Source organism: Ailuropoda melanoleuca, chromosome 12, assembly GCF_002007445.2.
Source record: "Ailuropoda melanoleuca isolate Jingjing chromosome 12, ASM200744v2, whole genome shotgun sequence".
NCBI classification, from domain to species: Eukaryota; Metazoa; Chordata; class Mammalia; order Carnivora; family Ursidae; genus Ailuropoda; species Ailuropoda melanoleuca.
In genome coordinates this window covers 30058822-30172586 of record NC_048229.1, presented here as the reverse complement: position 1 = coordinate 30172586, position 113765 = coordinate 30058822, and the positions used below count along the sequence as shown (strand labels likewise).

At 51.7% G+C, this 113765-nt stretch overlaps 2 protein-coding genes across 2 annotated transcripts in view; one reads left to right on the top strand and one right to left on the bottom strand.

Moving 5' to 3' along the window:
• Positions 1–29164: 29164 nt before the first annotated feature.
• On the top strand, positions 29165–108981 carry MYH14 (myosin heavy chain 14). The gene is made up of 42 exons (XM_034638974.1): positions 29165–29217; positions 33919–34329; positions 38518–38674; positions 42211–42238; positions 42367–42469; positions 44548–44640; positions 45140–45203; positions 47351–47449; positions 48466–48606; positions 60400–60495; positions 62630–62748; positions 63945–64097; positions 64607–64780; positions 65124–65297; positions 66669–66783; positions 68640–68762; positions 70098–70285; positions 73234–73355; positions 75291–75360; positions 75493–75653; positions 76736–76844; positions 79009–79140; positions 79873–80079; positions 82131–82268; positions 84044–84167; positions 84751–84922; positions 86368–86580; positions 87099–87243; positions 87380–87586; positions 88504–88608; positions 88697–88849; positions 90048–90250; positions 94009–94255; positions 96392–96604; positions 97466–97627; positions 99080–99208; positions 99847–99935; positions 100020–100143; positions 103462–103670; positions 106229–106337; positions 107951–108123; positions 108231–108981. The coding sequence occupies exons 2-42, from the start codon at positions 33922–33924 to the stop codon at positions 108382–108384; spliced, it is 6105 nt and encodes a 2034-aa protein (XP_034494865.1). The 5' UTR covers positions 29165–29217; positions 33919–33921; the 3' UTR covers positions 108385–108981.
• A 3024-nt stretch (positions 108982–112005) lies between these two features.
• The window catches only part of KCNC3 (potassium voltage-gated channel subfamily C member 3), a 6492-nt gene continuing 4732 nt past the window's right edge, over positions 112006–113765 (bottom strand). Inside the window, exon 3 of the mRNA XM_034639189.1 lies at positions 112006–112687. Within this exon, the coding sequence (XP_034495080.1) occupies positions 112551–112687 (137 nt within the window). The 3' untranslated portion in view covers positions 112006–112550. The remainder of the gene's footprint in view (positions 112688–113765) is intronic.

The window sequence follows — 113765 nt, the reverse complement described above, 5'->3', positions numbered from 1 at the left end:
CAGTGGTGGGTGGGGGGGAGATTTAGGGTGCGGTGGGGGAGGGACGGGTTGGGGATCCGTGTTGGTGTGGGGGGGATGCGGCGGGGTGCTGTCCCACAGTCCTCCGCTGGCACCCAGCCCCCTCTCCCGTCTACACCGCCTGGTTGCGGGAGCAGCAGCTTGTCCTCCTGCGCTGGTGTGGGAAGATAAATTGGGACAATTGCTTTGGAAACGGTCTGGCGGGACCCAGGAGATATGGCCAATGCACAGCCCCTCGCCCGTGCGTGCTCCGTGAGAAGTGTGTGCACACACGTCCACGTACCGGGCGACCACAGCCACACTCTTTGTAACAATCCCAAGCCACAAACAACCCCAATGTCTATCACCAGGAGACTCACTGCATAAATGCAGGACATTGCTGTTCTTTAGTTTTCTAGTGACTAGTTGCAAAAACCATGTGTTGCAGCTCTGTGGTTATTAAAATATTTCAGATATTCTTGAACTATGACCCGTCTTAACCTCACTGTCTTGCCAGATCGCCAACGCTGTGCCTTCGCTGATACTGACCCCCCCCCCTTCACATCAGCCATGGGGACACATACTTCCTGTCTGCTCTGCCTAACGATGTTCATTTGGGTCTGTGATGTTCTGTAAACACTGCCTTCCTCCCAGCGGGGCCCTGTCCCGCTAACCCATGGGTGAAAATACAAGGTTGGACCTTTCAAGCACTAGAACAAAATTGTTTTAATTGACAGTTGCAGAAACGTGGAGTGGTTTTACGTTGATCTTTTGCTAATGCAATCGGCTGTGTGTTTTGCGTGTATGACAATACATCCTTGAGTCATAAAAACGGAACAAAATCCACATTGTGGCACGTTCAGCCGATTCGTTCATTCTGCACAGCGCTGGGAAAAATGGTCGCCAGACGCACACCATGCTGGATGCATTTCTTACACGTGACTTCAAGCCAGAGAAGTCACACAAAGGAGATGTGATCTAAGATTCCATTGACGGAAAGCTCAGAACAGGCCAAAGCAAACAACAGGATCAGGTAAACGGACCAGGAAATCGGGGAGGGATGATGGAAAAGTGAGTGGGGAGGAGGGGGGCATGAGGAGGGGGCTTCCCTTTGGTGACTTGCTGGTGACTACAAGGGTTTCATTTTACAGCCAACAACTAAGCTGCATGTTGTGACTTCCAAAATCAATTACATATTTTATTCTTAGAGGAAGGATAATTGACTGACATGATCTGATCTACATTTTACAAAACTGTGGTAAAACACACACTATGTAGAATTTACCATTGGAACCATTTTTATTTATTTATTTTTATTTTATTTATTTATTTTTAAAAAGATTTCATTTATTTATGTTGAGAGAGAGAGAGCACAAGAGAGGGGGGAGGGGCAACAGGAGAGGGAGAAAGAGAATCTCCAGCAGGCTCCACGCCCAGTGTGGAGCCCCACGTGGGGCTCGATCTCATGACTCTGAGAGCATGACCTGGGCCGAAATCAAGAGTCAGACGCTTAACTGACTGAGCCACATAGGTGCCCCAGTTTTTTTAAGTTTTATTTATTTAAGTAATCTCTACACCCCACATAGGGCTCCAACCCGTGACCCTGAGATCAAGAGTCAGACCCACTTTGACTGAGCCAGCCAGGCGCCCCCCCCCCATTTTAACCATTTTTTAAATGCACGGTGCGGTGGCATTAAGTACATTGAGTACATCACCTCCATCCGTCCAGACCCATGAGATCCTAATGGTCCATTCCTGCTCCCCTCAATCCCTGGCATCCAATATTTCATTTCTGACTCTCTGAATTTAACTGCAATTTAACTGCTCTGAGTACCTCGTACGAGTGGAATCAGGCCGTGTTGGTATTTCTGTGACCGGCGTATTTCACTCAGCACAATGTCCTCAAGGTTCCTCCGTGTTTCAGCACGTGGCAGAATGTCCTTCCTTTTTAAGGCAGATTAATATTCCCCTGGATGGACAGACCACATCTTGTTTATCCATTCATCCATCGCTAGACTCTTGGGTTGCTTGCTGGCACATTATGTGTTATGTAGCTTTCCAGTCGTGTGTCATATTTGGCGGTAAAAAAGCTTTAAAAATAACGTGCAGTGCTATTTGCTGGGTAAACAGCACACACGCATGCGCGCACCCACGCGCTCCCCCGCCCCCCCGCGGGCCTGGGTGTCACCCTGAGACAGGTGGGGCGCATGACCTGTCTCCTGGGGCATTTCTCACACCCACGGGGTGGGGCGAGGTCACACCTACCCACCAGCCTCTTTCTACTTTGGTCACCTGCCCTGAGGGAACTACATCTCTGCTCAAATTTCGGCTCCGGTGGCCTCTGGGACCAGGACACCTAGGACACTCAGCGCCCTCCCCAGACCCAGCGCTTCTCTGCAAACAGCTGCCCCCACTGCCAGCTCCTTTCCCAGCACAGCTGGGCTAGTGAGGTGACCCCCGGCCGTCCGCCCTCCTGCAATCCCAGCTGTCCTCCCCATTCCTCAAACTCTGTCCCTCACTATTTTTCTCTTTGTGTCTCTCCCTCTCTTTGGGTCTCTGTCCCTGATCTCTGGATCTCAATGTTTCTGTGCCTTTTTTCTTGGCTTGCTTTTCCTTTCCTTTTTCTGCCTCCCTGCCTTTCTTTGACCTGTGTTTGAAAAGCCACCTACTCTCTGTGTGACCTTGGGCAAGAGCTTTGCCTCTCTGTGCCCTCCCAACTGAGACGCTGCTGACATTTGGGGAGAGATGAGTCTCCTTGGTGGGGCCACCCTGTGCACTGTCATCCCTTGGCCTCCACCCACCAGATGCAAATAGCACCCCGCCCCCAGTTGTGACCACCGCAGCTGTCTGTAAGGCATGGCCAAGGTGGCCCATTTAAGACCCAGCGAATAAACATTAGTCAATAGAGTGAAGGGATCAAGAGAATGGGTGAGTGAAGACCTAATCACAATGTAAAGCTTTGAGATTTCAAAAGACAAAACTTTTGTTGTGAGGGGCAGATGGGATGATACATTTCAAGTCCTTGTCCCATGAACGTGAGCTGGAAGCCACAGGAGAGGTATCCCGTTGGATTCCCTCAGAAATTCTGACTGGTGGGGCGTCTGGGTGGCTCAGTTGGTTGAGCGTCTGCCTTCAGCTCAGGTCACGATCTCGGGGTCCTGAAATCGAGCCCCTTGTTGGGCTCCTGGCTTAGTGGGGAGTCTGCTTCTCCCTCTCTCTCCCAAATACATAAATAAAATCTTTAAAACAAAAAAAGAAATTCTGATTGAAGACTCAGCCCCCTCCTCTCTCTCTTTCCCCCTGGACCTAGCCTCCCCCCTGGCCTCCCTGCCTCCAGTCTCCCCGCTCCAGTCCATTCCCTCCGGGGCCCCAGAGCTGACCCTGCCCCTCCTCTGTGTATAGCCCTCCCATGGCTCCCTACTGCCCCCAGGACGGAGCCTGGCCTGGCAATGGAGATACCTGGGCATGCTCTGCCTTGCGTCCCTTCACTGTAGACTCAAGCATTCAGGCCTCACTCACAACCCCACACCCTTGTCCATGCAGGTTTCCTCTGCCTTGAAGGCCCTCCGCATGCTCTCCTTCCCCACCTGCCCAGTGACCTCAGTCCCGTGCTGAAGTCACAGCCTGGCACATGCCCTTTGACCTCGTGACTCCAATTCTAGGAATTCAGCCTTCAGATAACACCCACTCATGAACTCAGAGAACTAGGCACAAGGACGTTTGTTCACAGCAGCACTGGTAATCATGGCCGAGGAGGGAATAACTTCAGCGTTCTTCAGGAGGGGAGTGCTGGATAAATCCCAGGAGGAGGCTGTGAAATAGGAGAATGGGATAGCTGAGCGTGAGTACAGACAGATGCCTCTTCAAGATGCATTACTAAGTGAAAAACGCAAGGCACAAAACCCTGTGTGCTCTGTGCTCCGCGCCTCCCTACCCGACTGTGTGACCTTGGGAAAATTGCTTTGCCTCTCTGAACCTCCATTTCCTCGTCTATAAAGTGGGATGTTCATAATCTCAGAGGTCACAGTAAAGATTAAGGAACCAAACATGCGGGGAAACATATGAATAGTTAGCATTCAGAAATAGAGCCAATTGGGGCGCCTGGGTGGCACTGCGATTAAGCGTCTGCCTTCAGCTCAGGGCGTGATCCCGGCGTTATGGGTTCGAGCCCCACATCAGGCTCCTCTGCTATGAGCCTGCTTCTTCCTCTCCCACTCCCCCTGCTTGTGTTGCCTCTCTCGCTAGCTGTCTCTATCTCTAATAAATAAAATCTATATAAAAAAAAAAAGAAAGAAAGAAATAGAGCCAATAGTAAGCATTCAGAAAATGTTAGCTTTTTTTCCTTCCTCTTTTTTTTTTTTTTAAGGGGGAGCGCAGAGGCAGAGGGAGAGAAAGAATCTTAAGCAGGCTCCACGCCCAGTGTGGAGCCCAATGCAGGGCTCGATCCCATGACCTTGAGATCACGACCGGAGCCAAAATCAAGAGTCGGACGCTTAACCACCCAAGCGCCCCAGAAAATGTTAGCTTTTAATATTAGGGCAGAGGCTGGAAACTTTTTCTGGGAAGGGCCAGATAGTCAATGTTTTTGCCTTTGTAGACCATATGGTCCCTGTTGCCACCACTCAGCTCTGTTATTGTAGCATGCAGACGGTCACAGACGGCGGCGCACCAGCAAATGGATGCAGCTGTGTTCCAGACAAAGAGAACAGATAGCTGGCTCCTCGGCCATCATTTGCCAACCCCTGTATTAGAACTGAAAAAGAGGGGCGCCTGGGTGGTTCAGTTGGTAGAGTGTCCGACTCTTGGTTTCAGCTCAGGTCATGGTCTCAGGGTTGTGGAATTGAGCCCCACGTCGGGACTCAGTGAGAAGTCTGAGGATTCTCTCTTCCTCTGTTCCTCCTCCCACCGTGCTCTCTCTCTCTTTCTCTCTCTCAAATAAATAAATCTTTTTTAAAAAGAATTTAAAAAGAGACAACTATTTATTTTTATAGGCTTTGTATGCCCCTCCAACCTTTGAACCCTTGTCTCTCACAGTCCTTATCAGACTGCATTGTGGTATCAGTTTCTCTTTCACTATGGGGCTCCAGCCCTCCCCACCACCAGACATTGAACTCTCCCAGGGCAGGAGCTTTATCTGAGGTACATGGGTCTCTAGAACCCAGCCTCCATCCCTGTTCTGGGAGCACAGCAGAAACATTTTTTGCATTCATTCACTCATTCATTCATTCATTCACTCATAGAGGCAGCACATGCCCCAACTACATGCCAGGTGCTGTTCTAGACCCTGAGACTATAACACAGACACAAACTCCTGGAGCTTATGTTGTAAAGGGGGAGACAGTCCATCAGTCAAACAGACACCCAAAATATCTAAGCTATTAGATGATCCCATGCACCAAAGAGAAGTAAATAAAACAGGAGCAGAAGATGAGAGGTGAGGGATGTGTTGCTAATTTTCATGGTTTGGCCATTGGAGGCCTCACTGTGATAGTGAGGTCAGGAAGGAGATGAGGGAGTGAGTCATGGGGATTTCTCAGAGATGAGCCTTTGGGTGGATGGAACAGCAAGTGCAAAGGTCCTGAGGTGGGAACAAGCCTGGAATTTTCAAGGAACAGCAAAGAAATCAGTGTGACAGCAGCTGAATGCATTGGGGGACGTGTTGAAGATCCAAGGCAGGGTCACAGGCTTGATGGGGGCACTATAGGGACACCAATCCTAATCATGAAATCTCTACCCTCATGACCTAATCACCCCCCGCCAAATTTCTCACCTCCTAATACCTTCACTTTGGGGATTAGGATTTCAACATACAAATTTTAGGAGGACACAAACATTCAGACCATAGCAAGAATCAAAATTGTCTCCAAATGTTGCCAAGTGTGCACTGAGGGACCCAGTCGCTCCCTGTTGAGGGTCACTGATCTAATGTGATCGTACCTGTAGCAGTCAGGATAAAGTGGGGTAACAAACCAGCCCCAACTCCTGGGGACATAAAACAGCAAAGGTCTGCTTCTTACTCATGCTCATGACTCTCGCTGGCAGCTGAGGACTTGACCTCCAAATCCCCATAGTCCCCTCTGTTAAACTCAGGCCGACCCAAGAGCCACTCTTGAGGGCATTGCTGCCAGTCAGAGGTGGAAGGCCATGTGCTTACTTCCTCCCAGACATGAGGAGTACTCTTGCTGTCATTTCATTGGCCCAAGTACAACCTTACCATACCCTCAGAAGCAGAGAAAAAACGAAATATCTGTGAACACCGTACTACGCTGCCTCAACATATGCAGGTTGGAATTCACAGTATTTTACTCTATGTTATTTTCACTGTATTTCTCCTTTATTTATTTATTTTAAGTAGACTCCATGCCCAGCGTGGGGCTTGAACTCACGACCCCAAGATCGAGAATCCCATACTCAAACTGACTGAGCCAGCCAGGTGCCCCTCTTTAATTTTTTAATTGATTTTTAAAAATTGATTGATTATGTGTTAATCGATTTTTTTGAAATTACCTGTACAGGTAGATAATTCTTTTTTTTTAGGTTATATCATTTGTGAATTCATTTCAGCAGAGTAAAAGACTATGAGAAACATTTTTGTTGTTGTTGCTGTTGTTTTAAGGATTTATTTATTTTGGGGGGAGGGGCAGAGAGAGAGAGAGAGAATCTCAAGCAGACTCCACACCAAGTGTGCAGCCCAATGCGGGACTTGAACCCACGATGCTGAGATCACGATCTGAGCTGAAATCAAGAGTTGGACACTTAACCAACTGAGCCACCCAAGTGCCCCGAGAAATGTTTGTTATAAAAAGAGGACATGACATACCCAGCTACAGTGTGTACATACGTTCACCAAAATCACATACAGAGACAGGAATTGGCAGACTACAGCCTGGATAGTGCCTGTGGCCTGACTTTGGGTGGCCCAGAGTGAAGAATGGTTTTATATTTTTAGAGTTGTAAAAAAGAAAAAAAAAAGAATTAGAAGAATATGTGATAAAGATCATACGTGGCCCATAAAACCTAATATATTTACTATCCGGCCCTTTATAGAAAACGTTTAACAACCTCTGTACTAGGATGTTCTTAGCAGCCCTATTGTAATAAACCGAAACTGGAAACCGCACAAACACCCATTCACAGTTGGATGAATAAATAGATAGTGTTATATTTGTACAATGGAATGCCATCCAGCAGGGGTTGACAAACTTTTTCTGTTAAGGGCCAGATAGTAAATATTTCCGGCTTTCTGGGCCATATGGTCTCTGGCACAGCCATTGTAGCAAACAGCTATAGACAACAGTGAATGAAGAGATGTGGCTGTGTTCCAATAAAACTTTATTTATAAAACGGGCAACAGGCCGGTTCTGGCCCCCAGGCTGTAGTTTGCCAACCCCCGCCACACAGAAATGATAATGAACAATCCACAACATAAGCCCACGTGAATACATGATGTTAAGTGAAAGAAAAACTGGCTGCACAATTCCCTTTGCATGAAATTCGAGACCAGGAACACCCTCATCTTTGGTGTTCAAAGTGAGGATGGGGCTGGAATGTTCTGCTTTTGAATCTGGCCTCACTGGGGTGCTCTCTTTGTGATAATTCCTTGAGCTGTACACTTATGACGGAAAAGCCTCTTTTGTGTGCATGTTATTCCAAACAAAGGCTGGCAGGGGCGTTGGCTGGCAGGGGCTGGGATCTTGCACAGCAGCCGGCGCACAGCGGGGGCCCCCAGCTTCTCTTGGGAAGCGGGGTCTGAAGGCTTCTCAGCCCCGCAGCTGTTGGGGCTTCTCAGAGCGGCTGATGGAGTGAATTAGATGCAGTGGAAAAATTCTCAGATTCTTAAAAGAGCCACGCCTCCGTGACTACTTCCTCTTAATCTCGCCAGTTTCAAACCAGGAAATGGGGGCGGGGGACAAGTTAAAATACCTCTGAGATGTCAAGGGAAATGTCATAAATGCCAGGTGACGAAATTCATGTCCATCATTTGTAAGAGAGGATTGTCCACTCTCCTCTCCTTCAGGCTGTGACTGGAGTGTCCCCTACACAGAGAGACCAACCCAGGCCACCCAATGGTCGCCTGAGACCATGAGAAGCTAGGAAGAAGCAAGGAAGAACTCTCTCCTCTGGATTTCAAAGGGAGAGTGGCCCTGCCAACACCGTGATCTCCGGCTTCTGTCCTTCTGCTGCTGTGGGACAACACATCTCTATTGTTCCAGACCACCGGTGTGTTCCAAGCGCTTTTGCACGGCAGCCCTAGGAAACGGATCCCTTGTGTGTCACCATCTGACTTATTACTTATCTTGTATATTCTTTCCCCACTGGGATGTGAAATCCATAGGGGTAAGGATTTGTGTTTGTCTCGGCCCCTGCCGCGTCCCCAGGACTAGCCCAGAGCTTGTCATCATAGGTGATCAGTAAGTGTTTGTTGAATTAATTCATTTGGGCACTCCGAAAACACAGAGTGAGCACTTTCTTTGTATCGATACACTGTGGGGATCAAGGGGGTGTCTAGGCATCATCAATGCTGCCCTCAGCCAAGCTCATATGCTGAGAGGACCGGCACAAAACACAGACAAAAGTAACCAGATGTGGGGCGCCCGGGTGGCTCAGTCGTTAAGCGTCTGCCTTTGGCTCAGGGCGTGACCCCAGGGTCCTGGGATCGAGTCCCGCATCAGGCTCCTCCACTGGGAGCCTGCTTCTTCCTCTCCCACTCCCCCTGCCTGTGTTCCCTCTCTCGCTGGCTGTCTCTCTCTCTGTCAAATAAATAAATACAATCTTAAAAAAAAAAAAAGTAACCAGATGCCTCTGCAGGAAATGAGTCTGGAGGAGGAGCTCTGAGGGTCAGCAGACAGGTTAGCAAGGGTTGGGCAGTGAGGAAACACTTTCAGGAGCAATCGGGTTTTGAGGTGAGGACTGATGGGTTGAATTATGTCTCTCTAAAGAGGTATTGAAGTCTTGACCCCCAGGACCTACGAGACCGTATTTGGAAATAAGGTCTTAGCAGATGATCAAGTTAAGGTGACATATTAGGGTGGGCCGTATTCCAATAGGACTGATGTCCTCCTAAAAAAAGGGGAAGGTTGTGGGGCGCCTGGCTGGCTCTGTCGGTGGAGCCTGTGACTCTTGATCTCGGGGTCGTGAGTTCGAGCCCCATGTTGGGGGTAGAGATAGATAAAAGGGAGGGGGGCAGGAACTTGGACACAGACACACACGTGCAGAGGGAAGATGACGTGAAGACAGAGAAAACATCACGTACAAGTCAAGAACGCTTGAAGCCGAAGCTGCCAGAAGCTGGGGGAGACGCCTGGGGCAGATTCTCCCTCAGAGCGGCACAAAGAACCCACCCAGCTGACATCTTGGTTTTCAGCTTCTAGATTCCAGAACCGTGAGACAAAACAGGTCTGTTGTCTAAGCCACCCAGTTTGTGGCACTGGTTACGGCGGCTCTAGCGAGCAAACCCCGACGGGTAAAACTCACATATGAGGGGAAGAGAAGGTAGCCAAGGCTCAGACGTTGAAAATGTCTGCCTCCTCTGTACTTCCCTTTCCTGCTCTCAGAGTTCATCTCCTGCCTGTCTGTGTTCTCTCTATCCCCAGCGTTTTAAAAAACTTATTGCCACCTGATATCATATCATACATCATATATTTTATTGCTTACTTGATCCTTGTCCGTCTCCCCCGCCCCCAGAAGGTGAGATCCAGGAAGAACGAGGCTCTCTGCGTTGTCCGTGGTGGTATTCCCAGCGCCGAGTAGCTGCCCCCAAAAAATTCATGTTGGATTTTTAAGAAGGCAGGCACTGGAGCACGATGACATGGGTTCAAACCCCAGCTCCGCCCCTCACTTGTTTCTCTCTGAGCCTGTTTCTTTGTTGGCAAAATCGAGACAATGGTATCGAGAGGGTTAGACCAAGATGTTGTGTGTGAAGTTCTCGCTGCACGTGGCTCATTTTTTTATCATTTTGAGATCATTTCGGACCTCACCAAAAAAGTCGCAATAATAATGTGAAGAATTCCCATAATTTCTCACCCAAGGTCCTCCAAATGTTAACCCCTTGCATAACCAAAGTAAAATGACTGAAACCATGATATTAACTTTGTAAACTGCCTGTGAACCAACCCACGGACCTTATTTAAATTTCACCAATATCCCAGTCCTGTTCCTTTTCTGATCCAGGAGCTCACATCACAATTAGTTGTCATGTCTCCTTAGTCTCCTCCAATCTGTGATGCTTCTGTCTTTTGTTGTCTTTCATGACCTTGACCCTTTTGAGAAGTACTGGCCATTTATTTCATAGAATGGCCCTCGGTTTGTATGTGTTTGATGTTTTCCTTATGATTAGATTCAGGTTGTGCACTTTGGGCGGAACACCGTGGAAGTGATGCTGTGTCCTTCCTGGTGCACGACAGCAGGAGGCCTGCAATGTTGGGAGGTCCCATGACCATATCCTCTGTAAACTGACTATTTTTTTACACAGGGTTCATTTGAGGCTAACCATCATTTATTATTTTTTCCACACACATTTACTGAGCACCCACCAGATGCCCAGGCCCTTTCCAAGATGTTGTGGCAACCAAGATAAGGAAGACTTTTCCCTGCTGGAATGTCACACTCTCATGAGGAAGACTGAAAGGTGGCCGGGAACTCACAATGGGAAGAGGCCAGTGGGTGACTAAGGTCTTGAAGGGTACTGCAGGGGTGCAGGGAGTATGTACTGGGCTGTCTGAGAGAGTCAGAGAAGGCTTCCTGGAAGAAGGGATATTTGAGTTGGGTGTTGAAGGATGAATAGGAGTTCACCAGGGTAAGGGGAGAGAATTCTGGGTAATGGGAGCAGTGTTTGTGCAAAGATGAAAGAGACCATTTCCAGTGCCAAGTCGAAGGGCTGGGATATTGTCCTAGAAGCACTGGGGAGCCATGGGAGGACCGTAAGCAAGGGACGACCAGTATCTGCTTTGGGTATAGAAAGACCTTCTGTAGCCATATGGGGGACAGTCTAAAAGGGAGAGCCTGGAGGCCTGGGAGGAGAATAGGTTAAGAGTTCAGATTGGAGAGGAGGAGGCCTGAATTGAGGCTGTGGCCAAGGGAATGGTGAGAAGGGCTTGGGGCAGGAGGGCAGCTGTGAGAGTTGAGCAGGGAGGAGAGAGGCAGTGATGGGGGTACCCCTGTTATCTAACCTAGATATATGGATATACGCCGAGGCCATTTACCAAGAGGGAGAGTACAGGTATTAGAGCAGGTTTGGCAGGAAAGATAATGAACTTCGTTTTAGTGTAAGTGCATGGCACATTTTTTTTTTTTTTAAGATGAACTCTACATCCAACATTGGGGTCAATATCACAATCCCGAGATCAAGATTCGCGTGCTCTTCCAACTGAGCCAGCTGGGGTCCCCAACGTGCCTGGCGCATTTAAGAAAGATTTCCCTCAAAAAAAAAAGGGAAGAAAGGAAGGAAGGAAGGAAAGAAGGAAGGAAGAGAAAGAAAGAAAGAAAGAAAGAAAGAAAGAAAGAAAGAAAGAAAGAAAAGAAAAAGAAAGAAAGAAAGAAAGAAAGAAAGAAAGAAAGAAAGAAAGAAAGAAAAAGAAAGAAAGAAAGAAAGAAAGAAAGAAAGAAAGAAAGAAAGAAAGAAAAAGAAAGAAAGAAAGAAAGAAAGAAAGAAAGAAAGAAAGAAAGAAAGAAAAAGAAAGAAAGAAAGAAAGAAAGAAAGAAAGAAAGAAAGAAAGAAAGAAAAAGAAAGAAAGAAAGAAAGAAAGAAAGAAAGAAAGAAAGAAAGAAAGAAAAAGAAAGAAAGAAAGAAAGAAAGAAAGAAAGAAAGAAAGAAAGAAAGAAAAAGAAAGAAAGAAAGAAAGAAAGAAAGAAAGAAAGAAAGAAAGAAAGAAAAAGAAAGAAAGAAAGAAAGAAAGAAAGAAAGAAAGAAAGAAAGAAAGAAAAAGAAAGAAAGAAAGAAAGAAAGAAAGAAAGAAAGAAAGAAAGAAAGAAAAAGAAAGAAAGAAAGAAAGAAAGAAAGAAAGAAAGAAAGAAAGAAAGAAAAAGAAAGAAAGAAAGAAAGAAAGAAAGAAAGAAAGAAAGAAAGAAAGAAAGAAAGAAAGAAAGAAAGAAAGAAAGAAAGAAAGAAAGAAAGAAAGAAAAAAAGACAAGACTTCCCGGATGGCTGGCTGGCCCCAAGAGGTATGTGGAATTTAAGAGTTAATCCCTCTGCTATTTGGAAAAGAAAGGGCTTGGCTGGAGTGTCTCTTTCTCTTGCTCCTCCTATTTCTCTGGGAATAAACATAAGTCAGATAACATGGTCAAGAAAGTACCTGGCACTCAGTAAATACTCATTAGCTGGCATTTCTGTGTGTATTTTTTTTTAACATAATGAGTACCTACCAAATGCCAGACAATTATTATTATGGTTGGATGTTTTTTCCCTCATTCTTGTCTCTTCTTTATTTCTTCCTTTCCTCACCCCCAGTGGTAAGGCAGTTGTCTGGCACAATAATATATCTGTGTAAGTTTAGGAAATGCAGTTACTTCCGGAAGAGACGGGTTGGTTTCCCTATAGATATTTCTAGAACTTTCTGTGATGATGGAAATTTTGCCTATCTGTGCTGTGGAAATGGTAGCTACCAGCCTCATGTGGCTACTGAGCCTTTGAAATATGGCTAGCAAGACTGAGGAACTGAATTTTTTTTAAAGGGTACTGACAAACCCAATGTGGGGTTTGAACTCATGACTCCAAGATCCAGAGTCGCACGCTCCAGCAACAGAGCCAGCCAGGAGCTCCAGGAACTGAATTTTCAATCATATTTCATTGTAATTCATTTAAACTTAAACAGACTCACGTGACTGGCGGCCACCATGTTGGACAGTGTGATCCTAAAACTAAGCCTAGGTGCCCCACCCCCCACGGAAGTGTAAAAATTTGCCTTGTTTTCCCCAAAGGCACAAAAGCTCAAGGATTGCTAAAGTGGCTGGGAGATGAAGAGGAAGAGAAGAATAAAAAGAAGGGTAAATTGGGTACTTCCTGTGTGGGTGTCAGGAATGTAAAGTGAATGAGTCAAATAAAAAAGCGCAGGCATCCCTCTTGGAACTCAGTGACAAAAAGACAAACAACCTGATTCAAATATGGGCCAAAGATCCGAACAGACACTTCGCTAAGGAGAAAATGCAAGTGGCCAATAAGCACACAAAGAAAATGCTCAACATCATTAGTCATCAAGGAAGTGCAAATTGAAAACCACAATGAGATACAACACACCCATCACAATGGCAAATATTATTCAGTGTTAAATATTGGAGGATGGGGGAGCAGCTGGAACTCTCAAACACTGTTGGTGGGAATATAAAAGGCAAGCATCTCATCTCATCTCATCTCAATGATATCTAATCATATAATAATATCTAGTAATAATAATAATAATCTAATAAGAAAGTTGTCCACGTTCTAATCTCCAGCACCTGTGACCATCCCCTCACGTGGCAAAAGGGACTTCGTGGATGAGATTCAATAAGGGTCTTGAGTTGGATAATTGATATCCAATTATCCCGGATATCATCCTGGTTATTGTCTAGGGTGTCATCACAAGGGTCCTTATAAGAGGGAGGTGGGAAGGTCAGAGTCAGAAGGAAACGTGCCGGAGGAAGTAGAGGTTGGAGTGGTCAGGCCATGAGCCACGGAATAAAAGCAGACTTGAGAAGCTGCAAAGGGCTGGAAATGAATTCTCCCCTAGAACCTCCTGGAAAGGGCACGGTTTTAATGGGACCCTGATTTTAGCCCTGTAAGACCCACCTCGGACATCTGACCTCCAGGTCTGAAGATAATAAATTCGTGCTGTTTTAAGCCACTGAGTTCATGAGGATTTGTAACGGCAGCAACGGCAAGCTAATACAGCCACCTTGGGAAAAGCTCTGGCGTTTTCTTCTCAAGTAAACCCATACCAACTCCAAGACTCAGAAGTTCCACTCAAGTATTTCCTCAAAAGAAATAAAAACCTATGCCGGGAAAAAGGCTGGTATAAGAATATCGATAGCAGCTTTCTTCATAATAGTCCCATACTGCAAATATGAGGGGTATCCACAAGCAAAAAAGTGGATAACCCATGGGTGCATCCGTCCATCCAGAGAAATAGTACACCGACCAAGCTACTGACTCATATAATAACACGGATGAGGATCAAAAGCATCTTGTGGGGGCGCTTGGGGGGCTCAGTCAGTTAAGCATCTGCCTTCGGCTCAGGTCATGTTCCCAGGGTCCTGGGATCGAGTCCCACATTGGGCTCCCTGCTCAGTGGGGAGCTTGCTTCTTCCTCTCCCTCTGCCCCTCCACCTGCTTGTGCTCTCTCTCTTCCAAATAAATAAATAAAATCTTGAAAAAAAAAAAAAGCATCTTGCAGACTGAAGGAAACCAGACACAAAAGATCACCTACACTAGGATTCCATTTATAAAAGGATCTAGAACAAACAAAACTCATCTATGGTGATAAAAATCAGAACGGTAGTTGCCTGGTAGTTGCCTGGGGTGGGTTTGTGGGGATTGACAGAAAAGGAACAAAGGTAACTTCCTGGGGTGTGGAAATGTTCTGTATTTTCTTCTTCTTCTTCTTCTTTTTTTTAAGATTTTATTTTTGAGGGGCGCCTGGGTGGCACAGCGGTTAAGCGTCTGCCTTCGGCTCAGGGCGTGATCCTGGTGTTATGGGATGGAGCCCCACATCAGGCTCCTCCACTATGAGCCTGCTTCTTCCTCTCCCACTCCCCCTGTGTTCCCTCTCTCGCTGGCTATCTCTATCTCTGTCAAATAAATAAATAAAATCTTAAAAAAAAAAAAGATTTTATTTTTGAGTCATCTCTACACCCAATATGGGACTCGAACTCACAACCCTGAGATCAAGAGTTGCACCAACTACTGACCTAGCTAGCCAGGCAGGCACACCTGCTCTGTATTTTCATATAGTTGTATACATATTTGTCAAAATTCACGGAATGGTATATTTAAGAGTTTTGCATGTTACTGTTTGTGAATTCTACCTCAAAAGGGAGCCATAAACAGAGCATGAACTCTAGCTGATAACGTGAAGTGTTTAGAACTGAAGTGTCTGGGGGCGCCTGGGTGGCACAGTGGTTAAGCGTCTGCCTTCAGCTCAGGGCGTGATCCCGGCGTTATGGGTTCGAGCTCCACGTCAGGCTCCTCTGCTATGAGCCTGCTTCTTCCTCTCCCACTCCCCCTGCTTGTGTTCCCTCTCTCGCTGGCTGTCTCTATCTCTGTCAAATAAATAAATAAAATCTTTAAAAAAAAAAAAAAAAGAACTGAAGTGTCTGAAGCCTGCAAAGTATTCTAATGAGTGGATAGCAGGGTTTCCCAGCTTTGGCAGTATTGACATTTGGGTCATTCTTTGTGGTGGGGGCCATCCCAGGCATGGTAGGATGTGGACCCGCGCTTCTCCCACACACACAGGTCATCACAATAAAACAGAGTCTGTTTCCAGACGTTGCAAAATGTCCTCTGAGGGGGCAAATTTGTCCCTGGATCAGAACCGCTGAGATAGAGGGAGAGATACGCAGATGTATTTGTAATAAAATCAATACAGCAAATACCAATTGTGGAATGTAGCCAGGGCTACTCATGTGTCCACCGGGTACTTTTCCCCCCCAACATTTCTGTGTGCTTGAGATGTTTCATAATAAAGTATTGGGGAATGATGCACATGCCCTAAGAGCCATCAGTCTTACTACTGTCTACCCCAGCAAAAGACAATTGGTCTGTGCTCTCAAGAAGGATCCCATTGGAACATTCATCTTTGCTCTCATTTCCTTGTTTGTAATAGGAAAACACTGGAAACAATCTAATGCCTATCAACCCCCTCTTCCATGGATTGGTTGAAATAATCTCTGATACATCCGCGTTGTGGAGTTCTGTGCAGTCGCTTTTTGTTTTTGCTTTTAAAGAGAAAGGCACAAATGTGCTGACCTATTGAGGGCCTTGCTGCCTGCGGACCTCAGCAACCAGACAGATGTCGCGAGAGAATTTCAGGGCTGATGGATCCGTCCTGTATCTTGACTGTCTGTTTGCATTTGTCAGAACCCGCAGAACCGTGCGCTAGAAAGGGTGAATTTCACCTCGTGTAGAAAAATGATATAGGTGTCTGTGGTATAATTATACATTTGCATATGGATTATACCTCAAAATGCCTGACTTAAAAAAAAAAGCCACCAACGATTCTGTGGAAAAGCTTGTGGGTTTTATTTGATGGCAGAGGGAAGAACGGGAAGGTGTGGAGGGCAGAGATGGGTAGGCAGGCTCACAAGGCTCAGGCGTGGACACTGTGTGTGCAAATCTCATCAACAGCCACAGGGTGCATGGAAGAAGGGGCAGGAAGGACATCCCAAGGTGAGGGCGCTGCACAGCTCAGGCTGAGGCTCAGAGGTGGGTCCTAGGGCAGGTGTGTCAAGCAGGAGGCTGGAGTGCAGGGAACACGGAGGAGAGCAGTAGGGGAGGAGGCAGGACCTGAGTTGAAACCAGATTGGGACTCTCAGCATTTACGGTTTCTACCCTGTCACCAGGCTGTTAACATATACAGCCTGCCATATATTCGTTAATTATACACCTGCCTTATCTGCGCTCCCAGCCTGCGTTCCTTTCAGGTGGGCAGATGATTCCGGAGGCCTGAGAGACACTGGCAGCTATGCTGGGCTCTGAGGAAGGCAAGATGAACCGATTCAGGTCTGTGCCCTTGAGGAGCTCCCAGCCCAGCGGGAGAGACGAGCAGGTGAGCAGGCAATGCCAACGCCTGGGGAAGAGGCTACACGTGAGAGGCCACAGGCATGGGCAGAGCTCCTTAGGAGAAATCAGGGAAGGCTTCCTGGAAAAGGAGGCATGGGGGGGAGAGAACTTTCCCAGTGTTTGGAAGCCACTCTCAACAATAACAATGATATTAATAATGATAATAATAGCTGGCAACATTTATCGAGTGTTTGCAATGTGCCGCAATCACTGCGCGAAGCACAGGGCAGGAATCCATTTAACCCTTCAGCAACTATGGTGGATACTCTTACCATTATCATGACCCCACCCCCTCGTGGATTAAGAACATTGAGGCACGGACTTGGTTTCCTGCCCTCAAACTGTCTGTGCTGTGGTTGGGAAAACGGTCACACAGTCTCTCGGTCTAGGGAAATGTGCGCTTTACCCGTGGTGGCTGAAGGCGCTGGTGGGAACTGAGAGTGGGAGTGACTGCTTCTGGCTGGGGAGGGCTGGGGGGCTTCCAAGAAAAGATGACCCCTGAGACGGATCCTTTGTGTGGCGGGGTGGAGCTGGGTGCATAGAGTTACATAGTTTCAGTTCTTGTCTCGCTGTCCTTTATCCATATCCCTGTTTTTCCTTCTTTTTTCTTTCTCCGCCTCAATCCGCCGGCCCCAGCCCTGGACAAACCCCACTTGTTGCGTTCCTGCCTCCTTGGATATGTGTAAACACTTGCAGACCGGACAGTCTGCTTTGTGTAACTACATCCATACGAAAGATAGTTCTAACTTTCGAATTGTGCCGTAGGACCCAGTTTTGTGTCTTACTTTTCCCACTCAGCATTATGTTCTTGGGATCTTCCCCCATTTCCATATGTAACTCTGATTTATTGCTTCTAGAACACGTGGGGCAATCCACTCCCTTTTACTTACCTACTCCCCAAGTAACAGGGCAGGTGCCCGTCTCCATGTTCCCAGTCCCACCCACAAGGGGGCCGCGGGCAGCTTTGGGCACATCCTCGTATGTCACCTGTGCATGCCTTCCCGTGGGTACTTGGAAACGCGATGGCTGGGATGTGGTCTAAGTGTGTAGTTAATGTCGCAAAATTCCGTCTGATCACCTAGGGTGGACCTTGAGGCCCTCACAGCATGTCACCAGGCAGACAAAGGTGAAGCTACAGCCAGCTCAAAGAGCTGAGCAAATCCCGGGTGTGTTCGGGGGTTCAGGGAATTGCAGGTGAAACCTGGGGCGGAATAGCCCTGTAATAAATACCTTACTGGATGGTTTCTTTTTCCATTTCTTTCCTAAAAAGGAAACTAGGATTGTTGTGGGTGGCCATTTGGCAACATGTAGTAAAAACTTAGCCCGTGCCTGACTCAGCAATATCTCTGCCTGTACACGAGGAAGCAGGAAGAAGGGTGTTTGCGGGATTGTCATTTGTAGAAGTGAACAATGGAAAACCACTGAAAGCCCCATCCAGAGAAGGGTCAAAGTTCCTACAGACTGATGTTGGAAGGTTATGCAGGTATGGAAAAGATTAAAGTGAATTTAAATGTAGGGGTCCAGAAAGTTCCCCACAACACATTGTTAGATGTGAAAAGTAAGTTCGAGGGTGTCTGGGGGGCTCCATCGATGAAGCATCTGCCTTCAGCTCAGGTCATGATCTCAGGGTCCTGGGATCGAGTCCCGCATTGGGCCCCCTGCTCAGCGGCGAGTCTGCTTCTCCGTCTCCCTCTGTGATATCTCTCGCTCTGACTCTCTCTCAAATAAATAAATAAAAATCTTTAAAAAAAGAAAAGAAAAGTAAGTTCAGTATACCAAGTATGATTCTATTTCCTAAACACAGAAAATCATAGGAAGTATTTCTCACTTATTTATCTATCTATATAAATCAGAGGTTGGCAAACTTTTCCTGTAAAGTCTCTAATATTAAATATTTACAGCTTCGAGTCTCCTACAATCTCTATCACAACTCCTCAACTCTGCCCTTCCCGGGGTGAAAGCAGCCATAGATGATGCGTAAACCAACGAGTGTGGCTGTGTGCCAATAAAACTTTATTTACAAACACAGGCAGTGGCTCCCTGATGTCAATAAGTAGTACATGTGTTTGGAAGACTACACACCAAAATATTATGAGGGGGTCCATCTGGAAGGGGATGTGAGAAGGAAGGTGCTGGTCAAGGGAAATATTATCCTCTTACTTGCATTTTTTCCACCTTGTGCAATTAAAATTGTTTTAATCTGAAAAGAAAATAATGTGTTCAAAATAGCTTCGGTGGCCTTTTCTCCTTCCTGGTTATAAGGTCATGATTATTGTTTTAGAAAATGCAAGCAGCATGTAAAAATAACCAGGAAGCAAAGGTTCTCCATCATCCTATCAGCTTGAGCAGAATTTCTTTTTCTTTCTTTTAAGCTTATTTATTTATTTTTAGTAATCTCTATACCCAACATGGGGCTCGAACTCAGGACCATTAGATCAACAGTCACGTGCTCTTTTAACTGAGCCAGCCGCCCCTAAAGCAGAATTTCTTTTTTCTTTCTTTCTTTCTTTCTTTCTTTCTTTCTTTCTTTCTTTCTTTCTTTCTTTCTTTTCTTTCTTTCTTTCGATTTTATTTATTTATTTGACAGAGAGAGAGACAGCCAGAGAGAGAGGGAACACAAGCAGGGGGAGTGGGAGAGGAAGAAGCAGGCTCCCAGCAGAGCAGGGAGCCCGATGTGGGGCTCCATCCCAGCACCCTGGGATCAGGCCCTGAGCTGAAGGCAGACGCCTAACAACTGAGCCACCCAGGCGCCCCTCAAGCAGAATTTCTTAAAGGATTTATTTCAATCACCCAACAGATATTTACAGAGCGCTCACTATGTACAAGTGTTAGGTGGGGGACAGAGCAGTAAATGAAGCAGTCCCCACCCTCTGTAGGTTGGTATTTTGCAGTCAAAGACAGACAGACAATAAATAACAAACACAGTAAATAAGTAAATGATATAAATGATAAGTTGGAAGGTAAAAAGTGCTGTGGGAAACAGAAGGACACCAGGTGAAGGAGATTGGGGCTACCTGGGGGCTGGTATGCTATTAAACAGAATGGCCAAACAAGGTCTCATTGCCAAGGTGACGTTTAAGCAAAGACTTGAAGGAGTAGAGGGACTGAGCCATGGGGATTCTGGGAGGGACACAGCCTGTGCAAAGGTCCTGAGGTGAGAGCATACCAGGTGTGTTCAAGGAACAGCAAGGAGGTATGGATGGAGCAGAGGGGTGGGGGGAGAAGGAGGGAAGTGAGGTCAAGGAGGGAATATACAGGGGCCATATCCTTCTGGGTCTTGCTGTCATGGTATTTTTATTCAGAATGAGATGGGAACCACTGGAGGGCTCTGAGAAGAGAACGGACACAAGCTGACTTGGGGGAATAGCCTGAAGGAGGCAAGTTGCTGAAACAGGGAGACCAGAGAGGAGGTGACTACAGTGGTCCAGGCAGGAGACGATAGTGGGTTGGTTAAAAAGTGATGGCAGCAAGGGGTCAGATTCCGGATATGTTTGGAAGGTCAAGTTGACAACATCTGCAGGTGGACTGGATATAGGGGGTAAGGAGAAAAGAGGAATCAAGGATGATGCCAAGTGTTTTGGTTCGAGTGTGACCTAGAACCACCTGCCATGAGATCACCTGGGAACTTGTAAAAATGCAGATCCCCAGGCCCCACGCAGGTCTATTCGCCTGGGGCCTCTGGGGTGGGGCCCAGGAACCCGCATTCTGAGAGAGCTGCCCAGGTGAAGACTGGGCACTGGTGACCCCGAAGTAACCATGGCGGGCCCCTCTGGGGGGTCTGCTCAGGAATAGAAAGTCAGTGGATGAGAGGCTCCCCACTCCCAGCCATGGTTCCTTCACCTGCGACACGGGGCCATCCGTGAAGCCTACCTCACAGGGCTGATGCGTGATCTGAATGAGTTCATGCGTATAAAATATTTACAGCGAGGCCAGCGCATACAAGCTCCCAATAAAGGGCAGCTATAATTAGTACCCTCTGCCCAACATGATACATACTTGGTAAAGGACCAAACTGATTGTAAACAAGCCACGATCTCCTGCAGACCCTACCACACCGGGCCCCATGTCGGGAAACGCAGGGAGAAGGTGTTAAATCAGACTCACTTCTGGCCTTCCAGAGTTCCCAGTCTTGAGGGCAAGGCGGCGCCAGCCACAGACGGGCATGACCCAAGGAAGTCAGAGTACGACAGTGGGGGGCAGAGCTGTGGGACCCCAGAGTGGGAGCAGGAGCTCCTGGAAGGGTGTCCCTGATGGGCCATGAATACATGACTTCTAGGCAGATAAGTTGGGCCGGAGAAGAGTGCTGTGGACATTTGTAAAGGTTGGAGATGCCTAGAATATTCTGGTGAGTGTGATGGGCTTAAAAAGCATCAGAGCAGTGTGGTCAAGTGCATGAAATTTTGAGTCAGACTGCCTGAGTTCAGATCCCAGCTCTGCCCCTTTCGAGTTGTGTGATCAGGGACAAGTTTCTTCACCTCTCTGTGCTTCATACCCAAACCCGTGTCAGTACTCCATCTGCGTGTAACAGGTGAGGTATCCACAGACGAAACTTCCTGACAACACAACACACATTTGTGATCGCATAGTTTCTGTAAGTTGGGAAACACGAAATTACGTAGTAGGTGTTTTTTAAGAAGAATAGACACCAAAATATTATCAGGGGTAGGTGTGGTTTGGAAGGAAGATGGAGGATGTCGGTCAGGCAAAATGTTATCCTATTGTTTGACTTTTTTTTTCCGTCTTATGTAGTTAAAGTAGCTTTAACTTGAGAAGAAAATAACGTTTTTAAAAATAGCTGTAGTGAACCTCTGAGTCTGGGACTCCCACGAAGCCGTAATCCAAGTGTCGCTGGGAGCGCGGTCTCATCTCACGGCTCAGCTGGAGAGGGTCAGTGTCTGTGCTTGCTCTTATGGTTGTCGGCAGGATTCAGTTTCTTTCAGGCTGTTGGCTAGAGGCCAACCTCCCTTCCTTGCCCCACAGCCCTAAATGTGTCAGCTTGCTTTATCAAGACCCCCCAGAGAGAGTCAGCTAGCAAGGTAGAGGTCCCAGTCTTTTATAACCTCATCGTGAAAGTGACATCCCATCGCTTTGGCTGCATTCTGCTTATTAGAGAAATTTCTCTCATTTATAATTTGTCAATTTCTCTCATTTATCTAGAGTCAGAATCTGACTCTAGATGCTTTTTGGGAGTTAAATGATACAACATATGTGTATGAGAAAGCATTTAGGATGCCTAGGATATAACGAGTACCATAAAAATATTAACAATTATTATCTGGCCAGCCAGGAGGAGTCAGAGAAGTCTTCTCAGAGGAGGGCATTTTTGAGATGTGTTTTGAAGTATGAGTAGGAGCTCACCTGGTGCCAGAAGTCATACATCCATTCATTTTCTTAGTCAACAACCTTCCTGTGAAGCATCCTGTGTTCCAGATCATGTGCTGGGAGATTCCAGGAACCCAGTGAGTCTGATCCTGACCTTTGTGGAGCTACTGATATCAGGGATGTTGGTCAGACCCAAGGCTTGTCCTCTAAAGTCTCCAAGCTGGGAGAGGAGGCAGAGAGGGACACACTCCAGGCTAATCAGGGCAGCAACAAAAAAGGGAAGAGAATGGGTGAAGGACTCCTAGAAGGTTGGCACTGAATAAGGCCCTTGAAATGGCTGGTCTGATTCTCTCCATTTGCTCAAGCCCAGAGAGGGAAAGGGGCTTGCCCAAGATCACACAGCATGGAGGATTTTCCGGGTATATTGAGGGCCAGGCCAGGTGCAAGAGATACAGACCTGCCTCCTTGCAGGCCCTTCACTCAGAGACACCCAACACACCCAAGCCCCACACTCACATCTGCACACGCCCCCCCCAAGACAGTGACGCTGTCAGAGTCCTCTGCCTCTAGACTTTATACCTCGCCACATGCATAGCACACATCTCTGGAGACCCTCCCCACTTCCTGTACCAGTGGGTGCTGGGTGTGCTGGGAACCCAGACATGACTCGGAGTCAGGCTCAGCCCCTGAGGGACCGCTGCTTTGTAAAGCTAAGCTACCGGCAGCAATATTGTCCCAATCTAGGGTCATCAGAGCATCAGTACGAGGGAGGGAATATGGTGGCCGGGCAGAGGATTGGAGTGGGGTGAGACTAGGGAGCCTTTTTTTTTCTTTCTTAAGATTTATTTATGTGGGAGGGGAGGGGCAGAAGAGAGAGAATCTTCAAGCAACTCCCTGTTGAGCATGGAGCACAGAGCTTGAGCTCATGACCCCGAGATCACGACCTGAGCCAAAACCAAGGGTTGGACGCTCCACTGACTGAGCCACCCAGGTGCCCTGATTAGGGAGCCTTTTATACACTCAGCAAAAACTGGGCCGTGGGAACTTGGCCTGGAGTTCTTGGAGTGGAGAGATGAAGAGAGGGAATAACAAGCAAGAGGTATAGCATGTGCAAAGGTACAGGGGTACAAAAGGGCATTTATCTATCCATCCATCTGTCCATCTGTCCATTTGTTCGTCTGTTGATTGATTTATGCGTTAATTGATTCTTCCATCCATCTGCCCACTTACTTATTTATTCATTGTGTATGCACTCCATTCATTCATTTACCCTTCATCCAAACAGTCATCCATTTCCTCATTGATCCATTTATTTATCCACTCATTCAGTTATTCATTAATTCCATCAGTTACACACCCATCCATTCACTCATTTACTCATAATACCAACTATCTATTGGATGATAGGACTATCTACTCCAAACGTCACCACCTCAAGAAGCTTTCCTGGACTCCGCTGCTAAAATAACAGCCCAGGCCCCTGCCCTCTCTTACCCTCTTCGACTTTTTCTTCATAGCACTTACCCTGATTTGCCAATGTGCTCTATAATTATGTATTCACATGTTCAGTCTGTGTCTACCACCAGAACATACTCATTTATTCAGCAAGAGTGTGTTGAGCATCTCCTGTCTGCCAGGCTCCGTTGTAGGCACTAGGAACACAGCAGGGGAAAAGAGAGACAAAAATCCCCACTAGCACAGAGCTGACATTCTAGTTGGGAGCATCAGGCAATAAATAATGAATGTAATAAGCAAACTACTGGCAGGTTGGAGGATGCTGTGGGAAGGAAGGAAGGAAGGAAGGAAGGAAAGAAAGGAAGGAAGGAAGGAAGGAAGGAAGGAAGGAAGGAAGGAAGGAAGGAAAAAGAAAGAGAAGGAAGGAAGAAAGAAAGAGAAAGAGAAAGAGGAAGGAAGGAGGGAGGGAGGAAGGAAGGAAGAAAGAAAGGAAAGGTCGAGCAGGTGAGGGGTATTAGGAGTCCAGAGGAAAATGTGCTCAGATAAGTCCTCATGGAGGAGGTGATACCTGGACAAAGACTAGAAACAGATGAGAGTGCCACATGGTTAGCTAAGGGAAGAGCATGCCAGTAGAGAGAATGGCATATGCAAAGGCCCTGAGGCAGGGCTGAATCTGGTGTGTTTGGAGCAGAGGAAACAGTGGAGAGATGGCAGAAGATGATGTCAGAGAGAGGACAAAGGGGGCCGGATGGTGTAGGGCCTGTGGATCCTGGTAAGGACGTTGCTTTAACTGAGTGAGACTGGTGCCAGGTGCAGCCTCTGAACACAGGAAGGACGGGATCTAACTTAGGTGTGAGCTGTTTCCCTCCGCCTGTGTGTAGGAGTAGATTAAGATCTGAGTTCTGTGAGGGCTGGGATTATGTCCCTGTAACCTCCATTTTTTCAGCTTCCAGAACAGGGGTCTGCAAACTATGGCCCAGGTCAGACCCTCCCGCTTCCTGTCTGTGTAAGCAAAGGTTTAGGGAAACACAGCCAGACACATCATTTACGTATTATCCATGGCTGTTTACCTGCTGTAAGGCCGGGCGAGTGTTACAGCAGAGACCACGTGGCCCTTGGAGCTGAAAATATTTGCTGTCTGGCCCTTTCCAGAAAAAGTGTGCTGACTCCGGCTTTAGGACAGGCCTGGCACGTAGTAGGTGCTCAATAAATATTTGCTGTCGCAGACCCGAACCCATCATTCATCCGCGACCCTTGAGCGGCCGCCAACATGCCCTTGTCTCCGAGCCAGTTCTAGTTCTGAGTCACATGCGGGAAAACAACAGCCCAGCAACCAAAAATAAAATACTGGAACCATTCAAATTTTTACCACAGAGAGAAAATACCAGGATTACAGTCAGGACCCACAGTGACATTTAGCATGCTCGTTGTCCCTTCCTTTTTCTCCATTAAGACTTGGGACACCATGACTCTTGGTTTTGGCTCAGGTGGCAATCTCAGGGCTGTGAGATCGAGCCCCACCTTGGGCTCTGTGCTCAGCGGGGAGTCTGCTTGAGACTCCCTCTCCCTCTCCCTCTGTCCCTCCTCCTGCTTGCTCTCTCTTTCTCTAAATAAATAAATAAACAAAATCTTTTTAAAAATTAAAAAAATTTTTCAATTAAAAAAATGGTAAAACCCCTACCCCCTCCAGGCATGGGAGCTGTTCCCCCAATTTTTTTTCTGGCTCAGTTGGTAGAGCACCTGACTCTTGATCTTGGGGTTGTGAGTTCAAGCCCCACATTGGGTGTAGAGATTACTTATAAATAAAATCTTAAAAAAAAATCCCCCCCCAGTTTCTCTTCCATAGAGCAGCCCCCTCCCTGGTTCTCCTGTCTCCTCCCCTTTCAGCTCCAACATTTTACTTCTGGTCCATGGACTTAGCTCGCTGAACATCAGCTCCAACATTTTACTTCTGGTCCATGAACTTAGCTCGCTTATCCCAGACCCATGCTGCCCATTACTCGATTCTGCATAACCATGTCATTATGGATGAAGAATAATGAGGTCCGTGCCACCTGCAGGAAATCCCTCCCCTCCTCTGGGAACTCAGAATGCTCCCATATTCCCATTTCCTTTTTCCATGATACATCCATCCTGATATTCCGTCACCCCCATTTTCTGAGTCCCCTCTTTATTATAGCTTATGCTACACCCACGGAGGAGTCAGACCTGGCCCCTGACAGCCCTGGGCTCACAGCTGAATGGGGACGGTTCCAGTGCTGGGGTGAAGAGATGGATGCATGGTGGAGATGCCCTGACCGTCAAGGGAATGAGTTTGGGGCCTTCTCCTGAGGACCTTCTGTGGCAGACTTGGCATAGAGGACAGATGGAGGGCTCTGAATTGGTTTTCTGGGTCCTGGCCACTCTTTGGTGGTTTCAAATAGTGATTCACATTCCAAGCTCTGGAGCCAGACTGCCTGGGCTCTGATGCTTTCTAGGTGTACCTAGAAACACTTCGGCCAGAGTAACAGGGGCCATGGCTCTGTCTTGGGCAGCCTTCTCTCAGTGTCCTCATCTGTAAAATGGGTATGACACTAGTACCTACCACTTAGAGTTTAATACACATCACTTAGAGTTTAATACATTAATACATTAAATACAAATATATTAATACATTTAATACATAAAGGGCTTAGCATTGTGCCTGGCACGTAATAAATGCTAACTATCTGTCCTAGCTATTAAAGTGCTTAGCACAGGCAGCCAGCTCATAGAATGTCCTCAGCAAAAGGAAGCTCAAGTGGCACCAGTGATGTCATCAGTTACCCTATAGATTGAGCAGAAGCAATGACATCTCCAGTTTAGACCCTCGGTGGGAATGATGACATCACCAGTGGCCAGGTAGATTTAATCCTAGCTGGTACTGATGACATCACCAGTTACCAGGCAGAATATGGTTAGAATGGGAGTGCCAGGCCTTCTTTCCTGTTTGGATTTCTGGTGTGTCCCAGTTCACATACTCTTCCCAGGTACGTGGGATTTCATCTGTTTTAGCCTTAATTTTCTATCAGTCAAATGGGAATAATAAAAGTATCCATCTCATAGAATTTTTGAAAGAATCCAGGGAGTTAATACTAACAGTCACAATGTCCAGCACACAGTTGGCACTCAATAAATAGCAGCTCATGTTGTCTTCACTGCAGGAGGCTTCCATGGAGAACACTTTGGCCAGAGTAAGGGGGGCCATGGCTCTGTCTTGGTTAACAGCACAAACTCAGGGGTCTGATCTCCTGCAATCTAAGCCCAGCTCTGCCACCAGGAACAGCCGGGGGACCCTAGGCGTGTTGCTGGCCTGTAAAGTGGGGTAGTGACAGGGCCAACCTCATGGGGCCAGCATGAGGACGCACTGGGACAATGATGGGCACGTTCTCAGCCCACAATCAGGCCTCATACGTGGGAGCTGCATTATCACTTCAGGTGCCCTCGGAAAAGCACCCCCACCCCCGGCCCCAGAACTTAGTTTCCTGTCTGCAAAGAGGTGGGCCGTGGCCACGGCAATCTGAAAGCTTCTTGCCCACAAGGACTTGCCTTTGCCATTGTCAAGCAAATGCATTGGGATTTGGATGCTTGCACCTGTGTCTGCCCCCACCCCAACTCCATCTCTCTCCTCCTGTGTCTTTGATCCCCACCTCTTACTTCTCAACCTTTCCCTTTCTCTGGCTTCTTTCCCTCGTGTGGTAGACTTTCTCTCTCTGTTGTTTCTCTCCTGCATGCTATCAGAAGGGTTTGTAGGGCAATGAATAACAACTGTAATAATAATTATTGTTTATTCAGCCTTTTCCTGATGTCAGCTCCATACTTGCTCTTTGCATACATTAACTCATTTAGTTCACGCAATGCAAGGATTTGTTACTCTTGATTCAACAAAAACTTTTTGAGCGCCTACTGTATGCCAGGTCCTGAGGATCCAGCACTGAACAAAACAAAGACCCTTGCCCTTTTGGGACTTACATTCTAGTGAGGAGACATGATAAACAGATAAACAAATAAATACTTCCAGTGCTATGAGGAAAAACAAAGCAAAGTCAGGGGAAAGAGTGAGGAGGGGAATTCGTTTATATAGAATGGTCAGGATAGGCCTTCCAGAGCAGGTGACATTGGAGGAGACCTGGCGATGTGAAAGGCAGACATCCGTGCAGAACCGGGGGAAAGAGGATTCCTGGTGGAAGAAACAGCAAATGCAAAGGCCATGAGGCAGGACCATACATGGAGTATTTGTGGAATTGAGGAACACCCAGGAGGCCAGGGTGGCTGGAGAAGAGTGACAGGGAGAGGAGAGGGAGGTGAGATCAGAGAGGCCCCAGGATACACACCATGCAGGGCCTTGTGGGCCATGGTGAGATCTTTGGCTTTACTGAGATGGAGCCGTGAAGCACAAGTTTCTGAGAAGAGGAGGGGTACAGTCTCAATAGAGTTTGACACTACCCCACTAGCAGTAGACTCTGTGTGTGTTGGGGGGGACAAGAGTGGAGGCAGGGAGACCATCATACCCATTTTACAGATGCAGAAATCAATGGAGCTTCAAAAAAGGCCAGCAACCGGCCCAAGCCCACACAGCTGTTAAACAGCAAAGCCAGGCTGGCAGGCAGGCTGGAGCTTGATTCGCAAGCAGCCCCCTGCCGCAACCCCAGTTGCTCACTCCTTCTAGAGCTTTGGTGTCCACCCGGAAAATGGGGACACAATTCAGAAACCAATGGTGCAGGGCTTTCCAGCAACAGGCTAGTTTCAGACGTGGGCTCCACCTCAGGGTTCAGGGGGACCTTTGCTTTGTGACCTTGGGAAGTCATCTGCCTCTCCCTGAGCCTCAGTTTTCCCATCTGTAAATTGGGAAGCATTAACCACCATTTGGGTGTATTACGGTGGTTAAGAGCACACGTTCTGAAGTCAGATTTGGCGGGATCCGAGCCCTTGCTCTGCCACTTGCCAGCTCCATGCCTTTCGACAATTAACACCCTCTTTCTGAGCTTGGGTTTACCTCATCTGGAAGATGAAGATCTTAATTCCAAGGGGTAGTTGTAAGGATTAAATGAGATCATGCAGGTAAAGCGCTTAGCACAGCTTCTGGCATACATTGGGCACTCAATAAATGATCATTATTATTACTGACGGTATTGCCCACACCTCCCTGGTGGGTGAGAGCCTGGGAGAGTGCCTGGTACGCGGTTGGCGTTCCACAAAAGTGAATTCTCTCTCCTGTCTCTCCTGCCCGCCGGCTCCCGGGGGACCCAGGCATTCCGGCCTCCAGACCCCCCCCCCCCACGCCGGCCCTCACAAAGGCCCCCATTCATGCAGCGCGCACAAAGCGGCGCATTCACCCGTGTCCCTTGGGCCTCCCGCCCCCGGCCGCCCCCCACAGCTCGCCATTGGTCGCCTTCCCTGCCCGTCAGGCCTGGGGTCCTGCCCTCGACCGCGCCGCCTGGCTCCGCACTCCGGCGCCGTTCTTTTCCCACGGCTGGCACACTCCGATAACTTCTGATTGGCCCGGTCCGCCAGCCGCTCCTCTTGATTGGCGGGCTCGTCTCCCAAGGGCGGGGCCGTAGCTTGTCGCAGCGGGCGCCGATTGGCCCCTGCCGCTCTCGTGTGGGTGGGGCCTTCCTGGCGGGCCCGCCCCTCTTTCTCCCCAGGCCGAAGCCTCGGGACGGCCCTGGAAGCCGGTGAGTGCCCGGGGCCCGCTGCCCGCCGGAGGCGGCGAAGCGGGACTGGGCCCGGGGAGGCTGGAGCCTAGGGGCTTCGGATAGGGGCCCCGAAGGCCGGCGCGGGCGGCGGGGGAGAAGCGGTGACGGGGCCACTCACCTTGGGCGCGCAGCGGGACGGCAGTGGGGGGGGGGCGAGGCAGGGCGTCTACACTCCCCACCCCCAGCTCGAGTTCCTACTGTGTGTAAGGCCGGGTCGGGGTCCTAGCTGGAAGCCCCGGGCCTATTCCCCAGACGGGGAAACTGAGGCTCGCTTTGGGACCTTGGACGCTCTAATACCTGAGTCATCGCGTTCGGTCCTCCGCCTCCAGATAACGTGTCTCTGTTCTCACGTGTAAAAATCTCAGAGGAGAGACACGGGTCACGACGGACAGAGAAAGAAGGGTAGGGAAAGACATATTTGAGCACTTATTATGTACTCCGGCATTTTTATTTTTACAACTAAATAATTTAATTATATTAACTCGAGGTGGGTTATATTGTACCCATTTTACAGGGAGGGGAAAACTGAGGCTGGACAGAGGCAGTGACTGCAGGGAGACGGTGTTGCGAATAACACTTTGGAGACCAGCTGTGTGCTGGGTCCCTTAACCTTTTTAATCTCACAGTAGTCCCCTTAGGACAGCTGTGATCCTATGGTGTAGGTGGGGAAGCAGGTTTGAGAGAGTTAACCAACGAGGAAGAGGAAATTGATCCCTTTGAGTACCCAGTACCCCAAATCCCTCTTTAGAATGACAGAAAACGGTGTGAGCTTGAATCCCAGCTCTCCCTCTTACCTACTGTGTGACTTTCAGCGCATTGCTTCCCCTCCTCTGTGCCTCGCTTTCCCCGTTGGACGATTGAAATGCTGATCGTCCCTATCACTTTGGTTTTTTTTTTTTTTTTAAAGATTTTATTTATTTATTTGACAGAAATAGAGACAGATTTTATTTATTCGACAGAGATAGAGACAGCCAGCGAGAGAGGGAACACAAGCAGGGGGAGTGGGAGAGGAAGAAGCAGGCTCATAGCAGAGGAGCCTGACGTGGCTCGATCCCATAACGCCGGGATCACGCCCTGAGCCGAAGGCAGACGCTTAACCACTGTGCCACCCAGGCGCCCCCCATCACTTTGGTTTTTGAGATCATTCTGTTAATTGAAACCCGGAGAGCTGTTCTAAGAGTAGAAAAACACCAGCACGGAGCAGGTGCGCTTACGCTCCTCAGTCCTCATTCCAACCATGGGACGACTGAAGCCCCGGAGAATAACACTTTGTGGCCTTCTTTGGTACTCCTAGTACTCCTGTGGATTGTGTTGTCCTATTTCCGAGGTTGGGGAAACTGAGGTTCAGAAAGATCAAATGACGTCGTGAGGCACTGCTTGTTTAAGCCCTGGGCTGGGGGCTTTTTTCTCCCACATCATCTTATTCATTTCACTGGCCCCAATTCACGCAGAGGAAAGCTGAGGCCCAGAAAGTTTGAGCGGGATTCGAACCCCGGAGTCCTCAGCCCTCACCGCTGCGCGGGTCCTTGACTTTTGCTTGCCAGGAAAAGGAGGAGGGGCTCCTGGTGCTGCCGCCGCCGCCGATGCGGCCCACCTGGCAACAGACTCATCCCCGCCTTCCTCCTACCCCTCCACCCCATCCCTCCATCCGCTTGTGAAGGGCCTTGCAGCTCCAGGACCCGCCCCCTTCCCCGAGCCGGGCAGGTGCTGGGTGACATCAGAGCCGGGCTCCCTCCGGGTGACGCGACGTGGCCCCGCCCCGCGCTGGACAGAGGAGGTAGTCGCACCTGAGATCTCAATCGGCTAGGGGATTCCCGTGCCCCCTCCCCATCTTCCCGATTCCCGCACCGGCCGGCGGCCCCAGGTAGCCCCGAGGATTCGCGGGTTGAGGGGGCGGCCATAGGGCGCTTGGGTCTCGGGGGAAATGGGGGTTGGGCGCTCGGATTCCTGGATCTGAGGAGGGGAGTTGGGGCCCAGGAATCCCAGGTCTGAGCGAGGACAGTACTAAGAGCCTGGACTTCTAGGTCTTGAGGGACAAAGGCACTGGGGCCAGGACACTGGGTCTGGGGGTCTGGACTCCTGATCTTCAGGAAGGAGGGGGCTGCGGACCCGGATTCCTGGGTCTGAGGGAGGAGGGGCTGGGGGCCTGGACTCCTAGGTCTGAGGGAGGAGGGGGCTGGGGGCCCAGATTTCCAGGTCTGGCCACCGAGGGGACTGGTGATTACTAGCACTAGGCTGAGGTCAGAGGGCTGGATGCCAAGGGCCCGGTCCCTGCCCCAGGGGCGGATCCCCGGCTCCTTTTCCTTTTCCAGCCCAGCAGTCTCTGCCCCTCCCAGGGCAGGTGAAAGCACCTGCCCTGGTGACAGTAATGAGCCCAGGCAGAGGTGTTCCTGCCGGCTAAGGAGGGCGGGGCTGCCGGAGGGGCTCAGCCATTTGGAGCCAAGGCCTGCAGGCCCTTCCCATCAGGGCTGCTGTCAGTCCTCAGGATTTGGATGTCCCATCATCCTCACCTCTAGCCGGGCTGCTGTGAGGTGAGGGGGCCCCTGGGCTCATGGGTCCAAGGGAGGAGGGACTGGGGGCTCAGACTCCTGGCTCTAGGGAGGGGAGGAATAGGACCGGATGATTGCAAAAACTCCCAAACCTTTCCTGGTCAAAGGCCGAGGCCTGGAGGGGGAAGTGGGTGGGGTGGGGTAGGGTGAGGGTAGGGACAAAGTCCCAGGGATGGGGCTTGCCTCTGGGTGGATGAGGGCCACACTGGAGGCCGGGGGTTAGCCTTGGCAATTGGGAGCCTGGGTAGTGGGGGGTGGGGGGGACCCTGCTGCTTGAGGGCAGGAGCCATCCGTTTGAGGCCTGAGAGCACCAGGACCAAGGGCTGCTGGTGCTGGGGCCTGTGTAGGGGGTCTGGGTGGAAGTGGGATGTGTGGTCTGGAGCCGAGTTTCCAGGTGGGAGAGGCTCTGAGGGAAGAGCCTGATGGGACCAGATGGGGGATGCCTCAAGAGGGGCTGGGTGTTTGGAGAGACTTCTCCAGGGCTGTGTTGGAGGTGGGGGGCCTGGAGGGCAGAGGCAGAAACATTGAGGTGGGGGAGACAAATATTTGGGTATTCCTGGGACTGATGTGGATGTTTGAGGTGGAGGGAGAGAATAGAGGCAGACTTCTTTGGGAGCAGGGCACAGTGAGGGACAGGGAGGACATTTTTCCTGACTGGTGCTTAGACTGCCCTGAAATTGCTCTGGGCTGTTCGCTGCTGGTGTATGGGCCATTTGAAGGCGGGGAGAGGTCTAGCACATTCTGCCTCACCCAGTGTCTCCATTACAGTGCACGGGTCACACTGGGTTGTGGCCGACTGAGACTAGAGCTGGATCACCCCCAGACCAGGAGCTCCTCAAGGCGGGACCCCATCTGAAGTATCTCAGGGTCCCCAGACTCCAGGCAGAGCCTGGCATGTGAACAACCTCATGGAGTGTTGAGTGAATGCAGAAGTAAATGAATGGGGTCGCTCTCCCCATCATAAAGAAAAGGAAGCTGGGTTGCAGGGAAGGAAGGAACTGATATCTAAGGCTTGAGATTTGAGTCTGTTCTGCAGCTGTGGGGTAGACCAGAGGTGGTCGGGGAACTGAGTGACAGATTGACAGAATCCAGGGCTCACATTTAAGAGGCTGAGGTCATCATCACGACCCAGTCTGGCCCTCTTGGTGCCTGATCCTACTTCACCTACCACCTTCTCCCCTTGTTTTTCAGCTCCAGCCACACTGGCTTCTCACAATGCCACAGACAACACAGGCACACTCCTGCCTCAGGGCCTTTGCACTGGCTCTTCTCCCAGCCTGGAATGCTTTACCCCTCAACATTCCCATGGCTCCCTCCCTTCATCTCCCTCAGGTCTTTATTCAAATACCACATCAGAGAGGCCTTGCCTGGCCATCCCAATTAAAACTGCAGCACCCCTCCATCCTAACATCCCCTGTTCCCTGCTTTCTTTTTCTCCTTGGCATTTATCACATATACTATATAATTTACTCATTTATCTTTTTATCTGTCTCCTCGGATTAGAGCATCGCTATCCAGTAGGAATATAATGCAAGCCAGATATGTAATTTACAATGTTGTAGTTGCCACAGTAAAAATGGAAAAAACTTAAAAGGAACAAATATCGTTAATGTTAATGATGTATTTTATTTAACCTAGTGTATTCAGAATAACTATCATTTGCAATGTATCAGTCATCAAATATAAAAAATACTAATGAGTTTTTTGTTGTACCAAGTCTTTGAAATCTGGCATGTATCTTGTACTTAGAACCCCATCTCAGTTTGGATTCTCCATTTCAAGTGCCCAGTAGCCATATGGAGCAGCGGCTCCCATACTGGACAGCACTGGGCTGGAATGCAAAGGCCTTATGTAGGCAGGGGGATCTGTTGCTCACTTCTTGGCTGTATGGCTAATGCCTTGAAGGGTGCCCGCCCGGCCAGGCTTATTAGATAGCTATTGAATGAATGAATGAATGAATGAATGAATGAATGAATGAATGAATGAAATTCATAAAGGAGATCTGTGGGCCCATTTTACAGATGTGTAAAAAGAGGTCTGATGAAGAAAGGCAGTAGGGAATTGCCTGGATGGGGGAGGATATGGGCTGGGGCGGAGACCCACCTGACCTCCAGCCTTCTCTCCCCTGCAGACCATGGCGGCAGTGACCTTGTCCGTGCCCGGGCGGAAGGCGGCCCCCAGGCCTGGCCCAGTGCCGGAGGCCGCCCAGCCGTACCTGTTCGCTCCCAGTGGGCCGGGCGTGGGTGGCTCGCCAGGGGGCGCCGGCACCTCGCCGCAGGTGGAGTGGACGGCGCGGCGCCTGGTGTGGGTGCCCTCGGAGCTGCACGGGTTCGAGGCGGCGGCCCTGCGGGACGAGGACGAGGAGGAGGCCGAGGTGGAGTTGGCCGAGAGCGGGCGGAGGCTGCGGCTGCCGCGGGACCAGATCCAGCGCATGAACCCGCCCAAGTTCAGCAAGGCCGAGGACATGGCCGAGCTCACCTGCCTCAACGAGGCGTCCGTGCTGCACAATCTCCGTGAACGATACTACTCGGGCCTCATCTACGTAAGTGGCCGCCAGCCGGGAGGGCATGGCCCCGGGGTGGGGAGCTGAGTCTCAGCCCCCAATTTGAGTAGCGTGAGGCCATTTCTGCTCGGGATCCCGCGTCGTGTGGCTATTCCTACACGTAGTTGCCAAATTACAAATTATCGGGTTGCCAGAACGGCCGCAGACCCCGTTGGGGGTGTCCCGGAATATTATACGGTAGATGCCGTGCACCTTATTATTTTTCCTAAAGTGTAAAAAATTCCGAATTCTCGAATAGAACACATCAAAGGGTTTTGCGAAAGGGACATGGGTCTGTCGTAAAAATTAATGACAGCCACCGAGTATGGAAAACTGCACACCAGGCTCTGTGCTAAATGCCCTTCCCCATATATTCATTCACTTCCTCTCGCTGTACACAAAGCAGAGCCTATTATTAGCTCCGTTTTACCCAAAAGGAAACTGAGGCCCGGAGAGATTTCGTAACAATAAACACTGACATTTTTTAAGCAGGTGCTAGGTACTCTTAAATGTATTGTCTCAATACACTTCCCAATTATAAAGCATTTTGTCCCCATTTTACACACTGAACAAACACAGAGGCCCAAGGAGGTCCAGTTCCTTGACCAGGGTCACCCGGGGGGACTTAGGGGACCTGGGTCATCTAGCTGCAGGCGCCGTCCCTCTGCTTTGGGGCCCCTCAAGATGAAGATGGGATTGATGATAGTGAGGTTGACTCTGGTGGCCTCGTGTCTTCTGTTGAGTGTTGAGTCTCCCTCACGTTATTTAATCTTTACAGCAAACAGGTGGAGTAGGGAGGGCTGTGGTTCGTAAGCCCGTCTTTGCAAGTTAGAATAACCTGGGGAGTTTTTTGAAAGTATTTGCCCCTGAGCCCCACCCTACCCTGCTTAAATCAGGCTTTCCGGGGCCGTGACATGGACAATGGTATTTTTAATAAGCTTCCAGGGTGGTTCTAATGGGCAGCCAGAGCGTTATTAGAGCAAACAGGATTAAAGAGATCGGCAAAGCATGTCGACAATAGTAATGAAAAATAATAATAATGGTGCCTAGCAAATATTTATTGAGCACTTACCATGTGCCAAGTGCTGTTCTGAGTGCTGAGTGTGGGTTATCAGCGCACCTCTGGGCCGGAGACTGTTGTGATCACCTAATGTTCAGGAATGTGAAGTGACTTGGATCCCTGGTCACACAGATAGGAAAGAGTTTGGGCGGGATTTGAACGGGGGCAGCTGGCTGCAGAATCGCACTCCAAACAGCAGCTTAGAGAGCTGGGGTCTCACCGCCTTGTGCTGGCCCCCCAAGAAAAATCTTGAAATACCTAGCTAACACCCTCAAAGGAAAACTGCTGGTTTGATATTTGAAAAAAAAAATGACAAAACTTTAATGGGAGTAATAAAAGAACATTTAACTCAATGACAAGATAGATCAAAATACAAAAATAAACAGAGTGGCCCTAATAGCCATCCTGTTAAGGGTCACAGATCCCAAGCTCAGAATATTTTTATGAAGTCTGACTCCCATTTGGGAAGGAGGAGACCAAGGCTGTGAGGGCCAGTGGCTGGCTCAGAGACCCTCAGCCTGAGGTGGCCATTGTGGGATTGGAATTGAGGGCTGCGTGACCCCAGGTGGGGTTGGCAACATTCTCCAGACCGCACTGGGTCCCTACTGAGTCCTCGCTTGCTTTTGGAAACCCTGGGAAAAGGCCTCAGCCCAAGCCACTCCCCTGGATCTCACCAATGGAAGCGAGATGGAAGATTCCAGAAGACTAGACAGGAAGCTAATTGGGCCTTACTAATAACCATTAGCACTTGTTGAGTGCCTGCTTTCTCTGTCGGCTGCTGTTCTAGACTTTCTGATGTGATCTTGTTGACCCCCCCCCCCTCGGCACACGGCTGCGAGGTAGGAATTACCAGCTATTCCCCCATTCCGAGAGGGGAAGCCACTGGCCCCGCGGTAGTTAACAATGAACGTATTAAGCACGCACAGTGTTCCAGGGCCCTTTCCGGGACCCACAGGTGCAAGATGAGCCTGTGGATGGTTCCACCCTACGTGGAAGTGCTGTTCCCGTCCCCGTTCGATGAGAATGTGAGATCAGAAAGCTCAAGATGCTTGCTCCAGCCACCAGCCGGAAGGTGTCAGACGTGTGATCAGCCTCCACCCCTGCTTGTCTACGGCCTGTGCCTTGTAGATGTTTGACTGGCTGACTGGTGATGATGGAAAGTTCCGGGGGCGGGTGGTATCTGGGGCTCCAGAAACCCAGTTTCTGCCACTAACACGCTATTTGGCCTGGAGTCCCTGAGGGTCTCAGTCCCTTTGCCCGGATGCTTTGGGCAAGAAGGGAACCCCTCTGTAGAGCACACACCATGTTCAGAATCTTTCTAGGTGGTCAGGATTAAAAGCCCATTTTCTGGGGCTGGGGACTGAGGCTCAGGGAGGGCAAATGCCTTGTGCGAGTCACACACAACTGGAAACCCAGGATGACATGGCTTTGAGGTGAGCTCTTAACTCACTTTTGAGTGAGCTCTTAGCTCCCAGGTGGGATGGGTAACAGGAGAGTCTTGGGACCCACACTTGGAGTGCCTTTTATGGCCCCGCCTTGGGCTGGCTGGTTTTTATTCATTATCTCCCTTAATCCCCAGAGCCTCTGTAATGAGGTGGGGAGGAAACCGAGACTGTGGAGTCACTGGGCTGGTCGGCTTCGGAGCCCCGAGGGCTGGGCAGCTGCTCCAGACCCTTCCAACCGGGTGTCCCCAGCTCTGCCCCCTCGACTCAGGTGTCCCCAGCCCTGTCTGCACACACCAGCCTCTGCCCTTTGCTCCCTGGCCTTGGCATCCACCTCAGGTTGCCATGGGGGGGGCCGGTGTCGTCCTGGCAACAACGTGTGGCTGGTGGGAGGGGGCTGAGGTGGGAGGGTGGCGTGGGGAGTGGGTTCCTCCGCCAGCCAGGAGTGGGGGCCCGGGCGCCAGCAGCCATGAGATACCCTCCCAGGGAATGTGGTCCGGCTGCCCCGCCCTCTGCCAGCCGGGAGCTCCGGGGAGCCGCTCTTCAAGGCAAGGAAGGCAGACACCCAGCAAACCGGTTGTTCTGCTCCTGGCTGTCCACCCACCCTCCCACCGTTAAAAGGTTGGCACCTGGGAGCCGGGCAGCCCATGGTGGCCACACCCTGCTCAGCTTGAGAAGCGCAAGTTGTCTGGGGAGCTTAAAGCAGCCCTATTACTAACCCACTAAGGAGTTGGCCGGGAGGCCGATTAGCTAAGCGGTTTAATCGTTTACTAGCGAGGCCATTAAGCACATACCTCTCTGGTTGGTTTCGCTAGCCAATTCCGGCGAACTCAGCCGGGGAGCTCTCTGGGTTGGTTTAGCTGGGTGACCAGCTAGCTTTCTAGCAATCCTCACTGCCTCTCTGTGGCTCCGGTGTCTCTGTGTGAGCTGAACCCCGGGGCCCATCGGGTGTGGGCACAAATTCAGGGAGTCCATGAACTTGGATGCAAAAAAAATTGCATCTTTATTTTCACGCACCTTGATCCTAAACTGTAGCATTTCTTCCCCTGAGAGTGTAAGTGGGGCCCACGAGTCTGTTTTTAGTAGAAACCACAGACTTGTTCCTGTCACGTTTCAGGGCCAGATACTGTGATATCTCATGAGGATGTTTTATGTATATTCGAACAAGTACATACAAATATAACTATTCCTACTCTTTCAGTTCAAACAGTCCTCATCTTGGGTTCTTTATTGGATAATGCTTTGGAGAGAATTCTCTATCCATACACTGCGAGTGTTGTAGGAATCCATTGTAAGAACATGTATGCAGGTCATTTCCAGACTTCTGCCATTATAAAGGGTGCTGCAGCCGATGAGCTCACACATGGTCATCTTCTATGTGTGTGCATCCAGGTGGTAGTGGACTGTGACCCAAGTCTGGCTGGCTGCAAAGGCCGCATTCTCTCTCAGGGTGAATCCTTATCCATACAGCACCTTTGTGCAATTTGGAGAGATTCTCTTCTACCGTCAGCCTGAAAGGCTTTGTAAAAAATGTTCAAATCTACATTGTCATGATATGAATGGCAGCCCCTCTGATGGATGTCCTTGTGCAGTGCACAACCTGCCCAGCTGTACAGGGCAGTCCCACGCTGTCCCCTGGGCCTCAGACAGACCCCTGAGGCCCTCTCCTTTTTTTGCCTGCTGCAGACATACTCTGGCCTTTTCTGTGTGGTCATCAATCCATACAAGCAGCTTCCAATCTATACGGAGGCCATCGTGGAGATGTACCGGGGCAAGAAGCGCCATGAAGTGCCACCTCACGTGTATGCGGTGACCGAAGGGGCCTACCGAAGCATGCTCCAGGGTGAGTGTGGGGCTGGGACTGCTGGGCATGTCTCTTCAAGGGGGGGCCTGGTCTGGGGGACAGGATAAGATGACAGGTCAAGAATTTCAGACCCTGAGGCTTTCTCATGGGACAGGAGGAAGCACAAATGGAGGGCTGAGTGGACGAGTTCTGGGTCCTACCAGTCGGGCCCCTTTTTACTTGTCTCTTTGTTCACCCCTTCTCTCAACAGTATCATCTGGGAGCCAGTTGGTACGAGGCTTCTGTAAAATTATCTCTTGAGATAGCCATTCTTAGTGTTCGTTCATTCAATATTTACATTGTTGACATGATCCACATCATCGCGGAATTAACGTTAGTCCCTTAGATGGTGGGCAATGTGGGGTTACTGTGTACGGTTGGGCAGGTTGTACAAGGATGTCCAGGAAAATGACATAATTCACATGTACTATACATACTGTAATCATTGTAAATTATTCCATGTCTATTGTAATATTTGGTTTATATTAAATGCATGTTAAATATTTTAACATTTATGTCTTACTGTCATATGACATGCCATAGTAGGCAGCAGTAGATGTATATGGTATGTATTATACTTATATCACATATCATTCGCTGTGGTTCTATGGTGGGTTATAACGATGTGTTTATAATGGAAAATGCAGTGGTTCTGAGTGTGGGGTGCATTAACGTCACCTGGAAACTTGTCCCAAGTGCAAACTTGGGCCCCACTCCAGACCTGCGAAGTCAGAGAAACTCTGGGGGTTTCACAAGATCCCCGGGCTCCCTCCGGGGCTCCTGATGCTGGCACTGAGTTTGAGAACCACTGGTATAATATCCAATATATCGTATGCCCTCATTATGCAGTAGGACACGTTTCTAGGCAACGTTTTCATATTCACGTTGTAAATTTATATTTGATCATTGGTGACACCTCTTTCCTTTGGTTATATAATCTGATTTGTTATATACTTATTTTTTTTTTTTTAAAGATTTTATTTATTTATTTGACAGAGATAGAGACAGCCAGCAAGAGAGGGAACACAAGCAGGGGGAGTGGGAGAGGAAGAAGCAGGCTCCCAGCGGAGGAGCCTGATGTGGGGCTCGATCCCACAACGCTGGGATCACGCCCTGAGCCGAAGGCAGATGCTCAACCGCTGTGCCACCCAGGCGCCCCATGTTATATACTTATTTTTATACTAATTTTTATCCATTGTTATATGTTAGTTATTATACCTTAGGTATGAGTAAATGAACAAACAAACTATAAAGCAGGGGTAAGGGGCTGCTCTGTGCCGAGCACTTTTCATGGATTGACACGTTTAACCTCATAATGAGCAACCCCATAGAGTAGGTGTGCTTGTTATCCCTGCTTTCCAGATGGGGAAACTGAGGCACAGAACAATCATTCCCATCATTGCTTACAGTCCCACTGGTGGGTAGGTGGCTGAGGTGGGTCTGGAACCCAGGGCTCCTGACCTCCGCCTCCCTGTATGTAGGTCACGCTGTATGTCACATCCTCACCCTGGACTGGGTGTCGTGGGTTTTGCTGTGTGACTCACCTGGTTCTAATACCCCACCCCAACTCAGCCTCTTGCTCTCTGTGTGGCCCTAGCAGAGCAGCTGTCCCTCTCTGAGTCTCTTTCCTCACCTGTAAAATGGAGACGATAAACCCTAGCTGAACAGAACGTGATTCGTTTGGCTAACTACAATTTGAGTCCCTACTGTGTGTGCCACTTTGTGATGGGTGTGATAAATTCAAAGATGTGAGAGCAAGATCCCAGACCCCAGGGCTCAGCCCCCGATAGAAAACAGGCCACAAAACAGCATTATGTACTAACTAGTATATAAAAACTTTCTTGGACGTTCTTTCTGAGTTCTGACTACAGCCCTGTGAGGTAAGGGCTGTTTGAGCCCTGTTTTTGAAATGGGGAAACTGAGGCACAGAGTATCTCAGAGACTGGCCCAAGTTCACAAAGCAAGGCAGAGGGGAGGCTGGGCCTTGGACCCACATCCAGATGGCTCCCAAACCGGGCTGAATGCATCTCTCCCTTTGGCTTAAAACCACCTACCTGGAGCCCTCCTGCCCCATTTAAAAGCTATCCTGATTTTTTTTTAATGATTTATTTATTTATTTGAGGGGCAGGGGGAAGGGCAGAGGGAGAGAGAAAATCTCAAGCAGACTCCCCACTGAGCACGGAGCCTGACACGGGGCTCGAGTTCACAACCGCAAATCCATGACCTGAGCCGAAATCAAGAATCGGATGCTTAACCAACTGAGCCACCTACGTGCCCCCCAGACTATCCAGACCTTTCAGTCATGGCCTCCAAACCCATCTGCACAATCTCCAGCTCTGCCCTGTCCCCCAGCCTCTGTGGCCTCCTTTCTGTCTCTCGGACATCTTCAACTTGGTCTCACCACAGGGCCTTTGCACTGGCTGTGTCCTCTGCCTGGAATGCTCTTTCTCTCCTTCCTCATCCTTTAAGGCTGAGCTGAAACATCACCTCTTCTGGGAAGCCTTCCCGGCCCTCCACCCCTCAGTCTGATTACATTACACCAGGGCTTCTTAATCCCGGCTCTGTTGGCATTTGGGGCTGGGGGATATAGGGCATCCCATGCACGGTAGGATGGTCAGCATCCCACCTACTGAGCTCTTCTCAGTAGACACTTGTAGGACCTTCCGCTTCCAACAACCAAACCAGAAATGTCTGCAGACACTGCGAACCATCAAATCATCTTCGGTTTTACTTTATGTGCTTTTTGTCCCCCAACTCAAGCAGAAGCTCCGTGAAGTCAGGGACTTTGCCATTTCCCACCATTGTAAGAGATGGCACTTAGTAGGTAATCAGTCGTGTCAGACGCGGGGCGAGTGCTGGGGAAATGGCGCGAACCACGCTGTGCTCTCTGCTGGGCAGAGACCCGCCGACGGACCGCCAGTCACCGTCACTACTGTATCGTGGCCTGTTTTGTGCCAACGGCTGAGCCTTGGGGGCCAGGACCTTGCTCTCCTGTCTTTGCATCTCACACACCCAGCGTGAGGTGGCGCGCAGGAGGGGCTCACATGGAAGTTTGTTGAATGAATTACATTCTGTTCAGTTGGAGTTTTTCAGCTCCCTTTTATAGGTGAGGAAACAGGCTGAGAGAGGGAGAGCTACTTCGCCAGCATCACACAGCAAGCAAGAAGCTGGGGTGGGTGGGGTGTTAGAATCCAGGAGTGTCACATGTGAAAACCCTTTTGGGGGGAGGGGCGCCTGGGTGGCTCCGTCCGTGAAGCACCTGCCTTCAGCTCAGGTCATGATCCTGGGGTCCTGGGATCAAGCCCTGCATCGGGCTTCCTGCTCAGTGGGGAGTCTGCTTCTCCCTCTCCCTCTGTCCTGCCCCTACTCGTGCTGTCTCTCAAATAAATAGATAAAATCTTAAAACAACAACAACAACAACCACCTTTTGGGGGGCAAAAGACTTTTCTTACCCCTTTAGAAAGGGTGTGGTGTAAGAGGACAGGGTCCCACTAGAGAGACCCTCCAGGTGACATGTCGGCCTCTGTCCCTTACAGATCGTGAAGATCAGTCCATCCTCTGCACGTGAGTAATCCTGAAGGACTTCCTGGGGGAGGCGGTGTCCTGGCTGGGTGTGGCTCTGCTTGAAATGGGCAGATCTTACCTGGCATCATTGTCAACCCCTTTTGCTTCCCCTCTTGTGTCCCCCATAGCGGGGAATCCGGGGCTGGGAAGACAGAAAACACCAAGAAGGTCATCCAGTATCTCGCCCACGTGGCATCATCACCAAAGGGCAGGAAGGAGCCAGGAGTACCGGTAAGTGCCCTGTCCCAGGACATGCTCTGGACCCTGCTACCAGCATCGCCCCCTCCATCTAAGGCCCTGCTTTTCCCCATAAACCCCTGCCTCCCGTATGGAGAGCCATAACTGTGAGCCTTCTCTTGGCTGCCCGTGCTGCCTGCACACCTACTGTGTGCCTGAGACAGTGCTAGGAGTGGAGGCAGGACGGAAACGGAAATTCAAGGGCCAGTTCGTGGCTTCATTAGCCCTCAGAACAGCACCTGGCACACGGTAGGTGCTTACAGTCCTGAGCACCTACCGTGTGCCAGGTCTGATGTAAGGAACTGCGATTCCCAGTTCCCTTCACCAGTGAGCATCTATCTAGTACCAGTCTCTCTGCTTACATGAACTTAACACTCCAGCGTGTGGGTGTTGTTCTCCTGTGTTAAAGATGAGAAACGGCAGGCATGGCTGGGGTGAGTCGGCCGTTGGAGGTCACACACCCAGGAAGGGCTAGAGAGGACTCAAACCTAGGTGATACGGTTCCCCCAAGGCCACCCTATTCCACATCCCCAACTTCCCCGGCCCCTCATGTCTCCCCACCCCGCCCACCACCCAAGACCGCCGTTTCACCTGTGTGTCTGTCCACGTTCCATATGCCGCGTCCTGGTGTGTGTCCCGGTCCGTGTCTCGTGTCGCGTGACTTCCTCAGGCTGCCAGCACCTTGTCTTATGTGAGTAGCAGGGAATCCCCTCGAATCATGCTACCTCTCACGCTACCCGGGTCAGCCCAACCCACGGTTTTCCCAGTAGACAGGCCTCAGGGCAACAGTGGCTGCAGGGGAGCTGTGCCGCTGCGTATGGTGGTCCTACTGTGTGCGTGCCAGGCCCCGTGCTGTCATTTAATGCCACCCTAGTGTGTGCACACAGGGCTCCCTGCTGTTGTTTCTGGCAGCCCTATGCATGCACACGCCCGGAGTCCATGTTGCTGTTTAGCGCAGTCCTACTTTGTGTGTACCAACTGGTCACAGACACCAAGATGAAACAACTCAAGAGACCAAATTGTCATTTACTGCTGATTTGCTGAATGTGTGTAGATGGGCCCACAGACACATGGAGTCACACGGCCCAGAGAGCCACAGCGCCATTATTGCAGGCTACCTGCATACAGCCAGTTGAGGCTAGTGTCTGAGGGCTCACAGGAATTTATTTTTTTAAAAGATTTTATTTACTTATTTGAGAGAGAGAGAGTGAGAGAGACAGAGCATGAGTGGGGGTGGGTGAGGCAGAGGGAGAAGCAGACTCCCCGTTGAGCAGGGAACCCTATGCAGGACTCAATCCCAGGACCCTGGGATCATGACCTGAGCCGAGGGCAGATGCTTCACCGACTGAGCCACGCAGGTGCCCCGGCTCGTAGGAACTTAAAGAAATAGTTGATGCCCTTGAGAACCTCGCTAGGAGGGGAAGGGGGTTGCTGTTTCCTGAGCACCTACTGTGCTCCTGGCTCTGACACTGAGGTGGCTGGAGGGAAGTTCAGAGTAAGATCCCTCCCCTGGAGCAGCCGGGTGGGGGAAGGAAGCTACCATCGCTTGAATGCCTACTATGTGCCAGACGGTTGAAGACTCTTTTCTTAATTAATCCTGCGAGTAATCCGTGAGTACGTGTTTTTTACAACAACAGAAAAAGATAAAGCAAAATTCCTCTTTTGTCCTGTCCGTCCTCCTTCCCTGGAGTGGCATACGCTGTCGACAGTTTGGCGTGTGTCCTCGTAGACCTTTCTCTAAATGCTTGCAAACATGCGTCTATACCTGGAGAAGTGGGAGTCTTGTTTTGTGGTGTTTTTTCTCAATTTATTTTTTACTAATGGGTTCACGTTGTAGGTATTGCTCTGCCGTGGGTTTTCGTTATGTTCTGTTGTTTCCACTCCACGATGTATCTTGGAGATGTTTCCTTGTTCCCTTCATAGTAAACTGAAGGGCAAGACCTGGATGTGGGAGAGCAGGCCCAGCCGCAGACACGCGGAGGCCCCTCACACACGCACGCCCAGCCAGTTACGGCACAGACCCCCACCCCGGCCCACTTTCCGCTGACGGGCTGTCTCCCCGCGCCCTGCAGGGTGAGCTGGAGCGGCAGCTTCTTCAGGCCAATCCCATCCTAGAGGCCTTTGGCAACGCCAAGACCGTGAAGAATGACAACTCCTCCCGATTCGTGAGTGCAGGGGGAGGGCAGAGCCTGGCTGCTTGGAGCTTTGGGGGTGGTTAAGGGGAAGCAAGAAGTGTGGGCTGACTCAGGGAGGAGGGGCTGAGGGCTGGACTCCTGGGTCTGAGGGAGGAGGGCTTGGGGTGAGGACTCCTGGGTCTGAGGGAGGAGGGCTAGGGGCCTGGACTCGGATCTGAGGGAGGAGGTGGCTGAGGGCAGGATTCCTGGGTCTGAGGGAGGAGGAGCTGGGGGCCTGGACTCCTGGGTCTGAGGGAGGAGGGGCTGGGGGTCTGGGTCCTGAGGAAAGTAGTCAAAGGGGCCCAGGTCTTGGATTCCCCAGGGAGCCCCTGGCTGGGACCTCACAACTGGGGTGGGGTTCAGATGGAGGGAGAGAGAAAGTCGAGATGCAGCACTAACTCTGGGAGGGGTGAGTGTGGGTTAGGGGTGCTCTTCAGGTCCCCCGTGGAGAAGAGGACCCTCAGCTAACTCCCACCCCCTTCCTTCCCAGGGCAAATTCATCCGCATCAACTTCGACGTGGCCGGGTACATCGTGGGTGCCAACATTGAGACCTGTATCCTCACATAGCCCCAGGGGGGCACCTGGTGGCCAAGGAGGGTGGCCCTTGGGATCTCACAGGTGTTCACACACACGGCGAAGCCTGGCTCCCTGATGGTCAGAAACCGTGCCTCAGTTTCCCCCTCTGTAGAAGAAGGGAAAGGAACCTCGGGAAGGCATAGATCCAGCACACCCCCCCATCGGGGGAGAGGGGAGGGAAGGACTGCTGTGGCCTTGCTGAGGGGCTGTGGGGTGGCTGTGGCTTACCACAGAGAGAGGACACAGAGCACAGGCAGCAGAGGGAACAGGCACTTGGGGCCAAGTGGGGGGGTGACCGGGGCAGCTTCCAGAGTCCCCTCCCCGAGGAGTCACACAGGATGGGCAACGAGACGTGACAACACGTGTGAGGTGTTGTCCACCAGGGACGCTCGTTAGAGACTCCGTCACCGCCCCGAGGTTTTTCGTGGGGACCAGTCACGTCAGCGCCCTCAGCCTGGCACGTATCAAAATTCCAGACTCTCCGCAGGAAAGCAGGTGTTCAGCAGAAACCACGGTGTGTGCACCAGCAGCTTGGGCACGGGGAGCCCCTCCTGGCGGTCGTGGCCGTCATGGCAGCCGTCGGAGCAGGCCATCTCAGACCTGTGGTGTCAGCCCTGCTCTGCACAGGCAGCATGCAAGCTCAGTAGGAATTTATTTTTTAAGGTTTTATTTGAGAGAGAGAGAGCGCGTGTGCGAGCACACAAGTGGGGGGAGGGGCAGAGGGAGAAGAAGAAGCAGGCTCTCTGCTGAGCAAGGAGCCCGCTGTGGGGCTCGATCCCAGGACCCCGGGATTATGACCTGAGCCAAAGGCAGATGCTTAACCGACTGAGCCACCCATGTGCCCCACAGCTCAGTAGGAATTTAAAAGATAAAGCACCAGAGTTCCAGGAGTGCAGAATTTAAGAGAATGGGCAAAGAAATCATACCCACCAGGGGTTTGAATTCCAGCTCTGCCACTTTGAGGCCGAGGGACCTTCGGCACATTACGTGACCTCTCTGTGCCTCTGTTTCCCCCTCTGTGGAAGAGGAAGGATCCTAGAACCTGCCCTTGAAGAGCTGGAGGGCAATGGGGGTCAAATTCTTAGCACGGCACTTGCCATATAGTAAGTATTCGAGAACGAGCTGCCATCATTAGGAGTTAACGACTGGAGTAAATTTGCAATGTTCTTATCGATGTTAATGTTCTCGGTTGCTAATTAGTAATCGTCATGTCAGCCGTATTAACAATAAACCACACGCCCACACCCCAGACGTGTGTGAGAGGCCCACAGTCTTCTGTGGTCTGGGGAAAGGCTGGGAAGCAGATGTAGGATGTAAGGGTTTTTGTAGGAGGCCTTCGCAGGTGGGCATCTCCCATTTCCTGAGGGTTTGCTCTGCATCTCGTGCTGTCCTGAGAGCTCTCCCTATGTGATCCCAGTTCCTCATCCCCGTGCCCCTTACCAGCCCATTTAACAGAAGAAGAAACCGAGGCTCAGGGTGTGTGCTTCCCCCACCCCACCCTGCCTGCTGGGACCCCCTCCCTAAGTCCTCCCCACCTTATCTGAGCAGGTTAGCGACCCAGGGCTTGGTCCATGGTTTGCAACAGCTGTTGGGCCCGGCTCCCCGAGGTAGGTCCCGCGTTACGACTGTCATGCCGAATGGGTCCTGTGTGGTCCATGGGCAGGGGGGGCACGGAGGGGTGAACAGGTTAGCAGGAGTTTTATTTTACTTTAAGGTGGCTTGCCAATTCATAGAGTGTGAACGTGCCATGTGACTTTCCTAGAAAGGAGGAGCCAGTAGTCCCACTCTCCATATAGGGAAACTGAGGCCGGCAGGGTAACAGTGGCCAGAGATATTCTTTGCCATGGTTAGCTTCAAGCCAGGCACTGCTCTGGGTGTTTGACACAGGACAACACATCTACCCTCACAGCTACTCATTTGTGGGCGTTATACTGAGCCTCTTGCACATATAAGGAAACTGAGGCACGCATGCTTAAGTGACATGCCCAAGACCTGGGCTGTGGACAACTCCACGGCTTCACAGGATAGCAGGAGGGCAGCACGGGTCGAGGGGGCTGGGTGGGCTCCCCTCGCCGCCCCCCCACCGCCCCTCACCTGCAGGGACCTTGACTCCAGGCTGCCCAGACCTGCTGGAGAAGTCGCGGGCCATCCGCCAGGCCAAGGACGAGTGCAGCTTCCACATCTTCTACCAGCTGCTGGGAGGCGCAGGGGAGCAGCTCAGAGGTCAGTGCTGCGGCTCACAGGGAGTGGGGGGCAGAGGGGAGCCCCGTGTGGGCCTCTGGCTTCCCTGGGCCCCGGGAGGAGGAACTGGGAGGCAGTAAGATTTGTCAAGCTCCTGCTTTAGGTCAGGCTCCTGCTGGGCTGTGGGCTCTGGTGCCCCCGCCCCCGCAGTCCGCTGCCCCTGGTTTCTGCCGCATCGTGACCTTGATGTTGTGACTTTGACTGAGGAAAGAATGCCACCACCCCAGCCCCTCGGCGCCCGTGGCCCATGCTGCTGGCCGACGCTGCTGCTCTCTGGTCCCAGCTTCCTCCCGGGTCTCGCCCACACCGGCTGCGTGGCCCCCTGGCTGCTGCTCACAGCCCTTCTCTCCTGACACTGCAGGGCCTCTGCTTACTCCGCACGGGTGACGCCACGACTCCGGCTCTGGTGCAGCTCCTGCTGCCTCGTGGTCCTGGTGGGCCCAGTTTGTGTGGCTTTGCCGCACCTGCTGCCTCACCGCGCCCTTTACTCTGCCTCCTGCCTGAGCTTCCTCCTGTCTCCTCATTGCTCCTCCACCCTCTGACTAAAGAAAGTCCAGAGCTCTCCTTTACGGGGGCCCCTGCTGTCCCGAGGCTCCTTCCCCCATAGCCTTGGCTGCCCCGCCGCCGGCCCCTCCTCACCCAGGCTCCAGGACCCACACGCCTTCTGCCACCAGCCCTGCTGTCCCACGGCTTCTGCTAGCTCAGGCACCCACGGCCCTGCTGCTTCTGCAGCTCCTGCCTGCTCTGGGCAGTTCCAGGACTTGACAATCTCTATGGAAGGAGGGGCAGCGAAAGGGTCCGATGTGGGCTAAGCACCCTCTCCACGCCTGGCCCTTCCCATCGAACCGTGAGGAGAGGGTCCTCACTCATTTGACAGAGGAAGAGACCGAGCTCCCCAGTGGGGGAGGTGAACACTTGCCCCCGGGGTGGCCATCGGGACGGGAGTCTGACTCCACAGTTCACCCTTGACCTTGGCTTCCACTCATTACCCCCTGCAGCTGAACTTCTCCTGGAGCCTTGCTCCCACTACCGCTTCCTGACCAACGGGCCATCATCCTCTCCCAGCCAGGAGCGGGAGCTCTTCCACGAGACACTGGAGTCACTGAGGGTCCTGGGATTCACCCCGGACGAAATCACCTGTGAGTGAGCCCTGAGCCCCCTGCGAAGGGTGGGGCTGCGGCAGCACGTGGGCAGGCAGGGAACCTGGACACGCAGTCCTCTCTGGTTGGGGGAAAAGATACAGGGATGGGAGGAGGGAGGAGGTACAGCTTTAAGGAGGGGATTGGGAAGGGGACACAGAGATGGTGACCTCTGAGCCAAGGCCTGAGGAGCTGAGAGGGTGAGCATTGGTGCTAGTGGGGTGTTACCCCCCAAAATAGAATGGTGAGTTATTTTACCAGCAAAATGAATTTATTAGGGAATAGCAGGGAATTGTAATTTGGGATAAGCAAGCTAGGACAGGAATCTAGCAAGGGACGGGAACTTCATCTTACGGAGAAGAGAAGGAAGTCAGAAGAGGTTGTTTTGAACAACCTTTGAAGAAAAGCAAGAGTTCAGGGTGTTGACGGTTTCTCTGGCGAGCTGCTTGGGCGGCCAATTTCTTGTAGGAGATGCAGCATGCATCTTTCCCTGTTGGGGCCTGTCACTGAGGATTCTTTCCTGTTGAGGATTCTTCTGTTTGTGTTTGTACTTGACATTGAGTGGTGTGGCTCCCCCTTCCAGCCTCCCGAGTCCGCTTTCGGGAAGTTTCCCTTGCTAGGGAAAAGAGAGAGAGAAAAGCATTCTAGGCAAGAGGAACAGCCTGTGCAAAGGCCCTGGGGCAGGAAAAGCATGGCACGTTTGAGGAATTGAAGCTTCTAGAGTGGATTCAGTCTACTGTGCGACCGAGGGGTGAGGAGATGGACCTGCCAAGGCAGGCGGGCCTCAAACACCAGCCTGAGGGGCTGGGACTTTGTCCTGGGGGCCCCGGGGAGCCATGGGAGAGCTGGGAGCAGGGCAGGGGCCCCTCTGAGCTGTACGGAGGATGCGTTGGAGACCCGGAGGAGGCTGAAACAAAGGTGCAGGGAAGACCCTGACTGTGGCCCTGGTTGGTCTGCATTGGGTGGCACTGGAGCGAAATACTCCGCTCATTACCCATGTGGTGATGCTTTGCCCGCCACTGGTTTTCACCAGATCGTGTGTTTTGATGGTAGTTCTGCAGAAGTCTTGTATTTGTTTGCTCGCACTGCTGTAACACAGCACCGCGGGCCAAGTGCCTTCAGCAGCAGAAATGGATCATCTCCCCGTTCTGGAAGCCAGAACGCTGAGCTCAAGGTGTTGGCAGGGTTGCTCCGTCCTGGGAGAATCTGTCTGCTCCCTGCCTTGCTCCCTGATTCTGGTGGTTTCCTGGCAGACTTCGGAGTTCCTTGGCGTGGAGAAGCATCACCCGAGCTCTGCCGTCATCTTCACGTGCCTTCTCCCCGTGCGCGCATCTGTGTGTTCAAACTCCCGTCCTTCTATAAAGCCACCCGTCATGTGGGGTTAGGGGCCGCCCTACTGCACTGTGATCTGCTCTTGACTTAAAGAATTTCTTTTTTTTTTTTAAAGATTTTATTTATTTATTTAACAGAGAGAGACAGCCAGCGTCAGAGGGAACACAAGCAGGGGGAGTGGGAGAGAAAGAAGCAGGCTCCCAGCAGAAGAGCCTGACGTGGGGCTCGATCCCAGAACTCCGGGATCACGCCCCGAGCCGAAGGCAGACGCTTAACGACTGAGCCACTCAGGTGCCCCGACTTAAAGAATTTCATCTGCAATGACCCAATACCCAAAGAAGGCCACACTCCGGGAGGGTTTGGGGGTTAGGATGTCAACATACCTGCTTTGGGGGGAGAGGGTACGATCCGACCCGTAACAAGTACATGTAGGTGGACCCCAGTCTTTTTGCAACAGCCTGACTGTTCATTGTTTGGATGCACTTTGAGTCCAGTGGAGAGACCTCCAATGTCTAGGGCTGAGCCGCACTGCTGGGTTTCTTTCTCCTCGGTTCTTGGCACTGCGGGAGGCCCTGGGAGCTATTGTTGGCTCCAAGGCCAACTGGGAGGGCTGGAACCCGAGCGAGCGAGTGAGCAAGCGCCAGCTTGGCCGTCTCCCCGGGCTGCAAACAGGCGGGCCTTCTTGGGTGTATTGACATAGGGTCCCAGGCCTCCCCTGCTGGATTTCCCAACTGTGGTTGCAAAACTTCCTCCGCCTGTGCGTCTCCGCTCTCCTCCCGGGGCAGCTGGCAAACAAATCCAGATGGCGGCCACAGTGGGGGCCTGGCCTCCTGACACAGGTCACCTCAAGTAACCCTCCCCGTGGCTGCCCCTCTGCTGCGTGCTGGGCATGGTGGGCAGCAGTGATTTTTGCAATTCTGAAACAAGACTTTGGAAGTGACATATACCTGTGTGACATAATCTGAATGTGCCAAAGGTCGTAGTGTGGAAACCAGATCTCCGGCAGGGCCCTGAGCCCTACTTTTCCCCTGGCTTCCCGCACATCCTTCCAGAAATATTTTAGACATCTAAGAAAGGGCACACATTATTTTCCCTTCCTTCCTTCCTTCCTTCCTTCCTTCCTTCCTTCCTTCCTTCCTTCCTTCCTTCCTCCTCCCTCCCACCCTCCCTTCTTCCTTTGTCAGAGAGAGAGAGCACAAGCAGGGGGGCAACAGGCAGAGGGAGATGCAGGCTCCCTGCTGAGCAGGGTATCAGTCCCCTGACACTGGGATCATGACCTGAGCTGAAGGCAGACACTTAACCTACGGAGCCACCCAGGCGCCCCATTATTTTTCTATAAAACGAGGCATTCTCCGGTGCCAGGGCTGATGTTCGGCGGTACCAGTAATAAAAACAGTAAGATATTTCCGTGCTGAATTTAAAAGGTCCCCCTCAGGGACACCTGGGTGGCTCAGTCAGTGAAGCGTCCGACTCTTGATTTCGGCTCTGGTCTTGATCTCAGGGTTGTCGGTTCAAGCCCTGCGTTGGGCTCCACACTGGGCGTGGAGCCTACTTAAAAAAAAAAAAAAAAGGTCCCCCGCAGTTGTTGCTCTATGTGAACCTCATCTCCCTGACCTTCTTCCCAGGACCATCCCAGATACAGGGACGAGTAGTTGAAAACCACGTGGCACATCAGGGGCCGGCCCTGGGGTTAAGGGCTCAGCTCGTCACCCCTGCACCAGGAGCTTTGTGCCCCACGTTTCTCAGCAGACAGTATATTTTAACGATAATTCTGGTTTTGTATGTAGACTCCTGTGTGTGTGTGTGTGTGTGTGTGTGTGTGTGTGTGTCTGCATAAGATTTCATTGTTTAAATGGCCTATGATTCTTTTAACCAGCCTCTGTCCCTTGAAGAGAGACCTTTAGATTGTTTGCACCCCTTGCTATTAGAATGAATCCCCTCCCCCAAAAAAGAGTGCCAAGAATATCCTTGTAAGTAGCTCTCTGTGCTCATGTGTCAAAAGAAGGGTAGGATCAGCTCTTAGAAGCGACATGCTGGGTCTAAGGAGGAGGTGAGCTTTTTGTTTCTAATCCAGCTTTAATGGAAGTGTGACAGCGGTGTTGAGCTCGAATTTACACACTCTAACACTCACCTGGTGACAGTGTACAAGGCAGGGGACAAGGCAGGGGCTTTCAGTCTATTCAGAGTCGGGCTCCCGTCACCAGAGGTGAGTCTCGAACCTTTTCAGTGGCCCAAGAGGATAACTTGCACCCTTTTGGGGTCCGTCAGCTCCTGGTTTCCACCGCCAGCCACTGGCAGCCACTAGTCGGCTTACTGTCCGTGTGGATTTGCCCATCCTGGCCCTTTCATGTAAACGGGATCACATGACACGGTGGCCCTGTGGCTGGCTGCTTTTACTCCGTGTGACAGTTTCAGGTTCATCCATGTGGTAGCATGTGTCAGCGTTTCGTTCCTGGTTATTGTTGAATAGTTTTGATTTTTATCTTATTATGGGCACCAGGTCCGATAATCAGTCACCCACTTGTGGCTTCTTGGGTTTTGCCTCAAACCCTCCTCCCCTCCCCCAAGTGTTTTTTAAATTGTGGAGGATCCACTTCATCACCGTCCAGAAGGTGGCGCTAGTCTCCATTTCCACCCACCCTGTCGCTGGAGTGCTGTTTCCCTACATGCATGCCAGCAACCACTGTCGTAAGCTTTTTGGCTTTTGCTGGTGTGGTAGGTGGATGGGGTCTCATTGTTTTATTCGGTGTTTTACTTACAAGGAGTGGAGCCAGCTGGTCACCTTTTTTTTTTTTTTTTAACGTTTTATTTACCATTTATTTGAGGGGGAGAGAGAGAGAGGGAGAGCTAGAGAGCAAGCACGGGGAGGAGCAGAGGGAGAGGGACAAGCAGAGTCCATGCTGAGCAAGAGCCCGACGCGGGCCCCGATCTCACGACCCTGAGCTCATGACCTGAGCGAAACCAAGAGTCGGACGCTTAACTGACTGAGCCACCCAGGTGTCCCGTGGTCACCTTTTCATAGACTCCTTTTGACAAAAGAGGAGACAGAGGTCTAGGGAGGTGGGGTGTCCGCCCTACGACTCACCCCAGTTGACAAGGAGATGATGGAACCCGGGTCTGCCTCCAAAGCCCCATGATCCGTTTCTAGAGAGGCAGGTGGGCCCCTCTGGGAAGCTTTCTTTTTTTTCTTTTTTTTTTTTTTTTTTTAAAGATTTTATTTATTTATTGGACAGAGATAGAGACAGCCAGGCGAGAGAGGGAACACAAGCAGGGGGAGTGGGAGAGGAAGAAGCAGGCTCACAGCGGAGGAGCCTGATGTGGCTCGATCCCGTAATGCCGGGATCACGCCCTGAGCCGAAGGCAGACGCTTAACCGCTGTGCCACCCAGGCGCCCCTCTGGGAAGCTTTCTAGCCCATCTCTGGGAAGGTGGTCGCCAGTGGGGATCCCAGAGCAGAGAGCACTGGGGACCAGTCCAAGCAGGACCTTCACCCTCCTCCCCACTTCTCCCGTCTTCACCAGTGCTGGCGCCATGCATGCCACTCCGAGAGGCTAAGCAGGGAGCCTGGCACTTGGGGAGGCGTGCTCTCGCTCCGGTGAGCAGGACTCGGCGTCACCAGCCCCACGCCCCTGCCTCCGCGGGCCCGGGCTTGCTTGCAATCAGCTGGTCTGAAGTCACCAGCAAGGGCTAACTGCCAACTTCTCAGGTGTCAGATTAGCCCGGAGCTTGGCACCGATGCAAGGTCCTAAGCCAACTGTCAGAGGCCATTTTAAAGGCCACTGTGGGGACTTAAGTCAGGCCTGGGTCTGAGTGGAGGTTAAGGAATGAATGACCGTTCAGTTTGTTAGGTGATGATGCCATTGTGGGTCTATAAGATGTCTTTGTTTATTTATCTTTTCGGAGGTGCCCTGCTGTCCTCTGGGAAACTCCCAGAACTGCCAGGGCTCTGGGCTGTCCCCATCCACCCAGTCCCCCAGAGATCGCTGAGCCCAACCTGTCTCACTGCCCAGCCAGGAAAACTGAGGCCCAGGAGGTCACCCAGCTGTCCAAGATCACACAGCAAGCTCTCACATCCAGTAATGTATGAATCCTCCATTAGTTAACTCTTTGCCCTTTATTCATGAATATATCGATTCATTCAACCCGTGATGGGGTTTGTGGGCCAGACCTCTGCAGGCGCTGGGCGAAATTCACAGTGACCAAGACAGAACTAGCCCCTGACCTGTGGAATGCTCAGACCCAGAAGCATCGAATCTCACAAATGGATTAAAGCTGAACCGGGGGGAGGGTGACTGTTGGAAGGTGCATGGAGCAGGGACTGTGTGTCACAGTGTTCCAGCTCAGCCTCGGGGCGGGGGGTCAGGGCAGCCTCTGGAGGAGGCAGCCATTGCCTGAGCACTGACCGTCTGGCAGGAGCTAACCAGGCATAGATGGTGCTGGCGGCATCTAGGGGGAGGGAGCTGCCAAGGCAAAGGCCTGGTGGCAAGAAGAGTTTTGGAGAAGCTGATAGAGGGCTGGGCTGGCTGGTTGGAGTAAGCGAGGGGACCCTGGGGCCGGAGGGGTTGGGAGGGTCGGGACAGGGGCTCAAATTGAATCCCAGAAGGACTGGGGACCACGGAAGGAATTCTTCCCTGGGAACAGGCAAGCTCAAGTTCATTCATGAAAGCATTTATAGAGCGCCTACTGTATGCAGAGTACACAGGCAGCAGGTGAGTAAGGAACAGATACTTTCTACAAGGAGGTATGATCTCAGTGGAAATGGAGAAAAATTATTAATTGTTGCATGCCCTGCCGTGCCCTGCAAACTATACCAAAACCTGGTTTGGGGTGTTTTTTGGGTTTTTTTTTTGTTTTTTTACTTCTTTTTATTATTGAATGTTATGTTAGTTTCAGGTATACACATATGGATTCAACAAATTTGTTCATTGTACAGTGCTCATCCCAAGTGAAGACACCATCTGCCTTTTTTTTTTTTCCTTTGAGAGAGAATCCTGGTACCGTAAAATTCACCATTGTCCAGCACACAGTGCGGCCATTTGTGGCATATGCACAATTGCCCTAATTCTAGACACCAAGTCCTTCCTTAACAGCCTTTTTTTTTTTCTGGACAAGATCTGACATTTCAACAGGTATGAAACTCAAAAAGAATATAATCTTTCAGCTGTCCTGGCTCCCAGGAAGCTACTCTGTCCACAGTTTCCCGTGTGTCCTTCAGAGCAAAGCCTCTTGAAGCCGTCAGGCCAGTGACCTGCCTTCTGTTTTCGGGGTTTGTTCAAAAAACCTTTTCATTTGGAATAATTTCAGCTTTACAGAAAAGTTGCAGAAAGGGTACGAAACATTGCCGCGCTCTTCTCGAAGATTCCCCGGGTGCTAACATCTTGCCACATTTGCTTCTCATCTGTCTTCTGAATTACTTATTATGAGCAGTTTGAGAACAGGGGTGTGGATGAGCGTGCAGCCGCACCCCAGCAGACTTCACACTGAGGGCGGGTGATGGTCTGGTGAGACGGACGGAGGGAAGGGCTGGCGGCAGGGTCAGAGGCACAGGTGCACTGGGGGACCTTCCATGCAGGGACCTTGTGCACAGCGAGACTCCCCTTTACCCTTTGTATTAGCTTCCCATGACCGGTCACAAATGACCACAAACACAGCAGCTTGAATCAGCTCACGCTAATTGTCTTACAATGCTGGAGATCGGAAGTCCAAAATCAGTCTCATGCGCAGGGTTGGTTCCTTCTGGAGGCTCAAGGGGAGAATCCGTTTCCTTGTCTTCTCCGGCTTCCAAGCACATCACTCTGACCTCTGCTCCGCGGCCATCTCCCCTGGCTTCCCTCTCATAAGGATCCTGCAGCTGGAGCCCACCTGGGAATGCAGAGCTCATCTCCCATCTCAGCAGTCTTAATTTAATCACATCCGTGAAGTCCATTTTGCTCTGCCAGGTAACATTCCCAGGTTCCAGGAATTCAGATGTGGACCTCTCTGGGGGGCCACTGTTCAGCCTCCCACCCTGCCAAATCTGTCAGTGCATTTTTTTTTTTTTGTAAGTAGGCTCCACGCTCAGTGCGGAGCCCAACACCGGGCTTGAACCCACAGCTGTGAGATCAAGACCTGTGCAGAAGAGTGGGACACTCAACCACTGAGCCACAAAGGCGCCCCCTGTCTGCGTAATTTTAAAGAACGTTCTCTTATGCAACCACCGGAGGGTACCATTAATTAGCATTATCATCTCATTCCCAGACCCTATTATCCCAGTAATGTCCTTTATAACACACAGAAATGTTTTTTACAGGCTTTATGCCAGTTTGCCTAACAACATCCTTTATAGCAAAAAAGATTTTGTAAGTCACACACACACACACACAATGCATGTGTGTGTATGCGTGCACACACATTTCCCTGGGCCACGATCACACGTACCTAGCACATTTTCCTCTCCGTCTGTCTGGAACTACTTTTTCCTTATCGTTGGTGACCTTGACACTTTTGTAGATTACAGACCAGTTGTTTTGTCTCAACCTGGGCGTGTTTCCTTGCGGTTAGATTCAGGTTACACATTTTTGGCAGGAGTCTCCCAGGAGGGTGCTCCTCCCTCCCCCACCCCCTTTTTCTAAGTAAACAGTGCAGGAGCGTAGACACCAAAAAATGTGCCCCGAGCCTACACATCACACATCGGGGGCTTTCTGCAAGTGAACACCCCGTATAACCAGCATCTAGAAGCCGCCTCGTGCCCCTTCCCGTCACCAGAATGACCCCCCCCTTCGCGGAGTGTGATCATTAGTCTGGCATCTAACAGCGTAGAGTTGTTTCACTTGTTCCTGAACTTGGTACAAATTCAGCACGTGTGCTTTCCTGTCTGGCTTCTTCCACTCCAGCCCGTGACTGTGAAATTTGTCCATGTTCAGTGAGTGGCCGGGAGGGGGCTTCTTTTTTATTATTATTATTGTTATTTTTAAAGATTTTATTTATTTATTTGTCAGAGAGAGAGAGAGAACACAAGCAGGGGGAGTGGTAGGGAGAGGGAGAAGCAGGCTCCCCGCTGAGCAGGGAGCCCGATGCGGATGCGGGATGCGGAACACCATCCCGGGACCCTGGAATCATGACCTGACCTGAAGGCAGACGCTTCACCGGCTGAGTCACGCAGGCGTCCCAGGGGAGGGGGCTTCTGAGGGGCTGGCTCCACGGGTGCGTCCACTTCGTAAAAACTCATCAAGCCTGACGAGCGTCATTGGTGTGCTTTTCTGTAATGTGGGCTTTATGTATGCATTTACATTCGAATTTTATGCTGGAAGAGGGAGGAAAGGGAAGCACCACTGTTAAGGATGCCGACCCCAGAGTCAGACCGCCCAAGTTCGCTTCTCAGCTCTGCTGCTGACAAGCTGGATGACCTCGGGCAAGTTGGCTCCCGAATGTGCCTTGATTTCCCCATCAGTGAAGGGGTTTTACTCCATTCCCCACCTGTAAAATGTTATCATAGGACCTGCCTACCTGGGTTGTTCTGAAGGTTTAATGAGTTCATTTGTAAGTGTTTGGAACAGGACCTGGCAAGGAGTGAGTGAAAATAAGTTGGTGTCCATTTGTGATGTAGTTTTGGACTATCGGTGAGGTTCGTGGGGGTGGAGTCCGGAGCCCACAACCAAGAATGAATTCTTGAGACGTCTTTGGTGCAGAATGGTGGTTTATTAAAGCACGGGGACAGGACCCATGGGCAGAAAGAGCTGCTGCCCCGGGTTGTGAGGGGTGGCTGATTATATACTATGGGGTTGGGGGAGGTAAGGAAACAGGGAGGTTGAGAAAGGACTTTCATATGTTAAAGAAGACTCACAGGATACCGGAGGCCTTGCCATTGTCAAGTTAAGGTTGTTTTTCCCTCTAGCAAGGCCTTAGCATTAAGATGGTTGGGGGCTTCCTGGAAGAATGTCACACTTGTCCCACGCAAGAATGGGGAAGGGGGAGGAAGGTTGCAGGGTGTCAGCTTATGCTTTGTCTTCAGTCAGCCTTCTGCTCCCTTGTCATTTGAACCTGTAAGTCGCAGAAACTGTTCTGGAATGTGTCGTTGATGGGGTAGCCGGGCGCTGATCTGTGGTGTCGCAGTGAGAGCCGCAGATACAGACCCCGCCTGAGGCAGGCGTATTACAGGGTCCCCTCAAATGCCACAGGCCGCTTTGCTGTCGGAGATGACAGAGTTCTGAGGTGATGCCCGAATCTTGATAAAATTCTGAACAAAACCAACCACAGTCTTTCCTCAGTTTTCACAGTGGCTACCCTCCTGGAAAATCCATTGTGCAATATTTTTAAAAGATTTTATTGATTGATTAATTGATTGATTGATTGATTTGAGAGGGAGAGAAAGAGAGTTTGAGCGGGGGGAGGGAGAGAATCCCAAGCTGACTCTGCACTGAGCACAGAGCCCAACGCGGGGCTCAATCTCATGACCCTGAGCTCATGACCTGAGCCAAAACCAAGAGTCAGAGGCTGAACTGACTGAGCCACCCAGCCATCCCCAAAAAGCCACTGTGTATTAAAACCAAACACAAAACACTTGTGTTTATACATAACACAGTTGGGATTCGACTCAGATCATTACAAGCCATTATTTCACGGACATGGATGTCCAGGGGGACATTTAGGAGTCACATGGGGTGTGGGCAATTCTTTCTGGTGTGGAGGGGTTCTTCATCTGGATCCCAACCTGCGCGGGCCCTGTGATTTTCAGAAACACCCCAGAAATTGCCCCATGGCCTCCATTGTTACGCCAACCAACTTGGGAGTTCCTGAGATGTCCTCTAGGGGGCAGCACTGTCCATTCACGAGGAGCTTTCTGGAAGCTCTGTGCTGACAAGCATGTACAGTCACTTCACTTTTGTGGTTTCTGCATTTGCGACTTCACCTACTCAGTAATTTATCCGTAACCCCCAAGAGCAGTACTCCTGGTGCTTTTGTGATCATCAGGTCATTCTCACGGGGGTGGAAAGTTTGAGTTGTCCAGCGCACACACAGGGGAGGTTCAGCAAAGCGGTGCTCTGTCTTCCTGTCTCAGCTCATACCCAGTGTCCTTTTCTCCTTTTCGCCTGCTACTGAGTGCCACATTTTTCATGTTTTTGTGCTTTTCTTTTTGATGGCTTCACTGTCTAAAATGCACCCCCAAGCATAGCGCTTAATGCTGGCTAGTATCGCCAAGTGCAAGAAGGCTGTAGTGCGTCTCACGGACAAAACACGTAAATCGGATGAGCTTCCTTCAGGCTCGAGGTAGAGAGCTGTTGGCCGTGAGCTCAATGTTAACGAAGCAACATTATATATTAGATAAGGTGTCTTTGAACAGAAACATATAAAACGAGGTGACATAGTGATCAGTTGATGAAAATGTGACCAGAGGCTCACAGGAACAAAACCCGGTATTTCCCATAAGCGCATTCGATTGCATTTGCTAATTCGTGTTCGCAGTGGCTACAAAGAACATAACTCGGCAAATAAGGGGCATCAACTGTATATTTTTGCCTTTTTAAAATGTAGACAGTGATATGCTGTATATACCATTCTGCACCTTGCATTTTTCACTGGATATTTTAGAAATCTTTTCATATTTAGGGCACCTGGCTGGTTCAGTCGGTGGAGTGTGCAACTCTTGATCTTGGGGTTTTAAGTTTGAGCCCCGTGTTGGGTGTAGAGATTACTTAAAAATAAAATCTTAAAAAGGGAAATCTTTTCATGTTGCCAAAGACATTCTTTGCTCATTTCCATGCATCCTTTTAAATCTTACATGCATTGCTTTATAAAATGGACATGAGTAGACACCAAATGGTGCTAAAATAAACCTTGAATACAAAATACAGAGTTCATGTATCTGCTCCTATGTTTTTTTTTTTTTTAAGATTTTATTTATTTATTTGACAGAGATAGAGACAGCCAGCGAGAGAAGGAACACAAGCAGGGGGGAGTGGGAGAGGAAGAAGCAGGCTCACAGCGGAAGAGCCTGATGTGGGGCTCGATCCCATAACGCCAGGATCACGCCCTGAGCCGAAGGCAGACGCTTAACCGCTGTGCCACCCAGGCGCCCCTCTGCTCCTATGTTTTAAGATCTGCCCAGTGTCACAGATGGATTTTAAGCTGAGGGGTGGTGGCGTAATTTGACATAGAGTTGGGTCGGTTTTTTTTTTTTTAAGATTTTATTTATTTATTTGAGAGAGAGAGAGTGCATGCACGCAAGCGGGGCAGGGGTGTGGGGAAGGGGCAGAGAGAGACTCTCAAGTGAACTCTGCGCTAAGAGTGGAGCCCGACGTGGGGCTCGATGCCACGACCCTGAGATCATGACCTGAGCCAAAATCAAGAGTCCGACGCTTAACCGACTGAACCACCCAGGTGCCCCTGATGTAGGGTTTTTAAGCTACATTCCTAAGGGGGCTAGTTAGGACCACGCATCAGGGTCTGGAGCCCCACGCGATTGCGCTCTCTCTCTGCCCCTTAGCCATGCTGCGGATTGTCTCGGCCGTTCTCCAGTTTGGCAACATTGTCCTGAAGAGAGAACGGAACAACGATCAAGCCTCTATGCCTGACAATACAGGTACTCCGCCTGGCCCGCAGCCCACCCACCTGACCCTCTTTCCCCGGACAGAGCATCCCCCCGACTCCCCGCTCCCCAGCCAGGCATGCCTCCAAGCTGTGCTGATCCTTTACCGAAACGTCATCTCCAACTCGTTTCCTGATTCAAAAAGGCGTCCTCTCTGCTGAAGGTTTGAACAACACCAGGGTGTCAAAGATCCCGTCATCCTGGCCCCTCTGAGAAAACCACCATTAGCATTGGGCTTATTTCCTCCTGGCCTCTGTGCTCTGCATATATATACTTTTTTTTTTTTTTTTTTTTTGCTTTTCAAAAGCGGAATTATAGTTGATATTCCTTTTTTATCAAAACGGAAATAGCTCTGCTTCTTTGTGATCATAAAATAATACAAGCTGGATGGGGGAGAAACCTGGCAATACAGAAAAGTATAAAAGCAGGGAAATGACCCACAATTATACTCCCAAGAGGTAATTACTGCAGCATTTTGGGGTATTTCTCTCTGTGCTTTGTTCTCTGTCCATATCCGTGTGGAAGTAATTGTCACAGAGGTGGAAACACGCCTCACACCCTTTCCCCCTCAAGACAGCAAGAGCTTTCCGTCCTGATTATAAAATCCTACGGGCTCATTTTCCAAAGCTGTACAACCACAGAAAATAAGAGAAAGGAGTCCCTCCCACTGTGCTGTTGATCAGTGGTATCCCCTGTGGCGCTTGGAGGCTCCATTCACACGCCCAGCACGTGTGCCGTGCACGCTCATTTATTCATCCGATCTACGAAATTGGGAGTTAGACCTTGTAGACCGTTTTGAAATTTGCTTTTTCCCCCTTAATGCACTGAGGGTAACGTTTCAAGTTATTAACGAGCACGCTACTGGGGTTTCTTCCTCTGGGGTCTGTGGGTAGAACCACAGGGCAGCGTAATTAATCTCCTGGGAAATCCTGGGTGTTTCGTTCTCTGCATTTGCAAACACTCACTGGAGTCCACGGGCCAAAGGACACAGCAGAGGCTTTAGAACCCTACAGAACATTCCTGTGACTCGCAGCATAGCACCCAGTACACATTGCCTGCCGTCCTTCAGGCCGCTGTTATGGTTCTTAAATACTTTTCATATCATGCAAAGTCAAAGTCACCGTAGAAGAATTAGAAACTACGATTGCACCCGGGACTGATCAACTCACCTCTCAGAAATAATCACTGTTTATTTAATTTGGTGTTTTTCCTTCTAGATGTGTTCTTTTCCTTTCTCTTTTCCGCGGGAGCTGAGCATTTGCAGTAACCGTTTTCCCATTATGGAAGTGACGGAAGCTGGAAAACATTTCTTAATTACCGTTTTTTATGCATTTTTCCCCTACAAAAATAGGGAAGAGCAAGTTGTTTTAAAATATTTATTTATTGGCCACTTCCATGGGCTTTTAGTCCAATAGCTCCCCCCCCAATATTTTATTAGGAAATTTCCAAGCATACAGAAAAGTGGGATGAATTCTATAGCGAACACCTAGATATCTACCACTTCGATTCTGCCATTGACATTTTGTCATACTTGCTTTATTGCATATCTTTCCATACATCGATTGTCCATCCTGTTGTCTGGTGCATTTCAAAGTTGCAGATTTCTGTGCATTTTGACGTGTGCCTGAGTAGTTCCCACGTATACACATTGGCTCACGGATGCGTATCACTTACTGGTGTCCCGCATTTGCTTACAGTTCTTTCTTTGGAGTGAAACGTACAAACCGTGAAAGGCACACATCTTAAGTGTACCACGTAATGAGTGCTAATAATTTTCAGTGGCTGAGGAACAGGTATTCCAATGGAGGATCCCCGACTCCCTAACCAATCCCCAGTTGCTGGGCCTTCAGCTTGTTTCCTGTTTTCCTCCATCACCGACAAGGCTGGGATGTATATCCTCCTGGTCCAGTCTTTGCTCGCCTCCGAGATTCTTTATCCCATCTCGGGGTCCCTGAGAGAGAATTGTTGGGCCAGAAGATGTATACACTCTTAGGATTGTAATGCTTCTAGTGGGAGAGGCTGGGCCCCTTGTCTGTTCCACCAGCAGCGGGGGCGACCCCCTCCCCTGCACTCAGTGGCCACTGCCACCTCCTGGGACTGATCGGACCTTTGTGCCTCTCGCCCTCAGCTGCACAAAAGCTCTGCCGCCTCCTGGGACTAGGGGTGACGGACTTCTCCCGCGCCCTGCTCACCCCCCGCATCAAAGTTGGCCGAGACTATGTGCAGAAGGCACAGACCAAGGAACAGGTGGGTAGGGCCGGGGGCAGGTGGGGCGCAGGGAGAGCCAGGCGCCAGGGTCCTGGGCCTTCAAGCAGCACATGCTGGTTTTTCTCTTTTACTCAACAAACTTTGACTGATTTTTCGCTTCATTGCCAGCACTGGTTCTGGTGCTAGGAATGAAAGTAGTAAAGGAAACAAAGACCATGACTTTGTGGAGCTCAGGCCAAAGTAGGAAACAGATCATAAAAGAAGATACATAAGCAGTGAGGCCTTCTGTGAAGGAGGGGGCTCATGTGGTCAGGAAAGTCCTCTATGAGGAGGTGATGTTTGAGTTCGGACCTAGACGGTTCAAGGCAGAGGGAACAGCATGTGTAAAGGCCCTGGGGCTGGAACAGGCTTAGTTAATTGAGAACATCAAGGAGGTCAGTGAGGCTAGAGAGTGGGGGAGGGCAGTCAGAAGCTACAGTCAGAGAGGTCAGAAGGGGACAGATCATGCAGGGTCTTAGGGGCCACAGAAAGGAGGTGAGTTTTATTCAGAGTGCAGCAGGAGGCCAGTGAGGGTTTAAGCCAGGGAGCAACTTGATTCAGTTTGTCTTCTATAAAGATCCCCTTGTCTACTGCATGGATAACTGGATCCAGGGGGCACTGGGTGGGAACAGGGAGCCATAAGGAGGCTGCTGTCATAGTCCAGGAAAGCACTGATGGTGGTGGGACTCCATGCTAGAGGTGTTCAGAATCCAGCTTTCGGGCAGAAGCCTCTTCCTGGCCCCAGACTGGGCACTCGAACAAAGTACTAGGGTGAAAAAGACACAGTGGGGGACATGAGGGCCAGAGATTGGGGGTCATCTGAGACTCTGGGTTCCACTCTCAGCTGAGGTACTGTTGTTAGGATCCGTTTTACAGCTGAAGAAACTGAGGCACAGAGCGGTGTGCCTGAGGCCGCAGAGCTTCTAACGGGCAGAGCCAGGATTCAAACCCTCGTTGTCACTCTCCAGAGTCCACCTTCTTGTCGAAATTGGTTCAAGGGATGGGGGGAGGATGCCCCCAAGCACCTCACACACTGCCCGGCGCATAGTAGGGCTCTGAACGGGCATCATCGTTAATGTCATCATTCTCGAGCTGTGAGGGGCCCCATCCACACAAGTGTCTCCTTGCTGGGGGTCTGGCTGGGGCTGCAGGGGCGGGGCGGTCCCTCACCATGCCCCCCCCCAACTCCCCCGCAGGCTGACTTTGCGCTGGAGGCCCTGGCCAAGGCCACCTACGAGCGCCTCTTCCGCTGGCTGGTCCTGCGCCTCAACCGTGCCCTGGACCGCAGTCCCCGCCAGGGCGCCTCCTTCCTGGGCATCCTGGACATCGCCGGCTTTGAGATCTTCCAGGTCTGAACTTGGTGCCAGGCTGGGACTGGGAAGGCGCCGTCACCCTGGCTCTCTCCCCTTCCCTCTGGTCTCTGTCCCCCTCCCTCTGGTCTCTGTCCCCCTCCCTTTGGTCTCTGTCCCCTCCTCTGGTCTCTGTCCTCTCCCTCTGGTCTCTGTCCTCTCCCTCTGGTCTCTGTCCCCTCCCTCTGGTCTCTGTCCTCTCCCTCTGGTCTCTGTCCTCCCTCTGGTCTCTGTCCTCTCCCTCTGGTTTCTGTCCTCCCTCTGGTCTCTGTCCTCTCCCTCTGGTTTCTGTCCTCCCTCTGGTCTCTGTCCTCCCTCTGGTCTCTGTCCCCCTCCCTCTGGTCTCTGTCCTCTCCCTCTGGTCTCTGTCCTCTCCCTCTGGTCTCTGTCCCCCTCTCTCTGGGTGTCTGTCTACCCACCGTGGTCTCCATCGCCCCCAGTCTCTCCTCCTCCCCAGTCTCTGTCCCCCCATCTCTGCCCCTCTCTCACTTATGCCCTCACCCCTGCAGCTGAACTCGTTCGAGCAGCTGTGCATCAACTACACCAACGAGAAGCTGCAGCAGCTCTTCAACCACACCATGTTCATCCTGGAGCAGGAGGAGTACCAGCGCGAGGGCATCCCCTGGACCTTCCTCGACTTTGGCCTCGACCTGCAGCCCTGCATCGACCTCATTGAGCGGCCGGTGAGCCTGAGGATCCGCCCGCCCCTGGCGCTCCCTTCCGCCTCCACCAGCCACAAGATCTGACACCTCGGTCCGGCTGCTGCCCCTCTGGGCCTCCGGCCTCCAAATCGGTTCATGACAGCGTCTGCTTCATAGATGGGTGGCCGCTAGATGCGTAGGCCCTGGATGTGCCTGCCGGGGCCTGGCTTGAGCCAAAGCTCTCATCAGCGGCCACAGCCGTAACTATTGTTCTCATGTTCGGTTGTATGTCCATGTGCCTCTTACAAGAGCTACAAGTTAGCAGCAACCTGAGTGTCCAGTGTGTGGGGATCTGATGTCCTCTTCCCCTCCTGTTGATGGTTAGGCTAACCCCCCTGGACTTCTGGCCCTGCTGGACGAGGAGTGCTGGTTCCCAAAGGCCACGGACAAGTCCTTTGTAGAGAAGGTGGCCCAGGAGCAAGGAGGCCACCCCAAGTTCCAGCGGCCAAGGAACCTGCGGGACCAGGCGGACTTCAGCGTCCTGCACTATGCGGGCAAGGTAGGGGGCTGGGCCGGCCTCGAGGCCTGTGGCCAGGGGTGGGGACCACTTGGCTGCAGATGCGGGGACAGTGCAGAGGGAACACAGGGGCCACCCGATGTCCCCTGGAACGAGACACCAGCAGGAGCCGGGGAAGCCTAGGCAGGACTGAGGACTCTGTCTGATGAAGTCAGCAAAAGCTTCCTCAAGGAGGGGATATTTCCAGTAGGCTTGGAGGGGTGGATAGGAGTTCGCCGCGAGGAGAAGTGTGTGCATTTTATTCCCTCATTCGGCAAATATTGGCCTTTTGTGCGCTCAGCCCCATGCTGAGCGAAGCTGGGGCCCCACGCCGGACGTGGTTTCTGTCCTCACGAGTTTCCAGATCTGAGAGAGGGAGAAACACAGACCATGAGGACAGAAGGCTGCTGGGTGCTTCAATGGGGACAGCGTCAAAGCTCGGAGGAGGACTGCAGGGGGAGGTTTCACAGAGGAGAGCAATGCTTGATCTGGAACTTAAATCAAGGGTCAGCAGACATCTTCTGTATATAGTTTCGGCTTTGTGGGCCAGATAGTCTCTGCCACAGCTACTCACTTCTGCCACTGTAGCTCGAAAGACACCCTGGGGAATACATAAATGATATAGAAATGAAGGCTGTATTCCAACAAAACTTTATTTACAAAAAGGTGGCAGGCCGGATTTGGCCTGTGGGCCATTGTTTGCCAATCCCTGGCCTAAATGATGAGTAACAGCCAGCAAAGGATGGGTGAGGGATGGGAAGGGCTGTCCAGGCGGAAGGAACAGCATACAGAGGCTGGGAGGCAGGAGACCTCTGTGTCTAGCCCTCACTCCCTCTTCCACACATCATCTAAGACCTCCCGTGGGCCCAGCCCTGTGCTGTGAGTCAGATCCGAGTCCTGGCCTCAGGGAGCCACTGTCTGGTGGGGGGCACATGCGTGGGGGATTGTGCCAGTCAAGACTGTGACTCTGGGAGCCTTAAAGCAAAGCCCTGAATACTGGGAAGGAGCCAGACGTGTGAAAATCCACGGTGGCGGGAATGGCAGGGGTAAACCTGACATAGAAATGAGCTTGCATGTTTGAGGAACAGTGAGGAGCCCTGTGTGGCTGGACTAGAATGGATAAGGAAGAAGTGATGGTGGATGAGGTCCTCAGGGCGGGCCAAGGACAGATAAGGGAAGTAGAGGGAGAGGGGCCGTGTAGATGGAGTAGATGGAGGGTGCAGTTCCCGGAATAGACACAAGGTGGCACCGACGCTCTCTCAACCGTGGTGAGCTCAGGAGCTGGCCGGCTCAGAGCTTCTGGGAGTTTCCTTGGGAAATAGAAGAGCTGGTGAAGCTGCAAGCTCACCACCCTCCTCTGCCTGACTTCACCAGGTCGACTACAAGGCCAATGAGTGGCTGATGAAAAACATGGACCCGCTGAATGACAGCGTTGCAGCCCTGCTTCACATGAGCACGGACAAGCTAACAGCAGAGATCTGGAAAGATGGTGAGGGCCAGCTTCCCCAGCTTCCCTGCCCCTGGAGCTCTGTGCATCCCTTTTTCCAGCCCACAGCGTGAACACCTTTGTTCTAGAGGCTAAATTCTGATCATGAGTTGTCTGCTCAGTTGCGGGACTTATATAGGTAGACCAGATGATCTCCCGGTAGTATTTCCAATCAGTGATTGGTTGGTTGGTTGCTGTCTTCAGCCAGCATCATATTCAATGACAAAACACATCCCCCTTAATCAGAAACAAGATGAGGATGCCCATGGTCACCGCTGCTGGGAAACCTGGTTTTGGCACTATTAGCCTCTGCAATCAGACTGGAAAAAGAAATAATATACGGATATTATAAAGGAAGAGAGAAAGTTATTCATTGTAGTTGGCATATGATCTCTAAAAAAGAAGAAAAGCAAGAGATTTGACTAAAAAGAATTAATCACAAGAGAACTCAGCAGTGTGGTGTTTTGTAGATTAGTCGGCTTTGGGGCTTTCCTTTCCTGGCTCTCACAAATTTCCCGTCAGGGCCCCCACGGAAGAAGAAAGGAGTAACAGATCGCGATGTCATTTGGGAGAGCTCTCCTGCTCCAACAAGGCCCATGTGGGTTTGGCCATCCGTCTTTTTGGAATGGCATTTCTAGGAGGCATGGACAGAAAAGCCGAATGTCTTTGGAGTGAACCCCGGAGCTTTCCAAGCCTTGTCTGCCACTCCTCATCCTTACAGGAGAGATGATTTTAACAACTGGCAGAAGCAGCATCTTGGTTCCTCCTGATTCAACGCTTCCCGAATCTGTTGGTTTGCCTTAGCCTTTTTCTTGAAGTTGTAGCTGTAGCTATAGTTAAAAGGGCCAGCCCATGCAATGAGACAAGAGAACAAAATAAGAAGACATGTGGTTCCCAAACAAATTCATGGAACGAAAGGGCACCAGGTACCTTGATGCTGGTGAGCTGATTTTAGACAGAGAGATTTGATGTTTGTGTCTTGTGTGGTTTACACACGAGGGACTGACAAGCCGTGTTCAGTGTCCAGTAACAGAACCAGATTCTGCTTTGAGAATCGTCTCCTCAGCCTGAAAAATCCCTCCACCCCAACACACACACACTTCTTCAAAATCTGTGTCCCCTTCATGGACGCATCATGCCCCCCACCACCATGATGCCTCACATGCCCCATCTCATAGGTGCCCAGCCCCTAGGGGTTCTGCTAGAGAAGTGGAAGCTGGGAAGCCTGTTGAGTCCTGGACTTGAACTTGGCACAGTGTTACTTCCTCCACTGTTCTCCTGAACAGAGCAAGTCACAACAGCCCAGATTCAAGGAGCTGCAAGTCACAGGGAAGGATGGGGACGGGGTGGCCGTTTGTGCGTCAATCTCTATGACAGCTGCCCTGAGCCCAGAGTCAGGTGCCCAGCATCCTGGTAGCCCAGGGGGAAAGGCAGACAAGACAAGCTTTCCTCAGAGAGGCAAATGCAACAAACTGGGTAGGAGTATCAAGTCAGTCCTCGAGCTTCCTGGCAGCCAGGGCAAAAAGGGATACCTAATCCAACAGATAGATTCAGCCTCTAGGGAGAGAGATTTTTTTCCCCTTAGCATTAAATTTTCACAAAGGACATTCATCCTTTCAGTCAACTTAGAAGCCTCCAGTGGGTAGACACAAAGGTGAACGGGACAGTCCCCCTGGCTTTAGAAGTTCACGGCCAACACTGAAGTTTTCCCTCCCGCTTTGCCTTGTGCTATTGACTAATAATAACACTCTTTTTTTTCTGCCACCTTCTCTCTCTCCTCCCTTCTCTTGCTGTTCCCTTTGCATATCCTGCCCCCATCTCTCTGCCCCTCCCCTCCTCTGTCCTCACCATCCCCCAAGAACATGGGGGCTTCCAGCAATTCTCTTTCCTTGGCTCCTTCCCACCGTCGCCCCCAGGATCTTCAGGGAGGCGCGGCTCTGCCATTTCTCCGTCAGGGGGTGGGTGTTGCTCTGCGACAACGGGTGAGATTTGCCGGCCGAGGAGGGTGGGCCTGTCGGACCGGGTACCTGACTTCAAACATCTGTCCCCTCTCCTCCACATGGAGGACTCTCGCCCTTCTTCCCCTTCCTTGGCGCCTCCCTCAGTTTCCAGACTCTCTGTAGCAGCGCCCGCCTTCTAACTTAACCACATGCAAAAGGACAAGCAATTACAATAATATCACCTGGCGTTTACTGAGCACTTACTATGTGCAAAAGCCCGTTTACGATTACTAACCCCTCGACTCCTCCAAACAACCCAGGGAGGCAGGTGTTAGCACTCTTATCCCCATTATACAGAGGAGGACATTGAAGCCCAGAGAGGTTATGTCCCCTGCCTGAGGTCACACAGCCAGTAAGGGACAGAGCTGAGATTTGAACCCAGGACATCGGGTCCCAGAGCCTCTCCTCTTCTCGGTGCTGTAAGAACTTAATTATCCTTTTGATAATAGCCGGGAGAATGGCAGTGAGAAGGAGTGTTTAACCTGGGGAGGCAGAGGCCCTCCGAGAGCCCCGCTGTGCACCAGGCCCTGCCAGAAGTGAGGATTACCTGGTTGACCCCAATGACCCTCCCTGTTGAGGGCTGCAGGGTGTCAGAGTCTGCCCCGGCTGCAGGTTCCTGAGAAACCTGGCAGGAGTTAGAACAGAATTCGAGGTGAAGGAGTAGGTATTTCTTACTAGCTGAAGTGACACCATCAAATGACAAGATCAGGCCTTACTGGAAAAATGGTTCAGTGGAAGCGTCTGTCTTCTTTTAAACACTGCACATAAAAGCCAGGCTTTATTACTGTTTTCAGTGGGACATCGTTTTAAGTTCCTAACAATGCCACCGTGCTGCATTCGTGATCCCTGGCGCCCTCTCCGTGCCGGTAAAATGGGAACGATTCTTCCAGGCTTATAAACAACCAGGCGTGTGTAAAGTGCTTTGAGCGGCGCCTGGCAGAGAGAAAGTGGTAGGTAAGCATGTGCTGTCGTCATCAGCACTCATGGATCAGGAACATGCAGATGGAGATCGTGTCCTTGAGAAGACGAGAGGTCAGAGGCCAGGGTTCCAGAGGACTCACCCTGCTTGGGTTCAAATCGTAGATCTGCATTTTCTAAGCTGTGTGGCCTTAGGCGTAGTCTTCCACCTCTCTGAGCCTCCTTTCTGAGTTTACACATCAGCACAGTGGGGCTGACAACACCTTATCTTACCAGTATTTCGTATGTAAAGCGCCAGGTCCTATAAATGATAAGACCCTTGAACTGTAACCAACCCAGTCCACCTACAACTGACCCCTGACCCCCTTCTTTCTCTACATCTGTTTCCTCTTTCCATAGTGGAAGGCATCGTGGGGCTGGAGCAGGTGAGCAGCCTTGGGGATGGCCCACCGGGTGGCCGCCCCCGCCGGGGCATGTTCCGAACAGTGGGACAGCTCTACAAGGAGTCCCTGAGCCGTCTCATGGCCACACTTAGCAACACCAACCCCAGCTTCGTCCGCTGTATCGTCCCCAACCATGAGAAGAGGGTGAGTGACCAGCCTGGGGAGGGGGGCAACTCTGGCGGGGGGTAAAGGCCTGGCCACTGAACTTGGCTGGAGCCAGGCTCGCCTCTGACTGGCTGTGTGACCTTGAGCAAGTTCCCTCCCAGGCTCAGTGCACTGCTAGGAAAATGCATTCATTCAATTCATGGGACTTAAATTTTATTGAGCATGTACTAAGGGCCAGATATCGGGGATACTTTCAAGAAAAAAGCACAGTCAACTCCTATTCTCACAGTCTAAGGGGGAGCACAGACATTCAACTGAGCAACCATAGTGAATGTCTGGTTGAATTTGTAGGGGTGGTATCACCTAAGGTTTAATCTGGTCTGTGAAGTCAGGGAAGCCTCCCTGGAGGAGGTGGTCATTGAGCTCTGAAGGATAAGTGGTATCCTGAGGAGAGAACAGCCTGTGCAAAGGCCTGGTGGGAGGTTGGGGCATGAAAGGTGCAGGGGATGGAATGAAGGCTGTTGGGGCTGGGGGTGTTATGTACGAGTGCGGAGACCATGCCTGGCTTCCCAGGCCACCAAAAGGTTCTCTCGTTAGGAAAATCAGAGAATGGGTCGTGTAGAGAAGGGTCAACATTGGTGGAAAATGAAATACAAAATGAGGTACCCGAGGCTCACGCTTCAGCGTCTCTGAAGTTGGGGGTGTGGCTTACAATCAATGGCCTGTCAGAGGTTAATTGATAGTTTTTCTTTCTTGACGGTATGTAAAGTAACAGCGTGTTTTACAATTGATGGAGGCTTATATTTGATAAAATACGGTAGGTAGATTCGCCCATTCCTCCAAGGAGCCCTGGTTCTTTTTAGTGAATGGTGCTTAGAGTCTAAGATCTGGGTGTTAGGTGTGCTCAGCAAACAGCTGAGTATATATACACACAAGTGCGTATACAGATGTACACATATGTATAGACGTGTATTCACGTACGTATACACACGTTTTTTTTCTGAAGTCATCTCTACACCCAATATGGGGCTCGAACTCACAACCCTTAGATCAAGAGCCACGTCTGACTTTGCCAGCCAGGTGCCCCTGTATACACGCGTTTATATCTATATTGCTTTCTATAAATATCCTTACATATTGAAAACTCTGAGTTCACACCAATATGCCAAGTTCTGTCTCAGCATCACGGAGTTCACTATAACTTTTTCCTCATGCAAATTTGTGACTTTTTGTGTCTGTGTGACAGGGAGAAACCTGGGTCCTACAGAATACTACACATTTGCGTGTTTTCTCAGTCCCCTGTAATGTAACCCATCTCCTGGCCCTCCTGGCCCCTCCCCCACTCAAGCCTGCCCAATATTTTGTCAAAGAGTGGGAGAGAGGGAAGAAGGAAGAAAACATCGATGAGACCATCCTATACATCATTTCCGACTACAGCTCTTTCCAGCTAGTTCCTTGGGGCTATTTTGATTGCGAGACAGTCAACTACGGTGGCTTAAGCAAAAACGAGAATGTATAAACTCACATAATTGAAATTCCACGGTTGGGTTCAGTTATAGCTGGATCCAGGTGTGCAAATGGTGGTATCAGGGATCCTTTTTCTTTGCTTGGCTCTGCGTTGTCTTAAATCTAAAGGAATCTCATTCTCTCTCTCTTTCTTTCTCTTACTCCCCTCAGGATGGCAAGGCTGCCCCCAGTAGCTCCAAACTTTGGTTGTCCCAGTTCAGCAACCCTGGGAAGAAGGGGAAAAAGCCTCTTGCCCAGTGTCCTCATTGGTCCCGGATGAGTCTTGTGCCCGCCCCTAAATGACACACCGTGATTGGCCAGGCCTGGGTCACATGACCATGTGTGGCACCATGATCAGACTGAGGACTGAGAGCCGCAGGGGAGACACAGTGAAGCCTTATTGCTAAGGAAGCGGGGACACGTATATAATAAAGGGAAACTCCCTTTTGCCACAACACAAACAATCTGAGGGCAGAGGCTTTTATCTGCTTTTTCACTGTTGAGTCCCCAGTGCCTAGAACAGTCAGTGCTTGGCACACAGCAGATATTCAATAAATGTTTGACAGATGCATAAGTATACGATATGCTTCAGTGGCCCTAGAAAAAGACCTAGAATGGTGGTTCTCATATTTTAATCCCACTCCCCAGAGATTCACATTCTACCCTGGGCCGTGATCCGGATGTTGGATTTTTTTTTTTTTTAAAGCTTCCCATAGGGGGCCAGTGTGTAGCCAGGGTTGAGAACAACTGATTTAGAAAGTTCTGTAAGAAATTTGGGATTGTGGGGTGCCTGGGTGGCTCAGTCAGTTAAGAGTACGACTCCTGATTTCAGCTCAGGTCTTGATGTCAGGGTGATCTCAGGGTCGTGAGTTCAAGCGTAGCACATTGGTCTCCATGCCGGGCGTGAAGCCTACTTTTTTTTTAAAAAGAAAGAAACTGGGGATTATGTTGCCCACTCTGGGGGCCAGGACAAGGCAAGAGTTCTCTTTTAGAATGTCGAGTTTGAATTTTTGTACTGTTTTTTTTTTTTTTAGAAGCAATTAAAAAAGAAAAGAAAAGAAAAGGCAACAAAAATTAGCTACTCCAAAACAATGATGTATGGGTTTTATTTACTCATCACCTTCCCAGTGAGGCCTTTCCCCAACTGTCCCCTGTGCAGATTCAGCACTCCCCACCCTCCCTGCAGCTCTTTTCTCCTTAGCACTTTCTTGTTACTTACATCCCACATTGACTAGTGATTGATTTCTTGACCTCATTTATTGTCAGCGTCTCCCGCTGGACTGTGAGCTCCCCCAGGGCAGGCATTTCTATCTGGCCTGTAGTAGGTGCTCAGTATATTAGAGGTTGACCCGTGTGAAATCGCCCACGATATCTGATCTGCCCAAGGGCCTGTCCTGGTTTCCCCAGGCGGCTGCCGGCCGGTGAGTGGCGCCCCCGTGTGGCCGCCGCCGACCCCGCGCGTCCGTCCCCGCTCTCCGCAGGCCGGCAAGCTGGAGCCTCGGCTGGTGCTGGACCAGTTGCGCTGCAATGGCGTCCTGGAGGGCATCCGCATCTGTCGCCAGGGCTTCCCCAACCGCATCCTCTTCCAGGAGTTCCGGCAGCGGTGAGTGCGATGCGGCAGGGCGGGCCGGGGCGGGTTGGGACTTGGGTTTGGAAGCCCTCGCATCTGCATCCAAATACCCCCGCTGCTACTTCTGAGTTTGGGGAGTCGGGGCAAGTGCCTTTGGTTCCTGTTGCAGCTTTCTCCTCTGTGGAATGGGGAGCAGGGCCCCGCTCAGGGCGCTCCCCGGCTCCCCGGGAGAAAGATTGCCTTATGTGGCAAACCGTGTGTGGCGAGCTGCATTTCTTTACAAATGCAGTAGAAAGGGACAGAACAGAAAATACCAGAGTTTAAGAAGCAAGTAACAGGGGCCCCTGGCTCAGTCCGTTAAGCCTCCGACTCTTGGTTTTGGCTCAGGTCATGATCTTAAGGTTGTGAGATCAGGCAATAATCCGACTCAGTGCTGAGTGTGGAGCCGGCTTGACATTCTCTCTCTTCCTCTCCCTCTGACGGTCCCCCCACCCCCAACCCCCCCTTATGCGCATGCATGCTTTNCCCCCTAAAAAAAAAAAAAAAAAAGAAGTTATTTAAAAGTCCTGGGGCACCTGGGTGGCTCAGTCACTTAACCGTGTGCCTTCAGCTCAGGTCATGATCCTGGAGACCCGAGGGTCAAGCCCTGGGTTGGGCTTCCTGCTCAGCGGGGAGTCTGGTTCTCCCTCTCCCTCTACCCTTCCCCCATGCTTGTGTTCTCTCTCTCCCTCTCTCTCAAAAATAAATAATCTTTTTTTTTTTTTTTTTAAAGATTTTATTTATTTATTTGACAGAGATAGAGACAGCCAGCGAGAGAGGGAACACAAGCAGGGGGAGCGGGAGAGGAAGAAGCAGGCTCATAGCAGAGGAGCCTGATGTGGGGCTCGATCTCACAACGCTGGGATCACGCCCTGAGCCGAAAGCAGACGCTTAACCGCTATGCCACCCAGGCGCCCTCAAAAATAAATAATCTTAATAACAAATAAATATATATGGGGCGCCTGGGGCTGTCTCTCTCTGTCAAATAAATAAATAAAATCTTTAAAAATAATAATAATAAATAAATAAATAAATAAATAAATAAATAAATCTATAATCCAGTTCCTCCTTTGGCCGGGCCCCATCTCAAGGGCTCAGTGGTTACATGTGGCCGGTAGCTTCTCTGTTGGACAGTGCAGCTCTGAGTCCGCTACTCAAAGTGTGGTCGCTGGGACCAGCAGCGTGAACATTGCTGGGCAGCTTGTGAGATCATGCACATTTTCAGGCACCACCCCAGACTTACTGAATTAGGAACTGCATTTTAACAACCCACCCCTGGTGACTGAGCGACCCTGATACACACACACACACACACACATTTCTCAGTCACCAGTCACCAAAAATGTCGTATTAACATAGGACGTGTATTATGTATATGGTGTGTATGTGTATATATATATTGTATATATAACACGCATGATATTTTATGAAATGTCGAGATCCAGGGAAGGGCACAGCAGGGGAAGGGCTCTGAGGACACTCCATATGTGTGTGTGAACTGTATCCCGTATTATTCTCCGCTGCGCTTGGATGTTGGGAAGAAGCTGCCGCACGGCACTTAGCTCAGGGCCCGACCGTGAGTCTTCAGAGACATCAGCTGTCTGTGCCCGGCGTTCTCACATTTCCACTCCGGGACCCACCTGTGTTCCGCATCTCGGTGATGCTGGTGCGGAGACAGAACGCTCGTGATCAGCAGGTGGTGAATGTCCAAGGAGTGGCAGCTCTTGGGGTCAGTGCTGTCATCAGTGGCATTATGCTCTCAGCCCAGCGTGTAGTGCTCTGTAAATACTCGAATGTTCGCTCTTCATACTGTTCCTCTCGTCATCATCGTTCTTGCTGTTCGTCACTCGGAGCCCCGCGCTGGGCCATGGGAGGAGCTCAGTGACAGTGTGCTCTAACTCCCCACCCACCCCTCCCCTCCCCGGGCAGATACGAGATCCTGACACCCAATGCCATCCCCAAGGGCTTTATGGATGGGAAACAGGCCTGCGAGAAGATGGTGAGTGAGGGGTAGAGCTGGGCGGTGGGTGCGTATGTATGCCCGTGCAAGGTCCCAGGCGGTGGGAGAGGGGAGCCGGGACCTCCCTCTCCTCAGCCCTCCTCTTCATTACCCCTCCTCCACCCCTCACAGATCCAGGCCCTAGAACTGGACCCCAACCTCTACCGTGTGGGACAGAGCAAGATCTTCTTCCGGGCAGGGGTCCTGGCCCAGCTGGAAGAGGAGCGGGACCTGAAGGTCACAGACATCATCGTGTCCTTCCAGGCAGCTGCCCGGGGGTACCTCGCTCGCAGGTACTGGGTGCTGTCTCCTGGGTCCTGTTGGGCAAGGCTGGGGCAGGGAAGGGTTGACTAGATGGCTCCAGGGATCGGGACCTCTGAGATGATAGAAAGGCTGGGAAACAAAGGGATAGAGCCACCAGGTGCCCCGCTTGTTGCTTCTACTGTCCCCGAGGGCCCCCACAGGCCAGGTCCAGTGCTGAGCGGTGCAGGGGGCACAGAGAAGAGCTAGGCTTGGCCATAGGCTGACCAACCATCCTGCCTCACCGGGGACTGGAGCTTCCCCAGGATACATGATTTTCAGGGCTAAAACAAAGAAAGCCCTGGGCAAACAGGGCATGGTGGTCACCCTACCGGCCAGTGCTAGAGGGACTCCGCTCTGGAGGGGGAGACATATAGGGGCACAAAGTGTCACAGTCTGGAGTGGGATGTGTTTTGCTGGTCGTTCAAGTGCAGCGTGGAGACCCTAGAGCAGACCAGGACGCCTCCAGGTCACACTTGATGACCAGAGAGATGAAGGAGGATGAGACAGGTGTTGCAGGCAGGAGCGACAGCTGGTTCAAAGACCCAGGGATACGAGAGCCTGACGTGTGTCAGGAATGGGAAAAGTTTGCAGGAGAGTCTCCTTCCCCCTTGAAATGGCCCAGGGGGAGGATCAGAGAATAAAGGACTCTCCCAAACACCAGGCTGAAGGGCGGGGACCTTGTTCGGGGGTGCCGGGGAGCCATGGGAGAGCTGTGAGCAGGGGAGGGGAGGGTAAGCTCTGGGTGTAGAAAGACCCACTCAGGAGGCAGGTTGGGGGTGGATTGGAGGGAAGAGATTAGAGGCTGGGAGGTGGGGGTGAGGGTCCATGTGGGGGAAGAGGAGGCCTGAACTAGGATTGTGTGGACAGAGAGCAGGCGACAGAGCCGAGAGAGTCAAGGGCCGAAGGACTGACAGACTCTAGGCAGCAGAATCCACCAATAATAGAAAGTGCTTGCACACAGTAGGCACTTAACAATGGTTGACTAAGTGAAGGGAGCTGTGCTCTCTTGCTAAGGGCACAGGCCTCGTGGGGCAGAGCCTTCACTCTCCCATTTGCCCGTCTCCCCACCCAGAGCCTTCCAGAAGCGGCAGCAGCAGCAGAGTGCCCTGAGGGTGATGCAGAGGAACTGTGCCGCTTACCTCAAGCTGAGACACTGGCAGTGGTGGCGGCTCTTCATCAAGGTGAGGGCGCCTGGGGAAGTGGCCTGAGCAGCAAGGAGACAGCACCTTGGGGCCAAGTCGGCTTGGGCAAGTGGCTTTCTTTGTTCGGGCCTCAGCTTTCTGCATCTGTAAAATGGGACCAATCAGCCTAACCTTTGTTAGAGAGGATTCTTTGGTGTAGCAAGTGACAAAAAAAATCTGACTCAAGCCAACATGGATAAAAGATTCAGGACAGCTTCAGGAACAGCTGGATCCAGGACTGAGTCAGGGGTTCCAAAGACCCCCTCAGATTCAGTGATTCACTAGGAGGACTCACAGAACTTACTGAAGCTGTTATACTCAAGGTTATGGTTTATTACAGTGAAAGGATAGAGATTAAAGTGAGCAAAGGCAAAAGGTGCACTGAACAGAGCTCGGGAGAGATCAGGCACAGGCTTCCAGTTGTCCTCTCAACATGGAGTCATGTGGACAGTGCTTAATTCTTCCAGAAACAATGTATGACAACACACATACAGGCTGTTGCCAACCAGGGAAGCTCCCCCGGGTCTCAGTGGCCAAGCTTGTTATTGGGGGGTCAGTCTCATAGGCATGGCTGACCCCCCATGCAGTTGATCTTACTCAGTCTCCAGCCCCTCCAGAGGTGAAGTTGATACCATGGGGGACAAGAACCCCATGTAACAAAGTCACTCTTTTCAGTCAGAATATTCCAAGAGCTTGCAGATTATCTTCCAGGAGCCAGCAAGGGCCAGGCCTTTCTATGAAAGGTGCAGGGTTTGGACAATGCAGGCCTGCTGAGTCAGCCTTTCATTACACAAGGGCCCAAACAGTGATGTCAATTATCTGACCTTCTGTGCCTCCCATCTGGCTTTCCTCCATGGTGACCACCTGTAGGCTTTTCCACCTGGGGGCCACCAGCTAGCTAGGCTAGCGTGGTCTTCTCCTATCCCAATGCTCCAGCCAGAGTCCCAGGTTTGCCTTGCCCTTGGTCAGCTGGGGTCATGTGACCACCCCAGGACTCGTCAGGACACATCAGATGAGCCATGCTGGTGTCACATGCCCACCCGGAGCAGAGGGGCAGAGCCGGGTCATCAGGCCCCCTGTGAGCATGGGGGCAGCATGTTCCCCCAATGGGAAATTGGAGAGGAGAAAAGAAGATCGAAATTTGGAGGCAAAAAACAGCCATTCAGTGTAATTCTGAATATGGTGTGGGAGCGGTCTGCCTACGTGCCCTCAGCCAGTGTTAACTGAGCACCTACTATGTGCCAATAACTTTTGGGGGGATCGTGATAAAATGGTGAATAAAAGCAAAGTTCTGCTCCATGGAGCCCACAGTCTAGAGCGGGGGTCGGCAAGGGGAGGCCTGGCGCAGGCGCCTGTGCTGTGAATGCCCACTGGTTAAGGCATTGTCTGTGGCTGTCTCTGTGTTCCAGCAGCGGGGTGGGGTTGTTAAAACAGAGACAGGGTGGCCTGCAAAGCCTCAGACGTTTCCCAGCTGGCCCTTCAGGAGAAAGCTGGCCTGCCCCTGGGTCCTGGGTGTGAGGGTCGACAGACATCAGTGAATGAGTTTCACAGATAAATAAAAAATTGTGGCCGTGATAAATGCCACGGGTTAGGGCAGAAGAGAATACCATAGAGTCGAGAAGAATCAAATAGAAAGCAGTGGGGCAGCAATGATCAGAGAGGATCCTACTCAGCAAGGGGGAGCCTGTCCTTTCAGTTGATCGTGTGTGTGTGTGTGTGTGTGTGTGGCACGTGTCTCGGTGTGTGTGTGTGTATGTGTGAGGCACGTGTCTCGCCCATCTGAACCCCACCGAGTCAAGTGCATCTCTCACCCCGGACCGGGACTCGGGAACTTTGAGAGACATTGTGCTACAGAGGGGTGGCGCTGGTGTCTCTCATCGCCCGGGGTTAGTTGAGCGAAGAAGGAGCACGTTTAGCGCCGCTTGCCTTTGCCCCGGACTGTTCTAGGCTCTTTACTAGTGTCAGCTTGTTCACCCACTGCGAAAACCCCGTGGAGCAGGGGGGCTGTTCCCATCCCCGTTCGATAGTCAGGACACTAACGTCCTCGCCGGAGGCCCCACGGCCCCGGAGCCGCTATTGGACGGAGCCCTGCTCAGAGCATGAGTGGTTCCTCAGCTCCTGGGACAAGCGGAGCCAGCCGTTGCCACCTTTACCTGCCCCCCAGGTGAAGCCGCTGCTGCAGGTGACGCGGCAGGATGAAGTGCTGCAGGCGCGGGCGCAGGAGCTGCAGAAAGTGCAGGAGCTGCAGCAGCAGAGCGCCCGCGAGGTGGGCGAGCTCCAGGGACGCCTGGCACAGGTAAGGGGTGGGCCGCGGCGGGGGCGGGGCCGCGGGCGGAGCCAGGGCGTGGGGGCGGGGCTCCCGGCCGAGCCTCAAGGGTTGTTGTGGGGGGCCCCGGATAGAGGCTGAGACCGTTTGGTGCTGGTGGGCTTTGACGTGCAGGAGGCAGGGCCCTGGGGTGCAGTCAGGGTGTTGGGCGAGGGGCTGGTTCCTGCAGAGCCAAGGTGTTCATGGGACAGGGTAGGGGCCAGCCTTGTGGCAGGGTGAGGGGAGGCAGGTGGTGAACTTCCCATTGTCCAGTTTTTCTGGTGTCTTATAAGTAATGCTAAAGCAAAACCCTTTTTTGAGCATTTTCCTCTTTGCTTTTAGTGAGTTATTTCCTTTGGTTAAATTTCTAGGCGTAGGAGTGTTAAATGAAATGTGAGATGGTAGAAAGGCCTCTGGGGGGTATTTGGAGGGTGGACTGGACAGGGAGAGATTGGAGGTGGGTAGGCTGGAGAGAGAGTCCACTGGAAGAGGATAAGGCTCAAGCTTTGGGAGGTGAGGGGGATGGGGAAGAGGGCTGCACCCAGAGGTCTGACTTGGTGACTTGGGGGGGGGTGTTGAGGTCATCCCAAGATGGGGACCTGCAGGAAAGCCTCCAGGCCTCAAAGGGCAAATCAAATCAGGAGGCAGGAGGGACCGAGTGCTCCACTGAGACTGCCCTGAGAGCACTGCCTGCTGAGTGCTGACCTTCCACCCTGTCCCCAGCTGGAAGAGGAGCGGACCCGCCTGGCAGAGCAGCTCCGAGCAGAGGCAGAGCTGTGTGCCGAGGCCGAGGAGACACGGGGGCGGCTGGCAGCTCGCAAGCAGGAGCTGGAGCTGGTGGTGGCGGAGCTGGAGGCCCGCGTGGGCGAGGAGGAGGAGTGCAGCCGCCAGCTGCAAAGTGACAAGAAGAGGCTGCAGCAGCATATACAGGTCTGGCCTCTGTGTGCCCATGGGCCACCTCGCCCCATGCCCTTCTATCTACCCTGACAACCTTTGCTTCTCCAAACCACGTCTCATTGGGCCCTGAATTTGCAGAAAACTCAACTCAAAGTGGCTTAAGCCAAAAGAATACTTCTTTGGTTCAAATAATGGGAGACTCCAGAATGCATAAGCTTCAGGCATGGCTTGATCCAGGTGCTGAGGTGATATCCTTTGTGCTCTTTCTCTCTCCATCTCCTGGCTCCATTTGCCTCTAGGCTGCTGCATTCCCAGGCAGGCCACCCTCCCATGGTTCCCCTTCAAAATCCACTATGTGCTTTACACTTAGGGTACATCTTCATTTAGATGCTAAATTTTCATTGGCAGTATTCCTCTGCATTTATGTGTTACGACCTCTTCACTTGACAAAAGTAGATTGAGGTACCCAAGTTATGCCAGACGTACTTAAAAAATTTCCAGTGATTAAGTGAACATCTGGTCTTAAATTTAAAATAAATAATATTAAATAAATTTGAATATTATATATTCAATATTAAATAAATTTGAAAATTCAGTTTCTCAGTCATTCCACATTTCAGGACCTCAGTAAGGGTTTTAATCACCTCCTCTTCATCCTGTAGGTGGGGGAGGATCCTGCCCTATAGGTATGGAGATGGCCTAACACCATGCCACAGAGAGCCACACAGGGGTTGCATTCAGGAATAAAATGAACAGGCCACAGCTGTGGGAAGCAGGTTTTGTAGTAACAAAAGGATGGTTTCTCCCTGGTTTCTACAGGGAGAAGTGATCAGCTGGTTTGAATAATTCTAGGGCTGGCAGGCAACTGAACTCCACTATGTAGGCAGAAGCTGGCCCTGTGCCTGGTCCCCGTGATGTGTAGTGTTACGTGTCCAGTGGACCTTATCCGTGGGAGCAGAGCGGGTAGGAGGAGGACGTGTGGGTAGGCCATCATAGGTCCTCCCAATAGCAGGTAGCAAGGCAGCACCTCGTACTGATATATATATGTATATATATATTTATTTATTTATTTTTTAGTTGAGGTATTATTGGGGCACCTGGGTGGCTCAGTTGGTTAGGCATCTGACTCTTGATCTCAGCTCATGTATTGATCTCAGGGTCGTGAGTTCGGGCCCTGTGTTGGGCTCCATGCCGAGGAGCCTACTTAAAAAAAAAAAAAAATTGAGGCATTTTTGACATATAACATTAGTTCAGGTATACAGCATAGTGATTCAATATTTATATATATCACGAAGTGATCTCCACAGTAAGTCTAGTTAATATCCATCATCTTACATAGTAACAACAGAAAAAAGTCTAGTGATGAAAACTTTTAAGATCTACTCTCTCAGCAGCTCTCAAATATACAATACAGTGTTATGGACTACAGTCAGGTTGTACATGACAACCCCAGGACTTATTTATTTTGTAACTAGAAGTATGTACCTTTTGACCGCCTTCACCCACTTCACTGACCCTCCCTCGCCCCGCGGCAACCACTCATCTCTTCTCTATATCTATGAGCTCTGTGTTTTGTATGTTTTGGTTTTGTTTTTTTAGATTCCACACGTAAGTGAGATCATACACTATTTGTCTTTGACTTAGCTCCCCCAGCACAACACCCCTGACGTCCGTCCACACTGTCACCCGATATCGAATCTTAATTTCCAGTCCCACACCACGTGTTGCCACAGTGGACAGTACCCGTCTTTATTTATTTATTTGTTTGTTTGTTTATTATGTTTATTGTTTCTAATCTTCCCACACACATAAGAATGTCATTTCCATAAGGACAAAAATAGATATCTATTTTCCGTGCCCAGAACAGTGCCTGGCACCCACGGGGCCCTCAGGGAAGGCTCAGGGGTAATGAATGAAACAGGGAGACCAGTAAAGATTTGCTCCTTCCCAGCCTCGCCCAGAACGTGGACCTGTCCGAGCCACAAGCCCTCGGGATTTGGGACCATCCCCTCCACCCCGTCTTTCCCATCGCACCCCATCCCCCAGCCCCTGGGTCCTCATCCCTCCTGCCCTCCTCTCTCCAGGAGCTAGAGAGCCATCTTGAGGCTGAGGAGGGGGCGAGGCAGAAGCTGCAGCTGGAGAAGGTGACCACGGAGGCGAAGCTGAAGAAATTTGAGGAAGACCTGCTACTCCTAGAAGACCAGAATGCCAAGCTGAGCAAGGTCGGTGGCCTGTAGGCTCTTGGGGGCAGGGGGCTGTGGTGCATGGGGGGGCGGCTGGCTCTCTCTGTCTCTCCCCCATTTAGTGCCACCTCTAGGGGTCTCCGGCTCTCTAGTCTCTGCTGTGTCTCCCTTTGACCCTTGCCCTTCACACCTTCACTTCCCCTTTGTCATACCTTCACCCGAGCGCGTGTCTACTGAGCAACTACTGTGTGTCATTACCTAGCACTGATAGAGCGTAAGACACCCCAAAGCCACACAGCTGGAGACAACCACCATCTCATGATATCCCATCTTTCTGTGGTTCGGCTGGGGCTCAGCCGCACAGTGCCTCTGTTGGCTCAGCCGTGGCTCTTGTCGGCAGTCACCATGACGTGGGGGCTGGGTGCGGATGTCTAAGGTCTCGGTGCTCCTTCGTGTGGCTTCTGTCCCCACAGCAGAGCCTGGGTTTCTTACATGGCAGCTCAGGGCTCTGAGAAGGGGAAGTGGAAAGCTCCAGGCCCTCTAAGGTATTAAGCCTGGAACTGACACGGCATCACTTATGCCCAGTTCTGTAGATCAGGGATCGGCAAGCATCGTCTGTAAAAGGTCAGATAGCAAATATTTCCCGCTTTGCCAGCCTCTGTGCTTCTCTCACGGGCACTCAGTTCTGCCGACATAGCATGAAAGCGGCCACAGGTGGGACATAATCGAACGCGTGTGACTGTGTCCCAGTAAAACTTTATTTATAAAAATAAGTGGTGGGCCAGATTTGGCCTGCACACTGTGGTTTCCAGGCCACTAAGCTTAAAGCAGTCATAGGCTCAGCCCAGATTCAGTGGGTGGGAATTAGGCTCCATCCCTGGGTGGGGACAGGTCAAAGAATCTGTGGCCATCTTTAACCTGTCACAGCTAGGACTGGGTTAGGCACAGGGGATACGGCATTGAACTAACTAGAAAACCATTTATGTCCTCACACGGGGCTGGGGGGAAGGGATGCTAGATGAGACACCACAGAAAATAAACATAACCCCACGTTGTGACTTAAACTGTCAGAAAAGAACAGAAGACTATGGAGGGGGACGGGTGCCTCACCTGTCCTAGGCGTAGTCGGGGAAGGCTTCCCTGAGGCAATGGTGCCTGAGGTGAGAGGTCAAGGATGCAGTTTTCTGGAACATTCCTTTTGGTACAATGGCTATTCCGTTCTACATTGTTCTATTTCTTTCTTTTAAGGGTAGTGCCAACACACTATATTGGTTTCCAGAACCACTCACGGTTTGAAAAGTACTGCCCCAGGCCAGTGCTTCTCAAATGCTCACGTGCCCAGGAATCATACGGGGAGCTTGTTAAGATGCAGTTTCTGATTCAGCGGGTCTGGGGTGATGCAGCATTTCTAAAAAGCTCCCGTTGGGTGCTGCCGCTGCCGGTCCACAAACCCATACTTAGAGAGGTATGGATCCAGAACTCCACGGGATCGCTGCGGATGGGCAAGATGTTCACTGCAGTGTTGTTTATACGCGCACATGATTTGCAATGAACCTCAGCGCCCACGAGTGGGATGGTGTGTTAGTGAATGGTGGGGTTCTTCGAATAATGGGAGTCTCCCCTGCAGTTCCGAGGTGTGAACCGGTGAGGGTGGGACGGGCCTGCAGACCCAAGAGAAGGGGGAAGAAAGGTTGGGGTCGGGAGCAGGAGGCTCAGGGAAGGGTGGAGAGGAGCAGAAATGCAGATGAGAACGCACCAGAGATGAGCGTTGAGGGAGGCTGCTCTGACCGCCCCCCACCTCCCACCACCCTCAGGAGCGGAAGCTGCTGGAGGAGCGTCTGGCCGAGTTCTCGTCACAGGCGGCCGAGGAGGAGGAGAAGGTCAAGAGCCTCAATAAGCTTCGCCTCAAATACGAGGCCACAATTGCGGACATGGAGGGTGAGCGCCGTCCCCCAGTGGGAAACCGCACCGCGCATGCTCGGCGCGGTGGGGGAGGGGGACGTTGGGTGAACCTCCTGTGCTGGGGGGCCTCAGCCTTCGTATCTGCTAAATGGGGGCAGGAAGGACGGCTCAAGACAGGTTGGGTGTCCTCCCAGCTCTTAGGTTGTTTCTGTCACTCTAAATGCAATTCTCTTGCTGTCTTGTCCGTGTCATGGGTCACTCTCTGTCCCACTGACTGTTTCAGACACATTGTTGTCTGTCCCTTGCTACTGACTCAGAATCAGAAGCAGAAGAGAGCGAGCACAGGAGAAGGTGGTAGAGACAGACAGGAGAGGACAGGGCAGAGACAGCCCCTGAGCAGGAGCAGGGTGTCACGTGGGGGGAGGAGGAGAAAATGGCCCCTGGGGTCAGGGGCCCAGGGTCGGGGAAGCCGGAAAGAGGGGGCACAGAGGGAGATGCTGAGCCACAGCTTTACCCCCACCCCCACCCCAGCAAGTGCCGGGGCGGGGCCGCGGGTGTCGGGGAGCTGCTGGGTGTGGGGTCTGGCGCCCTTCTGCATGGCCCCCGCTCCCTCCTCCAGACCGCCTGCGTAAGGAGGAGAAGGGACGCCAGGAGCTGGAGAAGCTGAAGCGGCGGCTGGACGGGGAGAGCTCGGAGCTGCAGGAGCAGATGGCCGAGCAGCAGCAGCGCAGGGAGGAGCTGCGCGCCCAGCTGGGCCGCAAGGAGGAGGAGCTGCAGGCGGCCCTGGCCAGGTGCGCAGGGCGAGGGGCCGGCAAGCGGGGACCCGCACGGTGCACCATCCACAGTGCACCGCCCGCCAGCGGGAGGGGCGCCCGGGGAGACTCCGCCAGCGTTCGTGCGCCTCAGCCACATGGAGCCTCAGTGCCCCCTTCTGTAAACTGGACCTGGTGAGAGCCCACCAGGTTTAAGAGGACGAGAGAAACTAGGCCCCGTGTGTCTAGTGACTTGCCCTGTTCTGGGGTCAGAATAGGGGGTCAGCTGTGATTACATAAGCGCTCCGGCCATGAAAGGAATGGTATCATTATGATTACAGCCAGTCGCAATTATGGAGCACCTACTGTGTGCGCTCGGTGTTGCGAATGCCTTCCCCCCCCACTGTGCTTCATGCCTCCTGAGAGCCCTTGATCATAGGCGCAGCTCACCTTAAAAGTTAAAATGTGTGTCTTTTTTTTTTTTTAAGATTTTATTTATTTATTTGACAGAGAGAGAGGTGAGAGAGGGAAGACAAGCAGGGGGAGTGGGAGAGGGAGAAGCAGGCTTCCCGGTGAGCAGGGAGCCCGATGTGGGCCTCAGTCCCACAACGCTGGGATCATGACCCGAGCTGAAGGCTGACGCTTAGCAACTGAGCCACCCAGGTGTCCCTACAAGTTCACATGTATGTCTTACAATCAGTGGTACTCAGGGTGTGTGTGTGGTTAAGAACCCACACCCTAGTCTGACTTTTGGGTTCAAGCCCTGGGCCCAACCCCTTCCAGCCACACGACTTCACCCAAGTGCCATGGGCCTCACTGGTCTGTTTCTTCATTTGTGAAACAAGGTGATTTTGAAGCTACTCCTAAGGTTAGTGTGGGGATGAAATGTGAAAGTGCTTTTAAAGGACTCCTGGGTGGCTCAGGCTGTTAAGTGTCTGCCTTTGGCTCAGGTCATGATCCCAGGGTCCTGGGATCCAGCCCCACGTCGGGCTCCCTGCGTGGTCTGGGGAGCAGGGAATCCAAACCCTGGTCTGCATGGCTCTCTGAGCAGTTTAACTCCCCATCACTGCTGCCCCTCAATTCAGCTTCTCTTTGCAAGAGGCTGCATCTTGTCGGGGTCAGGAGGCTGATCAGATGCTGGGGTCAGATCTTCCACTGGCTGACCGCGTGACTGTGTGACCTGGGCAAGGACTTTCCCACTCTGTACATCAGTTTTCTCAGTATGATCATTAAATAAGATAATATAGTAAAGGGTTTCCAGGGGCTCAGAATAAGTGTCCGTGTGATTACTCTTGGTGTCATCTCCATTTTACAGCTAGGGAAACTGAGGCTCTGAGTACTGAGGCATGCACCCAAAGGCAGAGCTGGGATTTCAGCCCAGGGCAGGCCACCCCCAAATCCACACCTGGCCTCCCCGCCCCCAGAAATCATCCCTGCCCTTTGCCTGCCCCTGTACCGACTCCACGGTTCTTGTCCACCCCCAGGGTAGAGGAGGAGGGCGGTGCCCGGGCCCTGCTGCTCAAATCCCTGCGGGAGGCACAGGCAGGACTGGCTGAGGCCCAGGAGGACCTTGAGGCCGAGCGGGTGGCCAGGGCCAAGGCCGAGAAGCAGCGCAGGGACCTGGGCGAGGAGCTGGAGGCGCTGCGGAGCGAGCTAGAGGACACACTGGATTCCACCAACACTCAGCAGGAGCTCCGGTGAGGCAGCTGGCGATGCCCGGGCGCGTGCAGGGCGGGGGGCGGGGGGAGAAGGATCGGTGTGAGCCCTCCGTCGACACGGGTTTAGCCGTTCACTAGTTGTTTATTGAATATCAGCTCTGCACCGAGGCCAGGCTGGGGACAGAGTGAGTCAGACCCAGGCGTTTCCCCCAGGGACTCCTGGTCTGGGGGAGGCAGGTCCCGGCAAAGGGACCCAGTGCAGAACAAGTGCACTCTAAGGGAGCAGCATGGGGCATTGTGGATGATAACAGCAAGCCCCTAAACCACGTCTATGGAGGAAGTCCAGGAAGACATCCTTGAGAAAGGGCCTTTTGAATAGGGTTTTGAAAGATGAATAGGAGTTCACCCTTAAAGCCACACTCCTCCCTCGGTTACACCCCAGATCCCTTAGGGAATGTAGAGTGAGGTCCTCATCCTTGAAGGGGAACAATAAAAGGAGGCACTCCCCCAGAGTCCCTGCCTTTCTCTATTCTGAAATCGTGTTCCCTCCACAAAAGGTCCAAGAGGGAACAGGAGGTGACAGAGTTGAAGAAGGCTCTGGAAGAGGAGACGCGTGTTCACGAAGTGGCAGTGCAGGAGCTGAGGCAGCGCCATGGCCAGGCGCTGGGCGAGCTGGTGGAGCAGCTGGAACAGGCCCGGAGGGTGGGTTTGGGCAGGAATAGGGGCTTCCGGGGGGCTGGCAGAGGGAACAGCCAGTGCCAAGGCCCTGAGGTAGGAGTGTGCCTGGTCCGGTTGAAGGAGGAAGCATAGATCTTTACTTGTCTCTCTCCCTTGCCAGAGCAAAGGTACCTGGGAGAAGACTCGCTTGGCCCTGGAGACCGAAGTGTCTGAGCTGCGGTCGGAGCTGAGCAGCCTGCAGGCCTCGCGTCACGAGGGCGAGCAGCGGAGACGCCGCCTGGAGTCCCAGCTGCAGGAGGTGCAGGGTCGGGCTGGTGACGGGGAGCGGGCCCGAGCGGAGGCCACCGAGAAGCTTCAGCGAGTCCAGGTGAGTGGGGTGGCCAGAGAAGAGTGGATTTGGGGGGACGGCCAGGATCTGCCCCAAATGGAATCATCCTACCTAGTGGTCACCGTACTAAACATTTTACACGTCACGCACGTAAGAGTGACGCCAGAAGTAGAGTTGGGTGGCTGATAGCAGGAGTCCCGGGCAGCACCAGAAGTTTCTTCCCTGATGGAAATGTCTGTATTTGTGTGATCTGCTTGGCCACTAAACACTCAAAATGCAGGGAGCAAAGCTGAGGAGGTGGATTTTTACTTTCATTTAATTTTAGTTTTTATTTATTATTTTTTTTATTTTTATTTTTTTTTAAAGATTTTAGTTATTTATTTGACAGAGATAGAGACAGCCAGAGAGAGGGAACACAAGCAGGGGGAGTGGGAGAGGAAGAAGCAGGCTCATAGCAGAGGAGCCTGATGTGGGGCTCGATCCCATAATGCCAGGATCACGCCCTGAGCCGAAGGCAGACGCCCAACCGCTGTGCCACCCAGGCGCCCCCATTTAATTTTAGTTTTTAAATTGAAGTAGCCACGTACGACCGTATTGGACAACACAGCCATAGAACCAGTCTGCCTGGCTCAGTCCCACCTCTGGTAGCTGTGTCATCTTGGGCACATTTCCTGACCTTTCTGTGCTTCAGCTTCCGTTTATGTAAACTGGGAATAGTAATGGTATCTACCTTACACTGTTGGTGAGTGAAACCAGTGGGCTTCCTCCCCCTGGAGAGTGAGGGCCATATGGAAACTCTACGTTTAACTGTTGGAGGATCCGCCAGGCTGGTCTCCCCAGCAGCTGCCCCCCTTGAGATCGTCACCACCAGCCCAGTGTGGCAGGGATTTGAGGGGGAGGAGCAGCTGGGGTCAGCCAGGTGGAAGCCACCATTGGAAGGTGCCCCTTCCCCGCAGGCTGAGCTGGAGAACGTGTCTGGGGCCCTGAGTGAGGCCGAGTCCAGAGCCATCCGGCTGAGCAAGGAGCTGAGCAGCTCGGAGGCCCAGCTGCACGATGCCCAGGTGAGGCCAGCACCCCCTCCACACCCAGCCCCCTGTCCCTCCCCACCCTCTGCCCTCACTTGACCACTGTTTTCCCCTCCATCTGCAGGAGATGCTGCAGGAGGAGAGCAGGGCGAAGCTGGCCTTGGGGTCCCGGGCGCGAGCCCTGGAGGCTGAGATGGTGGGGCTGCGGGAGCAGCTGGAGGAGGAGGCGGCCGCCAGGGAGCGGGCAGGCCATGAGCTGCAGACCACCCAGGCCCAGGTAAGCAGTCCTGGGGGGACACCTCGAGGGGCCTCCAGTCCCAACCCACTCCTCCTGGGTTCCCTAGCTCAGGGATGGCCCCATTGCCCACCTGGTCATAGGCCAGACCCCGGGAGACCCCCATTCTCATCTCTGACTCTCCCTCAGCCCACAGCCTGTCAGTGCAGAGCCCGCCCCTCCTCCCCCAACTCTGTCTCACCCCTGCAGCCCTAGCCTTGCTCAGGCCTCATCCTCTGCCAACTGGATCCTCATCTCAGCCTCCCTTCAGGCCTCCCTGCCTCCAGTTTCTCCTCTTCCAGTTCATCCTCCACGTGGTCTTTCTATCACAGAGCTGCCCCTGTTGCTCCCCCGCTCACAGCTCTCCCTGGCTCCCAGTGCCCCCAGGATAGAGCGTGTGTCTCTCAGCCCGGCCTTTGCTGGCCCTTCCTTGTCTTCAGCTGTGTTCTTCCTTCCCCACTTCACACGAGAAACCCCTTTCATTCTTCAGGATTCAATGCCAGCCTCTCCTGTTGTGGGAGGTCCCTCACTGCCCCACTCTGAGCTCCCACACCCTTTTTTCTCCTCGTGCCCTTCCAGTCACCTTGGGCTGGAACTGTCTCTGCCCATGGGTCCCCCACCAGAATAGGAGCTCCCTGAAAGCGGGACCCTATCAGAGTTAGATCTTGGTCTTCAGCACAGGCCAGCATAGAGCCTGACGTATGGGAGGCCTGGAGAAATGCCTGTTGAGTGAATGAGTGCTGAATGCATGCCTGTAAATGCCCTTCTTCAGCTGGCAGACTCATGCATACCTCAAGATCCATCTCAAATGGCCCCTCCTCCAGCAAGTCTCTCTTGGATGTTCTGAACAGATTCTAAATTCCTCCTGTGGGGCCCAACGGCTCCCATGCTTTTTCTACCTTAGCCTCCACCACCCTGGCCATGACACTTAGTCTGCCCCATCAGAAGGGGGGTTCCCCAGGGTGGAGTCCAGGTCTGATTCATCTTCTGGGGCCCAGTGGGAGTAATTTTCATCTCCTGAAGAAGCTGGGGTTCACAGAACTCACAACCTCAACCCTACTCCAAGGCAGAAGAACCCAGTGCAGCCAGTCACTTCCCTCCTCCGGCCTCAGTCTCCTCCTCCAGGAAGTGGGGCACTACCAGCTCACACCTTGGTCACAGCCATGACTGCCACCCGCCCTCTCTCTCCTCCCCCCCCCAGCTGTCAGAGTGGCGGAGGCGCCAGGAGGAAGAGGCGGGGGCGCTGGAAGCAGGGGAGGAGGCCCGGCGCCGGGCAGCCCGCGAGGTTGAGGCCCTGACCCTGCGCCTGGCAGAGAAGACAGAGGCGGTGGAGCGGCTGGAGCGGGGCCGCCGGCAACTGGGGCAGGAGCTGGAAGATGCCATCATGGACCTGGAGCAGCAGCGGCAGGGACCCCCTCCATCCTGATTTATGGCTCTTGTCCCAAAATAATTATTGGTAGTGCCCACTTTTTTTTTTTTTTTTTTTGAAGAGAGAGAGAGGGAACTCACGTGTCAGCAGGGGGAGGGGCAGAGGGGGAGGGAGAGAGAGAACCTCAAGCAGGCTCCACGCTCAGCACAGAGCCTGACGCAGGCCTCGATCCCTCAACCCTAAGATCGTGACCGGAGCTCAAAGCAAGCATCAGAGGCTTAACTGACTGAGCACCCCAGGCACCCTGGTCGTACTACGTTTATTCCCCGAGATAGCCCGAGGGTGCACCAAAGTGTGCTGACGAACAAACGAAATAACACATCTTGCTTCTCCTGCTTGATTCACTGTGTACCTCAGGCAAGCTGCCTCAGTTTGCCCATCCAAGAAATGGGGATAACATTAAGCCTCTGGCACTATGAGGATGAAATAAAAATCATAGGACCCCACAGCATTACGATTAGGCAACCCTGAGGTTCAAATCCCAGCTCAGCTGCCCAACTTCTCTGTGTCTTGTTTTCTTCATCTAGAAAATGGGAGAGTCATTATTTTGCCTTCAGTTTTGAAGGATATACCATTGGCTCTTGAATTCTAGGCATATGGTTTGTGCTGTAAGCACTTTGAAGAGGTCATTCCGTTGTCTGTGGCCTCCATTGTTTCAGATGAAAGGTTAGCAATCGTTCAGACCCTGTGTCTTTGTAGGGGATATATGCTTTCCTACTAGCTGGTTTACATTTTTTCTCTTTATCTTTGGTTTTTAGCAGTTATCTATGATATATCCAACTGTGGGCTTTTGTATTTATCCCACAGCTGTGGCTCATGTTTTTGATCAAATGTGGAATTTTCGGCCATTATTTCTTTAATTTTTTTTTCTGCCCCATTCTCCCTCTTTCCTCTTTTCAGACTCCAAACACACATATGTTTGACCACTCAATACTGTGCCATCAATTATCAAGGCTCTATTTGTTTGTTTCTCCTAGAATTTTATATGACGTCTTCTCATATAAATCTCTTTTTCTAATTGGCTTCTTTCACTCAGAATTATTTCGAGATTCATCCATGTTTTTGCACGGATTAATAATTCATTCCTTGGGGCATCCGGATGGCTCCGTTGGTGGAGCATGCGACTCTTGATTTTGGGGTTATGAGTTCGAGCCCCGCGTTAGGCATAGAGATAACAATAAAACAATTTTTTTTAGTAATTATTTATTCCTTTTTTTTTTTTTTTTTTTACTGCTGAGTATTATTCCTGTATCGATAGAACACATTTTAAAAACCATTAACTTGTTGATGAACACTTGAGTTGTTTCTGGTTTTTGGCTGTTATGAATAAAACCTTAGTCTTTCTAATAGGATGTGGTGGTTTGAGTTCACATTTCCCTAATGAGCAATGACATTGAGCGTCTTTCATGTGCTTATTTGCCCTGTATACCTCTTCGGTGAGGTGTCTGTTCAAATCTTCTGCCCATTTTTTAAAATTGGGTTATTTCCTCTCTTTATTTTGTTTTTGGGGTGGGGGTTGTTTCTTTTATTTTTGAATTGTGAAAGTTCTTTATATATGGTGAATACAAGTTCTTTACCAGATGTATTGCTTTGCAACTATTTTTGTCCAGTCAGTGGCTTGACTTCTTACTCTTCGTAGAGTCTTTCAAAGAGCAGGAGGTTTGAATTTTGAGGAAGTCCAATTTATTAATTTGTCACTTGATGGGCTGTGCTTTTTAGTGTGGTGTCTGAGGAGACTTTGCCTCACCCAAGGTCACAGAGGTTTCCTATATGTTTTTCCAGAAATTTTCTGCTTTGCAGTTTTTTTTTTTTTTTAAGATTTTTTAAATTTATTTATTTGACAGAGACAGTGACAGCCAGCGAGAGAGGGAACACAAGCAGGGGGAGTGGGAGAGGAAGAAGCAGGCTCATAGCAGAGGAGCCTGATGTGGGGCTCGATCCCATAACGCCAGGATCACGCCCTGAGCCGAAGGCAGGCGCCTAACCGCTGTGCCACCCAGGCGCCCCTCTGCTTTGCAGTTTTATACTTAGGTCTGTGATCTGGTTTGAGTTAATATGTTGATGTTGCGCTATCATGGCTCCAAATTAACTTTTTATACATGGCTATTGAATTGTTTGAACACTGCTGAAAAGACGTTCTTTACTGACTCATTCTTGCATTGATATTAAAAATCAGGTAGCGTCAGTTGTCCAATCTTTTCTTCTTTTTCAAAGTTGTGTTGCTTCTTCCAGGTCCTTCGCATTTCCACGTGTATTTTAAAATCTGTTTGTCAGTTTCCACACACAAAGAAAATCCTCTTGATTTGGGAGTTTGTTGAATCTACAGATTAGTCTGAGAAGAACTGACATCCTAATCATATGGAGTTTTCTCGCCTAGGGACGTGGTACATGTGCCCATTTATTTAGATCTCTTTTTGTACTTTAAAAAAAAATATTTATTTATTTATTTATTTATTTATTTATTTATTTATTTATTTATCAGAGAGAGAGCACAAGCAGTGGGGAGCAGCAGACAGAGGGAGAGGGAGAAGCAGGCTCCCCACTGAGCAGGGAGCCCAACGTGGGGCTCGATCCCAGGCCCCTGAGCTCATGACCTGAGCCAAAGGCAGATGCTTAACCGACTAAGCCACCCAGGCACCCCCTTTTTGTACTTTTCAGTGTACATCTTTCATCAGATTTATTTCCAAGCATTTCACATTGTCGATGCTGTTTTAAGTGGCTGTGGCTTTGGCGCCAGGCTGGCTTAGTCAGAAGAACATGCGACTCTTGGTCCCGGGATCGTGAGTTGGAGCCCCATACTGGGTGTAGAGGTTCCTTAAATTAAGTGGTTCTGGTTTTTATTTCAGTTTCTGGTTGCTAGTATATAGAAATACAATCGATTTTTATGTATTGATCCTGTAATGAGTATTATTATGAATATTAGTAGGTTTCTTCCTTATAGATTTCATTGGATTTTCTACATTGGTGACCCTGTTTCCTATGAATGCAGACAATTTCACATCTTCCTTTCCTTTTTCTTCCCCTTTCCTGTGGGACTCCAAATACCTGTGTGTTTGACTGCGTGATACTGCCTTGTGGGTTATCGTAGCTCTGTTAATTTTTTTTTACAATCTTTTTTCCTTTTTTTCCTCTATTTAGATCATTTCTGTCAACCTGCTTTCAAGTTTACTGCTTCTTTTGATGTGTCCAGTCTGCTCTCAGTTTCCTCCAATGACTTTTTGATTTCGGTATCATGCTTTTCAGTCCTGGCCTGTCTCAATGGTTCTGTTTTAGTTTCCAGTCCCTCCTAAAATAACCTTGGGTCTTCACCCACTGTATCCATCTGGTCCTGAAATTTACTGATCATCGTTAAAGTCCTTGTGTGATGATCCCAGTGTTGAGGTCATCTGTTGGTCTGTTTCCGTGGACTGGTTTTTCTCTTGACTGTGAGTCCTGTTCTCTTTCCTTTGGGCAGGACTTGCCAGTTTTATTATTGTTAATTTCTGTGTCTTAAAAAAAATAGCAAAGGTTGATGTACATTTTAAAAATGATGTCTGTGTTTTCCGTATCACTACCGCAGGAGGAAGAAACACCCTCTCCTTTGTTGGGTTTCTCAGGAGTTGGGCTGGTCTGGGACACACTTTCAACTTTAATCCCTCTACCTCCCTCTTGTGTCTCTGCCTTTGTCTCCCTCTCTCTCTGTCCCTGGCTGTTCCCTCTTCCCCATCCACTTGTACACTCCTTTCAGCTAATCTGTTTCCCCCACCCCATCTCCCTCAACCCGGAAGCTCCTGGCAGATGAGAAGGCAGCGGTACTGCGGGCGGTGGAGGAACGTGAACGGGTCGAGGCGGAGGGCCGGGAGCGTGAGGCTCGGGCCCTGTCGCTGACACGGGCGCTGGAGGAGGAGCAGGAAGCACGGGAGGAGCTGGAGCGGCAGAACCGGGCCCTGCGGGCTGAGATGGAAACACTGCTGAGCAGCAAGGATGATGCCGGCAAGACTGTGAGCAGGGGCCCCCACTCCCCAAGACACACATGCGGCCACTGCATGCACACCTGATGTCGGGCGACACGTACACACGCATGTGCTCTCATGCACGGAACATGAAGAGACTCAGCCATCAAAGTTACATGTTCATGCCAAACAGAGAATGGGAGGAGAGCTGCTGACCAAACATATGTGCTCCCATGACACACACAGAGTGGGAGGAGAATTTTCCACCAAACACATGTGTTCATACACGCGGGAAGTAAGGAAAGCTGCTCATCAACATGCACATTCACGTATAGATACACAGAACAGGAGGAGAATCTTCCAGAGAACTTGAAGAGAATTTACCACAACATATAGCCTGAGAACCATGCCCCAAACATGAGTGTATGCACATGCACACACTGCACACATACACACCACACGGCACACACACCACACACATACACATCCCCTCACACATGCCACACACACACATACATCCCCTCACACACACCTATATCTCCTCACACACACCACACACAGAGCACGCAACCACACACACACCACACACACATACATCCCCTCATATGCACCACACACACATATATCCCCTCACACACACCATCACAGAACACACATACCACACACTAACCACATACCACACACACACACATCCCCTCACACACACCACACACACACACACCACATACCCAGTGTGAGGACATCCCACTTGCCACCCCCAACCCCACTGAGCACATACAGGCCCCCCCAGGGCCAGTGAGGAGTCCCCTAGGCCTGTCCCCAGCCCCCACTTACCCAGCCAGCGTCCCAGCCTTCTGAAAGGTCCACCACACCGTCCACTCCATCCTTCCTTAGTTTGTCTAATAAATATACTTATGGAGCAGCAGCAAGGACAGGCCCAGGGACACCAGCCCCCCTGACTGATGATGGGGAGGCACTGACGGAAGATGTGGTTCAGGGAGGCCCTGCACAGACACACTCCTGATGTCCTTCCTTATTGCCAACGACGTACTCTCATGGGTGCAATGAATAAGGGCTTTATCTTCTCCACACGCTCCAGCGTGGGTCTGATGGAGCTTTTAGCCAAGCCTGGAGAGAACCCCTACACTTCATGACATACCCTTGGCCTGCAGCCCCAGGGATACTAGAGCCAAAATCCAGCTCATACTCAAAGACTACTAAGGTCTCTCCTTTGGGAAGACTGCCAAGTTATTCATGGTGACTCCAGAGGCCTCCATTGTGGGAAATAGAGTGTTGATAGGAGAAAGTTGAATTCCTTCCAGTAAACAAAACTGATTGGCAGGTGCCAAATAGGAGGGGCAGCCTGTTGGCCTCTTCCGAGGGCAGAAAGTAGACACTGTCACTGACTAGAATTTCCAAGCGGTTCTTTGGGCAGGAGCAACAGGTAGATAGGGTCCCTGCCCTGTGGAATTTACAGTGCAGTGGGGCGGCTCATGTTAAATGACCATTGTGACTAAGGCTGAGTCAGGGAGGGGCTGAGGGCCAGCAGCATGGGTAACAGAGAGCCCCTGACAGGCCAAGGAACGCTTCTCTGAGGTGATAGTTAAAAGAGAGGCATTGTCGGGGGGGAGTGTCTCAGAAATTCATAAGCTCAGATCTGCCTTCACAGGGTTTTTGGGATTTTAATTTACAACTCCCTGGAAGGGCTGAGGGAAAAAAAAAATCACAGGAGATAGTGGGATGGTGCTATCCTGGGGGGTCCGGCACAAATCGATATTCAAGTCTGGAGAGACATGCCTTCAACCCATGTCCACACAGGATGTTCCCAAAGATGAAGCCCCTTAGTGAAGTGAGCTCACGATGCAAAATCTCAAAACCCACGAGGCAATAATCCACTGTGAGTGAAAGTCAGCTGAGCTAACAAACACTTGAGCTGGACTCTCCGGGGCTTCAGATAACAGAACTTGCAGGCAGAGGTTATTAATGAAATGTTTTAGGATGATTCAGAACGAGACACGTAGTAACTAGCTGCCCGGGAAATGGTGAATGAATGAGCAAACCGGAATGTGCACATCACCATGACCATCAAAGCTTCCCTCGCTCTGTCCTAGGATAGAGCTAGGATCCTGGCCTCCCCCTCCCTGTGCCCCAGGTGCCCAGAGCTCACCCTCCCATCCCCACCAGGCACATGAGCAGGAGCGATCCCGCCGGGCGGCAGAACAGATAGCCAGCGACCTGCGAGCACAGGTGACAGAGCTGGAGGACGAGCTGACAGCCGCTGAGGACGCCAAGCTGCGCCTGGAAGTGACCCTGCAGGCTCTTAAGGCACAGCATGAGCGCGACCTGCAGGGCCGAGATGAGGCTGGCGAGGAGAGGAGGCGGCAGCTGGCCAAGCAGGTACAGGCAGACCAGGCTGGAGGCTGCAGGGCGCCCATCCCGCTGGGAGGGCTCTGGCACCTGCCTGCAGGCAAAAGAGGGGCCAAGAAAGGCTCACTCACCTACCTGCTGCTCAGTGTTTCTTCCCAGGGCCCTTCTGCTCTGCAGCGCATTCACCCACCATCACCTGTGAACCACACGCATGTCCCATTGACCGACTGACTTACCCCATCAGACATCATCACTAGACCATTCACCCAGCATCCGCCTCGGCATCCACACAGCCCCCCACGTACACACAGCCTCCCCACCATCCAGCGCTTCTACGGAGCCACCTCTGCACCCAGCTGCTCCTCCATCTGCCCTTTCCAGCAACTTCCTCTCCCCAATCCCCAGCCCACCCCCAACATCCCCCAGCCTGCCCAAGCGCTCATCCATTGCTCAAGGACCAGCTCCTCCACGCCCCTTCATCCACAGCCTTCCTCCCCTTCATTTACTCATTCCCCTGTCCCTGTGGTCCGCGACTCGGCCAGTGGAGGGACTTCCGGTGCTGTGCAGCCGGTTGGCGCTGAGTGCTGCACGTGGGAGGGGCAGGGCAGCTCTGAGTGGAGCCGGAGCCTCTGGAGCTGTGCGGGAATGGGCTGGAGGGGACACACGGGAGCAGAGCGGAGGCTGGAGTAAATAGGGAGAAGGATAAGCCCAGAACTGAGGCTCTGGGGACGAAGAGCCGGGATCCGTTTGGGGTGTAGAGAAGCAAGAGGGCCGGAGGAATGGCGCTGGTGGCCTGGACAGGGGCTGGCGGGTGGACGTCTAGGTCACTAGCACGTAGAGGGAGCCTGGGCCGCCGGTCCCTTGAGCCTGCTCCTCCCGGCCTCCCCGCAGCTGAGGGATGCGGAGGTGGAGCGCGACGAGGAACGCAAGCAGCGCGCCCTGGCCGTGGCCGCCCGCAAGAAGCTGGAGGCGGAGCTGGAGGACTTGAGAGCCCAGAACGCGGCCGCCGCGCAGGGCAAGGAGGAGGCGGGGAAGCAGCTCCGCAAGATGCAGGTAGGGGTGGGGCTTAAGACCACCCCCCGCACACCCCCGCCAATCGCTCTGCTGTCGCCCCGCCCCCTCGGCCGCACGAGCACCCCCCACCGCTTTATAAACATCCATGCGTGAAAGGCTCACTTGCTTCTTTCTATATTTTTTACTTCCTTTACTTAAAATGCTTAGCTTTGAAGTTCAGTTTCTTTATTCTATTTAATTTTTGCAATGGAAATGCCTTAGGGTTCCTCCCTTAATATGAAAGTTATATCTGATTGTTTAAAAAAAAATTGGGGGGGCCGGCGGTGGTGTCTGGATGGCTCAGTCAGTGGAGCATGTGACTCTTGATCTCGGGGTCGTGAGTTCGAGCCCCAGGTTGGGAGTAGAGATTACTTAATTTTTTTTTTAAATCAGTGTAAAGTGTAATTTAAAAAAAAAAAAAGTATAGAACTGGGCTGTCCAATACAGTGGGTGTTAGCCCCATGTGGCTGTTGGACATCTAAGATGTGGTGGGGCTGAAATCCAAATTACATGCTGGATTCTGAAGACTTAGTACCAAAAAAAGTAAATAAATAAAATATCTCAAAATTTTTATAGTGTTTGTAAATGGAAATATAATATTTTGGATATGTCAGGCTAAATAAAAATATGGTTTCACCCATTTCTTTTTATCTTTTTAATGTGGCCACTAGAAAATGTGAACGCATGTCCTTGCGCTATCTCCCCATTGGGCAGCGCTGGGATAGAAAGCTCCCTCTCCAAAAAGTAAAAATTTCCCACTAGGTCATCTCTGAAAGAAAGTACCTACACTGAAAAACTGTTATTATCAAGCAAGTAATAATATTAATAACAGCGATGATAATCGCCCTGCTAGTCAAACCCAGTGCCGTCCTCCTGTCTTCTCTACGGAGTTTTTTTTTAATGGTGGTGGACATCAAGTTTGTGTTTTATTTTTCTTTAAGCGCCATTGAAGTCTTACACTGAAAAGTGTGGCCGCATAGCATAGTGACTAGAAGTGGAAACCCTGGGGCCAGATGGCCTGGGTTCAAGTCCTGACTCTGCCATTTACCACACTTGGCTTGTTGCCGAGCCTCTCTGTGCCTCAGTTTCTCCGTGTCTACACTGGAGGGGAAACTAGTCCCCACAAGCTGGAGTTTTGAGGATTACCTGGCCCACGGTAAATGTTCAGGAAGTGTGCGCCAGCATTATTGTCCTGCAGAGTGCAAATACTACACCCATTTCACGCTTTCTTTAATTTTAAGGTGTTAACTTTTTTAGACTGGAGGTAGCCAAAGCCCAGAGAGGTAGAGTGGCTGGTTCAGGGTCACAGAGCAAGGGGCTGGGGCAGGCTGCAGCAGCCCCAGGCTGCAGGGCTTTGCTTGCTCTCGGGGAGCCGAGGAGTCCCCGCAGGGTAGGGGCTTCCCTGTGAGTCACGACCAGGCTGCGCCCGCTCACTCGCTTTGTTCCGCCCAGGCCCAGATGAAGGAGCTGTGGCGGGAGGTGGAAGAGTCCCGCAGCTCCCGGGAGGAAATCTTTGCCCAGAACCGGGAGAGTGAGAAGCGCCTCAAGGCGCTGGAGACGGAGGTGCTGCGGCTGCAGGAGGTAATGCCAGGATGGGCGTGGCCCTGGTTGTGGGGTGAGCGGGGTCCTGGGGATTGGCAGCAGGGGTGGGCGTGGCCCTGGGGATGGGAGAGGGGGCGGCCCCTGGGGATTGGAGGCAGAGGGGTGCTGGGCCAACAGGCTAGGCTTGGGGGCACTAGGGAGCCCCGGGAGGGTTCTGAGCTGAGCAGGGGGCGATTGGAGTCAGGAAGGCTGGGGAGAGAGGACAAGGCCTCAGCTGGGGCCATTGGGGGCGCAGGGAGAGGCAAGGCAAGGAAAGTAAAGGGTCTGCATGGACAGGGCTGTGGGTTGTAAGGGGGCAGAGGAGGTAAGGAGAGACCTGGGGATCAGGCCCCGTGACTGGGGGGACGGGAGGAGCAGGTTGGAAAGGAGGATGCTGAGCTCAGGGAGGCTGTGCCGAGGGGGAGGGGCCTGGGGTGGACATGAGTTCGGGGCTCCGGAGACAGATTTAGGAGATACCTGCCTGTAGATTGAAGTTCATTCCAAGGTTGCCCAGGGATAGCATGTTTGTGTGCACTGAAGACAAAGCCAAGAGACTTGAGGTGTAAGGGGCAGGGAGGCCCGTGCCCAGATAGCCTCACCCCGCCACCGCTGACCACCACCACTCTCTGTCATCACAGGAACTGGCTGCCTCAGATCGTGCCCGGCGGCAAATCCAGCAGGAGCGGGACGAAATGGCAGACGAGCTGGCCAATGGCAGCCTCAGCAAGTGAGTGGCCCATCGTAATGTGGGGCATGGCACCCTCCCTGGCCCTCGCGCCCTCTCACCTCCCCCCGTTCCCGTCCTCCTTAGGGCAGCCGTTCTGGAGGAGAAGCGGCAGCTGGAGGGGCGCCTGGGGCAAATGGAAGAGGAGCTGGAGGAGGAGCAGAGCAACTCAGAGCTGCTCAATGACCGTTACCGCAAACTGCTTCTGCAGGTGAGTGCAGCCCTGTCCCCCCGGGCGACCTGGGTCCCCACTGACCTCGCAGCGTAATCTTCTGAATCTGCGAATTCCCTTGACTCAACAGATAAAGGAGAAGGGAATGTCCGGCTCTGCCCCCATTTTGATTTAAAAAAAAAAAAACTTATTTATTTTACTTCAGAGAGAGAGAGAGAGAGAGAGCGAGAGTGCACATGAGCACACATCCGTGAGTGGGGGGAGGGGCAGAGGGAGAGAAGCAGACTCCCTGCTGAGTACAGACTCAACTCCGGGACTCGATGCCAGGAACCTGAGATCATGAACTGAGCTGAAAACCAAGTGTCATATGCCTAACTGACTGAGCCACCCAGGCACACTGCCTCCTCCCACCATTTTGATTTTTAAAGAGGTTCTTCTTTTCACTAACAGCCAAGGATCCAGGTTGGGTTAAGTCCCATCATTCCTTGTACGGCTGTAGGATCCTGTGCTCCCTTCACTGGAGCATGTGTTGGCTTATTTACCTCATTTCTAATGAGCACCCAGCACTGTCTTAGGTTCCAGGAATAGAGTAGGGATCAGAATTAAGACAGAGGCCCTAATCTTGTAGTGCTTACCTTCTTTTGCTGTTGTTGTTTCAAGTAGGCTCTACACCCAGCACAGAGCCCAATATGGGGCTTGAACTCACCACCCTGAGACTGAGACTGAGCCAAGATCAAGAGTCAGACGCTTAGCCAACTGAGCCACTCAGGCGCCCCTCAAGGTGCTTACATTCTGTTGGGGAGATGGGTAACAGACAAACAGCACCTGGGTGGCTCAGTTGGTTAAGCGCCACCTTCGGCTCAGCTCATGATCTCAGGGTCCTGGGATCAGCCCCACGTTAGGCTCTACACTCATCGTGGAGTCTCCTTGGGACTCTCTCCCCCTCTCCCTCTGCCTGTCCCCCCTTCTCTCTCTCTCTCTAAGGTAAATAAATAAATCTTTAAAAAAAAATTAAAATGAAACTTAAAAAGACACAGAAAGGGATTTATAAGAAAATAGCGAATATTGTAGACAGGCTAAGAAGATCCAACATATGGTAATGGGAGTCCCCAAAGAAGATGACCCAGGCAGGAGGACAGAGCAAATAACCTGAGAGCATAATGCATGAACTTTCCTGAAAGAATACAGTTGGAAGCTACACACCAGAGGAGCACACTATGTAGCCAAGGATACTGACCTATCAAAACTGATACCAAGGAGCGCCTGGGTGGCTCAGTTGGTGAAGTGTCTGCCTTTGGCTCAGGTATGATCCCAGACTCCTGGGATCAGGCCCCACATCAGGTTCCCTGCTCAGTGGGGAGTCTGCTTCTCCCTCTCCCTCTGCTCCTTCTCTCTCTCTCTCTCTCAAATAAATAAAATCTTTTTTTTTTAAGATTTTATTTATTTATTCGACAGAGATAGAGACAGCCAGCGAGAGAGGGAACACAAGCAGGGGGAGTGGGAGAAGAAGAAGCAGGCTCATAGCGGAGGAGCCCGATGTGGGGCTCGATCCCACAACGCCGGGATCACGCCCTGAGCTGAAGGCAGACGCTTAACCGCTGCGCCACCCAGGCGCCCCTCAAATAAATAAAAACTTAAAAAAAAAAAAAAAACACAAAAACTTAACCGACTGAGCCACCCAGATACCCCCAGGGGCCTGCATACTTATATCAAAAAGCATGGAGACGTGTACCAGGAGAGGCTCCTGTTGGCCCCAAATGGAGTAATTGGAGCTTCTACAAGGATAATAATCACGCCTGCTTTAAATCTATCCACTCTTGGGGCGCCTGGGTGGCACAGCGGTTAAGCGTCTGCCTTCGGCTCAGGGCGTGATCCCGGCGTTATGGGATCGAGCCCCACATCAGGCTCCTCCGCTATGAGCCTGCTTCTTCCTCTCCCACTCCCCCTGCTTGTGTTCCCTCTCTCGCTGGCTGTCTCTATCTCTGTCAAATAAATAAATAAAATCTTTAAAAAAAATAAAAAATAAAAAAAAAAATAAATCTATCCACTCTGTGTAAATGCATGAGTTCACAGTGATTTTCTTTCAATACTTATCAGTCACTATATTAGTTTCCTGGGGCAGCCGTAACAAAGTACCCCCAAAGCATGTAGCTTTAAAACAACAGCAACCTAGGAGCTCCTGGGTGGCTCAGCTAGGTCAGCGTCCGACTCTTGATCTCAGCTCAGGTTTTGCTCTCAGGGTTGTGAGTTCAAGTTCCACACTGAGCATGGAGCCTTCTTAAAAAAAAATAAAGTGTACACGTTGGGTTCTTAAAAAAAAAAAAAAAAAGGAACATACACAAAAGCTTTTAAATGGGCAAGATTCAGCTATAGGATCTAGGCCTTCCTCTTTGAGTGATAAAACTGGAAAGAGGAGCAAAGAAATGATTACCGTGACAGTGAGGATGGTGTGCTATTTTGTGGGGGAACATAGGGGTTGTTATTAGGGTGGTTTACATGCAGGGCCTTCTGGAATGGCAGCGTTCTATTTCTTCAGTTGGGTGGGAGCGACAGTGGTGTTTGCCTTTGTTAACTGCTGACATCATAGACTTGATCAGTTTCTGACTTTCCATATTACAGTTTCATTTTCCAATAAAAAGTTGAAAAAAAAAAAAAGGAGCCTATGCTGATCACCATGTCGATGTGTTCCTGTGAGGGCGCAATGAAATAAAGTATGAATCAGACTAGATCTGACTCACTTCCTTAGCCCTCGCGCAGGACCTCACTCGGAGTATGAACTGAATACATAAATGGGAACTATTATTAGGGGTGTGTTTACACATATTCTCAATGTAGTAGCTCCTGTTTGTTGAGTTAGCATTTCTTAAAATGATCCCACACGTCACCCATATCAGAAGCACCTGAGGTGCTTGTTGAAAATACAGAGTCATGGACAACCCCTCCCCCGCCCGGATTGGCTGGAAGCAGAATTTCTGGGGGGTGGAACCCTGTGGTCTGCATCTTTTTCGCAAGCTCCCCAGATGATCCCGGTGCAAACAGAAGTGTGATAACCCTTCGAATGGACTCATTCACAGTCAGAGGTAGAATTTATAGCATTTAGACAAGTTTGTGATAGTCTTGTGGATTTATTAAAATAGCAAAAAGCTATCTGAAAGGTTAAAACCTGGGGCTGGCACTGCTGTTAGCTACTAAGCCAATCGGGAAAAATACATGCCAACGTTTATTGCGTATTTAGTATGTACCAGGCTCTGTGCTATGCACTTAACCATTGTCAACTCAGTTGCGGGAGGTGCCTGAATTTATCTACCATCTTCCCAAGACTCCCCCATGATGGTTCTGTTTTTCCCACCTCTACAGGTGGAATCACTGACTACAGAGTTGTCAGCTGAGCGAAGTTTCTCAGCCAAGGCAGAGAGCGGGCGACAGCAGCTGGAGCGGCAGATGCAGGAGCTCCGGGGCCGCCTAGGTGAGGAGGACGCTGGGGTCCGGGCCCGCCAGAAGATGGTCATTGCTGCCCTTGAGTCTAAGCTGGCCCAGGCCGAGGAACAGCTGGAGCAGGAGAGCAGGTAGGTGGGAGAGGGGGGCACAGCTGGAGGGTGATCCCCACATTCTGGTCAGTGAGATGAAGGGGAACTGTGTTACAAGCACCTGGTTTAGAAACATCCAAAAGGCATCATAATATTAATGATGGCTGATTTCCTCTATTAGTTAAGATACTTTGGGCTGCAAGTAACTGTACTCCCACTAAGAATATGATTTAAACAGTAATGTAGGGGATGCCTGGGTGGCTCAGTCGGTTGAGCATCCAACTCTTGGCTTTGGCTCAGGTCATGATCTCAGAGTCATGGGATCGAGCCCTGTGTCGGGCTTCACACTCAGCGTGGAGTCTGCTGATCCCTCTCCCTCTGCTCCTCCCTGCTCCCACACAGTCTCTCCCTAAAATAAATAAATCTTCAAACAGTAATGTAGCAGCTAGCTGTAGCTGCATAACAAACAACCCTAAACTTTAGTGGCTTAAAACAACAACCATTTCTTATTGCTCATGAGTCTTTGGCCTCTGATAGGTTCTGATCTGAGCATGGGGGCTTCATTCATGCATCTGTAGGCGAGTCAGCTAGATGCATTTGCTGATCTTGGCTGGGCTCTCATTTGCTTATGGCATTGCCTGGGACACTGAGGCTCACTCGTCTCTGCTCCAGATTGGCCCAGGATTGTTCACATGGCAGAGTCCAGGTTCCAAGAGTGAGGGAAAGTGTTAAAGGCTTCTTGGGGCCTAGACTTGGAACTGGTACAATGTCACTTCTGCATCTTTCCTGTCACTAAAGCAAGTCATGTGGCCAGCTCAGATTTAAGGGAATGGTGAAATAGATTCTGTCTCTTGGTGTAAGAAGCTGCAAAATCCTTTTGCAGAGGCTGTGGGTACAGGAAGAGGTGAGAATTGAGGCCATTTCTGTCCCAGGCGGAGCAGCAGCCTTGGGGACACATATGGGAGATATCAGGGCATTTAGGAGGAGGGTGACTGGTCCTTGAAGCCTGTGACTCAGGAGAGGGATGGGAAGCCATGGAGGGCTGTGAGCTGGGTGGGGGGGAGCAGGCAGGGCCAGTGCTGGGTGTAGAAAGTCCCGCTGGGACTTTCCCAGAGACTGGGAACTGGGAGGCCAGGGAGGAGGCTGGGTGCTGGTCCAGGTGGCAGGAGCTGAGGCCTCAGCTGGGGCTGAGGCATGAGGATAGACATGAGGGGATGAAAAAGAGAGTCAGGGACAAAAGGGATGGAGCTGGGGGCTTAGGCTGTTGTGGGTGTAGGGGGAAGAGGACAGTATTTGGGGTTAAGTCCTGGTGACTACGGGAGTATGGGGGAACAAGTTGAGTTCACTGGGGAGAATGATGAGCATGAGAGATCTCAAGGACAGGCAATGGGAACCAGCCCCAGAGGGTCATGGGAGAAGGTATTCTCATGCCAGGGACTGGTCAGGGGCTCAGGGGCTCATGGGAGATGTCATCTGGGATCTCTGCAGAGGCCTTTCAGAGGGTGTTAATGACCTGCTCAAAGTCACCCTGGGAGCAAGGAGTGGCCAGGGGGTCTGTAGCCGAAGGAGCCTCCCCCACCGCATCCCTTTCCACAGCTCGAGCCCTCCCACTTCCCCCAGCCCCGTGCCTGCCTCTCAGCACATCTGGGACTGCCATGTCCAGTCCTGGCTGCCGAGCACTGCCCATCGCGAGGGGCCCCATCACATCAACTTCGCCCCAGGTGTGATGGTCCTTGCAGGAGAGGGCAGATGAGCTGGGGTCACAGGAAGGGGAAATTCAAGGGTGGGGGGAAGGCTTTGAGGGGACAGGGGCTGGTGTCCAACCGGCAGATCTAGGTGGAGCACAGGGGAAGAGGAGCAGGTTGGGGAGAAGGCGCTGAGCCTGGCGGGGAATGTGAGGGGTGTGCGGGGTCTGAGGGATGGCCGAGGCTGGGGGCCAACCCAGGCTGGAGCCCAGGAGACAGATTTAACAGACACTCGGCTGTTGATGGGTGTGGAGACCTGGGGTGCAGATGACCTTGTCCAGAGAAAGCATGTATATGAGAGGGGAGAAACAGCCAGGGTGGCTGAGAGGGGAGCGCTGGGCTTCCAGAATGTCCCACACACACTTATGGACAGTGGAGAAGGGAATTGAGAGAGAAGGGGCAGGGCAGGTCAGGTGGGAGAGCACAGGGTTGAGCTGGGGGCTTGGGCTGGAGGACAGAGAGGAGGGGACAGGACAGAGTTCAGGGAGCAATGGGACAGGCTGGGCATAGGGCGAGGAGGGAAGGGGCAAGGATAATGCCCCAGATCTGACCTGGGGACTGGCAGTCAGTGAGTCGGTTCCCTGAGAGGAGGACTAGGGGCACACACTGAGGGTATGGAGAATGGGTACAGACATGGAGACACTTCCAGGAACATTGGGCATCTTGGCACAAGTCAAGGACTAGATACCCTGGAGTCGGGACCCTGGGAGCCATGTCTGACCTGAGCAGACTATGGGAGCCACTTGGGGGTGGGAAAGAGGGAAGAGGCCACTCCAAAAACAGGACAAGGCTGAGGGGACAGAATCCTGCATGAGCACCTCTCCTGATTGTCTCCTTCACGTCTCTCTCCAGGGAGCGCATCCTCTCAGGCAAGCTGGTGCGCAGGGCCGAGAAGCGCCTTAAGGAGGTGGTGCTGCAGGTGGAGGAGGAGCGGAGGGTGGCCGACCAGCTCCGGGACCAGGTGAGCAGCTGACGTCTCTGGAGAGCAGTGGGGGATGGTCTCCACTGACAGAGAAGTAGCCCATGATCTCTGTGGAGGCAGCGATTTCCCATCACCAGAGGCCACGTGAGGCCTCCATTCTGGGACTTGGTGCATCAGCAGAGAGCTGGAATCAGTGACTTTGTGATCTGTAAATTGTGGAATCTAGGACAGGTCCTGGTGGGGAGCTGAGACAACCAGGGAGAAGGAAGAAGTGAAACCCTACCCAGAGGCTAGGCCAGGGCTAAAATCACAACGTGTAATGTTTATGGAGTGCCTTTTATGTGCCAGGCACTGTGCGAAAGACATAACATGTAGTACATTTAGTTCTCATCAGAACCTTACAAGGTAGGTTCTATCCTTTTCCCTCTTATTCAGGTGAGAAAAATGAGGCCAGAAAGGTGAAGTAACTTGTTCAATCACTTAGCATGAGATATGGAGTCTGGGTTCAAACCCCAGGACTCCAGCGGCAGAGTCTGTGCTCTTAATTATTTATTGAGCAGCAACTGTGCCCCACGTACTGTGCCATGTGGTTAAAAAAAAAAAAAAAAAAGTCTGCATTCTCTCTAGCCCCAGTGCACAGGTGGGAAAATGGAAACTTTAAAAAGGGACACAGTTTGTACCAAAATCACACAGTTAGAGACAGAGCCTGCATCAGATCCCAGGTCTCTCTGACTCCAGACAGAGTGACCGTGCCCTTAAAAGCTCATCTGTGGCTTATTCAATCTGCATTCCACAATTTTCGGGCACCCACTAATATATTTGGCATTGGAGATATGGCTGTGAACAAGACAGAGAAGGTCCCCATGTTCACGGAGCTCACATTTGTAGCATAGGAAAAGGAAGACACAAACCTATAAACAAGGAAAGATGAGGAGAGATTGTGACAGAAGCCATGAAGGAACAAGAGAATGAAGAGAGAAGGAGATGTGGAGGATTAGGGAATACTCCCTAGATTGGGGGTGCGGGGTGAGGTCAGGAAGACCTCTCTAAGGAGGTGACATATGAATTGAGAACTGAAGGGATAGAAAGAGCCAGACAGAGGGAGCAGCAGGTGCAAAGGCCCTGGGGTGTGGAAATAAGTCTGGTAAGTTTAGAGCAAAAAGCAGAGCAGTGTGGCTGGAGAGAACAATGGGGAAGGAAGGTTGAATGATAAGAAATGAGGCCGGAGGGGTTGTTGGGAGGCAGATCACATGTTTCCCCTCCCTGGAGACAGAGATGGCAGGGTTTGGGGAGGGTCTTGGTGAAGATGATCTGGCCAATGGGTTTATGGGAAGAAGATCCTGCAGGGCCTGGAATGCCAGATTGAGGGGCTGGGACCTTGTCCCAGCGCCACTGGGGAGCCATGGGAGGGCTTTGAGCAGAGGAGAGATGGGGTCACCTCTGGGAATAAATAGACCCTTCTGAGGCCAAGTGGGGGACAGCTTCACATTTGAAGCTGGGATGGAGGCTGCAAAAGGATCTAGAACAAAGCATGAACAGAAGGCAAGGCACAAGGTGTGGGGTGGGGGGCAGGAGGGAGGGGGCTCTAGGGGCCAAGGGAGTATGTGAGCACCACACGTGGAGACTCAACCCGGCCCTCTGCCCCCACCAAGCTGGAAAAGAGCAACCTTCGGGTGAAGCAGCTGAAGCGGCAGCTGGAGGAGGCCGAGGAGGAGGCGTCCCGGGCTCAGTCAGTTCGCAGGAGGCTGCAACACGAGCTGGAAGATGTCACAGAGGCCTCGGAGTCCATGAACCGCGAGTTGAACACACTGAGGAACCGACTCCGGTAGGGCCAGCCGCACATGCGCACCCTCGCTCCGTAAGCTCCGTCCCCCAGCTCTCTCTGCCCCCTTCTTTTAACTGCTGTCTCTTGGTCTTCCCTCCTCCCTGCAGACGCGGCCCCCTCACCTTCACCACCCGAACCGTGCGCCAGGTCTTCCGGCTGGAGGAGGGCGTGGTCTCGGAAGAGGAGGCCGAGGAGGCGGAGCCTGGGGCTGGGCCGCCACCCCCAGAGCCTCACGGGCCGCCTGCGTCCCAGCCCCAGTGACCCTACCCTGTCCCCAGACATGGCCCCTCCCTCCCTGGCCTCTGGCCCCTGGCCCCTCGAGGCTCCAGTTCCAGGGACCCTCCCTCCGGCTTCTTGCACTTTGGAAATGGTGCCACCCTCTGGCACTATTGCGGGGGTGGCGCTGAGACCTCCTGTGAACCCTAAACACAGAGGAGCAGGCGAGCAGGGAGATGAGGACTGGGGCTCTCGCTGGGAAGGAAATCCAGTTGTAGGTGGCAAGCTGTGGTCCCAAAGGGCTCCCCTCCATCCTTACGTTGTTAATGATCTTTATTAGCAAGGGAGCATGGCTCCCCTGCCCTCCGAAGCTGGGGTTCCCATTCCCCCTCCCCCTCCCTCTCTCTCTCTTCCTCTCTCTCCACTCAGCCACTGACCCCTGAATTTCTTAGCGACAACATCCTGAGCCCCAGGTCTCTACCAGCCTTTGACCCTTGCAGAGGGGCGGGATAAGGGGACTCCTTTCCCCCCACCACCCCCCACCATGCTCTGCCCTCCTTTCCGGTTGCTCTTGTGTGATCACATTGCGGTTGGATTTTCCTGTGGGGCCTCTCGCAGCAATAAACTCCAACCCCAACAGGACCCCCCTGGGGCTGTGTGTGTTGGCGCGGGGGATCTCTGATGGGGCAGCAGGTGGGGCAGTCTGCTGGTTTGAATCACAGCTGGCCAGCGTTGGGAGCCTCCGCTGTACCGACATGGAATGTGAAAAAACTCATTTCAGCCTCCTTCCCACGTATTCCCTCCATTATACAGATGGGGAAACAGGCTGAGCTGTGCTGTCCCTTGCTCCAAGCCTCCCAGTGAGTGGCAGAAGGTATGCTGCACTCTGGCTGACCTTTAGTCTTTGCAAAACAGTGACAGAGTGACTGCTGAGCCACGTGTTGAGTAGTGATCCTTTGTTTAGCTGAGCATGGACTAAACGTGGGATGCTTGTCTCAACCTGCACAACCTCTAGAGGCGGGGATTCCATTGCTTTCCAGCACCTGGAACAGTGCCTGGCATGTAGTTGGAATTCATATGTTTGCTGAATGAATAGATCACCCCTTCCTGCCCTGTTAGAGTGGTGGAAACAAGCCCAGAGAGGTTGAGACTTGCCCAAGGACACACAGCTACCCAGAAGTTGAACCCACACAGTCTGACTTCAGAGTGGGCAATATGGAGCATGTGGCCTTTGGCCCTTAACCTCTTATTGGAGACCCAGTTCCACTCCTTTCCTGGGGTCGCACCCTCACCTCAGAGCTCCTATTACCAGGGGCCCCCACAGTTTCAAGTTAGGGGTGTGGATCCCCCGTTTTTACCATCAGGGAAACTGAGGCATCCACTGAAAAGTCACAAGGTGAGAGCTGGTGATGAATGGGATGTCTGGACCCCCGAAATGTACACCCTTCCTACTTTAATATGACCCCTGTTCTGGAAAACCCAACTCCTCTGCTCCCAAAACCCCCACCCCCGCCCAGATCTGGAGACCTTCCCAGCAAGCAGGATGCAACTTTTAAACGAAAAGGAAACTTTTATTTTGGTGGGAAGTGAGAGGGTGGGTGGGAAGGGGGCATGACACTTTTTCTTTGGGGAGGGCAGGTGACATGCGGCAGCTTCTGCGTTGGGCGGTTCATGCACCCAGGGTGGGCGTGGGGGAGACTTGGGGGAGGGGCCATACCGACCCCTCCCTCCCTGCCCTGGGGGTGGGCTGAGAAGACCCGCCATTAGCACCAGAGTTGGACGATTTGCAGACCTCCCCTCCCCACACTGACTCCGGACAACCGCCCCCATCCCTGAGAGCGCCCCCTCGCCACTCCTCCCACCTCCCACTTCGACAGGCCAGGCCCGCCCCGCCCACATTTGAGTGAGAGAATCTTATTGCTGTGTGTGTGATGGGGAGGAAGAGCCGCTGAACTCAGGAAGACCCCCGCCGTTCCTTCCTCCCCAATCGCCCCGCCCCCCGCCCAGTGTCCGTGCGTTCCCGGAGCGCAGGAGGGGCGCGACATGCGTGTGGGGAGCGCGTCATGCAGCGCATGCGTGTAGTTGCAGGCACCCTGGCGGCCGGGGAGAAAAGGGGAGCGGGACTTGAAAGTTGTCCCTTTAGCTCTCTCTCTTCCTCCCCGAATCCCACACTGTTGACTTGGGGGATGGGGGCGGTGGTGAAGGACGTGAGTCACGTTCTGTAAAGGTTTATGATTGTGATTTTTAAAAGCTGAACTAAAAAGCTGGGTACGTGTGGCAGGTTGGCGAGCAGGGGGAGACGTTGGGAAGAGGTCTGTACCCTTTGGAAAAGATCCTCACCCCCTTTCCCCCCACTGTTCGGCCTCAGTGAGGGTCAGGGGAATCTGGGGGCTTTTTTTTTTTTTAAGAAGTTAAACCCTTTGGCAATATAATCAGTCCCCACCCCCATACCCTGGTGTCTGGAGCCCCTAGCCCTTTGCCTCGCCCCACCCCGCTCCCACCAGAACCTGCCCCACCCCTCACCCCTGATTCGCCAGGGTTTAGGGTCCGAGGGAAGGATGGGGGGACTCAAAATGCCCCTTGCATAGGAATCGTTGCATCAAGAATCGTGCTCAGTGACACCCCCCCCAACCCTCGGGTGGGTGGGGGGCTCCTGAGGCCGTGGGAGCAGAGGGAGGGAGGTTGCTAACTCCGTGGGCCTCCAGCTCCAAAAGGGGGGGGGGTCCCCTCAAAGGATTCTGGGACCGGTGTGGTCTCTGGGCTTGGGGGAGGTAGCGCATCCTTGAGCCAGGATGGGATATGAGAAATGATCTTCCACCCGCGAGCATGGCAGGACAAGGGATGCTGGGGAAGGGCGGCCTGGGATTCCAGCCCCGGTAGGCTTATCGTTTCCCAAGCTTCTGATGTTCCAGTGTCCCTTGATGGGGGCACAGCCTCTGCTTTAAGTGAAAACACTCTACCCTAAATAAATGGTGTCTGGGCCAGGCGGCAGTATCTGGACTTACCGGCTTCTGAGCAAGATGACGTAAAAGACAAAACTTTTCAGATTAAGTGTCCTCGTACTGCCTAAAACCTTAGCACATCACCAGGGATACAAATATAACCCTCTGGGAAACACTGATGTCCACGAAGAGGGTCCCTTTTGGGCACCATTTAAGGGGAGGGGCTCTTGGAAGAGGCAGGGCTAGGCATAAGAAAGGGGATGCCCAGGCGGGGGGGGGGGGNCGGGGGGGGGGGGGGGGGGAGGTCTGGTTCCCTGGAATCGCAGACAGGTTGAGCCTATCTTGGAAATTCTAGCATCAGGAGAACCTGAGGTGGATGTCTGATGTCAGAGTTTTGGGGATATCTGGAGGGGGGGAAGGCCTGAGGATTTGGGGGTGTCCAAGTGTGGGAAGGATTTGGAGCATCCCAAAGGCTGAAAGTGAGCTGAAGGGCTGGGTCAAGTCTTGGAGGTTGGAGGTGCTGGGATGCAGTCCAGGCAATGGGTGGGGTGGGGCTGGGGGGGGAGGAGGGCAGCATCTGTATGCAGAGGTTAAGTCCCAGAACCCTGTGGGGATTTAGGGGATGCAGGGTGCCAGGGTTGGTCTCAGGAATTCTGAGTGCACGTCTCATGTCCTGGTAATCTGGAGGGGGTGTTGGGGAATTTTGTGTNATATATATATTACATCAATGTGATGGGTTGCCCTCCTGGGGCGAAGGGTGGGAGGCTAGGAGACCCTCCCGTGGCCTAAAGGCCAGCCCGACCCTTGAGGTCCCCGCCCCCTTCCCAGTATGCCCCTTCCCTCAATCGCGCGGCATGCACCCCTGGCGGCTTATTGCTGAGGCGGAGTTGAAGGGGGGGGGTCCAGGTTGAGGGAGGCATGCAGAATAGGGGAGGCGCCCCAAAATGTAATTGGCATAATTTGGACGTATTTACAGGAGTTTATGGGAGCGGGATGTCCTATGGCTCATGGAGACCTGAGAAGGCTTTATTTGGGGGGAGGGGGTGGAGAGTTGGGGGGGCTGGACTTCGGCTCCTCCCCCTCCATCCTGGGGGCCCAGGTGGGGGTGAGGGGTCCGGGGGTGTCTGCTGGCGTCGTCGTCTCGGTTGCATATTATTAATGACTTTTTGATTTTTTAAAAAAAAAACCCTTTCCCCCACCCCCCACCCCCAGCTCCTTTGACCTTCTTCCCTGTCACCCCCGAGTCCCCCCACGGGGGGGAGGGGAGCGCTAGAGGATGGAGGGCAGGGTTGGGGGAGCGCGGCGGGCGGCCCTGGGAGAGCCAGGGGGAGTGGCAAGGGGCGCGAGGCGCAGGGACACCCCGCTCAGGCCCGCGATGCTGCTCAGGCTGCGGGATTTCTCGTAACCTGGGGGGAAGGGGTCAGAAACACGGGAGGAAGCATGGAGATGGGGGTGCAGGGGAAAGGTCCAACAGACAGAGCGACCCCGAGACAGGGAAGCAGGGGAGAAACGGCCAGAAGGGATAGGAGTTGGAGAGAGAATGAGAGACAGAGACAGAGACAGGAAAAGTCAAGAGACAGAAAGAGGTTAAGCAGAGGGTCAGGGATAGAGACGGTGAGGGAGACAGAGGGGATGAGAAACAGAGACAGTCAGACACCAAGACATAGCAAGATAGATGGCAGAGGCAGAGAGATGGACAGAGGCGGAACAAGGAGATGGAGAGAGAGGTGAACAAATTGGACAGTCAGTCAGCATCAAGGAGAAAGGTTCAGACATGGGGAGGGGGGAGAGACTCAGGGTTAGGAGGCAGGGTGGCACCCACCGAGCCTCCCTCACCCCAACCCCAGGGCAGCCCGCTCCCACCTCCCCTCCCCCCCCCGTTGGCCCCCTTATCTGAGGCAAAAAGGTGGGGGGCAGCAAGGCAGATGGTGGGCAGCACGGGCATGGGGAGGGAGCTCGGTGGAATGCATGTAGGGGGGAGCAGCTGGTGCGAGGTCTCAGGAGGGCTTGGGGTGGGGGCTGACCTAGTTGTGGGGAAAGGGGGAAAGGCAGGTGATGGGGCTGTGAGGGGCGGAAAGGAGCAAAAGCTGGCAGTGTCCCCCAGGGGGCTGGAGAGCAATCTGAGGCGGGCAAGGCTCACCTGAAGGTTGTAATGGGGGATCTTTAAAGGGTCATGAAGTCTTGAGGTAGAAACCTTCTGATAGGAAGGTTCTAACAGTGTCTTGATAGCCAAAGGGATCTAAGACTGGGGAGTATGAGTGTGGTTTCTTGAAAGCTTGGAAAGATCTCAGAGTTCTGCCAGCGTCTGGGGGAAGTTCTAGTGCTTCTCTAGGCGATGCCAAGAGGTCTGTCTGGATGAGGGCGTCTTGACCAGGGGAGAGGGGGCCTGGGGGGGCGGGGGTTGGAAGCCCAGTATCTTAAAAAAAAAAAAAAAAAAAAAAAAAAAAAAAAAAAAAAAAAAAAAAAAAAAAAAAAAAAAAAAAA

What these genes read in the sequence shown, in the direction of transcription:
- MYH14 (XM_034638974.1), top strand. Translation starts at nt 33,922, where the DNA reads ATGGCGGCAGTGACCTTGTCCGTGCCCGGGCGGAAGGCGGCCCCCAGG. An exon ending in AGGCACAGACCAAGGAACAG is followed by an intron (nt 62,749 to 63,944) that starts GTGGGTAGGGCC and finishes ACTCCCCCGCAG; the next exon opens with GCTGACTTTGCGCTGGAGGC. An exon ending in GGCGGCAGCTGGCCAAGCAG is followed by an intron (nt 96,605 to 97,465) that starts GTACAGGCAGAC and finishes GCCTCCCCGCAG; the next exon opens with CTGAGGGATGCGGAGGTGGA.